The 123606-nt window shown below is 47.6% G+C and overlaps 2 protein-coding genes across 6 annotated transcripts; both read right to left on the bottom strand.

Moving 5' to 3' along the window:
• Positions 1 to 8500: 8500 nt before the first annotated feature.
• Positions 8501 to 13710, bottom strand: Amn (amnion associated transmembrane protein). Its single transcript, XM_021179526.2, has 12 exons — positions 13658 to 13710; positions 13008 to 13126; positions 12881 to 12925; positions 10537 to 10624; positions 10191 to 10408; positions 9917 to 10054; positions 9703 to 9811; positions 9534 to 9616; positions 9281 to 9428; positions 9014 to 9191; positions 8837 to 8930; positions 8501 to 8744 (listed from the first exon to the last, which is right to left on the bottom strand). The coding sequence occupies exons 1-12, from the start codon at positions 13698 to 13700 to the stop codon at positions 8631 to 8633; spliced, it is 1377 nt and encodes a 458-aa protein (XP_021035185.1). The 5' UTR covers positions 13701 to 13710; the 3' UTR covers positions 8501 to 8630.
• A 4059-nt stretch (positions 13711 to 17769) lies between these two features.
• Traf3 (TNF receptor associated factor 3) lies at positions 17770 to 120397 on the bottom strand. Of its 5 annotated transcripts, XM_029484672.2 has the most exons (13): positions 120220 to 120397; positions 119715 to 119823; positions 66452 to 66562; positions 48059 to 48317; positions 46808 to 46859; positions 43158 to 43262; positions 42137 to 42304; positions 37045 to 37125; positions 34295 to 34369; positions 32731 to 32823; positions 29274 to 29414; positions 24101 to 24275; positions 17770 to 23422 (listed from the first exon to the last, which is right to left on the bottom strand). In XM_029484672.2, the coding sequence occupies exons 4-13, from the start codon at positions 48298 to 48300 to the stop codon at positions 22851 to 22853; spliced, it is 1704 nt and encodes a 567-aa protein (XP_029340532.1). In that variant the 5' UTR covers positions 48301 to 48317; positions 66452 to 66562; positions 119715 to 119823; positions 120220 to 120397; the 3' UTR covers positions 17770 to 22850. The 5 variants fall into 5 exon arrangements, with proteins under 5 accessions (XP_029340532.1, XP_021034790.1, XP_029340535.1 ...); XM_021179131.3 differs by lacking the exon at positions 119715 to 119823; XM_029484675.2 differs by lacking the exons at positions 119715 to 119823; positions 120220 to 120397 and adding an exon at positions 119876 to 119985.
• Positions 120398 to 123606: the final 3209 nt, after the last annotated feature.

The raw sequence follows: 123606 nt of genomic DNA, 5'->3' as shown, positions 1-123606 counted from the left end.
TCTCCACAGGGAGACATCAGCCCCTGGTTGGCCATCCCTTGGTTTAGGAATGGCTGCCTCCTCCCTGGTCCTTGATCCATGAAAGGATCCTTCCAGCCAAAAAAGGCCAAAGCCCCTCCCATCTCAGAGGCAAGCCCCGACTCTTCTTCCTCCTGGTGGAGGTGAGAGCTAACAAGAGTTCTCACCGTGCTAGTCTTGATGCAGGAGGTCCTCGGAAAGGGTCCTCGAAATGCCTGGGGGTCACAGCCACCTCCTGGGCCTTCTCCAGGATCTACGGTCTGCTGTACAAGCTTGAGTAGATTGTGCCTCAGAGCCAGGAATCTAACCCTGAGGAATCTAATAGGGGTGCAGGCTGGTACCGAGGGGATCTCTGGGTTCATTCCTTGCTGGGACTAAATAAATAAATAAATAAATAAATATCAAACATCCACAAAAGACCAAAGCCAAGGCCAAAGCCAAGCTGAGGAAAAAGTAATAGATTCATCCATTCAGAGTAGGTGAGGCCCACGGGCAGGCTTGGGCATTTTATAGGCTCTGAGTCCACCCTTTCCTCTTATTGGTCCTATTTAGACACATTCAGGCACTCGCGCGCGCGCGCGCGCACACACACACACACACACACACACACACACACTCCAAGCCACGGATAGTCAGGGTTAGAGCCAGGAAATCAGCTTTTGACCCTAACAGCAGCCTGCTCCTTGGGTATTTTATATGGCCCCTGGGTCCTCCCTTTCCTCCTGATGGTCCTGTTTAGACAGACAGACAGACAGACAGACAGACACACACACACACACACACACACACAGAGTAATGGGCAGGGTGGAACCAGGAAGTCAGCTTTTGAGACCAGCTGCAGCTCAGCACAGCCCCGCAGACCCAGGCCTCACTGGGGCCTCTGACAGCAGCAGCCAAGCCATGTGGTTTTAGCTGCAGCAACTTACCCATAGGGGTTCACAGGATCCCCTCCCATTTCTTTGGTAAATCAACTACAACCTCCTGGGGAGCACTGAGCAGTCCTCCACCGTGCCCTAGAGGGGCTTAGATAGGGGCAGCGTGGGCTGCTTCAGACATAGAAGGTCCTTCAGAGCTGTGATGGGAGTGGCAGAGCGTTAGGAGCACAGGGCTGGGGTGATGGTAGTATGGGGGTGGGGGTGGGGGTCGTAGTGGTGTGATGTGTGTGTGTGTGTCTGTGGTAGTGGTGCTGATGGTGGTGTATGGTGTATGGGGGAGGTGACCTACCCCTGACCGCACAAGGTAGGCTTGAGGATTGAGAAAGGAATGGCCGTAAACTGGCCACTTTGGCTGAGAAACGCTCAAATCACTGGGACACACTTGGCATAGTATATGACGAGCCATGGGCACAAGAGGGCCACAGAAAGTGCCACCGGCCTCTCATTCACCTGAGATCCCGGTGGGGCCAGCCTGCCATGGGAACAGCGGCTTCCCAGAAGCCTCTGAAGACAGACGGTCACCGCAGTGTTGTATTTTTCTGCCACTGTGATGCTGTCACTGGCCCATCCTGGGACACCCTCCGCCACTCCGTGCAGTTTGCCCTGCAGCGATGGCTGTAACAACTGTCAAAAGCCAAAAGCAAGATGGAGTCTGTCTGGGAGACAGAACCACCATAAAAACAAGAATAAGAATTATGGAGGGGGGCTGGAAAGATGGCTCAGTGGTTAAGAGCACTGACTGCTCTTCCGAAGGTACTGAGTTCAAATCCCAGCAACCACATGGTGGCTCACAACCATCCGTAATGAGATCTGACGCCCTCTTATGGTGTGTCTGAAGTCAGCTACAGTGAACTTACATATAATAAATAAATAACTCTTTAAGCCACGGAGCCAGCAGGGCCAGAGTGAGTGGGGCAGACTGGATCAACCACAACGGCTCACAACCATCAGCACAGCTACAGATATACTCGTATACATAAAATAAATAAATAAATAAATCTTTAAAAAAGAGTTATGGAGGAGGAGAGCCCACGCGTGTACAGTGTGCCTAGTAACAACATCAAGAACTTCAGAACACAGCCTCCCGCAAGGCCACTCCAGTCCACTTCTGCAACAATGTTTGCCCAGCCACCAACCAACGTCAGCTCCTGTCCCTGTGAAGTCTTCCAACCAGGGATTTTCTTTTTTAAATGCTGCTTTTAAAACCTTCCCTTTGCTTAAAGCTTTTGAATAGGCCTGTGAGCTCTGGCCTCCCTGCGGCTCTTCCAGGCCAACCACTGTTCTTTGGAAAACCTCTGTGGATATTACCTGATACATCTAGTGTGAGCCGTGAGATCTGAAGCCAGGCCACTTTCCGAGAGACTCGGTCACTAGATGCTAACTTTGAAAGACTCCGAAAGGAGCCCCTCGCTCAGGCCTCAGGACAATAGCGGACACCCAAGAACTCACGACAGACCAAGCTTGTTGCAAACCACATGAGGCTTTATTTGGGGAAAGCCAGAGCTCTGGGGACGACTCATATCCCATGCAGGGGTAGAGGAGTTGACCTCGAGGGGAAAGAGGTCCCGCTTTTTATAGGCCCTCCGGGGCGGGGGGGAAGGAGAAGGGGGAGAGTAGGGGATTTCCAGATCTAAACAATGTCTATTCTCAAGAAATGGGTATGGGAGGGGTACAAGGAAAGAGTCTAATGAAGGTGCAGCAATGGGCACACACCTGGTCAGAACATTGGCAGACACACAGGTTCAAGGAGTGGCCAGAGCATTGTGCACCTCTATTTTTCTAAATCAGTGAAGCTAGTTCTGCTAACACTGACATCTATCTTGCCAATTTCAGGGCTTCTGTGTCCTTTTACATTCTGCCAGGACCTTTCAACTTTACATTGGGGCCCAGCCATTCTCAGGCACACTCACTAAAACCACCATCAAACCATTCCCTTGTCAATGACAAACCTCACACCTCCTACTGTAGCGTTTCTAAGCAGCCTGTTACTGCCGTTCTGAGAAGTTTGCTACCAGGTTCTGGAAACTTCACAGATATTCTCGGGACTCTCGGGACGATTTCTGATAACTTTCAAGATGAATTCAGAAGGAACTGCAGCAATGGCTCAAGGTTCAAAACACTTGACCATCTTGCAGGGGACCAGGGTTCAGTTCCCAGGACCCACATCAGATAGGTCACAGCTACCTGTAATTCTAGTTCCAGAAGATCAAACACCCTCCTCTGGCTTCCACACACAGGCTACTCATATAAATGAACATACAGGCATTCACACATACACATAACATAGAAAATTGTTTGTTTGTTATTTTTCTTTTTAAAAAATCATAAAATTACAAATTTCAGGCTGGACATAGCAGCACACACTTTTAATTCTAAAACATGAAAAGCACACACAGGATGTGATCTTTATGTTTGAGGTTAACCTGGTCTACATAGCAATTTCCAGGCCAGTCAGGACTAAAGAGTGAGATTTTTGTCTCAGGAAAACAACAAGTGGTTGGTGCTGCAGAATCCACATAGCAAAAGCTGCACTGCACAGGCACCCTGGAAGAAAGGGCTGAACAGGTGCGACTTCCTGTCCTTACAGAGGACCTGTGTCTGGTCGCCAGCACCCACAGGATGGCTCATAACTGCCTATAACCCCAATGCCAAGGACTCCAACCTATGCCCTCTCGGACCTTCACAGTCACCCATAAACATATTTCACACACTTGCACAAACACACACATAATAAAAGCAAAATCTTAAGAAAGAAAGAAAGAAAGACAGACAGAGAGAGAGAGAGAGAGAGAGAGAGAGAGAGAGAGAAAAGCCGGGCATGGTGATGCACGCCTTTAGTCCCAGCATTCGGGAGGCAGAGGCAGGCGGATTTCTGAGTTCGAGGCCAGCCTGGTCTACAAAGTGAGTTCCAGGACAGCCAGGGCTACACAGAGAAACCCTGTCTCGAAAAAAAACAAAAAGAAAGAAAAAGAAAGAAAGAAAGAAAAAGAAAGGAAGGAAGGAAGGAAGGAAGGAAGGAAGAAAGAAAGAAAGAAAGAAAGAAAGAAAGAAAGAAAGAAAGAAAGAAAGAAAGAAAGAAAAGGAAGGAAAAAGTCAGTGCATGTGTGCCCAGTACTGGGAGGCCAAGCCAGGAGATCAGCAGTGCTCCCCGTCCAATCAGTGAGCTCCAGGTTCATTGAGAATTCCTGTCCATGGAAAATAAAAATAAATTGAGTGGGCGGCGGTGGCACACGCCTTTAATCCCAACACTCAGGAGGCAGAGGCAGGCAGATTTCTGAGTTTGAGGCCAGCCTGGTCTATGGAATGAGTTCCAGGTCAGCTAGGGCTACACAGAGAAACTCTGTCTCAAAAAACAAAAAACAAAAATAAATAAAATAAATAAATAAATAAATTGGGGAGTAACAGGAAACCTGAGGTCCGTCCACCTTTGGCTTCCACAGGTGCACATGCAGTTCAGAATCCAGAGCTGCTGGTCCACACAGCTAAGCAAGCTCAAACCCTACAAGGAGTGGTTACATAAGACCAGGCAGAACATCAATGGATTGTTGTTCTCTTTATATAAAACACTGGCTCTCTTTTGTCGTTGTTACTTGAGTTTATTTGTTATGTGTGTGTCTGCTCATCTGTATGCACACCATGTGTGCAGTAGCCTTTGGAGGCCAGAAGAGGGCATCAGCTTCTTTGAAAATGGAGTATAGATGGTTGTGAGCCACCATGTGGGTGCTTGGAACCCAACCCTGGTCCTCTTAACTGCTGACTGTGTCTCCAGCCATGGTTGACATGTGCCTACTGTGTAGTCCATGCTTGCCTCAATTTGGCAATCCTCCTGCCTTAGCCTGCTGGATGCAGGTTTATAGCTCTACTTCAGTATCAGGTTTCATTACTCTTTACTGATTTTTTTTTCTCTAAATTAAGAAAACATGTTGCTGGGTGGTGGTGGTGCTCGCCTTTAATCTCAGCACTTGTGAGGCAGAGGCAGACGATTTCTGAGTTCGAGGACAGCCTGGTCTACAGAGTGAGTTCCAGGACAGTCAGGGCTATATAGGGAAACCCTGTCCCGAACCCCCCTCCCCCCAAAAAAATCAAAACAAAACAAAACATGTTATCTTTAGTGCTGGGCAGGGTATCGTGCAATGCTTCAGGCGTTCCGCATGTCGCCCACCCAGGAGGTCCTTAAGGTCTCTGGAGTTGGTAGTAATGGAAGAAGAGCGGCTTTTGTGAAGAGGACGGAGGTTTTCATCTTCTAACATGGCCTCACTAAAACTAACAAGTTCTTCCTTTATGAACCCTAGGATGAGGGTTCTCAGGTGCTTTAACCTCCCTTCTAGCCTGCCATCCACCAGAGGTAGTGTTAAAGAAAGGGTACAGGGGGGCTGCAGAGATGGGGGGCTCAGCAGTTAAGAGCACTGACTGTTCTTCCAGAGGTCCTGAGTTCAATTCCCAGTAACCACATGGGGGCTCATAACCATCTGTAATGGGATCTGATGCCCTCTTCTGGTGTGTCTGAAGTAGTATCAGTGTGTGCACATAGATAAAATAAATAAGTCAAGGAAGGAAGGAAGGAAGGATGGATACAGGGGACGTGGCCCTGTTTAGAAATGATTCTCTGGTGCGAATCCCATCTGTGTCCTCAGCAGACCAGCAGTTCAATTCGGTAGAGTCTGGATAGCAAAGACAAATCAGCAGCGGTCGCACAGCCTAGCAGGGACAGCCAGGCCTTGGCACAAGTCAGCAGGAGGGACCGGGGCCAACGGGAACACCAGAAAAAGTACTCACAAGTGTTTAGCTATGCAAGCCTAGCTCAGCCTCTGTCACTGCCCCTTAAGTCCCTTTCCTATTCCTTCCAAACATCACGTGTCCTCCACAGGTGGACAGCAGCTGACATCACTCTGCCAGTCTCAGCTGACATCACTCTGCCAGTCTCAGCCCAAGTCTGAGGAAGCAGCAGGAAACTGCAGCACAGCACCAGAAGTTTTGGGTTTTTTTTTTTTTTCTCTATTGAGCCCAACTACGCAATTTACATGAATCTATCAATACATGCATGTCATTAGTGAGGAATGCTTCAGCACGTGTCCTTTCACGTGCCTGCTTTAGCAGGACAGCCTTTCACCTGTGTCTGCTTCAATGAAACGTTTCTTCCTGTGTTTGCCCCAACAAAACACCATCCAAGACAAGTGACTTTTCAGAGAACGCTTAAGTTTTCCACTTCAATAAGTAACTTAACAGAAGTCTGCTCTGTGTGACAGAGTGAAGTAGAAATGACCATCTTAAAAAAAAACACACACACACACACACACAAAAGGGCTGGAAAGAAGGATCAGTGATTAAGAGCACTGACTGCTGTTCCAGAGGTCCTGAGTTCAATTCCCAGCAGCCACATGGTGGCTCACAAGCATCCTTAAGGCAATCTGATGTCCTCTTTTGGCGTGTAGGTATACATACAGCAGAACACTCATTAAATACATTAAATACAATTTAAACACACACAGACACACACACACACACACACACACGTTCCTAGGTTTCAGAGTAGATAAACCATAGTCGCTTAAGCCCTGCGTCTCCAGCGTTTCAGGAGCGGAGAAATCTGCCTTCCCTACCCAGGGTGCAATTTGTTTTGCAGCATTTACATCATCAAGCCAAATTTGATGAAACTAAATTCTCTTTTGTTTTTTGAGACAGGGTTTCTCCGTGTAGTCCTGGGTGTTCTGGAACTCTCTATGTAGACCAGGCTTCCTCAAACTCAGAGATCAGCCTGCCTCTGCCTCCCCAGTGCTGGGACTACAGGTGTCATGAAAGTCACCATGATTCTAGAGAGAAAAGATGTATTCTAAAAGTATACTACGGATTTGTGAGGCTGTAGTTTTCATTTTTTAAAAAGAATTATTTTATGTATATGGGTACACTGTAGCTGTCTTCAGACACACACCAGAAGAGGGCATCAGATCCCATTACAGATGGTTGTGAGCCACCATGTGGATGCTGGGAATTGAACTCAGGACCGCTGGAAGAGCAGTCAGTGCTCTTAACCACTGAGCCATCTCTCCAGCCCAAGTTTTCTTTTCTTTCCTTTTCTTTCTTTTTTTTTTTCCTTTTCTTCCCCCCCTCCCCCAACAGGGTTTCTCTGTGTAGCCCTGGCTGTCCTGGAACTCACTCTATAGACCAGGCTGGCCTCAAATTCAGAAATTCACCTGCCTCTGCCTCCCAAGTGCTGGTATTAAAGGCATGCGCCAGCACTGCCTGGCAAAGATTGATTGATTTATATGTGAGTACAGTGTAGCTGTCTTCAGACACACCAGAAGAGGGCGCCAGGTCTCATTACAGAGGGTTGTGAGCCACCATGTGGTTGCTGGGCCTCTGGAAGTGCTTTTAACTGCTGAGCCAACTCTCTAGCTCTCTCTCTCTCTCTTTTTTAAAGACTGGTTTTTATGTGTTGAGTGTTTTGCCTGCATGTACGTGTGTGCACTCCTGGTGTGCTGTGCCCGAGGAACCCAGATCCCCTGGAAATGTAGTTATACTTGACTGTGAGCTGCCATGTAGGTGCTGGGAACCAAAGCCTGAGCCTCTGCCAGGGCAGCACTCACAGGTACCCTCAACCTGTGAGCCATCTCTCCAGCCTCTGTGGTTTTTAAGGTTTTTTTTCCTTTCTACCTCTAGACTAGAATCCATCATAAATCCTTGCACGAGTCGAGTTGCCAATCTAATTTCCTTTTGTCCTTTTTTTGAGGGGTGTGTGCATGCATGTATGTGTGTTCAGGAATACACAGGTGCACGTGTGCATGCAGGCATGTGGGGCAGAAGACCTTCCTCTGCAGCTCACAGAGGCAGCCTCCCGCCCCCGGGCTGAGATACACACTGGTTCTCCATGCCTGGGGTTTGTATGTGGAGTCTGGAACTCAAACTGCTCCTCCCACCTGCAAGGCAAGTTATTGAGAGGCTTGCAGTGTAGGCTAGGCTGTCCTCAAACTCCTGATCCCCCTGCCTCCATCTCTAGCAGTGGAATTATAGGTATGCACCACCACGCCTAACACTGATCCATCTTTCCCCCCACAACATTACTAAGAACTGGAGCTGCTGTTTCTGAACACTCGGTAAGCTAAAGCTGGACACACGGAGGGGTCAAGTTCCTGTCCCTGCGCCTAGCCCCTATACCCAGAGATAACAGATGCCAACTGGAATGTTCTGACAGGAGGCGGGGCTCTATTCCAGCGAGACTGGACCTGGCAGTGAGCTGACACTGCTTACAGGTCACCAAACCTAACCAGGTCAACAACTGGGACAGGTCCACCCCAGCATCAACGGCCATTTGAAGCTGCTGAGTCAGGGAGTCATACGTAAAGCCCCAGCTAATCCTGGAGGCCGAGACACAGAGATATCTGAGCCCAAAAGTTTAATGCCTTCCTAGAGAACATGGTGAGACGCTCACCTCAAAACAAAACACTGCGCCCGAATGGTAACAGCACTTGCGGCGTGGGTCTGAGGACCAGAGTTCAGATCTCCATCGCTCAAGTAAAGCAAGGTTACAAGTAGGACCATCCACCAGGCTATCAAGTTAAAAAACAAACAAGCAACTCTTTATTGGGCAAGGTAGGCCTGTCCTTGCCACCAGGAGAGAAGTCACGGTCTCCGAGGGGGTGAACAGTCCACAGGTTAGAAGCCTAGTACCCTTCCAGCAGGTCAGGCCTCTGCCTCTGCCTCCCCAGCAAAGAGTGGGTTAACGAAGCAGCCGAACTTGGTATCAATGTCCAAGATGTCCACCTTCTGAGCTGAGTCAGGTAGCTCGACCGAGGGCTGCGGAGTCACAAGGTCAGAGGGCTCACGATCCCAAGTACCAGTCCCCGGGAGACACCCCCCGCCCCCAAAGCTTCTTCCCACAGTCTCACCTGCTGCTTGAAGACAATCACATCGAAAATCGGATTTCGGAAACCCAGCGGCAGCCCAGCCGATGCGGGCTCAGCGTCTTCATGCCTTCTCCACCTGCAGGAAGTGGGCGCGGGTGAACCCCTGGGGCAGCCCGGCTGGCCTCCCTGGGAGCCTGCCTTCAGGAGGGGCCAGCATACCTGAGCCTCCCGCTGCGGTGCAGCAGAAGGAGCACGGTCCCCAGCAGAGCCAGCAGCACCAAGGCCGCCACGCCGCCCGCCAGCCCGGCACTGGACGAGCTCTGATTCAGCTCTGAGTCTGCCGTCGTAGGCTTGCCGGACTGTCGCAGGGTCGCCGACAGGATACCGAGCACGCTGCCTGCAAGGAGACGGACTCAGCGGGGGCCCGGGAACCCCGGGGTCAGTGAGGGGAGGGAGGGCGCGGAGGGGCGGAGGGTGCGGCCTTACCTTGTGCCACCGCGTCCTGGAGGAGCGCGTGGCCCAGCTGCCCCGCCGCGCCGGTCGCGTGCCCGGTCTCCACTAGCACCACCTGGATCTCGGTGTGGGCGTCGCGCAGCACCTTGGACACAGCCACCTGCAGGCCCTGGTACTGGGGCTGCGGAGGGAGGGGGTCGGTCCGGACTCTGCCATCCGACCAAGGGGGACGGTAGAGTCGGGGCTCAGCTGCCAGCAGCCGGCCCCCGGCGTGTGGCTTCCTTACCTGCTTCAGGAAGAGGTCCAGCAGCCGCGCTCGGTACCGCTCCAGGTCAAATGTGGGGTCGTGGGTCAACGACACGATAGCTCCTGGGACAGGAGGACAGGTTAACGTCACGGACCCCAGCAAAGCCCACCGGAAGCGCGTTCCAGGGCGGTGGGAGGGGGACGCTCACCGCAGAGGTCGCAGCACTGTCCTTGAGGCAGTAGGGGGTCCTGGCAGGCGGCCTGGGGGCAGCGGCCGCCCAGGGGCTGCAGCAGAGACGCGCAGATCCACGGCAGCATCTGGGTGGGGGCACGGAGGTGAACGCAGGAAAGCGCAGCGGCAGCCACGCGCCTCAGCGTGGCCGGGGCCGCCCCTCGCGCTGTGCCCGGTCAAGACTCACTCACCTCGGCGTTGCCGCAGACGCAGCCCGACGCGTCGGTGCAAGCTTCGGAGCCCACTCTCAGCGCGCCCGACCCGTGGAAGCGCAGGCGGCCCTCGCGGGTCGCCAGGAAAGCAGTCAGGTCCTCGTCGCGCGAGAACGTCTGCGGGTGGTGGCATCACCAGCGGCCAGGCGAGCGAGGAGAGAGTCTGAGTGCGCGGGCCCACGCGCGCAGCTGCAGGGTGCCCCGCGGGGATGCGCACAGGGGATGGGACCCCAGCCCTCCCGCGCCTGCTCACCTGGCCCACGGCCGAGACGCTGCGGACTTGCACCGGGCTGGGGCCTGGGCCAAGCGCCACGCGGAAAGATCCATCGCGCGGGAAGAGGACGTCGTCGTAGCTGCAGGGCACGCGCTCGGCGTCCACGGAGAAGAGCCCGGGCGCCTGAGTCCCGGAGCTCCAGAGGTGCGGGTCAAGCCAGGAGAAGCGATCGGGATTGCGGAAGAGCAACGGGGCGCCTGTGTCACGGTGCACCAACCCACTGAGACCGGCTCCGCCTAGTGCTCCCGCGCCCCGCCCTCTATAAGCCCCGCCCCTCTAACCACGCCCCGAGAGCCGGGTTCCGAGCCACGCCCATCTTTCTCACCAGGGTTACAAGCTGGATCCGAGTCGCCTCCTGCAGCGCTGAAGGCAGCTCCCGAGGCCAGGACCAACTCCCCATCCAGAGGCAGGAGCTGCAAAAAGCGCAGGCTGAGGTGGCGCATGGTCCGGGCACGAACTGCGATCAACTAACACCTCCAGGGCACAAGGGAGAACCCAAGCTGCGACCTTGGTGGGGAGCTAGGTGAAGTCAGGGCCCGGGAACCTTAAACGTGGCTGAGGCTAGCAGGAAACCCAGCTAGGTCTCACCAGGGAAAGAAAAGAGAAGGCACACCCGGCACATGAGCCAGGGCTAAAGGACCCCCAACTGAGCTGTAGAGGAGGCTTGGAGGATCACATCTGACGCTAAGGAGCAGGGCACAGCTGAGAGCCTGGGAACCCATGGAGCACTTGGAGCGGGAGGTGACATTGCCAGCACCCATCACTTGGAGAAAGGTATAAGACAAGGTCTCCCGGGTCTTAGAAGCCAGGCTTCAGTTTCAGAGAGAGGGACACAGGAGAAGGAAGGACATCTAAGAGTAATTTTAGCTAGTTGCGTTGCTCCACTACGGGATCATCTCACTGTTCAAATCCAGTTCTGTGCTAGGACTGTGCTGTGCGGAAGGGAGAGTCTGATCCCTGACACTATTTCCTGGTTCCCCAAGCCTCAAGACCTTATCCCTCCATCTTGCTCCCAGAGCTTAGGGAGATGGGGCCATGGGAGCTGCTCCTCACAGGACCATCAGGTTACCAGGCATCACCCACAGCCCAGGCTCTTGTCCCCACTTGGCCTTGTTAGAGTTTCAGACCTGTCCAAAGGCTCACCCTAGACAGAGAAGATGACACAGGCCAGCTACACCCACGCCAAGGGACTCCACCCACAGGTGGGAACAGACATGATAATATTGTAAGCACAGTGGCACCTCAGGATGGGAGGTCACACACACACACACACACACACACACACACACACAAACACACCATGTGACTGGAATGTATTCTTATAAAGAACAGGGCTGGGGTAGAGCTCGGGGATGGAACAGCTACCTACCTAGCATCTGTGAGACTCTGGGCTCTGTCCCTAGCATCACAATAAACGAACAGAACGGAAGAGGAAATAAGACGAGATTGTAGAAAGTTACCCCACTGGGGACCAAGCACTAGTAGATAAACACACCAGGCCTGGTCCAGCTGTGGGTGTTCAGTGACAGGTGTCCATGCCCAGGCTCCACAGAAGACGGCAGAGAAGTCCAGGGGAAGGGTGGACATCCAAGTAACAAATTCCTGTCTGAGGGAGGCTGAGGCAGAGACATGAAACAATGGGGAGAGCTTTCCAGACCTGAGCTTGGGAAAGCAGACTTCAGCGGGAGCGCCAGCAAGCAGAACCAAATCCACACATGTAGGTGTGCTTGATATCAAAGACAGAGACTATCCCAGCTTCCAAGAGGAAGAACAGAGAGGAAACAAGATGTGAACAGACAATAAATGGCTGGAGCCATGGCCCACTGGTTAAGGTTCAAGACTGCTCTTATAAAGAATGCAGGCTCCGGGTCCACATGGTGGCTCACAACCGGCTGTGATCTGGCGCCCCCTCCTGGCCTCTAGTGGTTCTGCGTGCACAAATTGCTTGGAGGATGCTAGTCTTTTTTTGGAGAATTGGAACAGAATGTGGAACTCCCATGTCAACCCGTTAGGAAATTAACAAAAGGAAGAGCCAGGCGTGGTGGCGCACGCCTTTAATCCCAGCACTTGGGAGGCAGAGGCAGGCGGATTTCTGAGTTAGAGGCCAGCCTGGTCTACGGAGTGAGTTCCAGGACAGCCAGAGCTACACAGAGAAACTCAGTCTAGAAAAACCAAAAGAAAAGGAAGAGGGGGGGGAGGAGGGAGAGAGAGAGAGAGAGAGAGAGAGAGAGAGAGAGAGAGAGAGAGAGAGAGAGAGAGAGAGAGAGAGAGAGAGAGAGAGTTTTCATTCTTAGCTCCAACCACATGGTCTGAACTAGGGTCTTGGGACCATCAGCCTTTATTTAGCACATATTAAGGCCTTTAGCCTTAGCATGTGCAGGAGGGGAGGCAGGGGCTGTTTAACCTCTTGCTCCTCACCCTCCGGGCTAGCTGGGCCATTGGCTTTGCAGGTAGCTTGTTAACATGGCCTCCAGGACAGGGAAGGAAGGGCAGGCACGCTTCCCAGAGCCCACCCTGCACTGAGACACTGTGGGGGAGGGGACAGTGGAGCTGGACTGGGAGACCCCACGTACTCTCTGATGTCCCTTCCCAGAGACTGTTTCTACCCAGAGGCTCCATGGCGGCGCATGACCCAGGGCCAGCCATGCCCGCTGAGGCCACAGCCTTACCATATCCGAGATGGCGTGACTGTCTCGTACCAGGACCGACACCATCTGCAGCAAGAGGTGGCGTTAGGCGTGAGGCTGACCGACCTCCCCACCTCCAGTCCATCCCCTCAAACTTCCACCAAGGTACCTTGTCCGCCGGGAACTGAACCGCATCTCCCGCGCACGGGGTCCGGTTCTGGTTCCAGTTGGAGGCAGTATCGAAGGAGGTATTGGGGACCCAAAGTTTGTAGGCGGCCCGAGTCATTGCTAAAGAAAGGAAGGCTGAGTGTCGCCCTCCGGGAAGGCGACTTTCCAGAGAGGCGCGGCAGAGGTGCACATAGCGCAAGGCAGTCAGGCCCCACCGCGTCGTTCTCAGGCGCACTCTTAGCCGAGCTGCAGAACCCGCGCAAACATGCCCTTCCCCTCCCTCGGAACGTCGTCTCTATTCACAGCACTCTGACTGCCCGGGGGGTTCGGAGAGGAATTGGCCCTCAGGAAATAGCTCTGGCGGGAAGCTCACTGGGGCAGAGAGCGGTCCCAGAGCCCGGAGCTGGCGACCCTGTCCCGATTGTGCACAGAGGAGGCGCCAGGGGCTCGGAGGTCCACGGGGAATAGGCTGCGGTTTCTCCACTTCCTGGGCTTTGGGAAGCTCACCAGCCCACGCCAGAGAACCGGGAAATTGAGGCAGGCCGCCAACGCCACCTCCATATCCCAACCTCTCCTGCGATCGCGACCCTTCCAGCCTAGAGAAACCTCAGCCTCAATCAAGGTCCAGACCCAAGGGGACACGGGGCCTACCACAGAGCTGCAGCCACAGCAGGACCTGGCCCAGAGCACCCATCTCTCCGCCGAGGCTCTCACAGATGTGGACTTCGATCCGAGGGCCCCACGTGACCGGGCGGGGCTGAGGGGCAGGGGGTGCCCAGATGTTACACATTTACCTTGGGACCGCCCAGCTGTCTCCTGAGGGCCCTTGGAGGAATCTTCTCAGCGGCTTTAGCATCTGCCCTTTAGGACCCAGCACCCTGGGTACCCAATAAGAGGGTGTCGTCCTGACTTTCCCGGTGACACGGTGTGGAGGTGGCCAAGAACCCTGGAGCTCAGCCATCTTTACCCATCTTCTCCAGGCCTGAAGTCTTAGCCTGGGTGTGTGGTCTGCAGGGATTGTGTGGGTTGCAGAACAGACCGGAAGGGATGTCAAAGGCGCGTGGAGGTCCTGGAAGAGAACTAAGAGAGCTACGGCAGAGAGTGACCTGCCTGGGTAGGCTGGCCGTGAAGGCAGGTTAGAGGTGACAGGCAGGGTGCGTGATGAATGGAGAAACACCAGTGAGAGAAATGATGGGTGGGTCAGTCACCAAATGGTGGTGGCAGTGGCGTGAGGAGTGCTTCTGTGAGTACATCATAGACCGTGGCTCCTGGTGTTGGATGCTAAATTCCTGATAGCAATGGGGATGACGGTGGCTTGAGAGCGACTGGGCTAATGGTAGAGGGTGGCTGACTGATAGTGGTGGATGGGTGGGTAGGGGACAGTGGGTGGTGGCTGGGTGGGAGTGATGGCAGCTGTAGACATGACTAGGTTGTGGGGGGGATGTCTGGTGGATGGCAGACAGAGGATGCTGGGAAAGTGGGGTGAAGATGCTGGTGGGGTCCATCTGCAAGGAGCGTTGGCTGAGGTAACAGGAAGGTTGAGGAGAGGTAACGGACTTTATGTGGGGTGAGTGGAAACAGACAGTAGATGAGGCGGGTCCCTTGGCAGGGCTGGAAAGAGGATGGAGATTGGGCAAACGGAGTAATGAAAGGCTACCCCAGGCAAGAAGCTTCCCAGTCCAGAGGTCAACATGTCACTCGGGAGTTGTCTCTTGTCATCCAGCCCTGCCCAGTCACATGTCCCCGTGGGGCAAAAATGGATGCCTGCAGAAGGTACCAGGGAGGAGAATGGGTGAACTGTGGGCAGATGAGGTTCGGTTGGTGGGTTGCATGGTGGGAATTCACAGCCAGCTTAGCAGGTTCACCCCAGACACACCTCTGGCTGTGGCTGTGAAGGTCTCTCCAGACACCGAGCAGGCCAGACCGGCATTGACTGTGGGGAGTCTTCCTCTCTGCTTCCTGAGCCATACCACAGCGCGATGTGTATGACATACCAGTATGAGCAGCCGCCTCATGCCCTCCCCGCCGTCTCCTCCAACTGTAAGCCCAAACACTTTTCTTTCCTGAGGCCACCTTTGCCGGGGTTTTGCCACCGTCAGGGTGTTAGAGGGAACACATTGGGGTCAAGTTTGTGGTAAAGGATGGATGGATGCTGTGACGTCTGTCTGGTGATGGTACACCTGTGAAGGGTGGACGGATGTGCGGGTGATGGGCGGCAGAGTTGGAGGGATTGTACAGAGGCAGGAATTAAGTGTTGAGGGAAGTTTGCTCTTGGCCTCCAGCTAGGTCAGGCATGAAGGAGACTCTTGGAGGTCATATTCTTCTTGTCTGTTGTTGTTTTAGTCCTGAAGAGGAAGCACTGTCACAGACTGGGCTCCAGCTTTCACGGTTGAGCCAGTTTGACCCATGGGACACAAGTGCTAGGTGGGTGTCCCCATGGTGGTCACATGGGAAGGGCAGTCAGTCAAGAGTACCTGGGCAAAGAGGTTTCCCGTAAGAAACAGCTTGGAACAACAGCAGAAGGAAGAGTTTACAGCTGCCGTGGCTGGGACCAGGAGCAGGCAGGATGTCTACAGAAAGCCCTTGGGGATGACCATGAGCCTGGCACTCAGACACACGTGGGCACACACTTGTGGTCAGGATCTTCACAGGAAGTAGAAGAAATGCAGACCCTATGGAGTAACTAGTAGTACAGGCGTACTCCTTGGGTAAGGATGGAGCCAGGGGCTTGGCAGTTGCTCAGTTTTGGCTTGACTGCCATCTTGAGTCTGTACATGGGCAACCTTCTTGTGCCAGGGAAGCCATATCCCTCACTAGGCCACTGAAACAGTCACCAGGAGGTTTTCCACTGGTTCATTTAAACTGCATAAAGAATGCTATAGCCCATTTATTTTGTTCTTGGCCATTATAGCTCATGTCCTACCTCTTGGGGTTGTGGGAACCCTGGATGACAGCCCTGTAGTGCTGTGGGGAGGGTAGGCAAGGGGCAGGTAGACAAGGATATCTGTAGAGTGAAAGAGCCTACCAAGGCACTGAGGCAGGGGCATGGATGGCACAGGAAGTTGGGGAGGAGCTAAAAGAGGGCATGCACATTGTTCCTGGGGCTGAGTTGGATATAAATTCTGAGGTGGGGTGTGCAGGAGAGTGTGAATTGGGGTGTGCAGGAGAGTGTGAATTGGGGTGTGCAGGAGAGTGTGAATTGGGGTGTGCAGGAGAGTGTGAATTGGATAGGTTGGGGGCTAGTAACACTTTGAGGTTCAAATGCTGGGAGCAGCTGCTAAACCCTCTCACCCCCGGTTCATTCTTCCGACTGCAGAGTGGGTGTCAGAGTCTGTTACCCCTTCCTGTTTAGGCGAGATAGCTGCCTTCTCCATTTTGGGCAGTGGGAGAGGATAGTGGGCAGGTAGAGGCCCCGGAAGCCCTGGGCTGAGAGATGTCAGTAAATAAATCACTGGCCTCAGGATGGGAAGCCAACAGCCTGTCCTTTCCTCTCATGGCTAGTTGTCACCTCCTGTCCCTCTGCTTTGAGACAGGAAGGCCATAGGTCCCTAGGTCAGGGGATGCCACAGCTGGAGGCCAGGCTTCCAGACTCCAGACTTGAATACTCTTTGTTCCTCCATGGGCGGGGCCCCTGCAGGGACAAGGGCTGGCTGCATGGCTAGTGGTATCCCAATGAGCAGCAGCTCCAGGGCAGGTCCTGTTATCTGGTCACCCACAGTGTGGGTGGGACAGCTGTGGCTGAGCCCCAAATTCCACAGCTAGGGGGCACCCAGGTGGAGGTTTCTGGATCTAAGTGCCTGGTTTGCTCCACCTCAGGGGGTCTGCAGTGCCTGCTACCCCGGGTGGAAGTGCAGGGTCCAGAGGTCCAAGGCTACCAGAGGATTCACCCTACCTGGGACCTTGGGAACAGATGCTATCTGGCCCCGGACTGAAACCCTTATAGGTATGGGTGTGTCTGCATGCTTGTGATATCCCTACTCCAGAGGTCACGCCCTGTCAGTTTCTAGAGTTCCCTGGGTTCCACTATCCATGGCCCTGGGCCAGGCTCACAGGTATCTCCCATTCATCTTCAGCTGTGGGCTCAGGGTTCTGCTGAAGGTGGCCCTCAGTGCTTAGGGGAGAAGTCACTGTGACAGGGTCTGGGCAGGACCTGGAAGGTGGCCCTCTTGCTCAGCTCTGAATTCTCCAGGGGTTTTTAAAAATGTGCTGTGTTGGATTATATCATTCTACCATCTGTTTCCTAGAAAGGGGAACAGCAGACTTCCCAGTCTCCAATGCTCCCATTTGTGGTTCTAGTACCGTTAGCATCCTGCAGAGCAGCAGGGGACTGGGTGCTGATGATCACGGCCGCAGGCAGCAACCATCCACAGGACAGAGTGCAGTGGAGCCAGACAGCCCAGGGCCTGCCTTCCCCTCCAAGCCTCACGCTCCCAATCTAAGACAAACCTTTCAGAACTCGGGCTCCCTGGCAGGGCACAGCATGTATTTGTATCCAGCCCTGGTACTTGTGGGCCTGGTTCCCCTCTGTATTCAGTTCTTCACCCTGGACCAAGCCACATATTCTGGTGGGCTACAGACAAGACCTGGGGTGACAGGAGCAAGAGGCCTTGCTCGAAACCTTCTGGTATCTCAGAATGGTGGCCCTTTCTAGCCACACAGTGTCCCCAGGGGGCTGTCACCCAGGCACTTGTGAGAACGGCTGGAGGAGGCCCACCTGAAGTCTTAGCAGGAACAGACGGCAGCCAGAGAGCAGGACTCTTGAATCAGCTTTATTTTCCTCTAATAGACACTTGAGCATTACAAAATTCTGCATTCTACAGTCTTACAAACTTTATTATTAGCAGCAGAACAGAAACATCGCAAGACCTCAAAACACAAATAAATACCAAATGAAACCACATGTAACATACGGTAAACAAAATACGAAACATCATAATGCTATCAGGAGATGAGGCGTGCTGCTAACTCCTGGTGACATGATTATTGCTGAGCAATAATTCACACTGTCTCAGTTTCTTAGAAGAGCATTAGAACACGGGACGCTAATCACTGGTCACGATCACTTGGACTGTCAAGATGGGGCCTCACAGCGAGCGGTTACTACAGACGGCATGTGTCAAAACAGGCAGATTAAAAATACGGTCAAATGAGAGATTGGCCTTCTTTGGTCTTTGTTTTTTGGGTAATAGAACTGAACACAAGAGGTGTGCCATCAGAGAAAAGAACGGAACTTTAGAACAGTCTGCAGCTGTCTGCATTGACCCCGACCTACTCAGTCAGAGCGCCCACAGATTCTTAGGGGAATCCTTGGAAGGAAGGCCGGCTTTTGTGTTTTCCAATTAGGTCATTTATTTGCCTTTGAAGGTTTTCTTACGTGACTAAGGGGACTTGGGGTGCACGCTGGTCGCCACTGACTATGGAGTAGCACAGTGACCTGGGCTTGTAACCTCCTTTCCACAGTGAGCTCACAGGAGAGACTCCAGACGTGGTGTGGCGAGGGAAATGGATCATATCCGCTGCTTGGGTGCTGGGGCCTGCTCAGCTGTAGGGCTGGCTCTGGTGTGGGTCACTGCCTTGCCTGCCTACCTAGTAATGGTGCCCAAGCAGACAACAGGCTAGGATAGGTCCAGGTTTGGGGATGGACTCCTGGATGCCACAGTCCTCGTGGCTAGCAGCAGCAGCCGCCGGGGTGGGAGAGCTGGCAACGGCTGGGTCACTTGCCAATGATCACCTCACCTGATCAGACCCCTGTGGGCGCATTTGAGCTTGGAGAAAACAGCTGCTATGGGTTTGCAAACAGAAGACAGAGACTTATTCTGAGGAGATTCGGGGGTCAGACCCTCATTTGTCACACACACTCAGGTCATGATGGCATGAAGCCCACATTAGCTCTTCTGGATTGAAAGTAAAAAAATAGTCCCCTAAACTCCACCAAGCCCTTCTCTATTCACTGATGCTCCCAAGCAGAGGGATGTATGGGAGAGTAGGGACTCACCAACCCTGTCACTTGTCAGGGGGGAAATGCCTTGGCCAGGTACAAAAGTCCCTGCAATGCATGGCAGTGCACAGGGGGAGGGGCGGCAAGGGCCATGCTGCTGACCCTGGCACTCCCCCTGGTCTCCTCTTGGGCCGGCAGGACCTAGACCTAACCTAGGACCCCGTTACTTGGTGTGCCCAGACATCCTCGTCTTTGCTGGATGCTGTCCACTGGTTGCCAGGCCTGCCGTGGGTGATTGCTATGTATACTGTTCAGTTAATGTCAGGCCCAAGATAGCAGGCATGAGGTCCCAACTCCTGGTGGGACAGGGGCTGACTAAGGAGGTGGCTAGCTATCCACAGGGGGCTGTCTGACTGCTAGGTTCTCATGAGGCTGGCCACACATTTCAAAGGGATCTGGTGGGGATGGGTCTGAAGGCCCTGCTGGGGGCTGCCCAGTCCTTGGAGTAAACGGGAAAAGAGCAGAGAAAGGAGGCGGAGGCGGACGGTGGCTGTAAGCAGACACCTCCCTCAGCTCACGGCTGTGCTGTCTTAGGGACATGGTGCCATCTGTGCACAGGCTACTTTAGGAAAGGAAGAGATGTGGACTAGAATGCGGACCCTCTCACAGCCCTTTGCTTCCTGGAATGCTGGGCATGGGCTCTGCTCTCCTGTGTGAGCCCAGCTCACACTCAGTGTGTTACACTCATTCATAGTCTCACCCATCCCTCTTACACTCGGCCTGCATGTGTGGCCTCCGCTGGCTCTGTCTATCCCCAAGAGGTGAAGGAGGCTCGGCCAGGGCACCCCAGTCTAACTTCCTCTCCCTGACCAACGAAGGCCCTGGGTTGTTACCGACACAGGCTTTCAGCTATTCACAAAAACCACAGGCTGGGCCTCAGGACACACTGCTACTTAGTGGCTGCCATCTTCCCAGGGTCAGCTGTGAACAGGTACAACCACCACCCTGGCAGGCAGGAGTTGTATCCAATTTCCCCACAGAGGCCATGGAACTACCGGCCCCTTAAAAGATGAGCACTTGACACTTTTGCACAGCCAGGTACACACGCCGCATGACACCCCATGTTTCTCATGGCCAGGACCCTGTGATATGGTGAGGGCTGGCTGCTAGGACTGGTAACAGGGCCACAGCTATGCTGAGACCACAGCCCAACAATGCCCCCCCCCCCCCCGGGTGGTGAGCACCAAGGAATGCTGAGATGGAGCGGAGCAAGGCACACCCAGGCAGGACGCAGCCTGCTCCACACCTCCCAGGAGATGCCCTTCACACACTGAGACAGGGCACGAAGGGGCAAGCTTGCCCACTATTCTACAGTTACCGAGAAATGCAATAGACACAACACACTACAGGAAGCTGTGACATTGTTCAGGGCCCTCATCCCAGGGGGAAGAGTCACTTACTTTACACACACCCTAGAGGCATGGGGGGAAGCCAGGAGGGCCACCTCTCATAGGAAGGGGCCTTGACCAAATCTCACTAAAAGGGAGGGCAGGCCCGAGGACATGTCAGGGTCACCCTCATACAAGGGTCTGAAACTAAGGACAGACATGCTTTTTGTCAGACACAATGCTGCTGGCCTATACCTGTTGATACTGCACTGATTTCTCTGAAGGGGGGAGCTACAGGGATGGCCCCGTTGCTGACATCTGGCCACAGAAAAGCTTCCTGAAGCCAGCCAAGGGCTGCTGGATGGTCCCCCCAACTCCAGGTCTTTGGGGGAGGAACCCTGGTGACAGGCCTAGAGGAAGAAGAGGGCACCTTTGAAAGAACATGAGCTCTGCAGTCTTTCCTTGTGAGCAGAACCAAGGTTGCTGACTTACCCCAAAGCAATCCCAGCAGAATGGAGAGAAGGGGGGAGCAGGGGACGAACCAAATGCTTCAGCCATGGAAGGGCAGGGTGAGTGCTCGAAACCAAGAGGTCGCTCATGGAAGCACGGGGACAGGTGTGCGAGAGGAGGGCACTTCCAGCAGGCACTGGGGCGAAGGCACACCCAGGACAGATGGCAGCACCAGAGACAAGGTGGGCTACCGGGCACCAACCCAGCTGTCCCCGTGCGACCATGGGGAGAGCCCAGAGGCAGGCAGTCTGAAGGGCAGGCCCAGCTGGCCAATTGTGGGCGCGCCTTTTGGGCAAGTGGCACAGATGTGGTGGTTCGCACACATTGGTTTTGCCTAAGAAGCACCTGTCGCGTGTAGCACCCATCAGTGTAGAGCACCGTGAAGTGTGGTGCATAGCAAAAGGGGCACCGGGGCAGGGCTCCAGGCTTCTCATCACAGTGGGAACAGTGAGCTGAGAGGGTGGGCCTCTGCACTCACAGGCTGGGCATCAGCTGGCTGCCCTCCCCACAGGGAGGCCAGGGTTGCTGCTGCCAGCCCGGGCAGGCCTCAGACCAGTGGTCTCAGGAACGCTTGGGGCTAGGGCACTTCTCCTTCATGCTGTGGGGATTTCAGGGCCCTTGCAGAGACCTTGGAAGGGTGTGGCTTCTGCTCACACCTCCCTCCCTTGGAGTGGGACTGAGCTGCTCTTGGGGGCCTACGGTTGGAATCTGTGAACATTTAGCAGCAGAGGCTTCAGGAGCCGCCAACAGAGGCCTGGCATCCCCAGGCAGGTTCAGGGTTGCCTGAGGGCCCTGGCAGAGACAAAGTTCTGGTGGTGGAGAGAGATCTGGTTAAACTGACACTTTCTAGAACCATGGTGAACGCAAACCCAGGGACAAGAAGCAGCATGTCACATCTAAGGCACATGTACCGTATGCCACCATCTCTGAGCACGGATGTTGCTTTCGGAGCGCGCTAGCCGGATGCAGCAGTATGACAGGATGGGATGCTCGCTGGGGCCTCCTGCCTGCGGCACGGGTCACCTGCCTATCCCCGGACACCGACACTGGAGACCAAGGCTGGTGCTGTCAGCAACAGAGCTTGTCTAAACATGGGGCAGAATTGTAAAAACCTATAGGATTTTGTTTAGAACTCCAAAGTTCAACTAATGCCCTATTTTAGGGTGAAAACAATTGTAAGTCTGAAATGATGCACAGCATCCATGAGCATTGTCCCTCTCATAGTCATTGTGAAGTAGTGTCACTAACTACGACAGATATCGAAGGGTTACATTTCTAACGAGAAATAACAGCAGGTTCAATATTCTCTTTCCTATCACAAGTGATAACCAGTGTTTGATATTTTACATTTTCTTCCAAGAAATATCAGTCTATCAACGTTTTAAAACAAAATGTTTGCAGTAACAATTATTTGTAGAACTTTAAATTAAAATGACTTCTGAATTTAGAGACCTTCTGCCTACTCAGGGTCTTCTGACAAACAAATTATTAAAACAGAGACCAGATGAGGCCTTAAAAATAGACAATATACTATATTTGAAACAAGATTGCACTCTTGAATTTTAGGGTGAATATATCGGGATTGTGTTATTGTTTCACAAGTTCTCCTTGTAAGTTAACATGCTGACACATCCACCTACCTCCACATGTGTTCTCTTTTTGGTGTGTAAGTTAAGGAAGAAAAATCATGTTTCTTTTTAGCATATATGTTCCCACCTTAATTAACTAGATCTTTTAAAATGAAAATGAAAACCTTCTCTGACAGCAGTATTTATCTTGTTGATGGATAAATAATCCTTCAGAGTGGGTGTGGCTAGTCTATTAGAAAATCCGTTGGGGTCTGTTTTCACATGTGGCTCTCCTGCCAGCCACTCGACCTCCTCCTCCTCCTCCGGCTGCTTCCTCTGTCCCACAAGGTCCTTTCTGAGGGCGAGGACCTCTGTGAAGACACTGGCTCACCCCCCCCAGAGGAGTTACCTTCTGCTGAATCCACCGCCCTGCTTTCTTGTCAGGGGTCAGGCAGATCCGAGGTATCCACTATGACTTTAATAAAAATTGTATCATCTTTAATATACGTCCCGTTCTCTAGAACAGTTTGGGCGACAAAGACTGGGCAGCCAGAGGCGATATTCATCTCTCCGGTGGGTTTCTTGAAGCTACTGCTGTTGGGGTCGGGCTTGAACGCATCTCCCAGATGACGGCGAGAGGACCCCTGATCCATCAGCATAAGTGTCACTTTCTGCTTGAACGGCCATGGCAACAGAGCATCATATTCTCCACGCATAATGACAAAAAACAGCGACAAGTGTGTCCCTTTCCCCATTCCGTCCCCATTCAGGTAGACCCTGGCACACATCTTATAGCCAAAATAACCTGTGTAGAAAGGCTGGCTGTAGAGAGACAGGGTCTTCCCCATGACAGCCTCCTGCTTCCGGCGCTTGTAGTCACGGATCTTCCAGATCAGCACCCCATTGTAGCTGGCGGTTTCGAGGACCTGGAACCGCAGGTCCATGTCGGCCAAGCGGATGTCATGAACACTCAACATCTGGTCATGCCGGCTCAGCTGGGACTCCAGCAAGCCTGTCATAGGCAAGAAAACATTTGGCAAACAAACGAGACATGAAAACGTCGGAGCACACCTGCACCGGTGTCTGGAACACCAGTCCACAGACACCACTGTGAGTGCAGAGGGTGGGCATATGCAAAGCAGGCACGGCGTGGGGCATCTGTGTTGAATCTTTCCTCCCCTCTCCTCTGGCAGTCACAAGGTACCAACCGCCAGGCCACAGCTGTCAGAACCTGACTACCTATTTGCTGTGTTTCCTGCCCTACAGTCCTGGCCTCCTCAGGGACATAGGCTCTGAATCCAAGCTGTCTCCTATTCTATTCTAACCACACACTTCCATCTGTTTAATCCACCCCTACTCCCTAATCCTCCCATGAAAACAAACCATCACTGCTCATTCAGGCTCAAAGCGACAGGTACACATCTGCTCGCAATGCCAGAAATACTTGGGCAACACTAGGCTGTCTATTTCCCCTGCCTGGACTGCTCCTGTCTCCAGGCTCTCAGGGTGTGTCAGGGGTACCCTGACCAAATACACCTTGACATCCTCATGTCCTGCGGGTCACCTGTAGTCTAGCCAAGCTGGGCCTCATGCAGAAGGACAAATCTAAGTGAAAACTGCCCCTACTAGAGAACTCCCAGCATGCACCGCCTGTGCCTGGGAGCAGCTGCCCGGCCACAGGCCCACTCACCTGTGTTGCGAGCGGCCTGCCCCGCACTTTTGTCTACGCTCTCCAGCTCAGTCACTCGGTTCTGGAGGGACTCCACACTGCTCTTCATGCTGTCCGCTTCCTCCCAGTTCTGCCGGAAGGGACGGATCTCCTTGTCCAGTTCTTTCAGTTTCTCTGCTTGGCTGTCGATTACCCGCTTCCAGACCAAAGGGGTTAAGGATAAAAGCCGGTCAGACTCTGAGCACGCTGTGCTGTCACCCCAAATGCAAGCTGGAGCTGTGGCCCCCGTGCGGTACCCACTGGATGAGACCCACCCGCCTCCTGGGAGTCTCTGGGGATAGGAACTTGTGTAGAACAGAGTGAAGCTATTAACAGTCGGATGGAGACCTGTTTCATGTAAGAGACCGGACAGTGTGACACCCCTTCCAGCTTGCATTTGTGTTTCAAGTCACCAGGAGAAGGGCTGGGTGGATCAGATGAAAGGGGACGACACCCAACACCACAGTGTGCACATGGCCCAGAGTGGTCATTTTCCTGCCCATAGCTCTTAAACGGCTTCCCCAACTCTGGCCATTTCTGGGATGGCCAAACTGCCTGTTTGTCACATAACTGCAGTCAGACATCACATCAATGTCACACACTCTCCTTTCAGAACCCTGGCTGTGACCATATCCTCACACTCGCACATGTCATCTCCCTGTCACCTCGGGTACCATAGCAGGCAATGGACTGAGGTCAAAGTCTCATCTGACTAGTGAGGATTCTCAGGGCACAAGACCTCTGGCCCCTATCAATCAGAGGTTAGGATGAGGGAGTCACAATGATGACCTGGCACCATCTGCTTGTCCTGCTGCCTGGCTCATGACAGAATGCTTCTGTCCTGTGACTAGAGGGGGACCCTAGAACTATGCCAAGGACCAGGGAAACAAAGAGCTCCCTCCATCCTTCCTCTACCAGAGACTCTTGAGTATTAGTGGCCAGAGAGGGCCTAGCCCATGAGAGTAAGTTCTACACTCAGGGACACCAGGACATATGTCCTGACACTGGCCTGCCAACAGCAAGAGCCAGTTCCGCTCTGTCTTAACTAAGTAACTCAGAAGAGCTTTTTATAGAAACACACCATCCTACTTGTGATGGTACCAGAGACTGGTGCTCCAGTTGGGTATTAAAGGGCTGTGTGTTCCCGTGACAGTAATGGGGAGAGTCCTGTGCTCCAGCCTGACTGTCTCCCTGTGATGGAGTCAAGCACCTGAAGTTTCCGATTATGCAAAGACTCTATAAGAGCTGCAGAGGCAGTAGAATAGCTCTGAAGTCGCTGGTCACACAGGGTGCTGAGGGCACAGCCTACCGCCTTCACTTCTTTTGGAAGTCTGTATTTGAAATGCTGGGTTTCTGTATCTTTGTTGGCTGTGACCAACCAGGAAGGAATGAAGGAGGCAGGTCTGGAGTCCTTCACAGAGTACAAGGCTAACCTGAATCTCCCTGTTCTTTTCAAGAAATCTGACACTGACATTTAAGAAGGATTGGGGGGGGGGTGGCAAGGAGATGGCTCGGCACATAAGATTACTTCCTGTGCCAACACAAATCTCAGAGACCATGAAAAGGGCTGGAGATGGCTGTATGTGTTACTTGTAACACAGCTTTGTAGGGCTTTCTGGCCACCAGCGTAGCTCCCATTTGATGAGAGACCCTTTCTCAAAGGAATAAGGTAGACTACGTGACAGACCAGGACACTTGATATCTTCTTCCACCCTCTGGGCATACATATGTGTATAGACATGTGCACATATGCACCCTCCACAGACATAGCATAGATAAGGTCTTCAATTTTTAAAAAACCTGCTATGTAGATATCTTTATTTTATTTTTGGTTGTAAGCTTAGCCTTAATGGCTGAGCCATCTTTCCAGCCCCATGTCTATTTATTTTAAACAAGAAAGTATACTCAGAGGGATATTTGACCCCATAAGAACTGTTCTCTGTCGGCCAATTGTACTGACTTTAATGACCCACAGTTTGGTGTCCCTGAATACACTGCCCCCATAAAGCCAACAGTCACAGGCACTGGTAAGAAGGAAAAGCACGGCCATGTATGAGAGGTGGTGTTTGCTTAGAGGACCAGCGAGGAAGCCCTGAGTTGCTCCTCCTCAACAGCTGGTGACATGCATAGGAGGGGACAGGGCCACTGCACTGGCCGTGAAGCTCTCCCAACTAGTACGGGGCATTGCGTTGGTGTTTGCTAGCCCACGCAGAGACCAGGGCATGCACTCTGTGTGCAGGTACATGCTCCACACAGTGGGCTCCCCACACAACTATGGGAGAATCCTGGCAAGGGACCGTGCTGTTTTTCAGAGAGACCCTTCGTTGCATAAACAAGAGTGTCAAAGCAGAGTACAGGTCCATGTCAAGCCTCCTCTGTGACCAGCCAATGACTGAGTGCTTGGGGCGCTTGGTGACCTGAGCCACCAGTGTATCTATAAATGCGCAGCCTACGTGCAGGCGTGGGGTTCAGTTACAGCTTCAGGAGCTGGGAAGCAACTGCTTCACACACAAGAAATAACCCCAACTCAGGCCTGTTCTCGGGGCCTCAGATGACCAGCTGCATACTCTACAACTTCAGGACTCTGGTGACTGTCCTCTGCTGTCCCTTGTCACCTTCAGGTCACTAGGCCCTGGCCGCACAAGCCTGTTCAGTGAGAGTGTGGCCGTGGCTGCTCACCTGAGTGAGCCCCGTGGCATGAACCTCTGGGTCATTCAGCAACTGGCAGCAGCACGTGTGGCTCAGCTCAGGACTCAGCGCTGCTTCCCTTCCCTTCCCACCCCTTCTCTGAGGCAGGGATCTCACTTCGCTGTTCAAACTCAAGAGGTCCTCCTGCCTCAGCCTCTCAAATAGCCAGGACTACACATGTGCCAGTGAACCTGTCTTTTTGCTCTTTCAATGTGTGTGTGTGTGTGTGTGTGTCCCACCGCACATATACAGGAGTCAATTTTCTCCTAATACCATGGGTTCTGAGGACTAAACTTAAGGTGTCAGGTATAGTGACAAGCACCTTTATCCACTAAGCCACTTCTCAGCACACACACACATATTCTCTCTTTGTCTGTCTCTCCACCCCCCACCCTCTCCTCCCCCTCCCCACCTCCCCAATATCCCTTAAAGTGTTCAAGATGGAACCCAGTGCCTTAGGTATGCTAGGTAAACTCACTACCACTGAACTATACACTCAGCCCTTTTAGTTTTGAGACAGGGTGTCACTGAATTGCCCTGTTAGCCTTGGATTCTTCATCCAGGCAATACTTTAGTTTAATGATTTATTTATTTATTATTTTTAAAGATTTATTTATTATATGTAAATACACTGTAGCTGTCTTCAGACACACCAGAAGAGGGCATCAGATCTCGTTACAGATGGTTGTGAACCACCATGTGGTTGCTGGGATTTGAACTCAGGACCTTTGGAAGAGCAGTCAGTGCTCTTAACCACTGAGTCATCTCACCAGCCCCCTATTTTATTTTTTTAAAAGATTTATTTATTTATTATATGTAAGTACACTGTAGCTATCTTCAGACACCCCAGAAGAGGGGGTTCAGATCTCATTATGGATGGGTGTGAGCCACTATGTGGTTTGAATTCAGGACCTTTGGAAGAGCAGTCAGTGTCCTTAACCCCTGAGCCATCATCTCTCCAGCCGCTAATGATTTGGTTGTATTTTATGTGCATTAGTGTTCTGCCTGCATATGTGCTGCATGAGTGCTGGGTTCCTTGGAACTGGAGTAGAGAACTGTGAGCTGCCATGTGGGTGCTGAAAACTGAACCCTGGTCCTCTGCAGGAGCAGCCAATGCTCTCAACTGCTGAGCCATCTCTCCAGCCCCACAGCTACCATTTTGATAAAGAAAAGATGGTTTGCTAGGTTTGGGGGGAAAGCTCTCCTCTTCTTTTTCTTTTTTTCTTATTTTTAAGACAGAATTTCTCTGTGTAGCCTTGGCAGTCCTGGAACTCACTCTGAAGACCAGGCTGTCCTCGAACTCAGAAATCCGCCTGCCTCTGCCTCCCAAGTGCTAGGATTAAAGGCGTGCGCCACCACCACCCAGCATAATGTCAGCTACTAAAGAGGCTGAGGAAAGGGGGATCACAGGTTCAAGGCCAGCCCAGGCTATGACATGTTGATGGCCAGTCTAGGCACCTTAATGCTGCCCTGTCTCAAAATACAAAGTAAAGAGAAGTGTATTTCAGCCTGTTCAAGGACCTGGGTTCAATCCCAGCACTTGGAGTGGTTGGGGGTTCAAAACCCAGACTAACACCTTTTCTTTTTTTTAGTGTGTGTGTGTGTGTTCTTTAAAATTCTATTAAGAGACGATCCTTCAGGCTCAGTCAGTTCAAGTGCTACAAAGCTCACTGCCGGAAGACCTGTATTTGATCTCTGGAGCTCACATGCTGGAAAGAGAACTAAAGAGATCCGCAGAACTCCCTCTGACCGGCTACACTGTGGCACATGTGTGCCTTGCCACACAATGGAATGAAAATATTAAAAAGACAAAGAACAACACTTCCTGGCCAGCAAAACTCACAACAGTATCAAAATTGTACAAAAAAGTATCGATTCTACTTCCTTTAACCCTTTCAGCACCACATTCCTGCTGTGACCATGGAGGCCAGGAGAGGGCACCAGAGTCCCTGGAAATGGAGTTACAGACACCATGTGGGTTCTGTGAATCAAACCTCTCTCTGTCCTCTGAAAGAGCAGCGGTGCTCTTAGTTACAGAAATAACTGTCCAGCCCTGCAAAAGTTTATGCGTTTGTTGTTTGGGGGTATTTCTGGATTATTATTTGAAATAAAATTGGAATGTGTGTGGGAAAACTCAGAACACAGCAGTCTGGCTTGATTTCACTCCAGTCCTTGGCACACAGTACTTATGAGCAATGTCTCTTATCGATGTATAGTAATAAAAACAGATTCTACTCTCTCTCTCTCCATTTTTGCAATGTAGGGGATGGAAGCTAGGCACTTGCACAAACTAGAGAAATGCTTACCCCTGAGCAACACCTCATCCAGAACAGACCATCTTTAAATCACATCTTTAGCTTCACTTGCTCCAGTGGGTACTGGGTCAGCTTCCCAGGCAGGGCCAGGCTGACCCAAGCTGTACCTGGATGTGCACACAGGCAAGCGAGGGCCTGGCCCAGCTGCTCACCTGCAGGTGAAGGATCTTGGACTCGTTGTTTCGGAGCATCTCCTTCTGCCTCTCAATCTCGATCTCAAAGCTGCAGATCTGGTTGTGCAGGCTTTGTATGCTCTTGTTTTTCTCAACACTTTCATTCTGCAGTAGGGAAACCTGAGGAAAAATCCTTCAATTAATTTAACAAAAAGTGGTTTGGTGTTAATTAACAATAATGATAGTAATTAAACTTTCACAATATAAGCTTTCTACTGGCATCTTAAAAGGAGCCCAGGAGAAAAATCCCTCTACACAAAAAGGGGAAATCTAGAGAGCTAGCAGGGAGCCCTGTGAGCTATTTCTGGCTCTCCTACAGCTGAGGGAGGTCTGGGGCAGGGGCAACTGAATGTCAGAACAAGGAGCTGGTTTTGAAAATGCTTACTGTAAACATACCTTACAGCAGTGCAGATTCTAATTTTTGGCCAGGGCACATAATAAAAACTAGTTTTATATTTTATCCAGCTCACAGAAGCACTGCAGGTATATCTGAAACACGGTCCTTACAGAATCACATCTGCTCTAACACAATGGACTTGATGTTTTCTGTTTTATTCTTTCTATTTGATATGAAATCATAATAAAAAGCTAGTCCCTGAAGGACATCACTAACTGAAACAGGGCAGGCACAGTAAGACAGACAGACTGCCTGTTTCCACAACTGGAACCTAACAGCTGAGCCCAGAAGCAAAGGTAGGGGCCGTGGGACTTGGGAGGCACGGGAGCCACTGCCACATCACAGTTCCAGTTAAAGAACTCTTCCTGAGAGCCCCCTGGTCAGCACAGTGACAACTGTCAACAACATAATCAGTACACGGAGCTGCTGAGAACAGATGTGAAATGTTCACACCACGGAGACAGCGAAGCATCGCAGGCCTTTCAACAAACTAGCTTTTAAAACCATATCCTAACATACGCACCTCCATGAAGATATACAGTCTCTATCGACAGATCTTTAAAACCCAATCATGGCCCAATGAATATGATCTCACACCCTGCAAGGCCCCCGCCCAGTAGTGCTACATCCCCAAACACAAGGAGCGTGGCTGGACTGACGTTACACAGACACGTAATCTCACCCCTGGGCCCACCCACTGCCCACTCAGAACCAGACAGAGCTCACACCGAGAGACCCTGATACAAAAACTCAGTAGAGTGAGCCAGATGTGACGACATGCCACCTTTAGTCCCACTAATTGGGAGGCAGGTGTGAGGGGATCTCTGAATTCAATTCTACAAAGTGAATTTCTGGACAACCAGTGCTACACAGAGAGAAACCCTGTCTGGAAAAAGCAAAACCCAACCAAGCAACCAAACAAACAAACAAACAAAAACCACCAAACCAATAAAATAGAAAGAAAACAAACAGAGCAGACCAAACTTGCATGTCTCATAGGCAAACATGCCTTCACTTTCCAAGATTATAGCAACACCGGCCTTCCCGTTTAAGGCCATGAGCTCCTACACTATCAACTTGTAAACTTGTACCGACGGCAGAGGGCAGCGGCAGCGCCACACACAAGGCCCTTCGGCAGCAAGTGTTCCATCATCCCCATCTGGACACCCAGACTGAGTTCCAGACTCTTCTTTACCCTCACCCTAAGTGGAGCTATCATTTCAAACAAGAATATCATTGATACTTCTGAAAAGACCAATTTTCCTGCACCAATCAAGTACAGAAGGTTGAGCAGAAGCAATGAACAGTCACACGCACACACATACCAACTGACCCTTTAGCATTTCCTTTATCGGCACTATGAGGTCATACTCATATTAAAGAGCAAAGACCTGGAGCCCCTGCACATGGCTGCCTTCGTCTGGCTCTCGAATGACAGCCACTGAGGCTAGCAGGCAGGTGTGCTCCAGACACACAGCATAACCACTCCCTGTCAGAAAAACCAGGACCTACCTCCACAGCTTTAACATCCTTTGCCTCACTACTTCCTGGGTTGGTGTACTGAACAGCCAGCACAAACCTCAAGAGCCACTAAATTCCTGTGCTGCCGTCATACTGCCGTGAATGAAACAAGGAATGAACAAAACAACAACAAAATGACTTTTGAGACAGGCTCTCAGGAAGCCTAGACTCGCCTTGAACTTGCTCTGTAGCTAAATATGACCCTGAACTTCTGACCTTCTATCCGTCTACCTCCCAAGGGCTGGAATTACAGGCATGTGCTGCACCACGTGGGTAAAACTAAGTAAGAGGAAGAGCCTTTGAGACAAGGTCCCTCTGTTCTAGAACTCCATCCTAGACTCCTAGACCTACCTGCCTCAGCTTCCCAAGTGCTGGGGTTAAAGGTGTGTGTCACCACCGCACAGCTCTGGGCAGTCTTTTTTTATCCGTTATCAGTTCTTTTTTTTTTTTTTTTTTTTTTTAGTTTTTCAAGACAGGGTTTCTCTGTGTAGCCCTGGCTGTCCTAGAACTCACTCCATACACCAGGCTGGCCTCGAACTCAGAAATCCTCCTGCCTCTGCCTCCCAAGTGCTGGGATTCTTGATTCTCTTCTGCTACAAGTTTTTTTTTTTTTTGGTTTTTCGAGACAGGGTTTCTCTGTAGCCCTGGCTGTCCTGGAACTCACTTTGTAGATCAGGCTGGCCTCGAACTCAGAGATCCGCCTGCCTCTGCCTCCCAAGTGCTGGGATTACAGGCGTGTGCCACCACGCCCGGCCTGCTACAAGTTTTTAATCAATGTATACTGAATGTAAGTGAGCCACAGTGAGTGTGAGCCCACAACTATTTTTTGTTTTGCCTTTCTCTCATGGAAACACGTTCCTGCTGTGGGGTGACCACCGCAGAACAAGTGCCTGAGCCAGGCGCACTCTGACTGGAAGAACCTGGCTGCAGGCTCACAGCCCCTCAGGGAGGAGGGGCTGTTGATAGTGGTGCTGTCTATGAAGCCAGTACAGCTGCCAAGAGAACCAACTGCAAGCAACTGGGAGAAGGCAAAGGCTTCCTATCTGGATCTCACAAAAGACACAGCTGTAGATCATGCGGCACTAGTAACCAGACATACGGGGACTGACAAACTTGCTTTGTGAGGAACTGGCCAGTATTTGGGGTTAAGTGGTCCAGCCCACCAGTCTCCATGCTATCAGTGCCACGGCAACCAGAGGCAATTAATTCACCCGTGGGTGGCCACTGTTCACAAAACCATGGAGCTGAGGACCAGAGGATGGAAGTTGGGACAATCTTTGTTCTAGAGAAGTGCTAAGATAACCCACAAAGAAAAGGAAAGAAAGAGGGCCGTTGCATGCTGCTTGGTAGCTGAACAGGAGCAAACACTTCTACACAGAAGCCCAAGATTCCAGAACAGAACTAACGCTTCACAATGACCCTTTCATTTAAAAACCACGGATAATTACAAAACAGATTTACTCTATAAATAGTCTGAAGCATTATAAACCTGACAGAGGCCAGGCGCCCCCAGCCTACCTTCTTCTCCAGGGAGTTGCTCCACTCCTTCAGCAGGTTCACGTGCTGTACCGCGGAGCTGGCCTCATGGGCCTTGATCTGCTGGTTTGTACCCTGCAAGAGCAACGGTGGGGGACTCTAAACCAGTCACACCACTCAGAGAACAGGAAACCTAGCACACAACTCTAGACGGAGCTACACAGGAAGGGTTTGTGCGTGTACAGGGATCCCAGGGGCCCTCACCCAAGGCCTCCCTGGGCTGCAGTGCGGGGAGCTCACCAAGAGCACTGCGGAGCTGCAGAGCTGACCTCAAGCTCATGCTTCTCACCTTGCTTCACACTTACAAAACCAAGGAATTAAATCTGAAACCTAACTTGTTCCTTTACATATCATTTTCATGTACAAAGAGAATGTTCTGGAACCTGAAGCTGCAGCCAGTTGCTGCTACAGCGGTCCAGTGAGCTATGATACAGCACTGTAACCAAAAGGGCATCACCTCAGCAGGCTGAGTGTGCTGAGAAATTTACATACAAAACATAAATAATCTACAGAGTACATAAGATGCAGACCATTCAAGCCAAGAGCAAGCACATTAGGTACTTTGCATATTCAAGGAAACAGTTAGTACGAGAATATAATTTGTTTTGATACCATAAAATTAAGAAGAAATCAGAGAAAGCGTTTTCATGATCTCCAAAACACATACTCTGTACATAGTCTCTATCTATGCTGATCTGAGCGCGGCTCCGCATCAGCATACATACGCGCACACACACAGGATGGATGGAACTACGCACAACACAACGGGGAGGTGCAGGCGCCTCCTGGACTAACATCAGCAAGGGAGGACCTCGCTCTCACTCTCGGCATCTCCTCTTCTCAGTGAAAAACACGACAGTGAGATTCACCGTTTCTGTACCGACTCCATAACAACACACCGTCGATATGTAAATCTAAACATACAATTCTTTCTGTGTGACGTATTTTGCCTTTTGGTAGATAAATATTAGGATATATATATTTGAATAAAAAGTCAATCTTGACTCCCTAGCAATTCTCAGGTACAATAAAAAAAAAAATAGAAAACCAGATATAGGTTTGTGAGGATAACGCCATTTCCCGAGAAGCAGGCTTTCTACAGACTTGCTCAGTCAAATCCACCCCTGGCAGGGGTCTGGGTCAGCACATATGTGTAAGCAAAGCATTATGGACACCCATGTGTGATTCTCTTTCACTAAGGTCTGACAAATGATGTCAAAGCTCCATCTAGTTTACAGTCACTGATACTTGGTAATGATACAGTTAAAGCAGCCACAGACTCGAGCAGGCGTCACTGCGCTGGTTCTTACTGTGGCAGACGCTGTCTGTAGGGCACCCACGCTGTCCGCCTGAGTCTTAGAACACCCTGGCCTGGCAAGTGAGCCCCGCACCAGCTGCACGCATGTGGCCTTTTGCACTCATGCAGCAGGTGATCTGGTTTCATGATGAAGAAAGACTAAAAGAGCGAGAACTCAAATGCTGAAATATTATGAGAACTTGCTTCAATGGCAGATGTAACTGGGAAGGACAAATGTTGGATACTGACCTGAAAAACGCAGCCATAGCGCTTAAAACTACAGGTGCTGGGGGCATTGACACACTCGGACAAGTGTGCACTCAACTGCAACGGGAAAGAGACATGAGTTGTGACACAAACGTTTGCATGAAAATGTTCAAAGATATCAGGGCACAGAAAGCATCCAGGCTGTGCTGTTAAGAAGGCTGTTTATCAGCTACAGGTGTGTACACGTCATCTGCTCGCTGGACTTCAGGCAGTAAAATACAGTTTTATCACAAGTAAGCACGTATACACACCAAAATACATAAATACATTTACTGCAACAGTTCTTAAACTTCCAATTTTCTTAGAATGAATTGTTCAAACTGTGACATGCCGTCTGAAGTGCCAGAGTTAAAAAAGGAAAAAAAGAAAAACAGAATGCACATTTAAAGACTATTAACAAAAACTGTATGAAACACAAAAAAATCAGAAAGCATTTGGGATACAACTGGGTCACACACCTACTATACAGTACACAAAAATAAACCCATTTCCAAAGCAAGCTCACATACAGACTAGTAATCCTCGAGTTGGCTGGAGGGGCGTCTCTCTTCATTGAGGAGCCTTTTTCCTGCATATTCAGAAGCTCACAAGCATTTCAGAGACTTCTGTAGCAAGTCTAACAACAGGAATCTTACGCTGCCTCAACTGACAGAGGGAAAATCAGGAGTGCCTAGAAAAATCTAAGCTATCTTGAGAGAAAACCACTTCTTATTTAGCTCCAGGATGCCCCAAGCAAGCGACAAGGGAACTAAAAAGATGCATCCTAAAGACATGCTGTGTCCGCCTGGGCTTGTGTCGCTGTGGCTGGACACTTCTCGTGCCTGATGCTTTTCACAGCTCAGACTCTGCATCATCTGTGCAGATGTGGGAGGGTACGGGTTTGTAGTTTAGGAATCTTGCTCAGTCTACCAGAACCAGGGCGGTTGTTCTCTCTGCTTGGTGTTTAGGAATGAGGCAGACAGGGACCCATTTCCCCTCTGCTCACTGACCCTTCTACACAGCTGAGGAGAAGGGCGACCTGGAAAAGGGTCCTGAGGCCCCACCATAACCAGCCATATGGCAAAGTTATCAAGGCAGTTGTATAGATCAGCATCCCAGCATCCTTGTCAGTTTCCCTGAATCCAGCCAGGATGCCCTGGGCTGGACTTGCAGGAAGCACCCAGAGGCCCCACAGGCAGGTCAGCACAGACTCCTGGTCACAGTTGGTTTAAACCTTTAAAGTCTAACAGTCTCTCAGGGCCACTCTTACAATTGCAGACACGACCAGCTAAGACTTCTAATGCTAAACCAGGTCACACTGCTCTGACATGCATTTCCACAGTAAACTCACTGCCTCACCCTTTCCTAACCTGGCTTTATTATCCGTGGATTCAGAGCCCAGAGAACGCACAGAAGCTTCGGAACAGAAGACATCAGTGCACAGCTCAACAGCTGTTTCCTCTCACTAAAACCAAGAAAAATGCAGTCTAAAATTTTATTTTCAAATAAAAGTAACTTAGAGGCAAATTTTCATCTTAATTAGGAGCTCTGAGCAGACAGAACTGAAGTAAGGGTTATAAGTTCTGGGAGTCACCTCAGCAGTTAGACCTGCACCTGCAGAAGGATCTCCTACTGTCCCAGCGAGGGTCATTCACTTGTTCCCCGCCAGGGCCACCCTGGGGCACATTGGAGTCCTGTCCTGGGAAGCTGTACCTAGGACAGCAGGGTCCTCATTGTCTCCTCCTAGATGGGGCCCACACTGGCCCTCCTGTTCCATATGAAACATCTCAGGCGTCCTTCCTGTAACTGCCCTGGAGGACGCCCAGGCTGCTAGAGAAGACTCTAGTGACCAGGCTCCAAAGATCAGAGCAACCATGGGGTTCAACCACGTGGTGGCTCACAACCATCTATAATGGGATCCAATGATGCCCTCTTCTGGTGTGTCTGAAGACAGCTACAGGGGACTCATTTAAATAAGATAAATAAATCTTAAAAAAAAAGTTGGGAATCCCTGGAATTTCTCATATGAATCCTCCGTCCATGTAGACGATCAACTGAGAGCAATGATAAACATCAACCCTTTACAGGAGTCCCTGGGCAGGCTGCAGTGTGTAGTCACTGAGGCTCCTCACATATGCCCTTAAGGGTGTTCATACACAGACACCGACGCTCAGCACCTCTTTTCCACCCAGCCTGCCTGCCCGCCCTGGAGGTCAAAATTGTCCTAGAAGGTCTGAATACATTCTTCTGAGACAATATTATTGAAATCCATTATTTTGTACATTTAAAAACAGTGCTTCAGAAACCCCTGAGATTACCACCTTCCATGTGTAGATAAAAGTATTCACATCTTTCTAATTGTTACGATTTTCAACCCTGAACCTTTTGTAGCTTTTTTTTTTTTTAAAGATTTATTTATTTATTATATGTAAGTACACTGTAGCTGTCTTCAGACACTCCAGAAGAGGGCGCCAGATCTCGTTACGGATGGTTGTGAGCCACCATGTGGTTGCTGGGATTAGAACTCTGGACCTTCGGAAGAGCAGTCGGGTGCTCTTAACCACTGAGCCATCTCACCAGCCCCTTTTGTAGCTTTTTGTTCGTCTGACTTCCACAGACTCCCTGTCAGTTTTGTCTGCCCTGTTACACACATTACCACAGTCAACCATGAAGTCTCTAGATGCCCGTAACTCAGAAGAATGGAGCCTACAGCAGGCGGGACCACTGTCACAGTGCTCCTGATTGGGCCTTACCTCACTCCTTAGAAGAGTCTGAACGCTGCACTTGTGAGGGCAGGACACCACCACGCAGGGACAATCCGTGTCTTCGTGTTTCTACAAAGAAAAAGAAACTATGGCAACCCTGGAACACCGAAGCCCATCCTGGCGGCTGCCCGTCAGCTCTCCAACATGGAGGCAAAGGAAGCTTGTCCACCATTACCATGTGACACTCAGAGCATGAGAGTCAGGAGCCTCAAGACGTCAGGACACGACCTACTCACAGGGAACTAGTAAACAATACTGCTGGTGGCATCTGACCACAGATCAAGGGCGTATGGACAATTTGGGGTTGGTCAAATGCCCATGTTCAATGTGGAGTCTGAACAGGACACCCCTCTACCATGGGAAAATGGCACGGTTTCTTGGATTCTGTCCTGAAATCTTACCAAGATTATCTTTAGTACACAAGTATGGATACAGTTTGGTCTAGGCCTACTGCATTGGTGTGATTCTTAGCTCTGTAGAAGACAGACAGGGATTGGTAATCTCAATGCCAGGGGCACCTGGCAATGTACAGTCACTGGGGCTCCACGGACAAAGCAAGGGCAAGAGCCCTGTCCAGGACGTCACACCCCAGGGCCCAAGAAAGCGGCAGGAGACCCACAATGGAGGCAAAGACAGGAATGCAGCACAGCAGCATCGTTGGGGCGGGACGCTTAGCAGTCCTCCCTCCAGGGCCCCAGGGCCCTTTCAAGTCTCAGCAGGTTTTCTAGTTCCTGGGGCCTTCAGTGACATTTGTCTTCAGGTGTATAAATGGACAATGACACTTGCTCCGGCCTCAGTCTAACGAGGCAGGTACAGAGTCAAGACAGTGGCCACAAAAGGGAAGTGTTTAACAGAGAGCACTGACCTGTGAGGGTACTAGGCTCAATCTCATTGAAATCTTGAAGGCCTGAGCTTTCTAGGTATGCAGCCTACATCTGCAGAGCAGGTCTCAGAGTCTCCCAGAGTACCTGGTGAGCAAGTCCACCACCATTCTCTACTGACTGGACAGGGAGAGCCTAATCATAGGCCTTTCTCAGGGGACAGCCTGCACCAGGACCCCATCATGGGGGGTTTAACATGAATCCAGAGTTTCTAAGTACCACAAAGTCAAGGCATTCTGTATGTTTCAGCGGAAAAACCCTAGTAATGTGCCTTGCTTCTCTGATACCTATCACATCTGTAAACCAAGTGTGAGCAGACCCCCCTTCCAAGAGCCAAGGCCACAAGGCCACAGAGCAGCATCGGACTCTGAAACATGGCAGAGGCATCACGGGGACTCTGCCGGCTCCTGGAACCCATACTCGCCCACCCTCATTCCCTGGCTGGACACTCGCCTGTTGACTCATCAACATCGGAAAAGTAGAGGGAGAAGCCCAGGGTGGCACTGAAGGAGGTAAGGTGAGCAGGGTGGGGAGGGGAGGGGAGGACAGGCTAGGAGGTCAACGCCAGTATCTTTGTATGTACTTCTGCACACATGAGAGTATCCGGAAGGTTTTAAGAGCATCAAAGGATGCACATCTTTAAGATAGATTTTGATGAATTGTTGCCAAATTTCCCTCCAATAACCTGACCCCAGTCTGGAATCCCATTATCGCCAGAAAGCATAGTCCTGTATTTTATCAATTCTAGCACACTCTCTAATCTAGGACAGCCTAATGGGAAGATACGATATGGGATCCTGCAGCTCAGAGATTGTGAATTGGGGCATTTTCTCTTACCAATCATGAACATTTCTTTTCATTGAACTGCCTGCCCAGGGCTTCTACCCAGGAATGATTGCTAGTGTCCTCCCAGAACACTGTCCATGCCCATTCAGAACATCTGCATGGACCTAGCGGGCCTGGGTCTTTGTAGCTGTCGTGAATTAAGACAAGGCCCTATGTCTCATGACTGGCATCCTTAAAGAGGCAAGGACTTGGGAGCAGTCACCTAAACACAGAGCGAGAGTAGGAGTGCTGTAGCCACTAGCCAAGGGTCAGTGGCAACCAAGAGAGTCTAGAGAGGGAGGGAAGCATTCTCTCAGGGCTGCTGCTGCTGGCAACACGGCCCGGCCAACAGCCTGGTTTCTGATTCTACTTTCTTTTAATTTATTTTATTTAATTAGTGTATAAGTGTTGTCCTTGTATGCATGGCTGTGCACCACATGTGTGCCAGGTATCTCTGAAAGTCAGAAGAGGGAGGTGCGCGTTACCATAAGCTGCCATGTGATATTTAGCAACTCTGTGCTGTAACAGCCAAAGGAAAGGATGCACCACTGAAAACACAAACCAAAACCCGGGCGAAGCATGCATATGGTATGCGCCTTTAATCCCAGCACCTGGGAAATGCAGGCAGATCTCTGTGAGTTTGAGGTCAGCCTGATGTACACAGCAAGTTCTAGGGCAGCTGGGTTACATGAGACTCTGCCTCAAGCAAAGCACAACAAAAGCGTGATACATTTCGTAGTGGTCTGTAGGCAGACTGGTTACCTAGAAGTGTAGCTTTGCATCCCTGCCTCTGCCTCTGCAGTCCTGGACTGGAGGTGCACACTCAAGCCTGGCACCAACACAGATCTGATCGCACACGAATGCACACGATCAACATTTTCCACCCACTTCAAGCTTACCCATCAAATAACCACTAAAGCACTGCAGCACTCTGCATTTCTGTCTTTCAACTCAAGGTTTCATCACACGTCTACCTATGCCTAACACAAGAGTTTCACTTGGCTTGTTCTCAGACTTTATTAAAATACGATTTGCTACAAGAATTGTATGCGGTTTGGTCTTGCACTAGACACTGTCAGTAATATACTGCCAGCTGGCAATGCAGTGTGTGTTACAGGTCCTAAGCTATGTACTCTATGACACATTTCATAGCTGAGAGGTTAAGTATGTTAGAGCTTAAAAAAAAAAAAATCGAAAGATTTGGGAATGTAATCCTGGCACTAAACAGAAGGAGAAGAGGCCCAGAGCAAGTCCCAGAACTGTCCTAGTTCTGTTAAGAAGTGAGGGTGCACTGCTCTGCCAGTGCCAGGACTGTGCAGCGTCACTGAGTGGGGAACATGCCATGATGTGAGACGTGCACATTAGTTAGAACCACTGCCGGGGCTACAGACTCACAGCTTACAGGCGGAGTGCTCGCCTAGTCCAGCATGCTCAGTGCTCTGGCTTCAGTCCTCAGTATGGGTGTCTGGGGTGAGGGACTAAAAACCAGAGGGGGACGCAATCCAGGCAGGTAGTAGTGGCACACACCAGGAGGTGACGACAGGAAGATCAGGAGGTCGTAGACATCCCAGTGAACTTAAGACCAGCCTGGGCTATTTATTAATTTATATATTTTTTACAAGAGCCTATTTCCAAACAGAATGAAAACAAATGGCTGTCATGGTACCACATGCTGTGCCCCAGCTGCTTAGGGTCCCAAGGCAGGATGCCAAATTTAAAGCCAGCTTGGCTGAACTGGTGATTTCAAGGACAGTCGGACCCTGTCTTAACATAAGAACAATTAAAAAGTGACCTGTGAGCACGGTCCTGAGCTCATCCTTAGTAAGGCAAACACAGCGAAAGTGGAGACAGAAGCTCCCTAGCGATGCCCTCAGATCTGCCTGTAGCCCGCTTCCCTCGAGAAGGGCCCGACATTACAAGGAGCAGCCATTTCTGAGGGAGCTTCAGGTCTCAGACTGCCTTCCCATCCAACTTCCTTTCCTCCAATCTGTGGCTGCCAATTAAAAACCCTAATGAGGTAAGCCCCGCCTCTTCTCTCACTTTCCCTATCACGGGGACTTGACCTCCTTATTGGTGTTTTGTACACATTGCGGTCACAGGTCTTTCCACACTACAGAAATTTAACCGTGCCTGGTTCTCCTTCCTCAGGCTGCAGACTGAGGATAACATCAAGTTATCACCTTTGTCGTGAACATCGTGAACACGTGGTTAACCATGCACCCTCCTGACTCTTACAGTCTTGCCTGGTGATCAGGGGCAGCAATTTACGTGGTATTTAACTGACATGTTTTAAGTTCCTTCTCAAATAAAAATTAATTACTTGATTCTACTCTGCAAGGAGCAGGGTGCACCCCTGACAGCAGCACACTGACACGGATGCCTGAACAGCACTCATTCCCTGAGTGTCTCACTCACCGCAAGAGACACTGCTCAACTACGACACACTCGAACGCTCTCTCCCAGGGGGGAAGACACAGTCCTTAAAAGCTCTCAGTAACTGGGAATGCCTATGGTAGTCTATAAGAAAAGTATTGTCAGGTACCTCGAGGCCCAGCCTCAGGCATGGCTGGTTGGGAGGGAGTACTGAGGTGGTAGAGCAGAACACACCTCAGCTCACAGGGTGGGGACTCTCCTACACGGTGGCCATGACAGGTTCCAAGACAGACACCAGAAACTCAGCCACGGCCCTTGCGCCCTAGCTACCGAGCCCCCTGCTGATGACCTCAGCACTGTTATCAAGAGAGGGCCCTAACTGCTCAGCAATACCTGGCCAGGACTCCCAGCTCTCCTCACACTTCCCAAGTCCCCTCTTAGCAACCCGCAAGCAGTCCATGTCCTGGAACATTGTGGCGCACAGTAGGTACACAACCAATGTTTACTCAGTGAATGACTGTTTTAAAATCGCTCCTCTGCCCTCAGCCTTCCACACAGATGTGGTGATCCACCACATGCACAGAGCAAACTGCGCCAAACAACGAGGCAGGAGAGCATTCCCAGCCTGCCCCTTTCCCACTACAGACAGCTGCCTCTGCCCGCAGGAGCCATGCGCCTGCTGTGAGTGATGGTGGGTCACACAGCTGTGAGAAGACAGGCGCTCCATCACAATCTGAGGCTATTCTTTGGGACAAGTTACAAATTCTACCTTTTTTGAATCACCATTCTTCATTTTTTTTTTGACATCTCAAATGAGCCAATCAAGGCAATGGAAAATGTTAATCATATAAATCAAAACAGGCAAAACAAATACAGCTTTCCTCTGAAATAGTTAGATGAAAATTGCTATTCAGCCCTCTCCCCCTTTCTGCCCATGAGAAGCGTCATCTCCGCAGAAGTGCACCTGACTGAGCAGAGGATGGGGACGGGCAGCAACGCACCTGCAGTTTGATCATGGGCACTTGGCTCTTGCAGTGACTGCACGTGGCCTCGCGGTATTTACAGGCCTTTTCCACGTGATCCCGTAAGTCTTTTCTCAGTACTTTTTCTTTGCAGTCAGCACGCAGACAGGGAAGTTCCTCAAACTGACATTCATTTTTTAGGTGCACCTGTAGAAGAAAGCAACGTCTTAACTGGCAGAAATGTAAGCGTGAAATGGCAGACTGTACCTGCTTTGTACTGAGGTCTACAGAACACTGTGACCTTGCTCTTGGGACAGTTCTGGGCAACAGAGAGGCAAGCGCAGAGACATAGGCTCACTGTGTCCTCAGCATAAGAGCAAGGGACCATGGACTGACTCTCTGTTCCCAGACCTGGGGTGGCAGGTCTCTGGAAACAATGATTCTAGCAAGATACGGCTATGCAGACCTGTAATCCTAGCAGAATGGGCTGAGACAGGGGGATGCTGAGTTCAAGGCCATCCTGAACTATGTCAAAAAGTGTACACACACAGACACATACACACACCCCCCACCCCCACAAACCCTTTATGCTAATTCAATCATCCATTCTAAATAAAATATACAAATAAAAAAACCTTAAATTTTAGCAGGGTGGTGGTGGCGCACACCTTTAATCTTAGCACTTGGGAGGCAGAGGCAGGCGGATTTCTGAGTGCGAGGCTAGCCTGGTCTACAAAGTGAGTTCTAGGAGAGCCAGGGCTACACAGAAAAAACCTGTCTCAAAAAAAAAAAAAATCACCAAAATCCTTAAGTTTTATGACGTTTCATGGTAGGGATAAAGTCCTAAAGTGTCTTAGAAAATAAGGGTAGAGGATAACAATTCACCGATGCCATGGAGTGAAACTGTGTGCCCTAGGGATTGGACCGTACCCTGCACGGTGCTGCTTTAAACACAGCATTATGGTGCACACACGCTACATCTCCCTGGCAGGCAGAGAGCTGGGTGAGGTGAGGCAGCGGCCCTCTGAACAGAGACACCCTGGTGCTGTTTGGTGCTTACCAGCAGATGTCCCAGAGTCAGCTGCTCCGCACAACCTCTGCCTTCATTCCGACAGTAGATCTGAAGGGCCAGAATCTCCCTCTTGCAGCAATTATCCTTAAACACCTGAATTGAAAAGTAGTTAGAGGATTAATACTTCCTGGTCTTCACATGTTGCGATTTTGGACAAGGCTAAACCACTCTAAAGACCCTAAGAGCAACTCTTAAGTGGGCCTCAGAAAGCATTAAGGACCATTTTAATTTCCATAAGTAGAATGAAGGAGCTGGCCCCACTAAGAGACACCATTTAACTCACATAGCCTTAACCTCTATCTTTTATTAGGTAAGCAAATGACAGTTGGGGTGAAGACATTTTCGAGCACATGGCCTCTGGACAAGGTGGGCCTGAGTTGCCAGCCAACAAGGAGCAGATGGCCCTGGTGTGCACCTCTCGCCACAGGACTTGGCAACACGCTGGCTCCTTGATGCGCTGTACAGAATGCTGCTTAGAGAATCAGACCGATAGCTGTGGACATGATGTCTTGGAACGCCGTGTGAAACAATTTTGGTTTCCTCTTAGTGTAAGTTCTTACCAAAGATTGTTTTCTTTTTAATTTCCCTTTTCCCTTGCACTGGAGATGGACTCCCAGGGCCTTGAGCATGCTAGGGAAACATTCCACCACTGAGCCACATCTCAGACCAAAGGAAGCTTTAAATAAATGCTACGAGGATGATCGGGACTGAACTATTCTCCTCAAAATGAATACCTGCTTGTCTTTAATTTTATTTCCCCTTAGAAAACAAGCAATCTGCCTCTAACAACAGCCTACAGCCTCTTAGTCCTCGGGCATTTTTGAGACACTCCCACCTGTCAAAACATAGTCCTTCCTAAATGTCCAGGCAGAGACAGAACAAATGGCTGATAAGCTTTAAAAACAGAGACTCCTCAGTCAGTAAAGTGCATGCTATGCAAGCATGAAGATCTGAGCTTTGGTGCTGCCGCCTACATACGAGTCACGGGTGGTGGTATACACCTGTAACCCCTGGGGGGGGTGGTATGCACCTGTAATCCCTGGGGGGGGGATGGTATGCACCTGTAATCCCTGGGGGGGATGGTATGCACCTGTAATCCCTGGGGGGGGATGGTATGCACCTGTAATCCCTGGGGGGGATGGTATGCACCTGTAATCCCTGGGGGGGATGGTATGCACCTGTAATCCCTGGGGGGGATGGTATGCACCTGTAATCCCTGGGGGGGATGGTATGCACCTGTAATCCCTGGGGGGGATGGTATGCACCTGTAATCCCTGGGGGGGATGGTATGCACCTGTAATCCCTGGGGGGGATGGTATGCACCTGTAATCCCTGGGGGGGATGGTATGCACCTGTAATCCCTGGGGGGATGGTATGCACCTGTAATCCCTGGGGGGATGGTATGCACCTGTAATCCCTGGGGGTGGGAGGGTCTGCAGCTTACTGGCCAGCTAGTCTATCCAATCAGTAAGCCCCAGGGTCAGTGACAGACCCTGTTTCAAACTTAAGATGGAAGCTGGTATTATAGTATTTGCCTTTAAACCCAGCACTCAGAAAGCAAAGGCAGAAGAATGAGTCTGTGAGTTTGAGTTTGAGGACAGCCTGGAATGAGACCGAGATACTTTAAAAGGTACCTTAGCTTGTAGCTTTACCTTCTTTCTCTCAGTCACACTTGTCAATTCATGAGAACAAGGAAGGCACACTGCCATTTAAGAAAAGGCTAAGTGACCTGCTTCTTAGGACAACTGACTGAGGTCTTCAGCAGCTAGTTTGATAAGAAGCAGCTTGAGGGCTGGCTGACTCCCCGCTCCTATCCAGAACAAGTTCCATCAGAGGCCGTTCTTCCTAGAGCCCAGGGGTCAGCCCCTGTGGCCAGCAGCCTGACCTGGGCTGCCCTGACCAGCAAGTCCAGCACTTGAAAATACTTTTGACAGGAAACCCCAGAGCAAGATTCTTAGTGTGGACTTTAATAGCTTACACTTAAAAATTGTTAGGTTCATTAATCAAAATATTGGAACCACACGCATTTTTATTGATATTTAGGTCCTTGAGAATGAGCTGTTTCAAGCTACAAATGTACCTGGAAGGGCTTAGCAGTCTGTGAGTGGCCATGTGCCAGAGAAAAGGGGAGGGATCAGGTTCTTCTGGAAAAAGGTAGGGGAGGCCTCAGTGGTCCCCACTCTAAGCTTGCCAATGCTGACAGCCATGTGGGCACACAGCAGCTGATCTCATTCATTGCTTATGCACTTCAAGACACTGGTAAGGGGGAGCAAGAACACATTTAAACAGCCTCCCACTGGCATGTCTGAGGTAAAAGCTAGTGTCTCCAAGTTGAGTATAAGCTGTATGAGACAGAAAACTACAAGATGGCAGCGATTCAACCACAGACCCCACTGCCACAACAGGCACCTTAGCACTTCTCACAGCTCCAGACAGACTCCGTACAGGACTTCCCATGGCATGAACAGGTCAGACTGAGACTGCTAAGGGCAAAGCAAGCAGGGCTAGAGGACAGTAGAGGCCAGTGCGCCTTGCAGGAGGCACAGCTGAAGGCTGTGTTGGGCTCCTCCTCCACACCCAGTCTGCCCGGGTGCTCACACAGCACATGCTGGGCCATGGAGCCTGCTGCACCACTGGCAAAACTACAAGGGAGTGTTCTGGAACATGCTGCAATCCTAGGAGCTGAAGTGGGGGGCTGCCGTGAGCTTCAGGCCAGCCTGGGCAACATAGGAAAATCTAATCTCAAAAATCAAAACAAAGGGGGAAAACCAAGGGACTTGCTATGTGTGGAGGCAGAGGCAGAGATCTCTGGGATTTCAAGGCCAGCCAGAGCTGCACAGGAAAACTCTATCTCAAGCAAACCAACCAACCCCGAGGGACTGGAGATGTACATCAGTTAGTGGTGTGCTTATCTAGCACACCGAAGCCCTGAGAAAGACCCTCAGCACTGCAGAAACCAGATGTGGGAGTGCACACCTGTGATCCTGGGCATTGGGAGATGGAGAAGGACCGACCTCCGCTACTGAGTGAGTTCAAGGCTAGCCTGACCTAGACTCCCACCCTCACCTCCCCACGGAAGTAATAAGTGTTTCTGAGAAAAGGTCTCAATTATATAGCCCTGGCCGTCCTGGATCTTGCTATGAGGACCAGGCTGGCCTCCAATTCCCAGAGATCCACCTGCCTCTGCCTCCTGAGAACTGGGATTAAAGGTGTGCAACACCATACCCAGTTTAATTTTTAAAAGTAAAACAAAACTGAACTTCAATGCATTGTACAAAAGCTATGGGAAACCAAGGTGGCTCGGAGGGTAAAGCATTTTCTGTGCAAACCTGGCAACCTGAGTTTGCTCCCTAGAGCCCACTTAAGGGGAGAAGGACAGAACTCCTCAGGGTTGTACTCTGATTTCCGTGTGAACACTACGCACGCGTGCACATCCTCCCAATGATAAATCAAGTAGAAAATTAAACTGATTTCCACAGCATCAAACGTAAGCTATGTGAAATGTGTCAGCCATCTCAAAAGCCCAGAAGGGTGGTACACCCCTGCACTCAGAGGCTGGGGCAAGAAGGTCCATTCTGTTTGGGGATCCCGACTATAGAGCAAGCCTCTGTCTGAAGGAAGGAAATGGATAAGCATACCTTGTCTTTGATGATGCTTTCTTGGCACGCTGTGCATTTTGGACTGGAGGAGCTGAAGGAAGCAGAATAAGTATGTTAGAGCAGGAGTCAGCCCCTCCCCCAGGCTCACAGCACAGAGTGCTTTCCTTTGTAGTCAGGCCTGCTCGAGCTTGCAGCAACAGGCAGGGCTCCAGGATGCTGTTGAAAACTGAGTTTAAATAGTAATCCACAGGAGAAAAAGCACTGAACTTTAAAACATGCTACTACGTTCAGTAGCTCAGTCCCATTGGGAAGACTTAATGACTACGAGTTAATGACCATGAGAGTGACATGTTGGTGCCACAGTGGTTCTTGGAGGGGAGCCTCTGGAAGGTGCACCCACAAATACTGAAGTCCTTCTGATGCTCTGATCTTGGGCGATCTACAAACTCACCTGCACAGGGGAGCTGCATCTATCCTCCAGGAAACCCCACTACAGGCCTCTCCTGAGCCCAAGTGGTTTCCAGGTCCTCTTCCAGGCAAGTTGGGTGCTGAACCTATTGTGTCATCGGCAATTTCAACCTGGGTCCTTTTACCCTCAGCAAAACCAAGTGGGCTGTGTGGGACACGTGAATGGATGTGCTGAGGGTGTGGGACACACAGGAGCCTGGCTACTGGGCTCGGCCTCGGTCTCAGGCACCCAGGTGTGAGTGACCAGATGAGAAAAACTCTGTGGCCTTCTGAAGCTAATGTGTCCTGGGGGCACTGACGGCACAGTGTGTCTTGCAGTGGCCTGAGTGTCAAGCACAGTGCCTGGCAAATATAAATATGCTCTTCCCTGGCTGACTCAACTGCTGTCCTCCAAATCCCAACTTGCCCTTGTGACTTTATCATAGCAACTACTAGATTCATGAGCTTCTAGGGTCTTGGTACCCCAGATCTCTGTGGACCCCCAGGCAAGCATGCAGCCCAGCCACCTGCTCTGTTCTGCATGTGACCCTGACCTTCCTGTCTCCTGGCCCAGGGCACCCTTCCATTTTAAGGACTTAGGATCATTTGACATGAACACCATAAAGCATATGCTTCTTGCACAGAGTCCAGCCAGGCAGATGGGAGGCACTGAAGCTTTGTGGACGGAGAGGCCTGGGCAAGTGGGATGTGAGCAGGCAGGGCAAGGTACGGAGGTCTCAGGCACTCAAGCATAAGCTGTGCCTGAATTGCTCTAAAGGCCCCCCACGCTGGAGGTCTTGGAAGAAGCAGGTGATCGGGGGTTGCGCCCTGGCAGGCACCCACCTCAGCAGGGCGGCCATGCAGCTCTCGCAGAACCGGTGGCCACACTCCGTCTGCTTCGGGCTGCACAGCACCAGGCGGCACTTCTCGCATTTGTACTTGTCTTCCACCGCCTTCACAAACTTCTCCTTGTAGCCTCCTTGCTCCGGCACGAGCACGGACCCTGCGCCGCGATCAGGCTGCAGCTTTAGGGGTGGGTTAGGCTGCAGTGTGCCAGCAGCATCCATCTTTTTGCTTGACTCCATCTTAGGAAAGTGAAATTCTGCCCGGAGAAAGGTAATGAGAACTGTCAGTCAACCCCTGAACCCTTGAAAAGGCCCAACATACATGGCTGAGAGAAGCACCCGTGCCGAGGTCTGTACTTTTGGTGTTTAAATGGGGCACCAGGACCCTTCCCAGCCTTAGTCTGCCATGGAATAAGAAACATGACCAAGTGACCACCTTCTTTTTACTTTAACCAGATCCTACCGTTAACACTGCCATTCAGAATATTCCTGAAAAATATACTTAGTGAATTGTGTTGCAAGGTTCTTTAAAATACACAGAATATTTTTCTTTCTTTTATTTTTTTAAAATTTTATTCTTTTTATTTATATGAGTACACTGTAGCTATCTTCAGACATACCAGAAGAGGGTATCAGATCCTACTACAGATGGTTGTGAGCCACCATGTGGGTGCTGGGAACTGAACTCAGGACCTCTGGAAGAGCAGTCAGTGCTCTTAACCACTGAGCCAACTCTCCAGCCCCAGAATATCTTTCTGTGCCAGAACTTCATTGCAACGATTTGGCCAAAGCAGTAGCTATTGTTGTTAAGATTTATTTTGTTTTTAATTGTGTGTGTGTGTGTGTGTGTGTGTGTGATCTACATGTGGAGACACACTTTAATGTAGACACCCTTGGAAGCAAAAGGCAACAGATCCTCTAGAGCTGGTGTCAAACTTGGGTCCTCTGCAAGAACTGTAGGCTCTTAACCACTGAGCCATCTCTTCAGCCCTAGCAGCAGCCATGTTTGGTCAGCTTTATCTTCTGGTTAGCTCCCTGACCATAACTCCCAGCATACTGTTATAGACCGACTTAGGCCTGTGTCTAGAACACCATCTCTTGTCCTAGCAGTAGCACTTACAGCAGATGAGGTATAACCAGACCAGCAGTCATGTCTGAGTGTACCCGCAAGATGAAAGGCCATTGTTTTTGCCCTCAGTTTACCAAGCCTGGAGTGCCCTGAGTCAGCCCACATACAACAGAGCCATGGTATTGTCACATGGAGCCCGTGGGGGAACACAGGCTTCGTAGGGCTGAGGGACAGGCAGGAATAAAGATCAGGCCTGTTAGAGGGACATGGAACTGGATGGGTATCCTGAGCCCCTGGGCAGGTTCACTTCCCACACCTGGCTACCAGTTTCTCTGCCTTCCACCTGCAAGACCCATGATGAGCAATGAGAGCACTCCCCAGATGAGACGTAAGGATCCCAGACCAGGCAGTTCCATCAGCTGAGTCTTGAAGGCAAGTAAGCAAAAATAATCAACAACATAAAGCAGCTGACTAGGTTCCTAAGGAAAAACTGACTTTAAGGAAAATTATAGCTAGCATCAATACCTATTAACCCTAAATAATTGCTGACAGCACAGATGGAGTGAGCTCAGATGGCAGCAGAAAGGCTGGTTTCTCTTTCCTTACTTTCTGGATATCCTACCATCAGTGTTAAGTTTTTAAAAAAGATTTATGTATGAATGTATGTATGTATGTATGTATGTATGTATATGAGTACACTCCAGACACACCAGAAGAGGGCATTGGATCCCATTACAGATGGTTGTGAGCCACCATGTGCTGGGAATTGAACTCAGGACCTCTGGAAGAGCAGTCAGTGCTCTTAACCACTGAGCCTTCTCTCCAGCCCCCACTGTTAAGTTTTAAAGCAAGGAATTTTGAATGATAGACAGTTGAGATCTCAGAAACATTTTTGCTGGATTGGCCACACTCCTCCTCTGTGAGAGACCTCTCTGGGTGGCTCTAGCACACGGGCACTGATATACTTTTTGTCTCAGCTCAGCTTGCACAGCCCCACCCACCCAGTTTCTGGTGCACCTCAGCAGGTCCGAGAAAGACACCTGTGGTGGCCTTGAAGATACAGAGTTTCCTCTCCTGCCTTGACACTCGCAACCCTTTTCCTCCCCCATGCCGTGGATCTGCTAACTAGACAGGCTCTGTCAAAAGTTACCAGCTCTCTTCAAAAATACACTGGAGCCTTGCCCAATTTATTTTTCCTACTTAAAAAAATGTCGGGATGGCCTAGTCAGTCATCAATGGGAGGAGAGGCCCTTGGTCCTGTGCAGGCTCTATGCCCCAGTAGAGAAGACTACCAGGGCCAGGAAGCAGGAGTGGGTGGGTTGGTGAGCAGGGGGAGAGGAGGAAGGGATAGGGGGCTTTTATGTAAATAAAACATCTAATTAAAAAATGTCTGGGTTTGACTGGACACGAATATAGTTCAGTTGGTAGAAAGTTGGCCTGGACTTGGTCCCTAGCATCAAATAAAATGGGTCATGGTGACACCTGTACTCCTAGCACTCAGAAGGCAAAGGCTGGAGGTCAGTAGTGCAAGGTCAGCCTCATAGACATAGTGAGTTTGGGGCCCATGAAAACCATCTCAAAAACAAACAAAAAAACCATAAAAATAAAACCCTCCAAACCCAAATAGGCCAGATCCTGTCAGCTCACAGTATCTGAGGCACCCACCTCCAGGGTCCCCCTTACTTCTCTCGCCAGTATAGGCCTCAGAGCTATGAACTAGGGCCAAGCACCCCACAGAGCAGAGGCAGAGCAGATACAAGGACTCAGGGGACGGACGGCTGGGGCAGAGGCGAGTCTTCCTCTTCCCAGAGCCCTGCTCACGTACTGCTTTCTGCTGTTCTTTCTGAGGTACAAGGAGCAAATGTTTCATGGCCAGGGCTATACAAAAATGGCTGTCAGCAGCAGAGCAATTAGTGAGCTGATGGTCTAGCTGCACCTGAGTGAGCTTTGATAAAAAGAGAGTGCTGCTGTGGTAACCTGAAGAAGCCTTGTGCGAAATCTTTGGACGTGTAAGTCGGTTTTCAGGACGACTTCAAGGGACCAGTGACGGCTTGCAGTCTGCCTTTGAGGAACTTGTTCACAGGAATGATGGCTTACGTGTGGAAACGTTCTACACGGAAGGTCTGCAGGGATCACTGGCTGCCCGCCGCCGCCAACCATTCTATGTCCCTAGGGACACTCCAGTATCTCTAACAGCCAACTCCACAATGTCCCCTCCTTCCTCTGAAGGAGCTCCAAGCAATCCTCTGTGTGCCTGTTCCCACTGATAACAGCAGACGTGGAGAGGGGTGGGATTTGGATCTCTTCGGTTGGCTGGTAACCCCCACGTGGAAAGAGCAGGGCCTAACAGGCTCAGTGTGGACTTACTGAGTTAATAAAGGCAAGGCATGGGCCGCTCACCTCAAACATTTTCTGTGACAAACTGACTTCAGGAACAGAAGACTTTAATAACTGATCTAATTTTGTGCAATGTGAGGACCATCAAAGATTTCAACTCCTCATAGCTTTGGTCTGATGCTCTGCTCTATAGTGCTGAGGAAGCTATGTCGAGTAAGGGTCTTAGGAAGGAGATAAGGGTAACTGAGTCTCAGTTTCTAAGTGTCTTAGCTACTTAGTTATTGCTATGAAAAGACCACAGCCAACTTCTTTCATAAAAGAAAGCATTTTATTAGGGCATGCTTACAAGTTCAGAGGTTTAGTCCATTACCCTCATGGCAGGAAGCATGGTAGCACTCACGCAGACATAGTACTGGAGGGGTAGCTGAGTTCTAAATCTGGATCCAAGGCAGCAGAAAGAGTCAATGGTTCTGTCTTGGACATTTGAACTCTAAAGGACACTCCCAGTGAGTGATATACTTTCTCCAACAAGGCCACACCCACTCCAACAAGGCCACACCTCCTAGTGCCACTCCCTAAGCATTAAAATATATGAGTTGGGACTGAAGAGATGGCTCAGCCGTTAAGAGCACTGACTGCTCTTCCGAAGGTCCTGAGTTCAAATCGCAGCAACCACATGGTGGCTCACAACTATCCATAATGAGATCTGACGCCCTCTTCTGGTGTGTCTGAAGACAGCTACAGTGTACTTACATATAATACTCTTTAGGCTGGAGCGAGCAGAGGTCCTGAGTTCTATTCTCAGCAACCACATGATGGCTCACAACCATTTATACAGCTACAGTGTACTCATATACATAAATAAATAAATCTTAAAAAATATGTGTAATGAATTGTCCTTACTATAAATGTGACAGTGAATTAATCTGGTGGCTGTATTTATTTACTTTATGCTAATCCCCAATAACGTCACAAATCAAGATTTACTTAAGACTGCACCTCAATAGCTGAGCAGTTAAATGATGTATCTTTTTTTTGGTTTTTTTTTTTTTTTGGTTTTTCGATACAGGGTTTCTCTGTGTAGCCCTGGCTGTCCTGGAACTCACTTTGTAGACCAGGCTGGCCGCGAACTCAGAAATCCACCTGCCTCTGCCTCCCAAGTGCTGGGATTAAAGGCGTGCGCCACCACCGCCCCCGCTTAAATGATGTATCTTAAACGTCTATGGTAATCTGGCTACTTTCCAGCCCCATCCCATGATACTTGCATATTATCATTGATCAGGCTCTTCAGACCTTCTCCATCACTCCAATTCCTCCACTCTTCCCATGGTTGTGACCCTCCTTCTTTCCTTCCTCTCCCTGGTGGATGTCCACCCTATTCTCATTTCTGCCCAGCTATTTATTGGGTGATTGGTATTTATTGACAAGGCAGAGAATAATGGTAAGAACTATTTACACAAACTTGAGACAAGAGGTTCTTGGTGTAAGCATCACAATGCCATGTCTGGACTGAGACAAGATATGAGGACAGAGAAATCTGAATTTGAATAACCCCAGGGTAAACTTTACACAGCCTACAAAACATTATGCCTACATATGAGTCTATGGGGACCATCCTAGTCAAACCATCACATCCACTCCCTGGCCCCCATAGGCTTGAAGCTGTATCATAAGGCAGAAATGCATTCAGTACAACTTCAAATAGTCATCAGTATCAACCCTGTTTAAAAGTCCAAAATCTCTCCTGAGACTCATGGCAATTTCTTAACTGTAATCCTCATACAATCAAAATCAAAAGCAGACCACATACTTACAACATATAGCAGCGTAGGCTATATCCTATCATTCCAAAAGGGGGAAAAGGAACACCGTGAGGAAAGAGTAGACTAAAGCAAGACCAAACACCAGCTGGAAAAGCTCCACACTCTGTATCTCCCTCCATGTCCCATGTCCAAGTGTTCAAATCTCCAACTCGGCTCAGGTTTGTTGACTGAAACGCACTTCTCTCTCCTGAGCTGACTCCATACCCAGTCTGCAGCTTTCCTTGGTAAGTATTCCATGAGTCTGGCATCTCTAACATCTTGGGGTCCCCAAGGCAATCCAGGCTTCACCTTCACAGCTTCACACAATGGCCTCTCTAGACCTCCACGCAGGGACACCCCTGACACAGACCTGGCCTGGACAACTTTCCTTAGTTGTGGAGGGAGATTCCATAACCCATTTCTTGTATTTTTGACTCTAAAGCCAGAACCACATGACCGAAGCTGTCATGTTCTATTGTTTGCTTGAGCTCGAGCATGGCTCCTTGTTCAAATACATTTTCACCAGCTTTCTGTTTTTGACAACTTCCTTTACTGCCCAAGCTCAGCTGTCTTGGAACTAAATCTATAGAGCAGGTCGGCCTTCAGCTCAGAGACCCACCTATCCCAGCTCCCGTCAGTGCTGGGATTAAAGGCCACCACTCACTTTCCTTTCCTTCTGTCTCCACGAACAGTGGACTTGACGCCACACGTCCTGGTGCTTCTTGTCTCCTCACACTGTACAGTTTGTATTTTTTCCTCACTCAGCTGCCTCCTCTTCATTATAAATCTGCATAAGCACGCCCACGATTAACCAAGCAACACAGTCAATACTAGGCCGTCTGGAAATTTCCTCTGCCAAAGCTGTTAATCCGTAATTCTTTAATTTAGCCTCAGACAGATTTGGGGTGGGTGTGGGGAGAACCGGCCAGATAGTGTCAAAATATTACAAGAAAGCTCTCTCGGCTACATACTAATATTCTTTTTCTTTGAAACCTCTTGAGCCAGGCCATCATAATCTAATTAGTCTCAGCACCACTGTCTCCCATGCTCCTAACAGTATAGTCCATCAAACCCCACTTAAAACATCCAAATGCTTTCCTAATCCAAAGACCCAAAGTCCACATTCTGCCAAGGAGAAACCACATGGTCTGGCCTGTCACAGATATACCCCACTCCTGGTTCAAGGTCTGTTTTAGTTAGGGTTTCTACTGCTCCGAAGAGACTCCATGGCTATAGCAAATAAGCATTTGACTGAAGCTGGCTTACAGGTTCAGGGGCTTAGTCCTAAGGTGGGAGCATGGCAGGACACTAGCAGACACGGGGCTGGAGAGGTAGCTGAGAGTTCTACATTTGGTTCCAAAGACATCAGAAAGAGATCAAACCACTGAGCCTGGCTAGGGCATTTAAAAACTAAAGTTCACCCTTAATGACACACTTCTTCCAAGGCCACACCCATTAAAACAAGGTCACACCTCCTAATGGCATCCCTAAAGCATTAAAATGTATGAGTCTATGGGGGCCATTTGACCAAGCAAATGATGAATAATCTTTCTCTTTCTATATATGGCATGTTGTGCTCTACATAAACAAGTAAAGATTACAATTGCAGGTCTTTGTTTTTGTAAAATGCCAAAGAAAAGCAAACAGATTTAAAAAAAGAAAAAGAAAAAGCTAAACCAGGCATATTAGCGGAAGCCTTGCAGCAATTTGCTACAAAAGGCACAGAATACCAGGAGCACGCAGGTCTGTCAGGATTCACTTCATCCCCTCAAGACCCACAGAGCCACCTTTAGGCTTCTGACAGGGACCAGCGTTGCAGAAGCCAGGGGGAGAATGTGAACAGTGCTGTAGGATATGTGATCACATTATAAACCCCCAAATTGTGCCATTTCCTGAAAAAACCTGTTTCTAGTTGTGGTGCAGCTCACTCTAGCACACACCTTTAATCCAAGAGCTTTCTGTCTGTTGTAAACAGGATTAAATAAAGTCAACCACAGGATGAGAGGCAGAGCAAGCACCTAGTTGACAGGAAGTGAACATAGGAAAAGAACCAGAGAAGTTAGGAGGAAGTCAGGAAAACTGATAGACACACAGGAAGGAGCAGGGAGGGACAGTTGGTTTGAGGGTTTAGTGAAGGCCTGGAGAAGGGCAGGGGGCTTTTCCTTTTGGGATGTCAGCTGAGGAGGAAGGTCAGCTGCGTACTTCTCTGCCTTTCTAAGGCAGCAGACTTTCACCCCAGCATCTGGTTCCAGAGTCTTTACTGGCAAAACCAAATGTTTGGGATTTAAAAAAACAAAAAACAACAGGACAGCTGGGTAGTGGTGGCGCACGCCTTTAATCCCAGCACTTGGGAGGCAGAGGCAGGCAGATTTCTGAGTTCGAGGTTACCTTGGCTATAGAGTGAGTTCCAGGACAGCCAGGGCTACACAGAGAAACCCTGTCTTGAAAAAACAAAAACAAAAAACCAACAGGACAGGTCCTGCTGGGGTATGGGACGTCTCAGTGGAAATGTAAGAGCATTCTGGAATTAGAGAATGGTGGTAGCTATACCATTTAAAAGTAGACTAAAGCCACTGGGCTTTAATAAAGGGAGTGAATTCCCATCTTAATGTAAAATCTAGATGTAAACTAATACAAAAATAATTAACTCAAAATAATATAATTTAAATTTGATTAGCTTGTGATACTGAATACACAGTAGATATAGCAGGTCACATTCACCCTTAATGCTAAAGGCATACAGTGCTGTGAGCTGTGGACAAGCAAGGGGCCTAAGATTCCCATTTTATTATGACAGTCCAGACCCTTAGAAAACAATTAAGATAATTCCAGATTCTCTGACTGCTACTACCCAGCACAGACAATTCCTTCTCATGCTTAGAGCAATGTGTGCGGCAACACAGTCAGTGCAGAAGCAAGCAGCTGTGTCTCCCTCCATAAACTGTGTCTAATATCTGAATTAAGCCATAGTTTTCATTGGCTTCCAACAATGTATCCTGAAGAATTTTCTTATCAGCACGTGAAAACTTGAATTATTATTATCTACCAGTCTATGCTACTTTTCATTGAAGTATCTTTCACTCCTGCTATCCTCTGAGTCTTAGCACATGGCTTAGCACACTAACAATTAGATTACTTTTACTTATAAATAGTGTGAACAGTTTCTCCGCAGGGACACAGATTACACGAAGGTCATATGCCACAGGAGCCACAGGGTTGCTTTTAATTTTCTAACATTCACCCCCCCCACCCCCCACCAAGACACGGTGTCTCCGTGTGGCCCTGGCTGGGCTCAGAGCTCCGACTGCTTCTGCCTACCGAGTGCTGGGATTAAAGGTGTGTGCCAACCCCAACCCTCTTCAGCTTCATTTTCTAAAACAAACACACGCATGCACACACACACACACACACGCACACACACATGCATGCACAGTATAGTAACTGTGTTTCTAGGCAATATATTTAAGCTGTATTTAAAGACCATGCTTTCTAGCCCAACTAGGGGAGTGTGTTTCCCACAGAACACTTAGCACCTGCTGCATGCTACACTCTCAGAGGCTGGATGTCAACCTAATAATCCTATTCAGAACATTAATTCCTGAACTGTCCCACTTTCCAGATCACAAGGAAAGATAATATTCTGTTTACTCTGCATCAGAAAGCTTCCTGCAAGTTGCTGTGCTCACAGTGGCAATGTTTAAAAGCGCACTACAGTGACCTGACCACACACTAGGGAAGCTTCCTCCTAAGGAGGGGGGCATGGGATGCAGCGCGGTGCTGGAGTGCGTGGCACAGCCCAGCACTGATCCGCCGTGATTTGTAATGCAAAAATTAATATGATAATTTTTAAATTCATGTGGAAATATAAGAGGTCTAGAGTACATAAATCTTGGAAAAGAACAAGACTCACTTTCTGGTTTAAACTTTTAATGTTCAGCTCAGCAATCAGGCTCCCATATCAGCATAGACCTGAAGAGCCAGGAAGGTGGTCACTGGCCCATTCATAGCTGCTTACAGACCTGTCTCCACCTTTCTTCTCAAGTGGTCAGCCGGCCTGAGGACGGTGCTTTGGGGAGGGTAAGTGGTGGGTAGGTTCTAAGCCCATGTGCAGAACTCTCTTCGGTCAGAGCCTGTGTGCTACTGCATCCTTGAACTCTCTCCAAATGGAAACAGCACCTGAACTTTCTGTTTAAGATTATTACTTGCACTCATATTTAAAAACTTCTGTTTGCTTTATGTGTATGGATGTTTTGACCACATGTATGTCTAGTCTAGGCGTGCCTGGAGCCCAGCAAGCCAGAAGAAAGTGCTAGCTCCTCTGACGCTGTAATTCTAAACAGCTGTGAGCTATCGTACAGGCGCTGGGAACCAAACCAGGGTCTCTGCGGGAGCAGCCACCTCTGCAGCCCCTTGTTTGTGTTACTGAGACAGACTCACTGTCCAAGCCTCAGACTTAGCGTGCAGCTGAAGATGACCTCCCCCCTGAACCCCTCAAATGCTGGATTCGAGCTGTGAGCCACCATCTCCAGCTCATGCTTCTCTTCCTGTCAATCCCCTGCCATGTCTCTAGTGTTACTCACATTTCATGTTTACTGTGGGATACACTTCATCTTCTGGTGTGGTAATGGTTACTTATCATGCACAGTGGTGTTCCAGCCTCTGTATTATGCACAGTCGGCTCTCAACATCCTAACTCAGCTCTTCTGAGGCGCGTGGACAAATGTCTCTAGGGCATACACCATAGATTAAGGGTCCAGGGCCAGCAAGTGCCATCTTCAGGTCAATCTAGGCAGCAGCCTGGTTTTCTAAGACCCTAAAGTCAGAATGACTTTTAGGCTTTAAAATGTAAAGACAAAACAAAGACCACGTGATAAAAACATAGGGAGTCCCCCAAACCTGAGATATTGACACTTTTGGTCTTCATGGAAACAGTGTGGTACTTTTAACCCCGAACTATGTTAGAAGTGCAGAGAAACTGCTGGTGGGCAGGTTGCAGAAATGGCAGGGAGCTACAGCCCTCTGTGTCACTGCTAGGCTAACCATGGGTAAGAAACTGCTTCCTCGCTCACTCTCGACCAAAACAAACACAGAAGCCTTCAGTGACCTCAAATAGGGAAGGTGGTTGGGAATGGACTCAATGGCTGCCTAGCATGTGAGGCTAGCCCAAGCTACATAACACCCTGTCTTTAGAACTATGGGTGGGGTGCTCAGTGGGCTGAAAGATATCTGCCAAAAAAATCTAACAACCTAAGATTGAGCCCTGAGATCTACACGGTGGAAGAACACTCACACCAACACCATATCACACCCTCACCACATGTGTGTGTCCTCAAACTCAGAGATACACCTGCTTCTGCCTCCTGAATGCTAGGACTAGAGATGTGTGCCACCACACCCAGCTATAATTAAAACAAACAAATAAACAGCAACAACAAACAAAATCTCTTTACCTAGCCCTTAATGGCTTGACCAAAAGTAAAAAGAAAGTCTAGGTGGGCAGCTCTCTGCTTTCAAGGCCAGCTGAAGCTACACAGTGAATCCAGGCTAACTGGGATAGAACAACAAACTAACAAAACTGGCAACGGTTTAAGAACACTGGCTGCTCTTCCAGAGGATGTGAGTTCAATGCCCAGCACCCATGTAGCAGCTTACAACCATCTGCAACTCTAGTTCCAGGGGCTCTCATGCTCTCTGTAGAATGCACTCAGCATAGACACACATGCAGACACACATCCACACACAAACATTTCTTTAAAAATAAAACAGTTCAGGCTGGAGGGATGGCTGAGCAGGCAGGACTTTCTCTCATGTCTGACTACCTGAGCTCAGTCCCTGGGACTCGAATGGCAGCAGAAGAGAACTGAAGCCTGCAAGCTGCATTCTGACCCCTGCGCGCGCGTGTGCACACACACACACACACACACACACACACACACACATCAAATTAGAAAAAGAAATCTTACTTAAAACTGAGGAGATGGGACATCTGGGTCTGGCTCCCTCTACACAGCCTGGGCAATACTGCTTACCATGACCAACCTCAGGAAATGGCAAGCCTATGACCCCACGCCACACAGTAAGTTCAGGGTAGAAAAGAGCAGAGGTGCTGGAAGTTACCCACAGAAACTGACCCTGAGAAGACGCTAAACTGAACACAGAGAATCAAAGGACACTGGCATGAGCTATGGAGCACAGGTTCTGGGGACAGCTGATGCAGATGGCAGCCACCGCCCGCCAGACTCCTTTTGATCCTCTGTGGGGACAATACCTACAAGTTCAGCACCCAAACAAAGATTTAGTTCAAAGTCTTCAAACAAAAAACCATTTGTAAAAATTAAGTTCCCATAGTTAAGACAGCCACATTACTTCTAGAATGTTTGTCACAAGGACATCCTCGGGAACCCCCATGTGACACCTGCAGGAGACGCACAATCATCAGAAGAAATGGTAAACTGTGGCTTTGGGTGCTCTCCAAACTGAAGACTGTGGAAACTGTGATCAGATTTCATGACTGGATAGAAATACTTTTTTTTTTTTTTTTTTTTTTAAAGGCGTGCGCCACCACGCCCGGCTTATTTATTTATTATATGTAAGTACACTGTAGCTGTCTTCAGACACACCAGAAGAGGGCGCCAGATCTCGTTACAGATGGTTGTGAGCCACCATGTGGTTGCTGGGATTTGAACTCCTGACCTTCGGAAGAGCAGTCGGGTGCTCTTACCCACTGAGCCATCTCACCAGCCCCCAATAGAAATACTTTTATTTCACTTATTTTTACATGGCTATACACATAGTGTCCTAAAATTGAGATTTAGTGAAATTCTTTACTTATTTTATTGAAGAAAAATTATGCTGGTTCAGTCAAATGCATTAGAGACAGCATTTGAAGAACATTGAGGGTTTTATTAACCATGTAAGAGCCCAAGCTGAGGAAACAACAGGGAGTCTCCAATGTTCAGAAACTGAACACATAAAAATCTGGGTGACATGGAAGGTCACCCACAGGATGGAACCTGGGGCTATTGCCGACACCTCCCTTTCCACCCTCAAGAAAACCAAGGGGGAGAAGAATGTTTGCTTTTGACACATGACGAGGTAGCTTTTACTGAACAGAAATAATGGCGCCCCAGGCAAGGAGTTACAGTGCCGGGAACTGCAAGGCTAGAACATGGCACTTAGCCACTCACACACACCTGAGGAGGAGTCACAGCCAGCAGTGAGCAGCAGTGAGCATTCCCAGAGCCCTCGTCCTGGCATAGCTAGGTATTCTAGTTCCACACAGGGCTCTGCTGCACTTCATGCAGACTGAGTGTTCTGCTTCCAACCCGCTGTATTTTCAGGTGGGAACTGACTGTATCCGAAGGCCTTATTTAATCCAGCATGCGCTGTGTGTAATCTTCTGAGGACAGAGCTTCTCCAGTTTCTGTCAGCCGCCTTAGATGCCTGGCTTACACATGTGCTGCAGCAGAACGAATGGTGACTTCACACTTCCTCTGCCTTCAGCATTAAGGTCTCTACTCCTGTGACTTGGCTACATTTTAATTTTGAGCTTAGAAACTAAAAACAAAAGTACATCTGCTGACAAAAGAATGTTCCACAAAACTGGAAAGCCTGGGGAAAACCAAAAAGGGAAGCATCGGAGAAACAGAGAAAATGGCTCCTGCCAGCAAGAAAGGACGAAGCGGCACTCATGCCGAGACAGCAGCCTGAGGTCCAGTCCAGCAGGGGACAGTGCCCCACAGTGAGGCAGTGGTGATGGGGAGGGAGGTGGTGGAAGACAGGTGTGCCGGCAGACAGTACAGATGCCTCTTGGAAACCCGCACAGCAGCTCCCTTGGTGATTCCTGATGCCAGATGCTACACCGTGGCAGCAGCCCTGGCCCTACCCTGCAAAGTCTAGGAGAGAGGCCATGCAAGCAAGTGTTTTAGTTTCTCATCAGTGGCTGCTCTGTTATTTTAGCTCTCCATCTGAAGGTTCGGTTGAGTGCAGTGGAGAGGGCAGGCATGGCAGTGGGAAGGTGAGGGAAGCTGTTCGCACAGCACTGCATGCAGTCAGGAGCAGGGAGCGGAGCCCAGCTCCCTCCTCCTTGTACTTGCTCTCCCACCCCAGTGCGGTGCGTACCCCATAGACTTTCCTCCTTTAGCCAGCCCTTCTGGAACCAGCTTCATAAACACATCCAGAGGTACGGTCTCACGGTGCTTCTAAATCAGTCAGCGTAAGATTAGTTTCTTATTAAAAGCCCTCTTCTCTTCAAAAAGAGAATGGGAGACAGACCAACTCGCCCAAACGGACAGGATCAAAGAACTAAATACAGATAAGAGCGTACAACGGGAAGAAACCAGCCCTTGGAACTCTGCATTACTCCTTGAGACATACGACTTAGGATGTTGACTTTTAAGATTGAATTATTTTTACTTTTTATGTATCTGTGCTTTATCTCACCTGCATGTACACTACACACATGCTACTTAGGGAGGTATGAAGATGATGGCACTGGACTCCCCGGAACTGAGGTCACAGGCGACGGTTAACTAACTGCTGGATTAACTAACTGCTGGTGCTGGGAACCAAAGCCAGGTGTTCTGGAAGAGAGCAGTTTCTTAGCTGTTGATCCATCTCTCCAGCACTACAATCTACGAGGTTTAAAGCTCTGCTCAGCCCTCTCAGATGAGATGCAGGCCTATAGTTCTCCTGGCCTACAGCTGGAGTCCTGCCTCTGGACAGAGAGGAAGGAGCAGAGCCCAGGGCCAAGCCACTCTGCAGACGTCCAGCAGCAGGCAGCACCTTCTCAGAGGAAACTGCTGGTCTACCAGAAAGGAAGTGGGCGGAGGGAGGAGTGGGTATGGGGGTGGGTGGGCTGTAACTCCCTTTCCTAAAATGTTAACTTTACAGAAAAATGGATTCAAAGAGCAGAAACATGGCCATATTAAGGAGGTGCTTACAGTGTTTAAGCCAAACTTTAGAATAAAATGCGGCACTCCAGTCAATAGCTTTCATAAACTCCTTCCATTCTCTCTAGTTCCTTCTGATGGGAGCTCTAATCCAAATCCTCTCCTCTGCTCTGAACACTTAGCACTGTCTATCTGGAAAGGGTATGGGTCTTTAAGAAAGCTAACAGCTCTTCTCCACCTGAAACACAGGAAAAATACTAGCTACCTATTTTCTTGGTCACTGTAATGAAGGATTTGAAGCTAAGATTTCTGAAAAGTATTTAACTGTGTCTTGGAATCATGAAGAAGTTTTGTAAAGACACAATACAAATAAAATGAAAAAGAACTTCTTTCTCTAAACGCAGTGAAATGAGTGCATCTAACTGTGCAGCCAGCTGATGGTACTGCAGGGGCTGCTTGTCTGAGTAAGGTTTTCTACTGCTGTGACAAAGCACCACAGCCACAGCGACTTAGAAAAGAAATGGTTTATTTCAGAGGTGAGTCTATGACCATCATGACAGGAAGATGGCAGTGGGCAGGTGTGGTGTTGTAGCCGTAGCCGAGAGCTCACATCTCAATCCACACACAGGAGGTAGAGAGAGGTAGAGAGAGAGGAGCAGAAATGAGAGACAGAGACGGAGACAGGGAGACAGATGGTGAGAGACAGAGAGAGACACAGTGAGAGACAGAGACAGAGACAGGGAGACAGATGGTGAGAGACAGAGAGAGACACAGTGAGAGACAGAGACAGAGAGATGCTGGGGAAGACACGAGTCTTTTGAACCTCAAAGTCCACTCACTCCCAGGGACACACTTCCACCAACAGTTCCCCCAACTGGGGACCAAGCATTCAAATCTATGAGACCATATGCTGGTATTGTTATTTAAAACAACCGCATACTTTTACAGATTAAAACAACTGAGTGGCTGGGCGTGGTGGCGCACGCCTTTAATCCCAGCACTCGGGAGGCAGAGGCAGGCGGATTTCTGAGTTCGAGGCCAGCCTGGTCTACCAAGTGAGTGCCAGGACAGCCAGGGCTACACAGAGAAACCCTGTCTTGAAAAACCAAAAAAAAAAACCCAAAAAAAAAAAACAAAAAACAACTGAGTGAGTATGCTAAGTTTGTTAGGAACCAATTTCAGCATAAGAGAAAAAAAAGATAAATATAAAAATAAAAAAATAATAAAATAAATACTCGTAAAAACCAAGTGAAGACTGGACACATCACAGTCCCCAGGGCCAGAGATGAGTGGCAGCTCCACAGCAGGAACTCAGGTCAGACAGAGAGCCACGCTGGCACGTGTGTGCCACATCAGCAAGCTCCCACACATGAGTGCCCACAGTGGCAAGAGTCCTGGGGCCTCAAGATCTCACTTCCCACAAAGGACACCAGGGTTGCTGAGAAAAACAGGCAGTTGCAGGTGGCAACAAAGAAGTTCAAGATGAGGAGAGAGCACCTACCAAGACCAGAAAGCAAGGAGGACAGGCTCTGCCACAGGCCAGACACTGTGGCTAGCAATCAGGAGGGTCTGCTGGCCACAAGTGGCATCTGACCACTTCTAAGAATACCTAAAAACACAATTCAATTCACAACTGGTTATAACCTGTAGATGGATTTTAATCCAGCAACATGGCTGCTCTGACAAGGGATCCCATCCAAAGCCCTTCCCGTCTATGCGGTGCAGCTTGAATGCAGACATACCCTGGATTGCAGTGTGATGTGACTGGAATACAGACAAGTCCTTAGGACACACCTTTAATTCCTAACAATGAAAGTGAGGTTAGTTTGTAGAAGGAAGCACCCACATTTGAAAGTGACATCTAACTGAGGAACAGACAAATGAGTCAGAGATAGGACATGCCCAACTCACATGGAAACAGCACAGCAAGGAGAGGCGACACGAGAGCAGCAAGAGAGGAAACACGGGTGGTGTGTGTGTGAATAGCGTTTCACAGAGGCAGGGTGCAGAGAGAACAAGCTAGACACAGGCGACCACAGAACAAACCCGAGGATGAGAAGGAGCCAGAAGATTATTAGAACAGGTTGCCAAATTTAGCATTCGGCCAAGCAGAAAAATTCAGGCAGAAGTAGAGAGAAGCCGGACTGAATCAGTCAGCTTGGAAGATTAGATTGTTCAGAAGCTAGAAGCTTCTAGGCCTACGCCTGAGGAGAGTTAGAACACAGAGGGAAACACTCTGGGCTCAGTACGAGCTATGCATCACATCGGTATGGCTCTCACTGCATCCTTTCATCCGAGGAAATAAGAGACACTTACACTTCCAATAACCCAAGTCAAGGCAGAACCATATGGCTGAGAACTTACAGAAATAATGTATTTATCCTGTTTCAATTTGAACTGTCCCTTAGAATAAGCCAATACCTAATGAAGGATATACTGACACAATAATACAGAAACATTTCAGTTGCTCAAGGAAGAATATAGGACAAAGTTAGGACAGTGATGCTCTGCCAGCTCTAGGGACTGAGCACTGAGCAGGAGCAGTCCCTGTGCCTGCTGACACAGGCACACACCCGCACTGAGTGACTACAAGGAGGGCTAATAAAGCCAGGAAGCCAGTCTTCACATATACCCACCAGTCACACGTTCAAGGCCAATGGCCACAGCCAGGTAGGGGAAGCTCTGGGCACAGACCAGTCTAGACTTTACAGCATACAATATCCAAGGGAACTGGGGGGGGGGGGGGGGAGACTCTCATGAAAAGTAGACTCATGGGCTGGTGAGATGGCTCAGTGGGTAAGAGCACCCGACTGCTCTTCCGAAGGTCCAGAGTTCAAATCCCAGCAACCACATGGTGGCTCACAACCATCTGTAATGAGATCTGACTCCCTCTTCTGGAGTGTCTGAAGACAGCTACAGTGTACTTACATATAATAAAAATAAATAAATCTTTAAAAAAAAAAAAAAAAGAAAAGTAGACTCACATGTCACTCCCCCCACTTCAAAAATGGAAAGAACTGTTAACTGCTGGGGAGGAATGGCACTTTAACGACACTGCAATTAGAAATGAAACTTAGGTGACAAGTTTTCTTGCTACTATTCAACTGATCAAAAGTAGCCATATAATAACTCTCACTTTGTAAATACTCCAAACCCTTCCTTATCTTAATGCTGTAACATATTATAGATTCTTATGTGTTTTCCTTGGTTTGTTTTTTTTTTTTTTGTGGGGGGTGGAGATTTTGTTTTTATTCATAGGGTTTCTCTGTGTAGCCCTGGCTGCCCTGGAACTCACTCTGTAGACCAGGCTGGCCTCGAACTCAGAAATCCGCCTGCCTCTGCCTCCCAAGTGCTGGAATTAAAGGTGTGCACCACCACTGCCCGGCATGTTATAGATTCTTAATTCCAAGTATAAAATATCACAATCATAAATTAGAGATTTTAAAAAATGTTATTGTTTTCCCCTTTCAAGTCCCCAGAGAAAGAGAGTTAAGGAGGCAAAGGCGTAGTCCCATGTGGGGCAGTGGCCAGCAGGTTGTTGGGAAGCACACTTGTGGGGTGGCAGAGCTATCAGACTGCTCCTGGCAAGGTAACTCCACTGCTCTTGTTTTTCAAAGTTATTAAATCATGCTGGGCATGGTGGCACACGCCTTTAATCCCAGCACTTGGGAGGCAGAGGCAGGCGGATTTCTGAGTTCGAGGCCAGCCTGGTCTACAAAGTGAGTTCCAGGACAGCCAGGGCTACACAGAGAAACCCTGTCTTGAAACAAACAAACAGTTATTAAATCATTCCTGAGTCCCATAGGCCCTAGCCATTGTGACCACAGTTTAACGCTAGCTTGAAAAACCTTTTGAAAGAGGCTGAAGTGCAGGCTCTGTGGTTAATGCTGTCCTGCCTCTAAAGAGGATCTGAGTTTGGATTCCAGGGCCCTTACCAGGCAGTCACAGCAACTGTGCTTCCAGCTCCAGGGCATCTTTATACTGGACTTCTTCTGACTCCACATACACTCAGTAATGACACACAAACCCAAGAACATAGACACACACACACACACATAGACACACACAGATAGACACACACACAAATAAGAAGAGAAAGCTGGAAGATATAGTCAAGCAGAAATGAAACACAGGGGCACAGCTGCAGACCCTCAACCCAGCCTAAGACCAAAACTGAGATGGCTGAAGTCAGGACACTCAGCAGGTTCTGCAACGAGATGATCTTTATACAAAGCAAAAAGGTAACAGCATAAGAAAGAAGCCTACGTGTATTAAAGATTCTGAGCACATACCTGTGTCGTGCGCAGTAAGGAGTCTAGGGAAGCTCAGAAGGGAGGGAGAAGCTTCCACACAGACGTCGGAGCCGTGCCAGCCTTATCCTTCAAGTAATGGGGACCCTGTACCTGGGAATCAAGAGGAATGCCTGGTCAGGTCTCATCTGGAAAATTGTAAATGAGTTAAAAAACAGAATTTCAAAGCATATTTTTGGTTTTTTTTTAAATTTATTTGTTTATTTTATGTATGAGTACACTATAGCTGTACAGATGGTTGTGAGCCTTCATGTGGTTGTTGGGAATTGAATCTAGGACCTCTGCTCATTCTGGCCCAAAGATTTATTATTATACATAAGTACATTGTAGCTGTCTTCAGACACACCAGAAGAGGGCATCAGAGCCCATTACAGATGGTTGTGAGCCACTATGTGGGTGCTGGGAATTGAACTCAGGACCACGGGAAGAGCAGTCAGTGCTCTTAACCGCTGAGCCATCTCTCCAGCCCCCTTCACTTTTCTTAATACAGTTAGAACCTAACTAAATAAGCCTACTACATACTGAGGTGTTCTTTTCTTATTTTTGCTTGCTTCAGAATTTTATATAAATAGTCATGTTCTGTGAATATATACCAGGCTGGTCTCATCTTAAAGAGATCTGCTTGCCTCGGCTTCCCAAATACTGAGACTAAAAGCCACCACCCCCAGGTGAGCCACGTATATTCTCATTTTGCTTTTTGTTGATCAACATTAGTATTGCAGAAGCTGTCCCTTGTTTCCATTGTCATGTAAAATCAGCGCATAAATGTGCACCTTGGCTCTCCAGTCGCTGGTTCAAAGTCCCTGCCTCAGAGCCAATGTGACCCCATCAGATCTGCTCTGTCTACCTCAAGCATAGGCTACAGTCCTCTGGTACACTACAACAGTGACAGTGACTTCTGTACCAGGCGTGTCTTCAGAGGAAGCCAACTATTTCCCAAAGTGACTATAATAATTCACACTCCTAGAAGAAGGACCTGAGGATTTCTGCTGCTCAGTTTTCCAACACAACTCATCGGTATATTAATCCTTCTAACTAAATAGCTGCATAATGGCTTATGAGTTCTTAATACAAAATTTAGGCTATTTTGAATAAACTTTATAAAAATTTCCATTTGATGATCTCTGCCCAGAACTTAATTCTTTTTTTTTTTAATTTATTTATTATATGTAAGTACACTGTAGCTGACTTCAGACACTCCAGAAGAGGGAGTCAGATCTCGTTACGGATGGTTGTGAGCCACCATGTGGTTGCTGGGGTTTGAACTCTGGACCTTCGGAAGAACAGTCGGGTGCTCTTACCCACTGAGCCATCTCACCAGCCCCAGAACTTAATTCTTGCACCCCGACTCATCACCCCGTGTAACTCCCCACGCTGAGCCCAGCAGCTCCTCAGCTCTGGGCCTAGAGAAGGCCTGGTCTGGGCTTTACTTACCTGTGAGTTCTCTCTCTAAACATGGCCTAAGTCAAAACTTCTGGAGTGTTTACTTTTATTTAAAGAGATTCTGTCTCCCACAGAATGTGAACACAACATAAAGAATTCTGCAGCTGACAATGGCATCAGTCAACTCTCAGTAAAATGTTGACTTCAGAACAGAGCAAACCTGAAGGGCCATGAAGGAAGACCCTCAGCCGGCTGGAGTATCCATAGGTGGCCTACCTAATGCTTCCAACTGGCCACACAGAGATTTTATTTTTCTACCTAAAATATTTTCTAGCTTCCACTTATGTCTTTTAACCATGAGTTATATGAAAAATTATTTATTTTTGAGTGAGTCTTAATATGCAGCACAGCTTCCCTACAATTATGAGGCTAGCACACACCACGGCTTCCCTACGATTTCGAGGCTAGCTCACATTTGCAGCAGCCACAGCTTCCCTAGGATGACGAGGCTAGCTCACACTTGCAGTAGCCCTCCTTTTGCTTCCCGAGCACTGCTCTGACAGCCATGCACCATCAGCCCAACGGACATTTGTTTTTAAACTCTTTGTATTCCATAATTACTTTTATTCTTGGCTTATAACTTAGTTACAGAGGTCATATACTATAATCTGCATTATACCAGTGCTTTGAAATGTCCTGATACTGACTGGAACTGCAAGACTGAGCAGTTTTGGGGCTAGAGAGTTGGCTCAGTGGTTAAGAGCACTGGCCACTCTTCCAGAGGTCCTGAGTTCAGTTTCTAGCAACCACATGGTGGCTCACAACCATCTGTAATGGGGTCTGATGCCTTCTTCTGGTGTGTCTGAAGACAGCTACAGTGTATTCATATACATAGAATAAATATTTTTTTTTTTAAAAAAAGACTGACCAGTTTTTATAAACACTTTCACATACTTGACAAGTAACTCCGGTGCTATTTTTGGATCTACGATATCTGCTACATCAAACAAGAGACTTAGAAGGCAGTTACATTTACTTTATTTGTTTGTTCCATGAACTACAGCGATGTATAAAATCTTCATCATGGTTATGAATGTGCCCAGTTTCCTTAGAACCGATGTCAATGTCTACTTATCCATTCCAAAGTTATACTGTAAGGTTTATCCAAATTTATAATTAGTCTTCCTCTAAACTGAAACTTCAATTATTACAAACTGGAAAGCTGAGTATGCCTACAAATAATTTCCTTAGCCTTCTGGGCACACACATACATGACATGCCACTAACACGCCTACCCAGGGTCCTGTTGGCTTGTGAGCCAAGGTCTGCTAATGGATGTAAGCATAAGCAATGTGTGCCACTCTCAGGCCTGGCCTGATCACACACATATGCTCTCTTCCCCATGTGAGATGATCCTGCAGAGCAGGCCCAGGGTTCTAAGATGAGAGAATGGAGAGGTAGAGAAAAAGTTCAGCTGGGCTGGTGAGAAGGCAAAGGGTAAATAAAGACCCTGCCATGCAGCCTGATGGCCCGAGCTGTGGTCCCCAAAGCCAACATACATTGGGGGAAGGAGAGAAAGAAACCAAAGCTGTCTTCTGATCGCCACACACTTTCTGTAGCAAACTTGCCCACACACATATGCCCATTACATACACTCGAATAGGCACACATGTACACACACACACACACACACACACACACACACACACACACATATACACTTACCTATACACACACATGTATATACACACACTAATAATAAAATAAAATTTAAATTAAAAAATAAAAACCTTGAATCCCTAAATTACCATGTGGAAAGAGATCTGCCTACTAGGACAGGCTGTTCAGGACTTTAGTGTAGCAGGAAATTAATAAGCATTAATAAAGCTGCTGAGATGTGTCACACCCTTACCACAGCACTGTGTCTGCCATATGTGCATCGTATCTCACTTTATACAAGTGTACATCAGGTTAGTGTCTGTGTAGTATGTTTTTTCTGATTTTCATTTCAACATTTCTGAATCCTTATGCCCTCGAAGGTTCCCTAATGAGCTGGACTGAGTTAAATTTTTTAAAACTACAATTTATTATATTTATTTATTTAATATATTATATTAAATATATAATTATATTTAATAATATATTTTATTTATTTGTTTGTTTGTTTGTTTGTTTTCGAGGCAGGGTTTCTCTGTGTAGCCCTGGCTGTCCTGGAACTCACTCTGTAGACCAGGCTGACCTTGAACTCAGAGATCCATCTGCCTCTGCCTCCCAAGTGCTGGGACTAAAGGTGTGCGCCACCATGCCCAGCACTGTATTTATCTTTTAACTGGAACACTTAATCCATTTATTCTGGAAGTGATTACTCACATTTGGGCTTCAATGTGCTTTTACATGGGGCTCCTGCTGCCTTCTGTTGGATTAGTCACCATCCCCACCCCTGCTGCCTAAGCACTGGAAGTTAAATAGTTTTTTTCTGTTGAATTATTATTTAGGTAATATATAGAAACACGGTACTCGTTTACTTCAGTTAGACACTGGACTTTTGTATTTCCTGAGGCAGGGTTTTGTGGAGTCCACAGTTATCTCAAACTCAATGTAGCTGAGAATGAACTTGAATTCCTGAGCCTCCTGCCTTCAGTCTCCCATCTATGAGAGATGCTTGGCCCCAGGGGTGGCACTGTCAGAAGGTGTGGCCTTGTTGGAGTAGGTGTGTCACTATGGGCATGGGCTTTAATACCCTCATCCTAGCTGCCTGGAAGTCAGTCTTCTGCTAGCAGCCTTCAGATGAAGCTGTAGAACTCTCAGCTCCTCCTGCATCATATCTGCCTTGATGATAATGGACTGAACCTCTGAACCTGTAAGCCACCCCCAATTAAATGTTGTCCTTATAAGAGTTGCCTTGGCCATGGTGTCTCTTCACAGCAGTAAAACCCTAGCTAAGACAGCGTCTTTTATATGGTCTGAACATTTTCAACCATTACCTTTGCATGACACCTCTGTACCTGCCATCCCATCCCTCCTTTCCTTGTCTTTCTGAATCTGTCTGAAATCTGAAGCATCGTTCTATCTGTCTTCTCTGTTTTCTATTTTCCACTTCTACATCACTTTGATTTTTCTCTTTGCTCTATTACTCCAGTTGGCCACAATGGATTTTCCACTATTAAACTAACCCTTCATTCCTGAGATAAACTTCTCCTGACCACTATGGCATAACATTTTTATCTGTTGCTATGTACATTTGATCTGCCAAATGTATGGGGGATTTTTCTGTGCTTTGCTGATCTGTCACAGAAGTTTGTCTTCATCGAGTCTTGTCTGCTCTTGTAATTAGGACAGTGTCAGCTTTGCAGAATCTATTAGAAAATGTTTCCTGTATTTTGAAAAAGCTTTTGTCCAGTTAATATTTTTCTCCTATTTTTAGGTTTACTTTATGTTTCCATATGTTTTGCTTCCATGTATGTATGGGCTCTGTGTGTATGCCTGGTGCCTGCAGAGGTCTGAAGAGGGCACTGGATCCCCTGGAACTCTGAGCCACCATGTGGGTGCTGGAAACTGAACCCAGGTTCTCTGCAAAAGAACAAGTCCTCCTAACAACTGAACCATCTCTCTAGTCACAATATTCTTTCTTTTAAACATTTAGTATAATTTACCAATAAAATATCATGTAAACAGTCTCCTTTCAAGCATTTTTAATTAAGTATTTTTTTTCAAATATTTTAAGTTTTTTTTTTTTTTAAATGGCATTTGTTTAGAGAAGGTGCACAGGGACTATGGATGTCAGTGGACATCTGGCAGGGCTGGTTGTCTATTTCCACTGTGTGCATCCCAGGGACAGGGCTTCGTCCTCAGCCTTCACCTGCTCTGCTCTCCTGACGGCCCTATAGTTGTCATTGTCATTGGATTCTTTCCCTGATGCAACACACATTTTCAATGTTTCAGTGTAGACCCCACAGAGCTCTGAACTTAGGCACGGAGGCACAGGCCTCTAATCTTAGCACTCAGAAAGCTGAGACGGGAGGGTCAACAGATTCCACGCCAGTCTAAGATACACAGAGACTGCCTCAAAAAAAAAAAAAAAAACCAGCAAAACAATAACAAATAAAGCCTTGCCAACTTCATACTTGCATTTCTTCCCTCTATCTTTTCAGTTATCATTTATTTTACCTTTACAACGTCCAACATACATTATTTTCAGTTTAAATAGTCAATTTTTAAAAAGATTTATTTATTTATTTATTTATTTATTTATTATGCATACAGCACTCTGCCTGCCTGTATGCCTACAGGCCAGAAGAGGACACCAGATCTCATCATAGATGGTTGTGAGCCACCATGTGCTTGCTGGGAATTGAACTCAGGACCTCTGGAAGAGCAGTCAGTAAGAACTACTTAAAAGTAAAAATGAAGCCTTTATGGACCATTTTGGGTTCCTGTCACATTGTCTTTTCCATCTATCTGAATGCCCTCGGTTTTTCTTGTATTGTAATTCTGTTTTTCTTTTCAGTTGTTGAGGTTTTCTTAACTGTTTTTGTTTTGAAGATAGTACCTCTCTATGTAGCCCAGGTTGGCCTTGAACTTGCAATCCTCCTGCCTCAGCCTCCTCTGTGTTCTTATGTTAGCTTTTCTTAGACTGAAAAAAAAAAAAAAACAAAAAAAAACCTCTCTCTTCATTTCAGAGAGATGTTTTTGCTAGCTACAAAATTTGAAGTTAAGATTTGGAATTAAGGTTTTGTTTTTCTTTCAGTATTTCACACATAAGCCAACTGTCTTTTGGTTTACAGATGATCTGATATGCTGTTAAAATTACCTCAGTTCCCTTGTAAAATAGCATTTCTTCTAACTGCTTAAGATCTGTCCTCTTTTTTTCTTTAAAACAAACCAATTCTCTTATTTTATGTGTGTGCATGATCTGCCTTATGTATATGTGTACAGGCAGACAGGGAGGCCAGAAAAGAACACTGGATCCCTGGAGCTAGAGCTACAGGTGCTTGTGAACTGCCTGACTTAATTAAGTGCGAGTGACTGTCTCCTGTCAGTCCTCTTAGAGAACAGCACTGCTCTCAGCCAGGAGCCGCCTCTCCAGAGCCCACTGGATGCTTACTGGGCTGTGCTGTGCTATCCTTTCCCCACAAGTGCTGGAGACTGAACACAGGGCCTCAGGCACACCAGGCAAGCACTTTACTATTGAGCTATGCTCCTTGACCCAGAACCATGAAAACTCGCTACTCTCTCTAAAAAATAAAGCTCTTGTTTCGCTTTTGTTGAGTGTTTCTGTGGTGGCAGGAATCAAACTCAGAGCCCTGTCTACACTAAGCACTCTCCTCCTCCACTGTGCCCCAGACCCCAGCCCTTACTTACCTTTTTTAAGATCCTGGGTTTCATTCTTTGAATATAGATAAGTTACACAGACTTAGCTAGAGAAAACCTGAAGCAACTTTGAGCTAAAGCAAACCTGCCAGGTTATACCCTTGTGAGCTGGCTACCCTTGCCCAGGGTGAAAAGTTCTTCTTTCCTGCTAACAGTGAAAAGGCAATTGTCAAAGGATTTAACTGACACCACTGTGGTTGGAAGACAGTTATTCCCAACCCTATGTGACAGTCTGTTCTTTGTGGTGGCTTTCTCTGGCTCTGAGGTTTGTCTCTGTGTATGTGACAATCCAGACTTCAGGGTCACTGTGCAGACTCCTGCAGCTCTAAGCAGCTCCCCTCCCCAACTGTGCTCAGCTTTGCAACATGAGAGGGAGGCTGGTGGCTGCTAGCTGTTCTCCCCTTTACCTGAAGTGTGGAGACTGCCTCTGAATTCAGTAAAAGATTCTTGAAGGTCAAATGCACCTTGCTGCTACTTTTATTATGAAGCTTTGTCAGAACAAATCTACACTTGGTCATTACATTCTTGCTTTCAGAAGAAGCACATGTGATGGTAGAATGGTTAAGGCAGGACTGAGACAAGCCAGCATGTCTGTAGTTGCTCGATGCTCTTTACAGAGAGAACCATACCGTGCCTGCTCAGGGAAGAGCTGTGTGCCAGTCAGCCCGTTCTCCTGGTTTCCCTGTTTCAGAGGACATAGCCCGAATCTACCTTGTACAAATATCTAAACGCTATTGTTTCACAGTCTGCCGGTTTCTAAGTTGTTTAACATGGTCTGTTCTAGATCTGCGTGAAGTCAAGACTCACCTCCAGCACAAAGTGTAAGGACTATGTAAAAGGTACAGTGACAGAGAAGATGAACATGAATGGGAGGGCCCTGAAGAAGAGCAGAACAACATTTCATAAATAGCACCAGTCACAGTGCTATGTGAGAAAAACAATCAATACTAATATCACCTTTACCTAAAATTTTGTTTGCTAACAGATATCATTTAATTTGCTTTTTTAAGTATTACATTAAAATATTATTAATTTTAATTGCTAATGCTACATGTCCCCATAAATTCTATGCTATTTGCCTCCCCTGGCCCTGCCAGAGATCTAGTCCTGTTATTCCTATCCTAGAGCACACAGAAGGTTCCAGGAATAACTTTTCCATGAAGCAGGATCAAGACCAATGCCAACAGGAATTAACAATTGTTTTTTCCTTAGTGATGTCTGGGAAAGAGAGAATGCTCCCATTATTTGCAGCCAATGGCTGCATATGTATGTACATGCTCTCACCCTATCAAAGACAACTACCAAATGCATATAAATTAGCTTAAAGAAAAAGCACTTTGTAGACAGGCTAGTACTAAGAGAATTAAAACTGTCCTACAGCCATGAGACATACACACACAAAGCACATCTGCAAATAAAGCAAAATGCAGTCAGGTGGGGCTTAGGTGACATCTTAGTCACTGTTCCGTTGCCGTGACGAGACAGCGTGACTATGCAACTCTTAAAAGCATATAACTAGTTGGGCAGGGGTGTTACACACCTTTAATCCCAGCACTCGGGAAGCAGAGGCAGATGGATCTCTGTGAGTTCAAGGCCAGCCTGGTCTACAAAGAGAGTTTCAGGACAGCCAGAGCTACACAGAGAAAGCCAGTCTTGGAAAACAAAACAAACAAAACCCAAAAAAACAACTGGTGGCTTGCTTACATTACGATCATGGTGGGGAGTTGAGCAGCTCGAATGGCAGGCAGCATGGTGCTGGAGAAGTAGTTGAGAGCTATACCCTGACCAGTAGACAGAAAGAGAAAGAAAGACAGACAGAGACAGACACAGAAGGCAAGGTGAGACACTGGGTCTGGTGTGTGCTTTTGAAACCTCAAGGCCCACCCCCAGTGACACACTTCCTTCAACAAGGAATTTTTCTAATCCTTTCACATGTGCCATTCCCTGGTGACTAAGCATTCAAATATTTTGAGCCTGTGGGGGCCATTCTCATCCAGACCCCCAGAGGTGATCATTTACATTAGTCTCTGAGGAACACCAAGCAGCTATCCGAGCACTGACATCAAGTCAACTTACTCCAAGGTCTTGGTACCCAGTCTCCAAGCACGTCAGTTCAATTATAAGCCAAAGGCTGGCAAGTTTACTGTCTTGGTTTTACAGAATAACTATACTTCTGAAATGAGCCATCTTGTTTCCCAAACAGCCCCAACTCCTAATTCCACTGAATTAACGTAAAAAGTAGGCAAAAGTCACATAAGAGCCAGGGGACTCTCACTCAGTTCCCACATATTTCTTATATCATTTCTTTCGTTTCTAATGCACAGTATAAAAGAAGTTTCCAAATATTCAGTCAACATTCCTTATATAAATTAAATAGCTACATTAATAAATGTTGCTGTAAAAGTCTGGGGGATAAAGGTTGGAGATCGGTTAGACAGCTGTTAAGCAAGTCAGTACGACAGGCTTGCCTGGAAGTCAGAGGCACAGAAGGAGCTGTGGCCATGGCCAGTCCCACCTTTCACATGCAGGCTGGCAAGCAAGTCAGACACCAGCAGGAAACTCAGCCTACTAATTCTGAATGTTAACACTTTTGCCTGGTCTAGCACTTAGTAGAAAACAAAATTTAAGAGGACTGCCTATAAGTCAGAATGTAAAAGCTCTGGGGCAGGTTTTACTAGTTTTTAAAAATGACCTCATCCTCTTAAACTCCGTATTTGAATGCAAATGCAAACTAACAAGGAAGGACCCACTTAGGACATAAAAAGTCATTTATTCCAAGAAGGAGAAAGAAAATAGAAGTAATCGATGGCTTGAAAATCTAGCAAAGATGGTCACGGAAAAAGGATTTCTTGGTGGAACCTAAAAACTGAGAAACTCTTACAAAGGGTAACACAGACCTCACAGCACCCTACTGTGTCTACCTGTCCATGTGTCTGTCCATGTTGGGGACACTATGAAGATGAGGTTGAGACCCTGCATTCACTTACCAACAGGCTAAGAAGAGGGACTGCCCAGTTTCCAGGGCATGAGAACATGAGAACTAAAGGGAGACAAAGTACACAGAGCAGTAACTGCACACAGAGCCATAGGTAAGATCTCCCAAAGGAGCCACAGTCTAAAGAATATATAGAAAGAAACCATTTTCTTTACTAGATCTGAAAATAATATACACAAGTACAAGACAAAGTAAATGCTTAAAAAGTACTGAATATCTCATTTCATGAAGCTTGTGTTTTATACCAGTGTGTGTGTGTGTGTGTGTGTGTGTGTGTGCGCGCGCGCACGCAGGACATGTACATAGTGCTTCCTAAATGACTGGGTGAATTGGGAGGTTGCACTCTTGAGCTTAGAAAGGATACTTCTTAGGGCTGGGGAGATGGCTCAGTGGGATAGTGCTTGCTATGGTAGCATTAAAATCCGAGTTTGCATCTCCAGTATCCACATAAAAAGCAGTGCATGCTGGTAACCCACTCCTTATCACTGGCAAGCTCTAGAGATTCCAGGCCACCCAGGCTGGCCAAAATGCAGTTTTAGGCCCAATGGGAGCCCCTGTCTCCAGGGAATAAAGCAGAGGGTGACAAAGAAGACACACAGACCTCCCTCCCCATTTCTCCCCACACCTACCTCCATAGAAGAGAAGAAAGGAAGGACATCCCTCACCTTGCCACACTCAAAATGAAACATCTATGTCAAATACCTTCTAGATATTAAATGGCATTTTTAAATTATCTTTATTAAAGTAAGATACAGATTTTTTTTACTGTTTTTTTTTTGGGGGGGGGGTATGTTGTTTTATTGTATGTTTCAGCCTTTAATCCTAGCACTCAGGGAGACAGAGGCAGGCAGATTTCTAAGTTCAAGGCCAGCCTGGTCTACATAGTTCCAGTACAGCCAGCGTTACATAGAAACTCTATCTAAAGAGAAAAGAAAGGAAGGAAAAAGAAAGGTTAAACCTTGTGAAACAGAAATCCATAAGAAGTCCGAGGGGTAGGCGGTAGAGACTGACTAGATTACACTGCAGCGCACGTGTTGGAGCAAAGCTTCCTGTGCAGACTTCAAATTTAGTTCTCTTGAATATTCACTGGTTCCTGGAAAACGCTTTGAGAAACCTCTGAAAAATGTGACTACAAAAAAGAGCAGCCTTTCTGGGGGCTAAAGAGATTTGTATAAGAAGACAGTTCAGTCGACTGGAGCTAATGTCGAATATTCTGCACACAGACCTGTTAAGTCTGCAGCTGCCAGGGAAACCTTGGCATGGTAGAGTCTGATGTTTGGACCACCTTCTTTGCGGTGGCAATGATGGAGCAACCCAATGTTGGCTCAGGACAGTATGTCAACTCATCGGTGCTAGAGAGCGGCAGCACGTAGCAGGTGCCTGTTTCCTGAGACCGGGTCCCACTCTCTGTAGCCCTGACTGTCCTGGGACACTGGGATTAAAGGTGTTCTTAAAGAAGTCATGTATTTAAAACTTGTTCTAAGTTAATATTGCAACAGAATTTTAGATGAGCATTTGAAAGTAGGAAACAATAGTACATCCTCTTGTCTCGGCTTCCCTAGTGCTGGTATTAGAGGAGTAAACCACAGTGCTCGGCCCGAGGCTTCATCTAGGAAGTCTCTCTACAGCACATAAAACTATATAAAAAAAAACCCCAAGTATTTGAAAAATGTGGCAAAGCCTGGTTGGTGATGACATACACCTTTGGTCCTTGCCACTTGAGAGGCAGAGGCAGGAGGATCTCTGTGAGTTCCAGGCCAGCCTGGTCTATAGAGCAAGTTCTAGGACAGCCTGAGCTACACAGAGAGTCTTGAGGGGGAGAAATTATTTTTTGCCCTTTCTTATGGAAGCATTTAAGAGGTTTGTGTTCATGTGTGCATACCATGTGCCACTATGTATATATGAACTCCAGAGGACAACCCATGTGACTCAATTCTTTTTCTCCATACAGTTTCAGGAATCAAACTCAGGTTGTCAGGTTTGGCAGCAAGCGCACCAGTTAAGCCATCTTGTTGGCCCCAAGTCAAGTCCCTGTGCTTCCTCTTATGAGCCCATCTTTTGTTACGGGATGTCAGCTGTGTCCTTGGAAAACAGACATTCTGTAGCAGAACGCAGAATGCAGAACTCGGGCTACCAGCTAGGAGTACACAAATAGGACATGCTCCTAACCTGCGGGTCTAGGCACTTTCAGAGAGGTTTAATCCATAGATCTGCTTGTGAGACATCATTCTGTAACAGAGGTAAGGCTTATCTGAACAAGAAAACTGGGATTCCCTGTTAGATATCACCTTCTTCTCTCTGGTTGTTTGTTTCTTCTAGACAGGGTCTCGCTGTGTAGCCCTGGCTGCCCCGGAACTCACTCCACAGGAGGCTGGCCTCCCACTCCCTCTGTCTGTCTCGTGAGGGCAGTGCATCATTACACTGGCTTCCCCTCTTATTTATTTATTTATTTATTTATTTATTTTGAGACAAAGTATTACCATGTAGTCCTAGCTGGCCTGGAACCCACTAGATAGGCCAAGCTTGCCTCAAACTCACAGAGATCTACCTGGCTCTGCCTCCTGAATACTGGGATCAAAGGTGTATGCGACCATGTTTGGTTCTCATCTTACATTTTTTACAAGTCAAGAAACTTTACTTTGATTACTGTATTTTCTTTCTCTAAACAAAAGACTAATCTTAAGGTTTTGATATTGGAGTTATTATTAGTGTAAACTATGCCTCTAATCTTAGGACCAGTCTCACAAAGGCAGACACATAGATGATGGTGCTGACCTGATGATCCAGGCTAGGACCAGCCCTTTCCTCTTTGGGCCATGCCTTCCCTTCTGCCTATGGTGTGGTCTTTTAACCAGGCATGTGTGGGAATAAGGGAACACAGGACACGTAGGACAAGACAAAGGAAAAGTGTGTAGGCTTATTGTACACGTGAACTCAAGCAATGCTTCAAACCCTGTAGTCTATTCTCACCCAGCAGGATGATCTGCCACGGATGTCCTTCTGCCTGAAATGTGACCTCTGTCCTATCAAAATTGACTTCCCCCTCCTCAAAAATCTAGTTTACAGCCTCTTGCCAGAGCTTCAACAGAAATTCTTATTTACCTAAAGTGCTTCTGAAGGCCAGCAGTCATGGACACCACAGCTCGGCTGCCACCTGCACTCTTCAGTTTGAAGTTCTGCTTACAGGGCAAGGCACACAGGACCACAGTTCAACATAATGAGTCATGATGCTGGTTTTTCACTCTTAATTTGTCTGCTGAATAAATTAAGAGTCTATAGCTTTAGGTTGACTAAAGTGTTCTAAAATTAAAAAGGATTTTGGACACACCAACACTGAATACCATGTATTAACAAGGCAGTCTATGCTATATAAATTATGTTAGTAATACCCTTTGGGCCAGTGAGATGGGCTCGGTGAATAAAGGCAGCAGCTGAGAAAGAAAGGAAGGCTAAAGGCACATGACTCAGTGATTAAGAACATCTGCTGATCTTCCAGGGGATCAGGACTAGGTAGCTAGCACCTTCAGGGTAGCTTACAACAATCCACAACTCCAGTTCCAGAGGATCCTGCACTTCTGGTCTCTGTGAGTCCAGACATGTACTCATGTCTACAAGTGACACTCATACAAAGAAAATAATTTTATTTGTTTGTTTGTTTAAGGAGGAGGAGGAAACCAGGTGTGATGATGCACACCTTTAATCCCAGCACTGGAAGGCAAGCATTCTGTGAGTTTAAGACCAGCCCGGTCTACACAATGAGTTCTAGGATGACCAGGGATGATCAGAGCTACATAGAGAGACCCTGTCTTTAATTTAAAAACAAAAAAATTAAAAGAAAGAAAAGAAAGGAAAAGAAAAGAAGACAGGAAGGAAGAAAAAGAATGAAGATTGAGGGGCTGGAGAGATGGCTGTGGTTAAGAGCACTGACTGCTCTTCCAGAGGTCCTGAGTTCAATTCTCAGCAACCACATGGTGGCTCACGACCATCTGTAATGGGATCTGATGCCACCTTCTGGTGTGTCTGAAGACAGCTACAGTGTACTCATATAAATAAAATAAATACATCTTTAAAAAAAAAGATTAAGAGAAAAAAATACAATTCATCACCTTATGTGACCTACAATAAAAATCTTAATTTTTTAGAGAATATTTTATGTGTATGAGTATTTTGCCTGCATGTATATGTATGTATATGTACATGTACCACATATAAAACATATAAGGCTGGTGGTACCCATGAAGTGCACTGGATTCCCTGGAACAGAAGTTACAAATGGTTATGAGGGGCCATGTGGATGGGGAACTGAACGCCGGTCCTCTACAAGAGCACCCAGTGCTCTTAACCACCAAGGCATCTCTCCAGCCCTCTGAAATCTTAATTTTTAAACACCAGAAAATTAAAAACCAAGGTCAAGCACAATCTGGCTGGAAAATCAATTCGCATTTCAACTTCTGAGAGTACGACCCCTTACTTCATGAAATAGATCAGGACTGCTATCATTATGTCGCTCTGCCTTCATCAGTGTGAGAGTGTGTGCTGTGGTGGCAGGAGACTGACAATGGACGCCTTCCTCCACCTCCGAGTTTCAGACAAGGTCGCTGACAACCCGAGCTGGGGACTTGGTAGACAGCCCTACGTCCACCCCAGCCTTAGCACTGCTTTTAAGCCTGGGTCTTGATGCTCGCATGGTGAGTACTTTATCAGCTGCGCCATCTCCTCAGCCCCTCGATCCAGAACTCATGTGGACAGCCACGAGCTCTCTCATCACAGCAAGGGGCACACAGGGCAGAGGTCATGTCCTCCCCACGGATGTATCAGTATCAGCATACTGAGCAGAAATTATTAAATGATGAAAGAAAGAAAAAAATGTAGAAAAAAGTTTTTAAAATTTAAATTGAAGAGTTCTCTAAGTTAGAGCTGAGATTATGAAAGACCCGCTTCTGACAAAAGGCAAACAGAAGTATGAGCTGAGAGCAGATTCTGTCAGGGCGTGAGCCTCAGGGAGCAGACATCCAGGAGCAGGAGCACCTACTCTTTTTCAAACCAACCTACTCTGGGACCCTAACCAAGGACATAGCTTCTTTGGGCCTCAGTTTTCTCATCTAAAATTAAAGAACAGAATCAGTCAAAGATCCCAAATATCCCAAATGAGGCCCAGAGGTAAGCCACTGCAATATACCCACTAGTGGGTGGTTCAAAGACTAGCTTACTATCAAATTAACAGTTATACCATATAATTCTGAGTTCTACACCAAACAGGTAAACATAGTAAGTTCAAGCACACTAGGGCTTTAAAGCAAGACCTTGTCTCCAAAGGGACTTCAAGGTTGTTTGAATATACAAGGAGGACTGCTTGTTTGTTTTGCTTTTTGTTGTTTGATAGTTCTTTCCAGCTATGCCTGGCATGGAACTCAACACACAGACCAGGCTGGCCTTGAACTCCCAGAGATCTGCCACCTCTGCCTCATGAGTGCTGAGTACTAAGAGCAAAGGTGTATGTACCATGCTCAGCTTGGGGAATGAACTGGCTATAAATGCTGCCAACAACCCTTTGATCATAAAGCCAATTGGTCCTCCATTATAATTCACATAAGCTTGCTCACTAGGACCTCCTTCCCCAAACCAACCAAACAGCAAGTCAGGCTCTCTGGAGCTGGAAACTTCTAGAAAGAAGTTCTTCAGATGGACAGCAAGCTCCACCAGAACACCACACCACAGTAGGACATGAAGCTACAAGTACAGTTTGGGGTGAGGGGACTATCCGGCAATGGATCCATTCTACATGGTCCTTTTGTAACTGTGGTCAGATGGCTCCCCAACCTGAGGCTGAAAACAAGCTTTCACATAGCCTGTGACTGGGAACCAAGAGGCAAGGTAGATGTTACAAGAGAAAGAACTGAGCAGGGCAGTCAACTCCGGAAACAGGATGTCTTCTCCACAGAAAGCTGAATTTATTTACACTGATCATGTATTCAGACTCTCAGCTGGAAAATCTCAGTTAAAATGCCAGAAGGTTCCGAGCCCATTCACAAGCTTTTCAGAACACATGCAGTTGCCATGGTAACCCTGACATTATATTTCTTGGTGTCGGACATATAAAATTACCAACCATGATGCATTTGATATATTTTGGGGTCACCAACCTATAGCAAAACCAATCTGAGTTAGAATCTAGCCCCCTTCTTAGATAAACAAAGAGGCACAGCTGAAGGCAGTGCTCAGTGCACAGAGCACAGAGCTCCATCCGCACTTGAGAAAATGCTCATCTGAGGATTTTCATCCGAGGAAAAAGAAGAACTCAGGGAACGAGACTTTATCATCTCTCATATATGGCTGGTGAGATATCCTACGCCAGATCAATGAAATTATTGTTTAAAAAAACAAACATATTATAATCCATACCTACATCTCTGAGAGTCAAGCTTGTTTACTAGAAAGCCAAAGTAAAAGCCACCCCTTCTCAAAGAACATCGTGAGTAATTCATTAGAGGATATTAGTCCATGATAAATAAGACAATCCTTCAAATGTCAAAACTGTCATTAATAAGACACAAAGTTTTATTTTAGATACAGTAGAGATCTACTCAAATCACAATTATTTACTTTGACTTGGGATATTCATAAATACTTTAAATATAAAAATTCATGACTGTGAAAGCCCCTTACCTTTGTATAACCCACCATCTGAACTCATAGATGAAAACCAAATTATCAGGCACAAACTGCAAAAGCATCTTCAGTTTCTCATTCCGAGGAAAGCCCACTGCACCAGAAACTCAGCTGCTGCAGGACAAGCCTGTGCTAGCCAAGGCATCCACAGAATCACAGAACTGCAGGTCCTAGGGCATGTTAGACCCACCATCTCCTCCTGCAGCTCACAGGCGGCAGCAGCAGCAGCCTGAAGGGGAGCGGGCGGCTTCCATATTAACAGGGCTTTGCTAAGCGCTGCATTGCAGTCTTTCTGAAAGCTACCAGCCTCGGAAGCAAAGGCGCTGGAGACAGACTCCTCAGCAGAGGCAGCAGCCTTTGGAGCCACAAGGTTTTTGGTTTTTTGTTTTTTTTTTTTTAAGGATCTTTAAGAAATGTTACAAACTTCTAGAGGTATTTCTGGATTTCTGACCCATTCCCTAAAGGCTACCTGGTTTGTGGTTTATGCTGGGGTGTTGCTGGGACAAGTGAGTGAGCCAGGTCACAATGCTGAAATGGGTGAAATGTGCATAGTGACACACAGTCTTTAATACTCAAGCTGCCTGTGAGCACTGCGCACATCTGCTATCAAAATGTCAGCTTCTAAGTCCCTGCTGAGAGGCTCTGAGAATGAACCGCAGCTTCACAGCTTTCAGTACAAAAAAAAAAAAAAAAAAAAAGCCAACACACCAAGCACGCCTAGCTCCTGTACAGGTAGCTTTCCCTTGGTCACCCAGAATAGTAAACACCACGACGTGGTCAGAGGACCTGAAATGTTAAACCACTGGCCATGCCATGGATGTCACCAACAGTAGCGGTGTTCTAGGTGACTTTCACTTTGCATTAGTTTGTTCACTCATTGACTCATCTGGTGAACGCTATGTACTACATGGAAAGGGGCTGCGGGTGACAGTTTACCACGACAGTGGCTACAGGCACCCAGTAGGACTGCAACTGGAGAGCAGGTTATCACGAGGACAAGTGCTGTGGTCAGGGAGGACAGGAGCTATTCTGCAGATCCAAACACAGGTCAGGACAAGGTCCTCTAGGAAGGATCTACGATGAAACTGGAGGAATGGGCTGGCTGGGACGCACAGTCAAGACAGCTGTATGTCCCTGTGTAGTAAAACGGACCTCAGCAAGAGCTCATGAGGTCCACTGTACTGCTGGGGCCTGAGGCCTTGGGTTTCGTTAGGGTTTCTATTGCTGGGAAGAAACAGCGTGACTACAGCAACTCTATTTTTTTTAAAGATTTATTTATTTATGTTTATGAGTACACTGTAGCTGTCTTCAGGCACACCAGAAGAGGGTATCAGATCCCATTACAGATGGTTGTGAGTCACCATGTGGTTGCTGGGAACTGAACTCTGGAAGAACAGTCAGTGCTCTTTTTTTTTTTTTTTTTAAAGAAAGAGTATTTTTTTTTTTAAGATTTATTTATTTATTATATGTAAGTACACTGTAGCTGTCTTCAGACACTCCAGAAGAGGGCGCCAGATCTCATTGCGGATGGTTGTGAGCCACCATGTGGTTGCTGGGATTTGAACTCTGGACCTTCAGAAGAGCAGTCGGGTGCTCTTAACCACTGAGCCATCTCACCAGCCCCAGTCAGTGCTCTTAACCACTGAGCCATCTCTCCAGCCCACGACAACTCTTTTTATAAGAAAAACATTTAATTGGGGCTGGCTTACACTTCATCATGGCAAGAAGCATGGTGGCACACAGACAGACATGGTGCTGAAGAGATAGCTGAGAGTTCTACATCCCAATCAGTTGACAGGAGAAAGGGTGGGACCCAGGGCCTGGCTTGAGCATCTGAGACCTCAAAGCCCACCAGCCCCAGTGACACCCTTCCTCCAACAAAGCCACACCTACTCCAATGACGCCACACCTCCTAGTAGTGCCACACCCTGTTAGGCTATGGGGGCCATTTGCATTCAAACCACCACACTCGTGTAAACTCACAGTACCCCTGAGCAGCTATGTGCACCCACAGCTGACAGGTATCAAAGCCTCTGGTATCTGAGGCTTATACCTGTGCAAGGCTCATGAGGATCAAGTGGCAGGGCCAGAGTGTGAACACAGGCAGCAGCAGCAGCACAATCCTCTCTACTGCCCCCAGCAGGCTGCTAGCTTTTGGTGATTCTGACCCCTGGAAGGAGTTTCTGTCTGCAGTGGCTGCTGCTCAGATGAACTGTGTTCCTCTGTGTACCTGTGGCCCAATATGACTTGAACTGGCAGTGGGTTGAGGTGAATGAATGAGCAAACTGAAGCTATGCTGGCCACTGCCACACACTCCTGCGGGCAACCATGAAAACAGTCCCTCTTCACCTCTCTTGTCTACCTAACTGTGCTCTAACCAGGAAAATTTCAGAAGCTCCTTTCCCATGCCCAGCAGCAAGGCCCTTCTGTCATCCCAAAGGGTCATCACACTGTGCTGTGACATGTAGTTCCATGTAGACTGCACCATGCTGTGGCTGCCATTCACAGAAGACACTATCAGTCTCACTCACAGAATCCAATGACTCCCTATGAGGTAGCCTCTAGTATCATCCTCTCCTCACAGGTAGAAAAACTGAGGCACAACGGCCCTAAATTATAGTCCAAGTGGAAGCTGGGCCAGGAGCCCAGGCCCTGGCTGTCACAGGTCATTTGCTAACCAGCCATCTCCTGCTTTAATGGATACCTACAAGGTTTGCTGACACTAACTAGGAGGGAGGACACTGGCCTTACGAAAAGTTTTTTAAAATTTTTTCTTTTTCTTTCTTTGTTTTGTTTTGTTTGCTTTTGTTTTTTTGAGACAGGGTTTCCCTGTGTAGCCCTGACTGTCCTGGAACTCACTCTGTAGACCAGGCTAGCCTCGAACTCAGAAACCTGCCTGCCTCAACCTCCCAAGTGCTGGCATGTGCCACCACTGCCCGGCTTTATTTTTCTTGTTAGTTTTTTGAGATAGGCTTTCTCTGTGTACCAGCTGTCCTGGAACTCACACTGCAAACCAGGCTAGCCTCAAACTCAGAGATCTGCCTCTCAAGTGCTTGGATAAAAGGTGTGTGCCACCACTGCCTGGGAAGAACATTTTCTAATCTTCCTGCTCTGTATCTCTTTTTCCAGGCAAGATATGAATAATGAATACAGTCCCGCCACATAGTGACACCTGGTCAGCAATGACCTATGACAGAACTGAGGTCCCGGGACCACAATCATAGCGTGTGGAAGCTGTGTGAGCACGCTAGGCTCTTCCCCCCTTCAACCACCGGCATTCTGCGAACATCCTCCACCCTTTTGGGATGCATGACTGTTGATTTGACTCACTAGTAAATTCCTGACTGACCTGGAAAACCTCACAGCGAGTAGGAAATGAGCAGAGGGACAGCAGGAGGAAATGTCTTTTGTCACCACAGTGCTTTAGAGACTCACTGGAGTAGTTAAACCCTCAGAGATGCTTTCATCAGAGGCAGCTGGGCAAATTTAGGTGCCACTCTGGGCTCTCCCCACTGAAGTCCAGTAGAGCTCTTCCTTTCAAGTTGGGGATCAAGGCCTGTGCTCTGAGGTTGTCTCAATCCCACCAGCTACAGGCAGCTGCAGCACAACGGCTCAACTTCTCCACTCATCTGGCCAGTCCCTGAAGCCCAACACAGTCAGGCCCTGTGCTCCGATCTGAATGGACTAGATCAAGTCCATGTCTTAGATCAAGCCTCCTGAGCCTCCTGAGAGCACCTACAGAGGTGGAGCCAACAGCTGGTCAGCGTACAACAGACAGGAATGGAAAGAAGCTGGCAGTGGACACAGCCTGCCCCCAGTGCTGGTGCTGGTGCAGTCTGTGGTGGCTGCTTCCTGCTGCCTCTGCTCTACACAGGACTCCAGTAAGGACATAGCTTCCCACGTGTGCACTGCTCAAGCAGCGCACCTTCCCTTCAGCTAGGATGTGGCATGACTCTCGTCAGGAGAACAGCGCCAGCTCCTCTGCTCTACACACTCCGGTGCCACTCCTTTCAAACAGCCACAACTAGAGTAACTCCAGACTCCTTGTCCCAGAAAGGACTGAGACATACACCGTCAACCCCACGGAAATGATGTGACTTCCAGCTGACAATGTGTTGTAAGGCCCCTAAAAGGACAAGCTGTCTCAAAACACTGGGCACAATGGTTATAAAATACAACTGTTAAAATCAGTCATTTTTCCAAATCTAACTTGGTTTCGACCAATGAGAGGCCTTGGAATGATCAGAATAAGATCCACCCTTCACTAAATAGCCACCCTGAAATTAATACTCTTAACTCAGGCAAATTAGCTATTATTAGTGCGCATTTATGTGAATTTGACATTATAAAACATCCCTAGAGATTTCACTTAGATAATTTAAAAAATGATTAAGGGGTTAGAGAGACGGCTGGGTGGTTAAGGGGTTAGAGAAACGGCTGGGTGGTTAAGGGGTTAGAGAGACGGCTGGGTGGACAAGAGCTTTCAGGGGATCTGGGTTCAGTTCCCTTCAGAAGATCTGGGTTCAGATCCTGGCATTCACAGGAGCTCACGCCCATCTGGCAGTCAATGTAGTACCACACGCATGCAAGCAAAACATAAAGAATAAAAATAAATCTTTTTTTTTTAAGCTTAAAAACACTAGGTGGTGACTGTCCACACCTTTAATCCCAGCACTTGGGAGGTAGAGGCAGGTGGATCTCTGTGAGTTCAAGGCCAGCCTGGTCTTCAGAATGAGTTCCAAGACAGGCAAGGCTACCCAGAGAAACCCTGTCTCCAAGAAAAGAAAAACAAGAAAAGAAAAAGAAAGAAAAAGAAAGAGAAGGGGGGGGTAGAGAGGAAAGAAGAAGGGGGGGTAGAGAGGAGAGGAGAGAAAAGCATTCATTCACTGATTTATGTCTATAATCATAGCAATACTCAGAAAGGAGAATGAAATAAGCCTGGGCTACAAGAGGCTCTTCTTCAAAAAGCAAAACTGGGGGCTGGAGAGGCAGCTCAGTGGTTAAGAGCACTGACTGCTCCTCCAGAGGTCCTGAGTTCGATTCCCAACAACCACACGGTTAACTCGTAACCATCTGTAGTTCTGTAATAGGATCCAATGGCCTCTTCTGGTGTGTCTGAAGACAACTACAGTACACTCATACATACATAAAAATAAATAAATAAATAAATCTAAACACCAACAAAAGACAAAACTGAGAGCCGCAGAAATGGCTCAGTTGTTAAAAGCACTGGCTGTTCTTCCAGGGGCTCAGGTTTGAATCCCAGCATGCACACTGTGACTCCAGCCATTTTAACACCAGTTCCAGGAGATCCAAAGTACATACACAGATTCAGGCAATACACTCATACACATAAAGTTAAGTAAACAGATGAAATAACTAAATCTTTTTATCTTATTTTATTTATTTTTAGAGCCTGGGTGTCTTGTCACACTAGTTGACTTTGAGCTTGGCTTTTAGCTGATGGTTTCTCAATTCTTTTTTTTAAGATTTATTTATTAATTTATTTATTATATGTGTGCACACTGTAGCTGTCTTCAGACACTCCAGAAGAGGGTATCAGATTTTTGTTACGGATGGTTGTGAGCCACCATGTGGTTGCTGGGATTTGAACTCAGGACTTTTGGAAGAGCAGTTGGAGCTCTTAACCACTGAGCCATCTCACCAGCCCGAAATAACTAAATCTTAAAAATAAAACAAAACAACCAACCAGACAGCTAGCTGGTAACTTGAGTGTAATTCTGTACCTGGCCCAATCATCGTCATCATCATCATCATCGTGTGTTTCTGGCAGAGTCACACCCACTCACAACGTGTCACCTACTATGTGAAATATTTTACATAATGGGAAAATTTATTGTGACCTGAAAGTTCAGGGTGTTCTCACTAAGTTACCAGAAATTACAGGTATAGAGATACCTCTCTGTTAACGAAACCAAAATCAAGAAGAGGGGAAAAAAACAAAAAACAAAAAACACCCTACTTCAGATAGACACACTTTTTGATCCCTAGACCAAATTCTTTTTGTGGCTATACTTATAATTAGTGAATTCATATTTTTAAATCTGCTGTTGGCAACATAGATGATTTAAACGTAGACACTAACTATGTTGCTAGCTGTCCCTTCAGCCAGGCAAAGCAAAACCTCGAGATCGCTTCAGAGTCTGTCTCCTGCTTCTGGGAGAGGGTCTCACTACATAGCTAAGGACAGCCACAAACTCACCATCCTCCTGCCTCAGCCTCACAGCACAAGGGTTATAGATGTGTACCACAAGGCCTGGCTAGTGAACATCAAAATGGTAACATGATTTTTCCAAGACTGTGATCTCATGTGAAGTTTCAGTAGCGCCTTCCCAAGGTACTTCACTGCAAAAGCCCTTCTTCTCTGTGGCACCTCCTGTGACACTGTACCTACTCAGCATTCCCATATACTATACTTACCGTTTTTCAATACCAATGAAAGCAGATATTTAAGCAATCACAAACCTGGAATTTCTGTTCTGTTTAAAAGCCACATGTGTAACACATAGGTACTTTTTACATTACACGACGACCTACTGTGTGTTCAAAAAGTCAGAGGGTAACGACCTGCAGCAGATGTACAGCCAATCCCATCACTCGTACCTTGGAAGTGAGTTCCCAGGAAGGGATGACTGTAAAACCTAAGACGGGGACTCAGTTCCTGCTCCCTTCTTAAACACTTACTGGTTTGGAGACGGGATCTTCTATACCCCAGGTTTGCAGAGAATGGCCTTGAACTCTAACCCTCCTCCTCCACCTCACAAATGCTCAGACTGCAGTTATCTACCACGTCCATCAAGACTCGTGTAATGCAGCTGAATAAACTGTTTGCAAGTATTAGCCATAAAGTCACAGTGGCACCTCCTTATCCTGGCAGCATTGCTTAAAGACAGAATGTACAATAAAGGGGAACTCTGTAGGGAAACTACTTTTTAATTCTGTGTATCTATTTGATGACAAGATATTACCTAGGATATTCTACCGTACATGCTACATTCACTAACTTTCTTCAGAAATGTGAAAATTTCAAAATCTTAGGTTACCTATTCCTAAGAATTGCAGATAAAGGACTGTGGTTCTAGAGCACTGAATAGAGCAGGATAAGCTCTGGCTGAGATAGGATACACTAGAGATGCAAATGAACAACACGCATGTTACTGGCCAGGAAGCAGTAGCAGTCCAGGTTGGCAAATGTGTGCGTGTACCTGGGATGCGTTGGGTATATCCCTGCCTAGCTGGAGAGACCCTCAATGGAGAGGCTGCACTTGTCTCACCCAGCAAGCCCAGCTATGGCTCGTAAGGGAGCAAGGAGCTGATAAACCACCAGGGAGGAACAGGCAGAGGGAGGCTCGGAAGGCCTCTACAGGCTGCCAGACAACTGTGAGGAGCAGGGACTGCAGTGGACTAAAGGTGTGCTATGGCAGGACACACCTCTAGAGAGTCCAGGATATCCCACCTTGAGGCCCATGGAAAAGCTAAGTGTGGGAGATGGCGGTCAGTTACAATTTGGGGGGAAAGAGACAGAGTCTCACTATATAGGCCAGGTCGGAACTTGGAATCCTCCTCTTTCCTCTTGCATGCTGAGACTACAGGCATGCATTCTGCCAACTAGAGTTTTTAAATTAATTTTTAACTGCCAATGAAAACTGTGTACATTTATGGGTTCAAACAATGTCTTGGTATATATGTTCTCACTATGAAGAGATTAGCATACCCACCACTTCATCCGCCTTTTTTCTTTTCTTTTCTTTTCTTTTCTTTTCTTTTCTTTTCTTTTCTTTCTGTCTTTCTTCCTTTTTTGTATAAATATTCAAGATCTATTCTTTTAGCAACTGCCAACGTGCATTACTCTTAACACGGCCATGAATGGACCTCACGAATATTATGCTAAGGGAAACATTCCAGATGCATTCTACACAAGCTTTAAAAAGCTGAAGCAAGGTGTAGGGTCATGGTAGGTCCCAGGGGGCTGGGGGAGACAGTCTCAGGACACAAAATTTCAGTCAGCATTGAGACCTGATTAAGCAGCATAGAAGTAAACGATGACTTGAAATAGCCATGCATGTATGGACTAATCATTAACGAAGCCTCCTCCAAGCCTTTGTCATGTTATCTTTCAAAAGGAGGAAGGACAAAGTTTTGTGGCAGTAAGTCACTGCACTCCTTCCCAGGGAGGAGGGAGGTAGAGGCAGGGGGATCCGGAGCTCCAGAGCAGCCTCTGCTACGTGAGAACCTTTCTCAAAAAGGAAAAGGAACACAGCCAGAGCTCTGCTCTCTCGATGGCTTGGTTCAAGGCTATAACTTCTGTGGCTAGCTCAACCTGTCCTCTGCTTGCTTGCTTGCTTGCTTGCTTGCTTGCTTGCTTTTTGGTTTTTCAAGGCAGGGTTTCTCTGTGCCCTGACTGTCCTGAAACTTGTTCTGTAGACCAGGCTATCCTCGAACTTGGAGATCTTTCTGCCTCTGCCTTCTGAGTGCTGGGATTAAAGGCGTGCATCACTACCACCCAGCTAGCACTTTCCACTATAAAGGCTGAAGGATTTTAAGAGAAGGTCTCATTATATAATTCAGGCTGGTCTTAAATTGTAAATCCTCCTGCCTCAACTTCTTAAGTGCTGGGGTTATAGGCATGTAATATCATGTCAGGCTAGACTTCAATGGCCAGGAAAATTACTCATATTAACTGTATAGAAAAAAAGAAATAAATCAAGCCGGGCGGTGGTGGCACGTGCCTTTAATCCCAGCACTTGGGAGGCAGAGGCAGGTGGATTTCTGAGTTCGAGGACAGCCTGGTCTACAGAGTGAGTTCCAGGACAGCCAGGACTACACAGAGAAACCCTGTCTCGGAAAAAAAAAAAAAAAGAAAAAAAAAAGAAAAAGAAAAAGAAAAAAAAAGGAAAGAAAAGAAAATCAAGCTATGCGAACAACTTTTAATCACTGCTGACTATTAGCTATTGCAAATTGTAGCTAAGAACTCTGTGCTTGGCTCGCCAGAGCCCCTGCCAGAACTAGAGCAGCAGTGTCTCTATTACACATGAGAACACGGGAAACTGTCCATGGGGAGCCATGAGCCCTGCAGCCTAGGCAGGACCCACTCCCTCCACGTCCTTACCTGGGAGGGCTGTGGGCATCTCTAAGGCCACTGCAGCAGGCCGTGTAGACCCTCCCGTGCAGAATGGAATGGCTTGCCAAGCAACTATTAAGATGCACAATTGGAGGGATATTTGGAGCAGCTGCAAAACCTCTATTAGGGATAACAAAATGGGTAAGTGAGTCCCAGACTCTTTAAGGTTAAACGCTCACCAGGGTGAGGTTTACTAACACAACAGACTACAGTAATGAAGCGACTTCTCAAACTTTTCCAACAAAGCCCCCACGGCACAGGAGAGGAGACCCTCAGGGGAAGCACTGAAGCAACTCAATTAACATGAATCCCTAGGTTCTTTATTAAAAATTCACAGAGTTTACAATGAACTGAAAGCCTTCCCCCTGCCATTCTTATCCTTCCCCTCACAGCTGCAGACAGAGAGCACGCCTTCCGCTCGCTCTACTTGCTCCTTGCCACCTCCTCCTCTCCCCCTTGTTCCAGCCCCTATTTCCCCATCACCAATGATCTCCACCCAAAAGGCTCTTCAAACTTAGCCAGTCAAACCCTGAACTCAGTGTCCTCTCCCTCCTCCCATCTGTCTCCAGCATCCCTGGTCGAATAAACAGTACTACACAACTGCTCAGCCCAGAAGGCACTCCTTTCTCACATGCTCCAGCCTCAAAACCAGAGCCAAGCAAGCACCAAGCCAAGCATCTCACTCCTGTCCTCTCCCTCTCTCGCTCCAGTCCTCATACTTCCTGCTCCTTGTGCCTGAAGCTTTCTGCTCTCAGGTCTGCACAAGGCTCCCCTGCCCTTTTCTCACCCAGTCCTAACTTGGATGCCATTCACTCAGAGCCCTGGCAAATACAGCAAGAGAGCCGGCCCCTGCTCACAGTCTCATCATGAGTCTGCCTCCTCTTCTCGCTCTTTATTCTAACAGACTCGCTGTTGGCTGCTCATTCCTTCCCTCCCTCCCTGAAACACCAACTTCAAGACGACCAGAATTTGAACATACCAAATTGATCCCAACTCTCATGGGGATGCATATATGTTTAGTGACTCTATGCAAAGCCTTATTTTAAAAATAGTTTTACTGTTAAAAATGAAAACATTCGCTCCTTCTAAAGCAAGAAGGAGACTGCATGCCGCAGAACAGCACACAAACAGGAGGACATCATTCAGTGTCCTGGCAGCTGTCACAGGAGTGCTGAAGACCACAGCACTATGTCAAGTAGAGAAAACTGGAAACAACCTAACATGTCCAACCATATAGAACTTAGTCAAGAAACCATGACACAACCATTACATAACCAACCACATTATTAAGAAAGACCTCTGGCCTCAACCGTAGACAAAGCACTATAGGCAAGTGACAAGAGCTGAAGACAGGCAACGTGGTCTTGCCTGGGGAAAGGCACAGTAATTGATTCTGCAATGCCAAATGGTCAGCCTTGGACAGGCACGCATGTAAGTAACATTATACACACCAAACAGGTTATACTGTGTACCTAGGAAAACATACGCACACGTATACACATATGTAACAGTTAAAGAAAGAGGCCATGAATTTGAAAGAAAAGAAAGGGCCAGATGACACACAGAGAAAACCTGTCTTAAAAACAATCCTCATCTGTCTGGGGGCCTAGCTTTAACTCCTAACACCTACCTGGTGGCTCCCCACCGACTGTAACTCTAGTTTCAGGAGACCGGACACCCTCTTCTGGCCTCCACAGTTAGCAGGCATACACAAGGTACTAAGACATGCACGTAGGCACACATTTGTATGTATATACATAAAATAATAATTTTTTAAAATTTGAATCATAAAATCATCCACACTTAGTATACAGTTTCTAAATGACACAGACTTTTTTAAAAATGAAGGCTAGAGACATACCTCAGTCTCATAGCTGGAGACATAGCTCAGTGGTAGAGTGCTTGCTTAGAATGCTCGAGGCCTGAGGGTCAGTCCCCAGCACCACCAAACAAACAAACAAACAAACCAAAAACCTAGGATCAAAACTGGGTGTGGTGGAACACCCTGTAATCTTAACTTGCAAAATGGAGGCAGAGAACTATGTGTTCAAAAGTAACTTCAGCTACAGGGGCAGAATGGCCAAGGATACAAGAAACCTTGTTGAGAAAAACAAAAATTAAGACAAGGACTAGAGTTTCTGTATAAACAGCGGCCAGTCATTACATGCAGAACGTGTAGTTCCCCAGCAGGAAAATCATCTCCGTTATCTCCAGCTCCTTTTTCATGAAATATGTGTCCACCCAAGACCAGCCTCAGCTCAATCTGTCACCCACAAATCATCTGAAGTGCCTCACAGTCTCTTCTCTCTGAAGCCCCTCAGGATTCCTGACACCAGGGTCTTGTCTTCCTTCTCAAATTTGATAATGCTACAGCACAGCCTGCCAGAGGGGACAGAAACGAAGTGACTCTTTGCCCATCCACAACACGGAGCCAGACAAACAGCACTGTAAACAGACAGACACCTGACCTCCCACATAAGGAGACCAAGCATTGAGCTATGACACAAGTGCGGCACCCCAACTTTACTGTCCACAGTGTGTATGCTGGAGTAATTATGGCAATACAATGCCTTGAGTTTTCCATTTCCTTGTTGGTGATGAAAGGTAACTTCAAAGCTTCTAACATCGTACAACTCCCCATCTGAAGACAGGGAGAACTACAGGACAGCTTTGGGATCAAAGAATTCCCAGGAGGTGCAGTCACTGTCCCTGCCCCTCATCACTCCTCACCCTTTTTATTCCAAAGGGGGAAGAAAAAAAAAAAACAGATGACAGAGAAATCCCCTATGCAAAAGTCCCAACTCTGCGGGAAGGAAGGCGGGTCCCTGTAAATCATCCCGCTATCCTGATGGAAAGGACGACAGGTAAGGCAGATGGACGCACAAGTGTGCTGAGGGAAGAGTGAAGGCCCCTGCAGCAAACAGATCAGGAGGCCTGAGTGCAGGGGCAGGCCCACCACAGGAAGGATGAGCCAGGAGCACAGCAGGCTGGCATCTAAGAGAATGGAAATGGTGTCAGGGTAGTAGGGCACAGCACATGTCGACCATGAGGTGGCCCTGGGGAGAGGGAAGAGCACCAGCATGACAAAAGGGCTCGTGGGAACTGAGGGACCGGATGGGTGACAGCAGGATTCAATACAGCCCCTAGGGACCAAACAGGCAGGAAGAGGAGGGGTCAGTGAGGAATGCCCTTCTGGCTGTGGACAGAAGCAACTGGTTGTGACCAGAATTCTAGGGAACGATCATGGAACACCCAGGTAGTCTCAGTTGGCCCAGTCACTCCCTCTGTAACTTTCCAGTGAAACAGTTCCCTCTGGGGATGGACAGATGGCTGGGTGGTTACAGCACTGGCTGCTCTTCCAGAGCTCCAAATTCAATCCCCACTGTATTCAATTCAATATATACCGTAGCTCACGACCGTCTGTATCTTCAGCCCCAGGGAATCTTGTTGCTTTCTTCTGGCTTCTGGAGGCACTGCATGGGGTACACAGATGCACAAGCAAGCAAAATACCTACACACATAAAATAAAATGGAAAACAACAAAAATCACTCCTCTACTGGTCTCGTTAGCTGACAGATCAACTGTGTGAGGAGCTCTGTTCAGTCTGTCACAACCCTGCCAATCCCCGCCACTGTCCTGGAGTGAGCTAGTAGGCTTCTGTCTGTGGCAACAAGCTAGCTGCCCGCACGGCTTCCTGAACACACTGTACTTAGGGCAGAGCCTAGTACATACTCAGTGCTCCAGCAGCAGGCCAATAAACACTCAGGACCAATAGCAGAACCCAGAGGGCACAAGCTCAAAACACACTTGGGGAACTTGAACCACAGCTGGAAATTTATTATCTTTCTAATAGCACCTACTCAAAAATTCCCAGCTTACTAATCTAAGTTTTGCCGTAGACTAGAGTCGTGGAAGAAAATATCCAGGTGAATGTAACAGACATCTGGCCTTCTATCCCAGGTGCTCTAACTGCCTGTTCCCTCTGCTAGCTTTATTTTATTTTTATCACATATATGCATAAACATATGTGTCTCTGCAGGTAGGAATGTACACATGAGTGCAGGGACCTGTGGAAGCCAGAGAAGTTGGGCCCCCTAGAGCTAAGAGTGAGAGGCAGTTGTTCTCCTACAAGAGTGGTTTGTGTCCCTGAACCTCTTTCTAACCCATCTCTCCAGCCTCCACCTCACCCCCACCAGTTTTAACACACACCCTGACTCCAGTCCTGCTATGTGAAAAAACATTTTTAATGCTGAAGTCACTTAATGACTGAAGATAGAATTTTCTATCAGAAACACTTCACCTCACAAAAACATTAAACCTGGGCCAGGCATAATGGCACACACTTTTAACCCAGCACTCAAGACACAGAGGCAGGCTGATCTCTATGAGTTGCAGGTCAGACAGGGCTACATACGCAGTGAGGCCCTGTCTCAAAATAAACACACACATTAGCCCTGAGTCACACATTTAACAAAAGCAAGAAAGGATGTCCTTGAATAATTTCTAGAACAAGGTTTCTCACACTGGCACTAATGAGATTTCAGACCACGTAAGTGGAGCCGAGCATGGACTGTGGGGTTTTGTTTGTTTGCTTCTTTGTTTTTGAGACAGGTTCTTATGTAGCCCAGGCTGGCCTCAACCTTGCTAAGTAGCCGAGGAATTATTAAACTTCTAATCCCCTGCCTCCATCTCCTGAGTGCCGGAATTATTGGTCTGGGTCACTACATTCAATATATGCAGTGTTGGGGATAGAATCCAGGACTCTATGCACACTAGGCAAACACAGTACCAACTGAGGTACGTCCCCTACCCCTCAAATGATCTTTTAAATAATTCGAACTATGAAGATAGGGATCAGGTAAAACGTAAGTGTCCCTTAAAGACAAGAGATGAGCACTTGGCAGGTGGGTCATGAGTTCAAAACCAGTCTGTTACCTAGAGAGTTCTTGGCCAGCCCACAGTGTGTTAATAGAACAACTAAAGACACCAGCTGATCTAGCCTCTGATGGAAGTGAACACGCACAGACAGACACACAGCATCCCAGTGAGACAGTACATCAGAGATGCTGACAATCCTTCTGGAGAATGAGTCTGAAGGAAGAGGCTGTGGGAGAGAACACATGAACTGGCCTTTTCACTGCTAAGGATGAAGACACTAAACACACCAGCCACGTGGCTGGCCATGGCCTTTGAGGCTGACAGACACAGGAAAACAAGACTGAAGACCCAGATTCCAGCACAGGCAACACTGGCTGGAATCACAAAGGTGACAGACGGGTCTCCAACAGCTACACCTTCAACCACAGCACCACCCACAGGGGCACTGAAGTTAGTGTGGAATTCTACTTGAAGAGTTTGGGTGTCCCAGAGCCCACAGAGCAACAGCACACGTCCCACACAGGCACTCTGTTCCCCCTGCCATCATTTCCATGAACACCACTTACTGCAGAAAAGTCAGAGTCTCTCACACATGCTAAATCACTTGAGACATTTCTAACATCTCAAGAAACTGTATCCGCTCACCACCTTTTATGGTACATCTATCTCAGAAGAGCCATCAAGCAAACCAGGCATTGGCGGGTCTCTTGGCCTGCCACAGTTCCCTTGACAAGGAATGGCAGTATATTGACTGAAATTTTTCATGAGAACAAAACAAATAGCCAATTTCTAAAATTTTTAAGTAAATATGCCCTTAAGGGCCAAAGAAAACTGAACACAAATAGGGACATGTCCATAAGTGCAGATTCTTCTGTGCTCAAGGAAGGTCAAAGTCCTTGCGGGTACGTGTTTAAGGTGTGGACTCTATGGTAGACACAGGATACCTCCTGTCCTAAAAGATCCATTTCAGCACACAGGAAGATTTCAGGTGTTTGTAACAGTAAAAATACACATTTACACCAGAGTGTAAAATTCACACAAGTTTTAAATAGGACCACAGAGCCCAGTATTAAGAACAAGCTAGTTACTGTAGACTGTTGTGCTCTCAGCCCTCTGAAAGGGCATAGGTCACACATTTACTGTGTCACTGGAAGGCCCCCACAGTGGGCAAATTTTGGGAGATACTTATAGTCATTTTCAATGCAATAAAAATGTCCCAATTATTTTCCCAGTCCAGGTCAATTAGAGAGTAAAGAATCTGAAGGAGACTCAGGAGAACTGAAGGGTCCAAGTCTCTATAGGGAAATCAGTAAAGACTGACCCTGTCTGTGAAGACAGGCCAAGTAAGTGCTGCTATTCCTGAGTTTTCAACCACCTTTTCAGTGAACCTCATGGGGTTCCCTCCTCAAAGACAAGAATTTTATCAATGCCTATTTTTGTGGTGTATGTAGCCATCATCAGCCGCTCAAAGAGAAATAGGCAGGGCTAGAGACGCAGTTAAACTGGAGATGTACTTAGCACGCACGAGGCCCTGGATTCAGCCTCCAGACACAGTGGCCCACATATATAATGCCACCACCCGAAAGGTAGAGAGGCAGAAGGGTTATCATCTCAAGGCTGTCTTCAGCTACACGAGTGCAAGGCCTGTTTGGGATTCAAGAGACTCTGCTGCTAATTAATTGTAAAATATGAAGCTACAAAGGCAGAGAGAAACAGACTGTTCTATAAGCAGGAGAGCTACTGGCTCTAACTCTTAGCCCCAATCCTAGCAAGAATAATCTACTTAGAGTCTCAAGTTAGTCACTAGTCTCCATTACTATTCTTGTGCCGGAAGGCCACTAGTTCTAATTAAACACTTGTGCTAAGTGATATTTTATTTTACTTGCTTATTTTGAGACCGGACATCACTGCATAGCCAAGGCTGGCCAGGAATTTGCTATGCTGGCTTCAAAATCACTGTTTTCCTACCTGGATTCCCAAGTACTGAATTGCAGTATATGCCACCACACATGACTTAGACACTTTTTTTTCATCTCATCTCTCTAAGAGGTGGGTGCTGTTGTCTCTATTTGTAGATAGAGAAACAACATACATTGTGGATGAAGTCATTGGCCCCATGATCACTGAGGTAAAATAGACTGCACCCAGCATCCACTGTTAGTCATCACACCACCCTTGACCCAGGACATCCCCAGACATGCATCATCTGAACAAAAAGAAAGCAACAAAAAGCTGAGGGCCTGCCGTCCCTCCAGTGGCTTTAATACCCAACGAGAATCCCATCTCAGTCATTCGGTAGCACTTGCAATCCTAGCCCTCAGGAGGCTACAAGAAGAGTGAGTTCCAAGGCAGCCTGGGCTACACAGTGAATTGCTGTCTTTTAAAAAACTTCCTGTCTTCTATAAAAAGCCAGGCTGGAGGCTGTACCATGAGTACAAGCCACTTTCTAGCACGTCTACTCTTGCCTTGACTGTCAGTCACTAAGTGGCTGGGGAAATGGACGCTTTCTATCTATTTGTGTTTTCCTGTTTTCTTTCTAGAAGTATTTTCCAAGCTTTTTGCTGGTAAGAACCAAGTCATATGACATTTGTCTTAGTCATAAAACACTATGACCAAAAGCAACTTAGGGAGAGAAGGGTTTACTGCCTTGCTCCTCATGGCTGGCTCAGCGTGCTTTCCTATAACAGAACACCAGCCCAAGGGTAGTATTGCCCAATGTGAGGTAGGCCAGTCCCCATCAATCATCAATCAAGAAAATGCCACACAGGCCAGTAAGGGGAGGGAGCACCTTCTCAACTGAGGTTCCCTCTTCACAGATTACTCTAGTTTATGTCAGTTGACATAAACCAGCCAGTCTAAGAGTTTTATCTCCATCACATCTAGCCAAGTGACCTTCAAAGAACAGAAGACAGATACCCATCTGTGGGTTCCATTTATTTCTGATTTACAGAAGATATTGCATTGTCTGAAAGATAAAGCCTGGCATACCAAATTTAAATGTGCTGGCAACACAGGAGCCAAGCAATAAGTGAAGACAAGAATGGAGGACTTGGGAGAGGACTAACAACTGCTTGGTGGGAGCCTCCTCCTGACTGCCTGCAGGTCTGCACACGGACCTGCTCACACTGCCCGTCCCATAGACTGTAGGACGTGGCAGCTACAGCACCACTCAGTCTCTCACCCAAGTACTGCCCGGTATGCTTCTGAATTCAGAATACTTCTATTATTTTATTTATTTACAATACAGTCATTGCCCCCCCCCATCACAGTCCCCCCTACCACAGTTCCTCATCCCATCCCTCCTCCCCCTTACATCTGAGAGGGTGTCCCCGCCAGGCCTCCCCCTTCCCTGCAGCCTCAAGGATTAAGTTCATCTTCTCCCACTAAGGCAGACCAGGCAAACCTCGGCTATACTCGTGCCAGGGCCTCAGGCCCCTGTATGATCCTGGTTGGTGGCTCAGTCTCTGGAGCTCCCTGGGGTCTGGGTAAGTTAAGACTGTTGGTCTTCCTATGGGGTTGCTCTCCCTTCAGCTTCTTCAATACTTCCCCCCAAACTCAACCATGGGGTCCCTAACTTCAGTTCAATGGTTGGTTGAGTTTAAGTATCTGCTCCTGTTTCAGTCAGCTGCTGGGATGGCCTCTCAGGGACTTGTTTTGTTTTTTTTTAAAAGACAGCATCTCACAATGGAGCCCAGACTGACTGCAAACTCATGAACCTCTTATTTCCACCTCCTGAATATTAATTACAATGTTCAGTATGGAGAGGAAGCTCAGCTGCTCAGCACACATAAGGCCCTGGGTTCACTTCTCAACTCCACACATCCAAAAATGACAGGTGTATGCCATCATGCTTGCTCAAAGAATCAGCAAGCTCCTATTTCTGGTCTTCCCTGATAGGAATGATCTGGAGTAGGGTCCACAGGTTTGTCGTTATTCTGACAGGTGGAATGTGTCAGAATTCAGAAATACCAGATCAACCCATTCAGAGAAGCTGCTATGAAGCAAGCCTGAGAAGGCAGCCTGCAAATCTGGTCAGGAAGTCCCCATGGAAGCCATACTTTCCATCAGAGAAGTCTGGGGGGTTTCCAATGACGGTCATGAGATGACATTAAACTCTTCGGAATGAAACAAACAAACAAACAAACAAAGTCAGGTGGTTTAATCCCAGCACTCGGGAGGCAGAAGCAGGCTGAGTTTGAGGCCAGCCTGGTCTACAAACCGAGTTCCAGGACAGCCAAGCTACAGAGGAACCCTGTCTTGAAAAACAAAAATAAATAAATAATAAATAAATAAACAAATAAATAGATATGATGTTTGGTCCATCTCTTCCATTTCTAAAATTCCCCATAGTCTTTTAACAGTTCCACAATTGCTCAAATGACTGAGGCTCAAGACAATCTCTTAACTATATGTCTATGCTAAAAAAAAAATAATAATAAAATAAAGGTAGATTAGCTCCAATATACGATGGCACAAAATAAACATTTCCCATATCAAAATGGAGAACTGGGGCATAGCAGGGAGACATCAGGCCAAAGCAAGATCACCATTTCACAGGCACACATCAAATCCCAAGGCTCTCAAGGCTCCCTGCAGACCGGGGCTCTCAGTTCCCACTGGATTGAGTAGCACCAGACTTCAGCGGTGCCCCTGCAGCACACAGGGCCCCTCTCTATCTCGGAGGCTTCAGTCTGTGGCTGCCACTGTTCTTAGGAGACATGTCATGGTCCTGGCAGCTCCAGCATCTCGGGGTCTTGGGTGTAGTTTAGGCTTTACCATCATAACTTCCCACCGTGACCTCTTGAGGCCTCACTGTAGGGTCTCCAACCCTACCAGACCTGGCTTGACTCCAGCAGCTTTCCGGAACCCTGGTGCAAGCTGCCTCTACTACCTCATAATCATGCATTTTTTCATGTCTGAAAACCACGTGGACAATAAAGTCCTGCTGCCAGCTGAGGATACAGTCTGGCCCCTTCTCCACAGGTATCCTAGCTTCTCTGTGCCTTGATGGTTGAACCTGGGAAGTCACTTCTCTAGAGGTGTGTTTCCAAGCAGGAACTCCTTCCTCAGCATTAGCCATCCAGTCTCTCTTTCAAATGCATTTTCTTTTTCACTAATGACCACTCTTCTGATGGGCTGGGTCTATTCTCAGAGCACCTCTCCTCTACTGTCTTAGTGCGGATTTTGAGGATTCTTTGATAGTGCTTATCTTGTAAACAGGCATAACTACTTCTTCCACACCACCCTCCCCTGCAACTTCAAACTCTGTCTTTACCAAACTACACACATTATCTTTGCTCTTCCCTACTGTAGATCTTAGTAAGAGCAGTAACAGTAAGCATGCCAGCCTTGATGGTGTGCTGTCTTAAGTCTTCTTAAATTCCCTAGGTATGGAGGCATGCCTTGAATCCCAGCACTAGGCAGGCAAAGTTAGGAGGGTCTCTGTGGCCAGCCTGATCTACATAGAGAGCTCCAGGACAGCCAGGACTACATAGAGAGACCTCATCTCTAGATAGATAGATAGATAGATAGATAGATAGATAGATAGATAGATAGATAGAATTCCTATTCCAGACAGCTTATTGCCTTTGAATTCAGCCGCACCCGAGTTTTTAGAGCATGGACAGCCTCCTGGAAGTTCAGAGCACACCTTTTCCATCCGCCTTCCCAGCAGCATCCCACTAAGCCCTGCTGATAGCACTCCAGGCTTTCTCCAGCCCTCAATTCCAAACTCTAAGAAACACGCTTCTGGGTCTGTCTGTGATGGAGTTTCCGAGAGGTTTAGCTGGTGCGGGTGACACCAGCACCTGGACCTGGGGCCCTGGAGTGAATACAGTGGAAACACAGAGGAGCCCTGAGCACCAGCAGTCATCTCTTCCCTGCATGATACACTGTATCCTTAAATCATTAGCTAAAATAAATACTTTGTTTCTTAAGTTGCTTCTTGTCTGGTCTTTGGTCACAGCAGCGAGAAAGCAGTCAGAAGAAAAACAATGATTCCAAGGGGTGGCTGTTGCTATAGGTCCATCTGGATTTATATTCTAAATCCAAAGTTAACATACAGATTACCCATCTACCCCAACTTTCCAGCCTCTGCTCACTCGCATAGTATACATGCTCAACACCCAGAAACAGTTCCATTAAATAAACAGGGCATGGTGCATGCCTTTGGTCCCAGCACTCAGGGGCAGAGGCTGACACAGGGAGAGATCTGTGAGTTTGAAGCCAGCCTTGTCAACATAGCAAGTTCCATGCCAGACAGGACTACATAGTAACACTTCGTCTTGAAAAACAGAACAAAACAAACAAACAAACAAACAAACAAAAACAAAACCCCAAAACCAAGCAGCTGGGTGTGATGGCACACGTGTATACCCAGCACTTGGAGGAACTCCATGGTGGTCCTTGGCTACACTGAGTCCAAGGCCAGCCTAGGCTAAATGAGGTCATATCTCAATGTCTATTAAAAAAAAAAAAAAAGTCATGCCTAGAAAACCAGAAGGGAAAGCTTTACATATGAAGGTGTGGTTTCAAGGAGGGCTACTGAGAAAGCTTCTTGGAGGGTAAACCGTTTCTGATAGGGTTCATTCCAAGCGCGACTAAAACCTGAAGTAGTTCCTAAGAACTCTAGGAAAAATCGAAACATCATCTACACTAATACAGATATACAGCAAGCCATGCTGTAAGAACCAGAATCCAAAAATAAGGCAAGCTGAGCTGGGCAAAGCTCCGGGTACTGCGTAGACTACAGAATAAGGCAGGCGAAAAACATGGCATCAACTATGGGGAAGCCGCTGACCTTACACCTCAGTTACTGTCCTCCGCAGAGACTAACTACCCAAGCCTGGCCCACACTGGTCAGCCCTGGGCCACAGTCACCACACTGTGGTACAGAAGACTCTGAAGGTAACAGTGGCAAAGAAGAACATGGCATCCAATAACAGCCAGAGGCTTACAGAGAGCAGGCATTTTGTCCCATATGACATTACAAAAAACTGGCAAATTTAATGAATTTTTTTTAAAAAAGAAAAGAAAAGTAGACAGCATACTGAAAACTTACATTTGTAACCTCACTGTGGCAAGAGACCACAGAGCATATAAGATCAGAGGTCCTTGACCTCAGGAGTCACGAGAGAAGGAGAAGACCCAGGGCCCCTGAGATTCCCATCAGTCCTTCTGGTGTATCACATACTTAAAGTAGAACATGTTTTTCTTTTTTTTTTTTTTTGGTTTTTCGAGACAGGGTTTCTCTGTATAGTCCTGGCTGTCCTGGAACTCACTTTGTAGACCAGGCTGGCCTCGAACTCAGAAATCCGCCTGCCTCTGCCTCCCAAGTGTTGGGATTAAAGGCGTGCGCCACCACGCCCGGCTAGAACATGTTTTTCATTCGTGCTTTTTGCACTCAAGGTCAGACGCCTAGAAATGACCTGCTTGGAAAACAGCACCACTGACTTCCCAGACAGAAGTGTTGGGGCTCCCCAGGCAGTCACAAGCAGACATGACTCTTTCCTCATGATTCTAACACACTATGGTGTGAGAGGCAGACTTCTAGTTTCATTATTCATCTCCACCCTCCTCATTCTTCTGTGACATCATCATCTGGTCTTTTGCTCATTTACTGTTGCAGACATCAGCTGAGAAAGGCTAAGAAGGCGAGAGCCACAGAAAATGAGATTTCCATGTCAGAGCTGATGCATGCACCTTTATGCACACTAACTGTGCAGACAGGTACATATCCCACTCTTTTATGCAGAAACCAGCCACAAGTTTATTCTAACAAGCAAAGAAATCTCCTAGAATGATCTGCATGAAAAAAGGAAATTTATGATATACAGGCTTACTATTATTATTTTTTACCTTTTTAAAAATTTTATATGCATTGATGTTTGCCTCCATGTATGTCTGTATGAGGGCGTCAGATCCCATTTATTTATTTATTTATTTATTTATTTATTTATTTATTTATTTATTATATGTAAGTACACTGTAGCTGTCTTCAGACACTCCAGAAAAGGGAGTCAGATCTCGTTACGGATGGTTGTGAGCCACCATGTGGTTGCTGGGATTTGAACTCCGGACCTTCAGAAGAGCAGTCAGGTGCTCTTACCCACTGAGCCATCTCACCAGCCCCCCAGATCCCTTGGAACTGGAGTTAGACAGTTGTGAGCTACCATGTAGTTGCTAGGAATTGAACCTGGGTCCTCTGGAAGGGCAGACAGTGTTCTTAACCACTGAGCTATCTCTCCAGCTCCACTATTATTTTCTCAACGAAGCTTTTTAAAGAACAAACAGAAATACTAGCCAGGCATGGTGGCACACGTCTTTAATCCCAGCACTTGTGAGGCAGAGGCAGGCAGATCTCTGAGTCTATAGGCCAGCCTGGTCTACAAAATTAATTCCAGAACGGCTGAGGCTACACAGAGAAACCCTGACTTGAAAAACCAAAGAGAACTGAAATACTACCTTAAATTTCTTAACATGAGTTTCGAGTAACCTTGCTAAATAAACTCACAGGAAGAGGCCACAAACCCAAAGCTGCTCCTAGAAACCACTATCAAACTCTTAGACTCTGGTCACAGGTAACAGTGAGGCTCACTGCTGAGCCCACCCCAGGGCTCCGCCCACCTGGGATCCCTCCACTTAGGGAAGAAGCAGGAAGAGCAGCCTGGGTGACACAGCAAGACAGGGTAGGTCTAGAGAAGAGCAAAGTAGCTCCTGGCAGGGAATGACACATAGATTTGATTCGGCGACTGCCACGCTATGAATGGTGACCCTCCAGAGTTTACTCAGAGTCTTCATTCACAGCACTGAATCCATTCAAAGGCTTAGCTGACACTACTGCTGAGAGAGAGAGCACTGTGCTATCTGAGTGTCACACACACTGGTGGGTGGTTTACACTCTTCACATTAGCACAATCCCATCTGCATTCCACCCCTTAACTCCCGAAGGCTTCTTTAGAGAGCTTGCTGTCTAGGAGTTCTGAGCAGCCATACTCAGCAATGCCATCAACAACATCGGTAACAACAGACCTGAGACCACAATGAAAAAGGAAACCCTGATCTAGACGTTCCAACCACACTGGCATCTGAGTGTAACCATCTTGGATCCTTGAAGGCAGATCAGCCACCAGACAGATCTCAGTGACTGCCTTCCACCAATGCTATCTACAAAGGAAGAACCAGATAAATAAAGTACACCTTTGCCCTGTCACAGCATCAAGGACAGAGTACCCTTCCTGAGTCTCCAGGTAGACACGTGTGATAAAGGTAATGACAGCCATGATCTTCCCAGCTGTCAGGGGAACTCTTGACCTTAAAGCCAATACCACAGTCATGCTAAGAAGATGGGCTGGCGAGATGGCTCAGCGGGTAAGAGCACTAACTGATCTTCCAAAGGCCCTGAGTTCAAATCCCAGCAACCACATGGTGGCTCACAACCATCTGTAATGAGATCTGATGCCCTCTTCTGGTGTGTCTGAAGTCAGCTACAGTGCACTTATATATAATAAATAAATCTTTGGGCCAGAGCAAGCAGGGACTGAGCAAGTAGAGTTGACCAAAGCGAACAGAGGTCCTAAAAATTCAATTCCCAACAACCACAGGAAGGCTCACAATCATCTGTACAGCTATAGTGTACTCACATATATAAAATAAATAAATAAGTCTTAATAATTAACATAAAAAGAAACATTGGAAATAAGAAAGTATGTGGTATCATCAGCAAGTCTGCTTTGAAATCCTCCTAGGATTTTCTATGACTGGAGATAGGGGAGGCCAGGTATCAAAATTCTATATAATGTATTAGTCTATATAAACAATGCTAAAGATATCACAGAAAGAGGAAATTACAAACCAATATCCCTTATGAACATAAGCACAAACATCCTCAGCAGAACCCAGTATCTGTTAAAAGGGTTGCATACATGACAAGCCAGGATTTACTCAGGGGATGCAAGGAAGATTCAGTACACACACTCATTAGGGCTAGAGAAACCCATCAGTTAGTAGGACTGCTTGCCATGCAAGCATGAGTACCTGAGTTTGATACACACACACACATAACTCTAACACAGTATTCTAATAGCACAAAGGAAAAAAAATACATGCTCATTCAGAAACTACAAAAGAACTTGACAAATTTCAACAACCTATTATGATTAAAAACAGAAAACGAAGGCCAGGAGTAGTGGCACATACCTTTGATCCCAGCATGCAAGAGGATCTCTGTGAATTCAAGGCCAGCTTGGTCTACAAAGCAAGCTCTAGGACAACCAGGACTCAACAGAGAGACCCTGACTCGAAAACAAAACAAAATCAGCAAACAGGAACAGACAAGAGCAGGAACTTCTTTACTATAACAAAGAGCCTTTAAGGCTTTGCACTAAACCCCTACTCATGCTGGCCATCAAACCCAGGGCCCTGCAGAGGCTAAGCACTGAACCAGTGAGAGACTGACAGGTTCCTCTAAGATCAGAAGCAATACAAGGGGTCTTCACCTCCATTGTGAGCTTCATATTATCTTGGATACTTGAAGATGCAGTCTTTAGGTAGAAAGAAAGAGGGGGCTGGTGAGGGGAGGGAGAGGGAAGTAGATAGATCAGGTTGGAAAGTGCATGCAAAGTATCTATTTGCATGTAAAATGACTCAAGAATGTCAAGGGCTTAGTGAGATGGCTCAGAGGTTAAGAACACTGGTTGCTCTTCCAGTGGATCTGGGTTCAAAAATGCCTAGAACCCCCAACCATCTGTAACTAAAATCTGATGCCCTCTACTGGCCTCTGTAAGTACTAGACATATACACAGTGACAGATACACAAGCCCAATTCCCATACACATTAAAAAAAAAAAAAAAGCCAGGCAGTGGTGGGGCACACCTTTAATCCCAGCGCTTGAGAGGAAGAAGCAGGTAGATCTCTTGAGTTCAAAGCCATCCTGGTCTACAGATTGAGTTCCAGGACATCCAGGGCTACACAGAGTCACAAAGAAACAAACAAACAATCCACAAAATACATATCTGCTACCAGCAACAGATAAATTCAGTAGTTATAGTATATCAAAACAGAAAGGAAAAAAAAAGCAATGCTTTTATACATGACAAACAACAATCCAAGATGAAAAAAAAATTCTATTTACAGTAGATGCCACAAGAACAAACTATTAAGGAATAAAATTACCCAAGGAGTTAACTATTTATACACAGAAACTACAAGGTAATAATGAAAATAAATGGAAGGAGGCTGGGGACAGGGGTTCAGTGTAAAGGAGGCTGGGGGGGGGCTCAGTGTAAAGGAGGCTGGGGGGCTCAATGTAGAGGAGGCTGGGGGGCTCAGTGTAGAGGAGGCTGGGGGACCTCTCAGCATAGAGGAGGCTCTGGGGGTTCAGTGTAGAGGAGGCTTGGGGGGCTCAGTGTAGAGGAGGCTCAGGGGGGCTCAGCATAGAGGAGGCTCTGGGGGTTTCAGTGTAGAGGAGGCTCAGGGGGTCTCAGTGTAGAGGAGGCTGGAGGGGGGGCTCAGCATAGAGGAGGCTGGGGGGGCTCAGTGTAGAGGAGGCTCGGGGGGCTCAGTGTAGAGGAGGCTCGGGGGATTCAGTGTAAAGGAGGCTGGGGGGCTCAGTGTAGAGGAGGCTCTGGGGGTTCAGTGTAGAGGAGGCTCAGGGGGCTCAGTATAGAGGAGGCTCTGGGGGTTCAGTGTAGAGGAGGCTCAGGGGGCTCAGTATAGAGGAGGCTCTGGGGGTTCAGTGTAGAGGAGGCTCAGGGGGCTCAGTATAGAGGAGGCTGGGGGGCTCAGTGTAGAGGAGGCTCGGGGGGCTCAGTGTAGAGGAGGCCTCTCAGCATAGAGGACTGCCCAGGACTCCCAGCACATAAGCTCTACCCTTAGCATCATGAGAGAGGCGAAGGAAGGAGGAGAACTGAGGAAACGAATGGGAAGACAGCCTTATTTGTGGACTGGAAGGCGGTATTGAGTTGGTAACTCCAAAGCAATCTAACTGACTCGGTGCAATCCCTATTAAAATTCCAGTGACCACTTTTACATAGACAGAAAAGCAACCCTTACAATTCACATGAAACATCAAGGGGCTCAAAACTGTCAAAATGATGTTGGAAATGAGAAAGTTGGGATACTCTCATCTTCAAAGCTTACTACTTCAATATTTACTACAGAGCTACAACAATCAAAACAGTATGGTGCCGACATTAGGATAGGCACACAGATCAAGAGATCTGTATCAAGTATCTATAGCCAATACATTTTAAACAGAGGGCCAAGACCTTTTGATGGGAAGAAAATACTCTCTTCCAAAGCAGTGCTGGAAAAACTGGGTAACACCAATAAATAAACAAGCAAACAGGGACTCCTATCTCGATCCATATGCAAAAACAAACTCAAAATGGACCAAAGACGTAAACATAAAACTATAAAACTCTTAGGAAACATAGTGGTAAAAAATCTTAATGATTTAACGGTGGATTCTTAGAGCTGACACCAAAAGCCCAAGTAACAAACGGAAGGAACTCCAATTAAAACCTTTATGCAAAAGACACTATCAACAGCCTCTATGGAGCATTTTATTCAGCGGGAGAAAATAGTTGCAAATTGTGTACCTAAAGGGTTTCATGTCTACACTAAATAAAGAATTCTTATAACTCAACAAGAAAAAAAAATCAGCACAATTAACGGAGAGACAAAGGGCTTAGACATTTGAAAACCATACAAATGGACACCAAGCACATTAGAGACATTTACTATCGCCGGTCATTAAGAAATAACAAGCCAGAAAGACAGTGACACAGTAATTCCCAGACTGGAGTACCAGAAGTCAGTGAAGATGTGCAGACGCTGGGACACTGCTGCTGGGAACAAGCTACCCTCACAGGTGCAGAGATGAGATGCATCCAGGAGAAAAGGGAACACACACACCCTAAACACCCACTCTGGCAAACTTTACTCCTAACAGTAAGGAGGATGGAAACCAAGTGCTCACAGACAGATGAAAAGACAAAGTGCAGGCACAGAAGAACATGTGCCCACTACACAAGATGGATCACTACTCAGTCACTGAAGAAACGAAGTAACCGTACCTCCCTGGATACACCTCAGGGACATTACCCAGACTAGATGGTTCTCGCTGACTGTGCGACTCCTTTCACAGGACATACTGAGAATAAGCAAATCCATGGACACAGACAGCAGATTAGATCAGGGCTTGGGAAGGAGGGAGGGAGGTGATTACTCAGTGGGTATGCAATAGAATGTTAAACTACAAAGACCCAGTAGCTGAATGACAGTTTGAGTGCACTAGATACAACTGAACTGTATACTTTAGAATACTTAATTATATGTCATATGAATTTTGTCTCAGTGGAAGAAAATGCTGAACTGTAACTTATGGACTCATTTGTTTTATTTTTAAAAGATTTATTTATTTATTATATGTTAGTACACTGTAGCTGTCTCAGACACACCAGAAGAGGGCATCAGATCCCATTACAGATGGTTGTGAGCCACCATGTGGTTGCTGGGAATTGAACTCAGGACCTCTGGAAGAGCAGTCAGCGCTCTTAATCGCTGAGCTGTCTCCAGCCCATGGGACTCATTTATATAAATATCTGACTACCAACCATATGCCAGAAACCCTCTTCACTAAGGTGATAAACATTTTTTTTTTTTCGTTTTTTCGAGACAGGGTTTCTCTGTGTAGCCCTGGCTGTCCTAGAACTCACTTTGTAGACCAGGCTGGCCTCGAACTCAGAAATCCGCCTGCCTCTGCCTCCCGAGTGCTGGGATCAAAGGTGTGCGCCACCACCATCCAACGATAAACATTTTTTTTATATACAAAAGAAAAGAAGCAAGCTAAGAGATTATGAGAGACATAAGCTATCTTAAAGAGAGTTTAGAGAAGATCCTTCAAATATTTCAAAAGAGACCCGAATAAATCAGAAAGCATTATTCCTGATAAATAATGGGAAAGAAATGAAAGATTAAAATACAACCTATCAAAATTCAATCACATGCAAAAAGAATGCTTTCTTAAAAAAAACAAACAAACAACAACAAAAAAAAAAACCAGGGATATCTAAATATAGCTGTTCCTTTTATGCAAATATAGTGTGACTTTGATTTCCAGAGATTTCACCTTCTGATCTAAAGACTTTCTTAGCTGGGCTTGGTAGCTCACACCTATAATTCCAACACAGCCTCAGGAGAATGAAGCAAGGAACTGCCAGGCTCAAGGTCAGTCCTGACTACACAGCAAGACCCTGCTCTAAAAAGAAGAGAGAGGGGGAGAATTTTCCTCATAGCTCAATAAGGTCCTCCTTCGACCCCATGTGTAAGGTGTTCTTCTGGCCCAGCCCATACACTCCAAGAGAGTCTGCCTTTCACCTTGCTGATAACATACGCACAAGGAAAAAGGAGGGCAATTACCACTCCTTTTAAATGATTTTATCTCCTGAGATGGGTCTTTAAATATTCCAAGCTGGCCTCAAACTAGTTATGTAGCCTAGGCTATATAATTTCTTTACCCTCCTGCCTGTGCCTCACAAGTTACTGAGATTGCTATAGGTGCTATAGTAACAGCAGGAATTATCGCTTGTGATATGCTCACTTCTCATATTCTGTTACTTGTCACTTCTTTTCAGTGTATCTGTCTGTGGTCTGTATACATGAATGAAGATGCGCCTGGTCCTCCGAGAGCTGGAGTTACTAGCCAGTGTGAGACAGCAGGCACAGGTGTGGGAACTGAGCTCTGAATGGGTAAGTGATCGCTCCAGGACCCCATTACTCCTCATAATTACTTTCCTATTGTTGCAAAACACATGTAATATAAAATGTACCATTTCAGCCATCTTAAGGATATAGTTTATTGACATGAAATTATTCATAATGCTCTCAGCAGGACCCATCACCACAGCTCTGCATTCCACAGAATACTGAGTCTAGAGATGGTAAGGCACTTGACACCACTGTCAGTTACAGGAGGAACCTGAACTCAAATGTCTGAGTCCTCCCACACATGAACGTCTCACTTTTTAAAGATCTTCTTATTCTATGTACATGAGTGTCTTGCCTGCATGTATGTCTATGCACTGGATATATGCCTGGAGCCCACGGAGCCCAGAATCCCTGGAACTGAAGCCAATAACGGCTGTGAGACATCAGGTGGACATTGGGAATTGACTCCAAGTCTACTGCAAGAACAAGCCAGTGCTCTTAACTACTGAGCTATCTCTCCAGCCCCAAATGTGTCTCATTTCCATTTCCATTTCAGGCTGAACTGCGTTAAAACAAAGGAGGAGACAACCCCCGTACAAAGTTTGTCATCTGACAGCTGGGCAGTGGTGGCGCACACCTTTGATACCAGCGCTTGGGAGGCAGAGTTCTCAGGTGGGTCTCTCAGTTCAAGGCCAGCCTTGTCGACAGAGAGAGTTCTAGGACAGACAGGGCTACACAGATAAACCCTGTCTCGGAAAAAAAGAAACAAAAGTCTGTCATCTCAACCTAGAGCTCTATCAGAGAGGCAGCAGAACTTCCTTGAGCCTGGAAAAGGCAGGAGAGTGTCTCAGACACACTGAGGTCCTTGGTTCTCATACCTGTAACCTACTTTTGTCAAAAAGAAAACTAACAGCCCCTATCAAACCAGGGACTTGGGCTGAGTCCTGGTGTCCAGCCCTCCCTGGAGTAGGAACATGTCCAGGAAATAAGCCCCATACCTCTGGCCCAGCAGACCTGAGCCTTTCCTGGTTCCACATCAAAACTTCACAGTGGCTCTAGCCGAAAAGCTAGATCCTCTGAAATAGCCAGCATCACTTCCCTGCTAATTGGGGAAAAGGCCTCTTTGCTTTTAACTTATATTCCCATAAGCTCTCTGTAGTTATAATTAAGTTTTCGATAAATGGGTGCTGCGCTATAACAATGATGCTCTCTACAGAGTGACCAGGCCTCAGGGACTTGTTCACCACTAACAAGCTAATGTTTGTAAAACTCTGTAAAGACATGATGACTAAATACTATCATTATTAGTAGACTACTGGTTTAAATGTAAATAAAGAGAGATAAAGAGGAAAGAAAACACATTAGTAAATCTGGTTAGGGACTGCTACATACGGCAAGATGTACTCAATATCTGAACCACTAGGGTAAAGAGTACCTAATTTTTTTCACTGATGGAGATAAAACTCAGGGCCTTATTCTAGGCATTACCACTAAGCTTCAACCCCAGTCCCTTGCTAGGCTTGTTATGAATACAAGTATACAAGTGTTACAGCTAAGGAATGAAAACTGACTAGGGAGGAGGCGCCAAGAAGACGTCAATAGAGAAAGGCAGCATGAAGAACCGCTCCAACAATCCACGATGTATTTGAAGAACACTGGATAGGGAACAAAATAAAATCTATACTCACAGAACAAATCCAAAATATCTACAAGTGAGTAAAATCTACAGCTGCACTGCAACCAGCTGCAGTTAAGACATGTCTGTAAACCCTGTCAGCACTTGGAGGCTGAGTCAGGAAGACCAGAAGTCCCAAGACAATCTGTGCTACATAGTGAGCGGGCGGCCAACGTGAACTGTATAGGGAGACTTAGCATCAGAAAACAGAGCCATCAAACCACCTGCTTAAAGCGCACAGAGCTGTGGTGAAGGCAGGACCTCTAGAAAAGCCCTCTGCTCTTCCTCTGCTCTCCTGCGAGGGGGGCGGTTCCAGCCTCAACAACTACTCAGTTCCCTTTTCCTGTTCCCTTCCCTATCAAGGACAGCCATGGAGTCAACTTAGACTCATGGGACTTAACTCAATGACACTCCTCATCATCTCTGCTGTCTTACTCCAGTTACGCTGCAAGGAAATTCCCTGCATAGCCTGTTATCCAAATCCCACAGCACTCATGTTCACCTGTTACAGCCCCTACCATGTTATCACCCAAGGATTCTTCTCACTTAGCCATGGCATGGGAGCTAGCCACCAGAATGTTCATGTTCATGTTCAAAAAAAGGAGGAAGAGAAGGAAGAAGAGGAGGATAAATAGGAGGAGGGTGAAGTAGTAGAAGAGGAGGAAAAAGGGAAAAAAAAAGAAAGAAAATATTTAGTTTAATTCAATACAGGTTGAAAATCCCTTCTTCAAAACACCTGGAAACAAAAGTATTTCCGATGAGTGGTTAGAAGCCGGGGCTCAGGGTAGTTGATACTAGAGCAGATCATTGAGTACAAAGTATCTTCACAATAAGATGAAACTCCATGGGCTGGCCTTGCCCACCCTATGGCAGTAGAGTCCTACAGAAAAGCCTCCTGAAACCCATACACTTAATTTACCCCATAATAAAGCTACAACAGATACTATTAATCCAAAAAGCAGAGAATTTAATTTCCAGTGTAAAGTTAGGATGTCTAAGCATTAATGGGCAAAGTGCTCCTGAGAACTCATTTCCCTGTTCTTCCTAGAAAGTTACAAGTTTGTATCGAAGAAGTTTCCCTACCCGGTTAGTGACGCAAAGTTCCCCTACCAGATTGGTGGTGCACACCTTTAATTCCAGCATTCTGGAGGCAGAGACAGAGACAGGTAGATCTCTTGAGAGTTTGAAGCCAGCCTGGTCTACACAGCAAGTTCCAGGACACCTAGAGCTACATAGAGAGCCCCTGTTTCAAAACAAGAACAATAAAAAGTAGTCGTTTCCCAGTGTGTAAGTCCCTCTAATGTATCAGAGCTGCAAGAGGAGTAACATCCAGGAAAATGACCAAAGGAGGCACTAGGTTTAGCCAACTACAACACAGACTCAAAGCCCAGTGAAACTCAGGTCTGTCATGTCTTCTCTTCCCTCCCACCTTGGAGAATCTGAGCACATTCACCAAGCACTTGCAATGTGCCTGGCCCTTGTGGAAGGAGCTCTGCGTGCCACACACCTACCTACCTCCTGTGCATGCAGACCTCCAAATGCACACTAGCCTGACAGAGTTCATATGTTCACCTTGGAAAGCCTCTTCAAAACTATTATGACTTAGCCTGGCAGTGGTGGCGCACGCCTTTAATCCCAGCACAGGCGGAGGCAGAGGCAGAGGCAGGTGGATCTCAGTGAGTTTGACACCAGCCTGGTCTACAGAGTTCCAGAACAGCCAGGGCTACACACACACACACACACACACACACACACACACACACATACACACACAAGCCCTGTCCCCCGCCCCCCCCCCCCAAAAAAAAGTATTCTGACTCACCAGGCGTGGTGGCTCGTCCAATACTAGGGAGCCATGGCAGGAGGATCCCAAGTTCAAGGGCAGCCCGAGAGCCTGTCTCAAAAACAAACAAGAATCTTCATGACTCCTAGAGCTACATTTTCCCTGGGACGCTGCTTCCTGCTGTCTGAAAGGCTGTATCATTCCACTTGGTTATTCAACTTAACCTTTCTCACTACTTACATGATACCAGGCTTCTCATTCATATGGCTCTAATGGTCTGGATGTATAATCAGTGTTTGAATTGGAAAAGAAATTAGGATATTAGAACAGCAGTTCCTGGGCTGGAAAGCTGGCTCAGTGGTTAAGAGCACTGACTGCTCTTCCAGAGGTCCTGAGTTCAATTCCCAGCAACCACAATGGTGGCTCACAACCATCTGTAATGAGATCTGATGCCCTCTTCTGGTGTGTCAGACACACCAGCAATAGTGTACTCATATAAATAAATAAATCTTAAAAAAAAATAGCAGTTCCTGATACTTTTCTCAGGAAAATGGCCTCATGAAAAGTTACCAAATAGCTCCATTTCATTGTTTCCCTTTGCACTGTTTGTGGAGGTGAGAGGCACATGCGTGGAGGTCAGAGGGCAATCTTCAAAATCTGACTCTCTCCTTCCACCAAACTCAGACCATCAGGCTTGGTGGCACGCCCCCTTACCTGCTGACCCATTTCACTACCCTCCGATTTTCAAATGGTTCAAATCAACAGGAAGCAAATCTTTTAAAAATGAAATCATACAATGAAACGTTGGGGGCTGTGAGACAGCTCATCGAATGAAGACACTTGCCACCCAAAGATGTTAGGTGTAACTGCCTGAACTCTACCAGCAGAACCCATGTGACTTTGAAAACTGACTCCACAAAGTTGTCGTCTGACCATTACATGCCCAAAGTGGCACGCACCCACTGTTCCCACACACACACACACACACACATACACTGTACACATACAATAATAATAATAAACAAGTAACTTTGAGAAATGAGACAGAGGGTCCGGCATTTCATTTCTTGAGAATGAAAATGTTTCAGCAGTAAGGAGCCGAGTGTAGATGTGGAGAGATGTCTTCACCACCACCACAGCCTTTTCAGATTTCCTACCTACAACCGTGGTTCTCAACCTGTGGCTCATGGCCCCTTTGGGAGTGGCATGTCAGATATTCTGCATATCATATAGTTACATTATAATACATAACAATAGCAAGATGACAATTATAAAGTAGCAATGAGATGTTATGGTTGGGGTCACCACAACATAAGAAACTGATTTAGGGGCTGGTGAGATGGCTCAGTGGGTAAGAGCACCCGACTGCTCTTCCGAAGGTCCAGAGTTCAAATCCCAGCAACCACATGGTGGCTCACAACCATCCGTAACGAGATCTGGCGCCCTCTTCTGGAGTGTCTGAAGACAGCTACAGTGTACTTACATATAATAAATAAATAAATCTTTAAAAAAAAATATTTAAAAAAAAAAAGAAACTGATTTAACCGTCACAGCATCAGAAAGGTTGAAAACTATGGACATACAAAGCGAAACAGTAGGCACAGCACCGTGCTACGGCTCTATCTGGTGCCACTGTGTATCCCTTCCATAAACCATGCCCTTCAGTCAGAGGCAGCCAGACCACTCGGCTCCAAATCACACAGGAGCCTGCAAGAGCAGAAGGGCAGCACAGGATATCACAGAGTCTGAAAAACTGACTACCAGCATCATATAGACCAGCAGGGAGCAGCAGGGTAGCAAGCTCACAGGTCTCATCTCATACGGTAGGGGAGGTCCTCTACTGTCATTCGCAGGCCCCCTACAAGTGGGGCCAGATTTCCTAAGGCTGAAGCCAACTGGGGTGCCTTTCCCAAACATCTCTCTGACTAGTCTGGGCAGCCAGGAACTTTCCTCTTACAGTAACACACACACACACACACACACACACACTTGCAGACTTCTATACACAACCCACTAACTCATTTCCTCCTACAAAAGTGGACAACTTTCCTTGGTTTTCCTGATAGAGAATCAACTCTCTGAGGGTGGGACAGTGGCTTGATTTTTTTCTTCACTCTTCCTGGGGGAAGTTCCTGTGCTGGTGTCTCAGTCAAATCTTAAGTGAGTTCTGGCATTGCCCTTCACTGTGCACCGGGGCCCAGACGCCCCAGATTTCTACAGATCATGCCTCCAAAAGCAGGTGCTGTGACTAACTCATGCTAGTGTAGTGTAACTAGATTATGGGAACTCAGGGCACATTAATTGAACATTAATTAAATGAGCAAGACTCCCAAGTCACAGTTAATAATGTGCTTGTCTGAATGCAGCAAGATGCCAGCCTGACTCCTGGAGGGGCCAGAAGCCAACAGTCACTTGCAGTACTCACACCCCGCTCCCTGACAGGTAACCCCAAGTCTGTAAGCACCAAGAAGTCTCACCAAACAAAGGGTCTATATTTGATAGAAACCTCACCTTCTTCTTCCTAGATTGGCCTGTCATCCCAAATCTTTCCTGGAATATGCAAAACAACAAAAAAAGGCCTTCCAAAATCAACAGACATTTTAATTAACTAAGTATCATAGAAATTATACAAATATATTTAATGTTGCTTCTACAGTTTTTTTTTTTTTAATCGAATTTTCTTTTTCTTTCTGTCAGCTCCTCTGGGACCGCACCAGTTCCCAGCCACCTCTCTACTCCCTTCTTGTCTGCAGGCCTCTAGGCTGCCCTCGCTCTGGCTCCAAGCCTAAGCGCTCTCACTCTCAAGGCCTCGGCTGCCTCTCGCTGGTCACCTTCCAAATCCTTCAGCCTCACCTTCCTCACTTCAGCTCTCTTCTCAGCTCCCCTCTCTGTCTGAAATGTAATAAAAATATATATACACAAATATCAACCAAAAAAAAACTAGTTTTTCTTCTGAAAATACTTGCAAAGATGCAGATAGGGGTTCTGATTCCACAAAATCAGACTGTGGCCTTGGGTTATGAGACTTCTCTGCTAATAATTCTGAAATTGACTATTGAGAAGAAATTAAGCTATTGCATAATATCTGATAGGTTAGCTCATTTGCTGTCTGGAGAGTCTTACTATACAAGATGAGAAAACAAAGATGGGCAAATGTAATGCAATTTCCTTTGTGTGTTTGAGCTAGCTCAGGCTTGCAACACCACAGTGACAGTTTCATCTCTCCTGAGGTAGTTTCAGCATAATAAAGAAGGGTTTTAAGGGAATGATAAATCATGCTCAGCCTTGGGCTCATTAGCATATGTATCCTGACAATACCCCAGAAAGTCCTTCCTCATTCACACTGACACGTTCTAAGGGATCCTAGCAAAAGTGTCTAGAGAGAAATCTCAGACACAGGGAGAGCAAGCATCCATTCCTAGATCCCAGGTAAATGAAGCACCAGCAAGAGCAGCAGAAACAGACTGCTGCTACTGCCTGTTTCCAACTGAATGTCTCTGCAGCCTCCTCACTGAGGCCATCTTATTCATTCCAAAAAGAATGGATAGCATCCAAAAAAAAAAAAAAAAAATGGTTTTCTTTTCTCTCACAGAAAAATTCACATGAATGTCTTGCTTAAAAAATGCTGGAATTCTCCCTGGCCAGATTTTTGATTCCCCGACTTCTGCATTGTGACAGCTGGAACAGATGGTGTCTGGGTGAGACACCTTACATCTTAAACCTTGTCCCTGATAAGGTCTGATTTCAAGCAGTGAGGCTGGACCCCAAGGTCTGCCAGGACGTATCACCAGACCCCACACACAGGGTTTTCTGACTCCTGTGATAATTTTCCCAGTTTTCAATTTGCTCTGGCCAGAGAATTTTCACCTTCAGACTAGTTCTTAATATATAAGATGTCACAATATGGCGAAAAGGCAAACATTTCCTCTCCTTTAAGTAAAGGATGGCTGTACACTATTTTGCTAAACACCCTACAATGATGCAGTATTTTCAACAGGCCATTTTCCAAAATCTGAAAAACACCAGAAGATTTTAAGAGCTGACTGAGGGTTCCCCTGAACATTTCTACATATAAGCATTTTACACACAATACAAAACAGCATTTCTAAAGATTTCACTTGTGTATCTAGTCACAGAAATACTACCAAAAAAAAAAAAATTATGGCTCCTCTTCAGTTGTATGCTGTGAATGTAAATTAAGATGACAATACAACACTCGATAAACCCTTTAAGACTCCACAAAAAAGAGCATACTTACAAATGTGTGTACGTAACACACACACACACACACCCTTCTAGTTCATTCTCAAAACTGAGTCAAAGCTCAGTACAAAAGCCGTGAAAATAAAAATCAGTTCCTTCAACCGATCATTAATCTGAATGCTTCTTCGATTTCAGAGCACGTCCACAACACTTCACCCATTTGCATGTTGTTGCCGTTTTAAATTAAAGGTAAAGAATTGTCCACGCAGAATTCTCTCTAAAGGTCTAATCCTGATACCCGGGTCCCCAACCAGTGGTGATGACAGTGTAGAAACGTGGCGAAACGTACATGAGCCATAGCCTGGCGCCTCCAAACCCTGCAAGCCCCGCGGCAAGGATCGTTTTAATGGCTCGCCCGTGGGGAGCCCACTCTGACCTTTGGTGTTAATCGAAGGTGGAAGGTGTGCATTCGGCCCCAGCTGGATCCCAGAACCGCCTGCCTTCCAGCCTCTCTGCAGCTCTCCGACTATGAATCAGTCATTCATCTGCAGAGCAATGACTCAGTATAAACTTTTAAATAATGGCTCAAAAACCCACCTCCACCAGCCAGGGCGAGCACGCTCATCTATGCGGGCACCCTGTCTCCGCCGCTCCGCACCGCGCCAAAGCCCCGGGCCTCGGAGATGCTGACGGCTCGGCACCCCTCGGGGCGGGCACCCAGGGCTCGAGGCCTGCCTGCCCCGTCTGCCCGGAGCGCCGGCGCCTCGGGCCCGGAGCTGGCCGCACACACAAAGTTTCCAAAGTTGGGGCGGCGGGCGGGCCGCACCGCAGACGGTGAGGCGGCCGGGCCTGGCAGCGAAGGACCCGCCGGGCCCGGGGCCGCCGCCGGGATGGAGCCGCCCGCCGCCCCGCCGCCCGCCGCCCCCGGCCCGCGACCTTACCCCAAGGCCCGCCCGTTCGGCCGGCTCAGGGGCGCCGCGCGCATCCTCCGCCGCCTTCTGCAGCGTCCAGCTCCCCGGGCAGCCCCATGTCGGGGGGCGGGGAAGGGCCGGCGGCCGCCGCCGCCGCCGCCGGCTGGAAAGTCCCTGCTGGGCTGCAACCCGGCTCGCGCACGCGGCGGCCGCCGGCCGCGCCCCCTCACGCACCCTCGCGCTGGCACTTCCTCTCGCGCGCTGGAAATCCCCGCGGGCCGCCTGGGCGCGCGCCCCAGCGCGCCCGCCCCCGCCCCCGCCGCCCGCGCGCGCCTCCCCGCCACCCCCCCATTCCCTTCGGCTGGCGCGCGCCCGCGCCCGTTGCTACGGACCCTCGGCCCCGCGCTCGCCGCCGGCCTTAGCAACGGCGGCGCGCGCCCCAGGCCCTCAGGGCCCTGGCCCCTCCGCGCGCGCGCGCGCGCGTGCGCCCTCGCACCCCGCCCGGGTCCCGGTCTTTCCGGGTCAAAAAGCCAGTCGAGCGGAGGGGAGTTCCTCGCCTTGCCACCTCGACGGGCGGCCCAACAGTCTCGCCTACTCGGGCACTCAGGTCCTTGCACCTGAGGGAGGCACTCACTCGCCGGCACCCATTGACACGCGTGCAGAGTTCGTTCCTAGTGTCTCCTGTCCAAGAACACACATCTTCACCGACAGAGTTCACAGGCAGGCGGGCAGGTCTCACAGTCCACATTCGCACACAGCCATGCCACTCTCACGCATGCCCCTCGCATGCTCACAGGCCGGTCTGGTACCATCTGACCCAGCTCTAGGGGTTTAGCAGAGTCCTCCTCGGCTCCCTACATACCCACCCGAAGTGGGTCTGCCCTGTGTGGACAGGGTGGCCAATTTGTCCTGGGTACTTCTCTAGGCCAGGGATACCCATTTCTCCAGCAGCTTCATCTTGCTGTCTCATGGTCACAGGGCCCCACCAGATGTCCCTACTGCCATGGCAAGATGGGAGCAAATGGGGGTCTATCCTTACAAAGTTCAGACACTTGAGCAAAGAGGCCATGATCGTTTCCAAGTCGGCTGGAAACTCACACATCCCTTCTCAAGAAAGTTCGTCGGATCCTAGGCTGGAGTGGAGACCAGTGTGACCAGGCTTGCAGGAAGTCCAGCATCTTCTGTCCAGCTTACCTCATGGAATGTTCTAGAAGCCTAGATAGTCTGACAGGACATCTCTGAATGCAGTAGCCCAACAGGTGCCTGTTCGAAAGCCCATGTTGGCCTTGCTAGCCAGGCTCAGCTAGGCCAGTGGCGCCCCCATCTGGGCCACAGGCCACAGTTCTGAGTTCAGAGTCAGGTCAGATCCAGGGTTCCCCAAGGCAACAGTGCTAGAACGACAGTCCCATCTATGAAAACCCTGGAGCTCACTATTAGCCCCTTTCCCCTCGTGGGTGTCTTTAATGGCCCGGAATGCTCAGAGTGTCCCTGCCTTCTTTAACTGTGTTCTCAGACCTCTACTGTTCGACCCCAGCCCTGTCCAGAGGGCCTTTCTCCTCTCATGCCTTTCACTGCACAAGGAAAACTGCCCAAATCCAGAAAGGCTTCCTTCTCTAGGCTGCACTATTTGGATTCTTTTCAAATAAGCCACCAGGCAGAAGGTACAAAGACCTGTGCGTGGGGCTTCCTATGGCTGTGTGGCTCCTTTTATTCTCTGCCAAAGCACTAGTAAGCCTTCTTCAGAATGAGTAGGTAGAGTCCAGCCGCGTGGAGCTCTCTCTACGGGTGAGACCAGCTGCTGCTCGTCTCTCTCCCCACCCCAGCTTCTCCCATTTAGCAGCTCCAGACCCCCTGCTTTGGGGAAACACAGAGGACAACATAAAGAAGTTTGCCCCATCAGAGCCAGGGCTTTGGGGGCGGGTTTCTGGCTGCCGCAGCGCCAGTTGCTGGGCAGAAGTGATGAGCAGTGCAGAGAACCAATCAGAGGGCTCTGCTCTGGGCATTTCAAAAGCAAAGCTGGCTGTTCCCTATGGCAACGCTGAACAACACGCCGACACTGTTTCTGGACAAAGAAATTTCTCTCAGGAATTTATGTGGCCTCCCATGCTCAGTTTGCTGCATTTTAGGATGCATGCACGTCTCGTGATGACTCACCGAAGTGCAACTGTCCAGAAAGCCGCTCCCATCTGTTGTGCTAAGAGGAAAAGTATTCGTCGCATGGTGTCCGGGGGGCTTCAGGCCTGTGAACAGGTGTCATTAGGCCCCTCCCAGTGCCTCAAATGACAGCTCCAGGAGCAGAAGCCACCTGCCCCTGCAGGGCAGATGTGTGCTGAAGTGAGCTGACATTTCGCTCACTAAAACATTAAATACTAGCAAAGGAGAGACACAGCAAAATTATAATTTCAGTAAGACTTCTCAGCAAGTAGCTTTCAAACCTGTTGAATACATGATACACACCCACATATACATCAATACTTAATCCCAAACATGTAATGTGCTCTGATTATTTTGGTCTACTTGTTAATGTTTAAATGATTTTAGTTACTTATGTATCCAGTGTGTGTGTGTGTGTGTGTGTGTGTGTGTACACGTGTGCATATGGGAACACACACCATGATTAAGTGTGGAGGTCAGAGGACAAAAGTCAGTTACCTCCTTTGGCCTTGTGGGTCACTGGCATCGAACTCAGATTGCCTGGCTTCACAGCAAGCATCCTCACCTACTGAGCCAACTTGTGGCCCTATCTAGCTATTAATTTTAATACAGGGTTCCACTATGTAGACCAAGAGAGCCTCAAACTTGAAATCCTCACCTTCCCAAGTGCTAGGATTACAGGCAAATTCCACGGCTCCCTAGCAAGCTTGGGTCTCTCTGGAGTTCGTGTTCTCTCTCTCTCTCTCTGTCTGTCTTCTGTAACCAAGGCTGGCCTCAGGCTCACTATGTAGCTTCTATTACTTATTTTTATTATACTTTTAGTTATTTTTATTTGAGGTGGGTCACACTTGTGGAAGTTAAAGGACAATTCACAAGAGTCAATTCTTTTCTTCTACCATGTAAGACCTGACAATCAAATTCAAGTCAAAAGGATCGGGATCGAGTGCCTTCACCACTAAGCCAGCTCAGCTCCCAATTTTATTTTTATCTTTTTTTTTTTTTTTTAAATGCTGATCATGATGTCTAAACTTACTGGAGATTCGTGGCCACAAGTCCAAAACAACATCTTTTGACTAAAAGATGCTGATGATGGTAGAAGGGTCCCAGCTTTGAGGTGACACTGCGTCCCGTTCCTGCTCAGTCCTGTCCCTCAGTGGACTCCTGCACAGAAGAGTCACACTATCAAAGAAGTGGGCTACAAGTCAGGACAGTTCACACAGGAGACACAGAGAGGCCTAAGGGTGACAGAGCACAGTCCCAGGT

This window comes from Mus caroli, unplaced genomic scaffold, assembly GCF_978045245.1.
Source record: "Mus caroli unplaced genomic scaffold, Mus_caroli_1 scaffold_14, whole genome shotgun sequence".
Lineage (NCBI taxonomy): Eukaryota > Metazoa > Chordata > Mammalia > Rodentia > Muridae > Mus > Mus caroli.
The sequence above is the reverse complement of the archived record's forward strand: the minus strand, read 5'-3'. Positions and strand labels throughout refer to the sequence as shown.

Bases quoted from the DNA above. Each gene is read 5' to 3' on its own strand.
- Amn (XM_021179526.2), bottom strand. From the start codon at position 13,700: ATGGGTGCTCTGGGCCAGGTCCTGCTGTGGCTGCAGCTCTGTG. The intron at 10,055-10,190 runs GTGAGCAGGCGC...CACCACCCGCAG, and splicing joins GCGTCTCGGCCGTGGGCCAG to ACGTTCTCGCGCGACGAGGA. The intron at 8,745-8,836 runs GTGAGACTGTGG...GTGACTCCGCAG, and splicing joins TGATTGTCTTCAAGCAGCAG to CCCTCGGTCGAGCTACCTGA.
- Traf3 (XM_029484672.2), bottom strand. From the start codon at position 48,300: ATGGAGTCAAGCAAAAAGATGGATGCTGCTGGCACACTGCAGCCTAAC. The intron at 42,305-43,157 runs GTAAGCACCAAA...TTTCTTCTACAG, and splicing joins TGACTCTGGGACATCTGCTG to GTGCACCTAAAAAATGAATG. The intron at 34,370-37,044 runs GTAAGGCCCAAT...TTCCCGTTGCAG, and splicing joins AGACTCTTCTAAGGAGTGAG to TTGAGTGCACACTTGTCCGA.